The sequence below is a fragment of the Loxodonta africana genome, chromosome 17 (genome assembly GCF_030014295.1).
Source record: "Loxodonta africana isolate mLoxAfr1 chromosome 17, mLoxAfr1.hap2, whole genome shotgun sequence".
NCBI classification, from domain to species: domain Eukaryota; kingdom Metazoa; phylum Chordata; class Mammalia; order Proboscidea; family Elephantidae; genus Loxodonta; species Loxodonta africana.
The window spans coordinates 31,480,227-31,610,759 of record NC_087358.1 but is presented as its reverse complement, the minus strand read 5'-3'; the positions used below and the strand labels follow the sequence as shown (position 1 = coordinate 31,610,759).

Sequence of the window (130,533 nt, the reverse complement as noted above, 5' to 3'; positions counted from 1 at the left end):
GTGAATATCCTGATCAGCATGAAGCCATTTCAGCATGGCTTGTATAAGCAGTATATCAACTGCTTCCTCTGGAGTGTACCATTGGATATTTAGAGGAGGAGTGGGGTAACTCCCTTCTCAGTGTAGACAAATACCACTGCAAATTTTATCCAGTCCACCAGACTGGCTGAACCTTCCAAGTTAATCTGCTGGGCGACTGGGTCTTGTACTGTCATTCATGACTGTTCCGTAGTGAGTTGTGGGTCTCGCGTCAATCCAAACTTACTCTTCAATTCTGCAGCATTCGAAACTAAAGACACTGCCCTTAGATTAGTTGCTCTCACAGCTCTGTATAGTAACATTTCCTGAGGAAGCTGATGATACTGACCTACAATTTGAAGCAACTTTTTTACACTATACTCCTCTTTTCAATAGTTTCTTGGTTTTGCCATTTCCCTTCACGGACTACCTTCTTGGTGACTAGTGGTCATAGGAGTACTTCCTGTTGTTTGAACATGATTTTTCCTTTCCAGGTCAGCCCTGAGGCTAGCAGTCATACTTCCAACTGGACTGGATCTGGGCTTGGTTCATTATTATAATCCACCCCTACATTCCTTTTTCCTGCCCTTACAGATATTACTGATAACAGCAACCAAGGAATTGCATGTCTTGCCCTTTCCTTATCACTCTGTATTTCCTTATGCATCCAGCTAGCCAATTCCTCAGGGGTTAGATCCACCACTCCTATTTCATGCTTCAGTCCATGGATGTTTTCTATCCCATCCAGAAACCAGAGGTTTCTTATTCTTCTGTTTATCTTCTTTTTTCCAAAGCCACGTATTCCAGTGAGTCTGGGCTGTTGCAGCAAACCCCACCATTCTGACACCAACTACATGAATGATTTCTTTTTATAAGGATCAGCACAAAGCTGGTTCCCATGAGGCTGAGGTTAAAGATGTCCCAAATGTCCAACTTTTCCAAACCACTCCAACTTCTCTAACATCAATTACTCTCCCTCTCCTCTTTGGGTTTGGTATTTCACTGTAATGTCTCACAGAATGCGCAATTTATACTTACGTGATTTATTAGGGAGGTAATGGGGTACAACTCAGGATCAGGATCAACTTGGAAGTAACAGGAACAACTCAGGACACAGTTCTTCTCACCCTCTGTCTCCTGGCCCTGGTGGGGGCCTTCTGCTGCTGGACTCCATTCAACTCCTGGTTCTGCTGCCTTTGCCAGTATCGCTCCTGTCTTCCGTGTTATAACTCCTATTTCTCTCTGCATCTCCCTTCAAGCCTAGTACGATGGCAAAGCTGACCAGTCCCCTTGTTAGGGTTCCATATACCTTGTTTGCATGGTTCCACCCCCACCAGGAACACTGATGGTGTAGTAATTAAGGGCTCAGGCTGCAGTTCAAATCCACCAGTCACTACTTGGAAACCCTACAGGGCAGTTCTATTTTGTCATAAGGGGTTGCTATGAGTAGGAATCAATTCGATGGCCCACAACAACAATAACAACCCCCATAAGAGTGTCATGCACCTTATTTACATTATTAGCAAGCTATCCAATCCCTGTGGTGGGCTATGACCGCCTCATTTGCATAGTCCCACCTAGTCATTTGATGGAAGTTACCAAGACTATGGCTAGAAGGGCCGTATTAAGTAATTCACTGCAGTGCAGCAACCAAATACTTTATAATCTCTAAGGAAAGGTGAATACCCTCAAGTAGATAAAGCAAAACGGTTGTGTTTTGCAGTTTAAAGTTGGAGAAATTGCCAATCCCTCAGAATGTATGAAAGAAATTATAAGGAATGAGAGACCAGGTTTTAAGTCACAATTACTCTTGTTAAGGCATCAAATATTAATTTGTCAGAAACTTTCTGTTATCTTTGAATAGAAGCTGCTGAATTACCAAAGATGTGTGATTCATCGGTTGCTGAGAAAAATGAAACAATGAGTTTAATTAAGTAGGAAATGGTACTGCTATACCTTGATAATAATCAAAATTATACAGTTATTTCCAAACGTGTATGGATTACATGTAATAAATGGAATGTCACTATGATTTAAATTAAATATGCTACATTTAATTTAAAACTGTAAAATGATACTTAAAAATAAAAATTCTCCCAAAGGGTGTGTGACTAAAAAAAAAAAAAAAATGGATTGGCAATGTTTGAGGTGAATAATGGTTTAGCTAAAATAATCTAAAATAGACATCTAGGAGTCCTACACACCCAACCATGTATGTTAGTTCTTGATACAATTCATGGACATGTACCTGAAGGGTTAAAAAATCAGTTTTAGGAAATGTATAGTTATTGCCAATGACATGATTGGGTAAATGCAGTCCCTCAAAATTATAATCCAAAACAATTTAAGAACTATTCGAGATTATTAGGAACACTTCTTTTGATGACTTCTGGTAAGATCAAGCAACGGCTAGTGTCAAAACTTGCATAATGGTGTCAATGGAATGGAAGAAAATTCTGGAAATAGTGTTGGAGTACTCTTTTAAGAAATACGAGCTCCTCAATGCTCTTGAAGGCCCAAGGGTGATTTGTGTAGACACACATACCATTGGTGACTGTGGGTTGAAAATGATTCAGAAGCGTTGGATCTTAGTAAGAAGAAGGCTTAAAATACAATAAACAATTAATTTTACTTATATTTTCATATCTATACCAAAAAACCAAACCAACTGCCCTCAAGTCAATTTCGACTGATAGCAAACCCACAAGACAGAGTAAAACTGCCCATAGGGTTTCCAAAAACCGGCTGGTGGATTAAAATAGCCGACCTTTTGGTTAGCTGCTGAGCTCTTAACTACCACGCTACCAGGGCTCCCTTTTTTTTTTTTTCTCTTAAGTTTTCGTAAAATATTTGTACATCTTAAGATGAATGGAATCTTATATTTTGATGAAACATGGTAATATAATTTTTTTTTTCTGTGTATGTTGTAGAAAAGGTTGGGAAGCACTAGAGTAGATTTTTTGGTATACAAATTTTGAGAATGAATTGAAGGATGTATTGAGAAGACCATGAAGTACTACCTAATACCTACCTGAAGTAAGTTCAAATCCATTACTGATGAAAGAAATGAAAATAACATGAGATATCCTGACACTCCACCAAGTCCTAGGATTTCTCTATTTTGTAGATTCCTCTCTCCTGCATCCTTTATGTCTTCCCTCATTCTCTCCACTTCACTCTTCTTCTTTGCCTCCCTCCTTTGCCCTGTCCAGCTGGTATTCTCACAAAGAGAGGTTTAGCAATCATCTCTTGTTGCTTGGACTGTTGCTGACTCCAACGCCCTTGGGGTCCTGGGCTTCAATCCAAGTGATTTATCACTTGAGATATCCAAATAGGCAGTTCATTCATAAGAGGGATTCTGGTACCTACTGTTAAAAAATGCCTTTTCACCTTGTTAAAATTGCATTTAGACAGTTAATTCTAAATGCAATTTTAACAAGATATTTGATAGGCTATACCATTGTTGCTGTTAGGTGCTGTCAAGTTGGTTTCGGCTCATAGCAACCCTATGTACAACAGAATGGTCCTGCGCCATCCTCACAATCAAATCTTTGTTAAATATCTACTCATCTCAGGACACATTTATTTTACAGTCACCCTGGTGGTGTAGTGGTTAAGAGCTACGGCTGCTAACCAAAAGGTCAGCAGTTTGAATTTACCAGGCACTCCTTGGAAACTCTATGGGACAGTTCTACTCTGTCCTATAGGGTCACTATGAGTCGGAATCCACTAGACGGCAGTGGGTTTGGTTTTGGTTTTGGTCCTATTTATAATCAATGTTTAAATTGTTGATCATAATGGAGGCAGATTTTTTTTTTCTCAGAGTAATTTTCAGCTTATTTTCTTCTTTTTTATTCCCCTCCGATTTCCAACTTATTTTCTCAGTACCATCACCTGGCTTGGCAGCATCATGCTGTTCTTGTATCTTTGCCACCTTGAAATTAATTCTAAATCTGGCTGTAGGAAACCTGGGTTGAATTGTGTAATCTGGGGAAACAAACTTTCCAAGCATAGTGACCTTGTTTGTAAGATGATGACAACACCATCTGACCTGCCTACTTTCCAGACTATGCTGGGGATGAAACTAGTTTAGAATGTATGTGAAAAGTTCCGTCAAGGGTAAAGCTCACATTAAGTTTGAAATATATATTACTGTCTCATTTCTTCAGGGCTAAAATAGCATTTCACTTCATATAACCAAATATTTCCTTAATGAATTAGAGTTGATTGGTGTACAGATTAAAAAAAATATTGGCTGTAAAACTACACCTTTATCCATGTTCAGCTACTCAAGTTTTGGGCAGGTATATCAATTAGCTAGCTGCTCCTTTTTTATCTGATTATTCAAATTTTGACAGGTTTACCAATTAGCCATTGCTATATAACAACCAGTAATTCCTGATGGTATAGTAGAGGTAAGCATTTATTTAGTTTCAGGAGGTCAGCTCATCTAGGCTGAGTTCAACTGATGTGACTCTTCTGTGCTCCATTTGTCTCTTATTCTCTTCCTGGGACCAGCAGGCTATCCCAGGACCATTATTCCTAAAGTGATGGCAGAAGTGTGTGAAAGAATAAACAGAAACACACAAGTTCCCTATGGCTAGGCTTTGAGCTGGCACACCATTACTTCCTGTCCCATTTTATTGATCATAACAAGTCACATGGCCGAACTCAACATCCAAAACCCAAAACCTAAACCCATTGTCTTTGAGTCGATTCTGTCTGACTCATAGCAACCTGTAGGACAGAGTAGAACTGCCCCATAGGGTTTCCATGGAGTGGCTGGTGGATTCGAACTGCCTACCTTTTGATTAGCAGCTGAGTTCTTAACCACTGCACCACTAGGGCTCTGAACTCAGCATCAAGAACTAGGAAAATCAACTTTACCCATTAGTGGAACAAATTTCAAAGTGATATGGCAAAGAATGTGGTTAGAGAGAGGATTAAAAAATTGGGGCCAATGATGTAGAATATTGGCCCCACTTCAGACTTACTGAATCAACAAGATTCAATAAGCAAATCTGCATTTCAACAAGATTGCAACCAGGTGGTTGTATACATATTCAAGTTTGAGAAGTACTGCTCTAGATACCCTGGTAAGCCAAACCAAACCAAACCCACTGCCGTCCGAGACCCTATAGGACAGGGTAGAACTGCCCGATAGAATTTCCAAGGAGTGCCGGGTGGATTCGAACTGCTGACCTCTTGGTTAGCAGCCACAGCACTTAACCACTACGCCACCAGGGTTTCCAGATACCCTGGTAGATACATCTATGTCAGAGTGGAAGTTAAACCCTAAAAAGATTAGAGGCCTGTTACGTTGATAAAGTTTATATGAGTCCAAAAGTCAAGGACATGCTGAACAACCTGTCTAAAGGACAAATTATTGCACCTTGAAACTCCTATTAATAGGAAAGGGGCGAAGTGCTTGGTGGACCTCTTTGGCTTTTGGAGGCAGCATATACCATGCTTAGGTATATAGTTTCAGAACATTTATTGGGTAACATGGAAGGCTGCCAGTTTAAAGGGTGGGGGGGGTCTGTGAATAAGAGAAGGGTCTGCAGCAAGTCCATGCTGGAATGCAAGCTGCCTTGCTGTCTGACCCTATGTCTCAGCAGATCCAATGTCCGTGGTGGATAAGGATGCTGTATGGAGTATTAGGCAAGTCCTTATAGGAGAATCCCAGTGTAGGACCTCAGGGTTCTGGGACAAGACCATTCCTCGGACAGCAAGTCATTTGAAAAGCAGCCCCTGCATGCTACTGGGTCCCAGTGAGGACTGAAAGCCTGACTATGCAACTCAAGTGATGATGCAACCAAAGCTGTCCATCATGAGCTGAATGTTGTGATTCACCAAACCATAGTTTCAGTGGCATTGCAGCAATCCATTATAAGGTAGAAATGGTACATCTGTAAGAAGGCTTAAGTGGGCCAGAGGGCACAAGTAAGATATACAAACAGATAGCCTAGACCCCACTTGCACCAATGTTAATTGTGCCAATGTCTCTCCCTCATCTCATACCTATGGCTTAATAGAGAGTTTACTATAACCAGTTGATAGAAGAAGAAAATGCTTGGATCTGGTTTATGGAGAGCCAGCTCAATATATTGGTGTGAACTGAAAATGGGTTGATGGCTTACTACAGCACCTCTCAGGAAATGCTGCAAAGGACTTTGGTGAGGGGAAATCCTCCCAAACAATATATTGTTTATAGAGAAGAGCTTCAGGCAGGGTTATATCAAACTCCTGGGCAATAGTGACTGATTTGGCTCATTGGAAGGAGGAAAACTTGGAGGAGACACATGTGGATGGGCTTAAGAGTGGGAACAAAGCATGTGGATCTTTGTGTCATATGTTAATGTCCACTGATGAGCATCTACCACAGAGGGGGTGATTCAGTCCACCACCGTCTTTGACCACCCCAGTGTTTGTTCCATGTGCCCATGAGGGAGTTGTCACAGTGACAGAGATGGGAGCTCTGCATGGGTTCAACAGCACAGGTAGTTTTTATAAGCTGATCTAGCTACTGCAACTGCTGAATGTCAGTCTATCAGCAACAGATACCAACACTGGACTCTTAATATGATATCATCCCTTAGAGACCACCAGCCACACTACCCTGGAGGAAGCAGTGATTCATCTTTGTTGAAATTGACACTCCAAATATTTTCTTTCCTTGCTGTTAGCATCGCTGCCAGAACCATTTTCCGAGGGTTAAAACAGTGTCTGATTTACCAGCATAGGATTCTGCATAACATCGTCTCTGGTCGAGAGTTCCATTTTAGAGTGCAAAGGATGCAACAATGGGCACAGGACCACTGGATCCCTGGTCCTATCATGTACTACATCACCCAGAACCAGCTCGCCTGATAGAATGCTGGAATGGCTTCCATGGCTCAGCTGAGGTGCCAGGCCATGTAGTTTGTGTGCTGATACATGGTACTATGTTCCCAATAGGTGCAAAGGGCCAGGAACAAAGGGCTAGATGTCATCACTTCCCAGAGATCTACTTGCAGAGTTTGTCATTCTTGAGCCCACAGTTTTAGGCTGTGCTAGACTTTGGTCTTGGTTCACAGTGGGAAAAAACTTTTCACCAAGGGACAGAGTAAAGACTCCACTGAAACTTGAAACTATAACTACCATCTGATTATATCGAGTCTCTCATGCAGATGGACCAGTTTTACTAAACTGGCAGGGGTAACTGATTCTTATTATTTTGAAGACCTAGAATTGTTGCTATACTTGGAGACTGGGGGATTATGTCTGAAACTTGGGGGATTCATCACAGCATTTTGGTGCTTCCATGTCCAATGATGATGGTAAATGAACAATTACAGCAACCATAGTATAACAAGAGCAAGGCTACTAAGGGCTTAGAGCCCTAAAGGGTGAAGGTCATACTGTTGTCGTTGGGTGCCATCAAATCCATTCCTACTCCTAGTCACCCCATTTGACAGAGCAGAACTGCCCCATAGGGTTTTCCAGGCTGCAATCTTTATGGGAGCCGATTGCCAGGTCTTTCTCCCTCTGAGCTTCTAGGTGTGTTTGAACCACCAACCTTATGGTTAGAAGGTCACACTAACAGGCAAGAAATCTAGTAATCTAGTGTCGGCCAAAAGTGATGGAAAACTAGAACAGATGGTAGAGGAGGAAGATGATAAATGTTGCCGATAGCCTTGGAAACCATTGCAGCAGTAGGGACTTTAGCTCATTCCACTAAATGTCGCCCATGAGCCTCTTGTAGAGATTGCAGCCTGGATTTAATGTAAGGCCACAAGTGCAGTGTAAGGGGTAAACTGTAGCAGATATCTCCGGCATTGTGCATTGCATTCCTTTCATTCACCTCTAAGTCCAGCCACCGTTGCTGATGATGATTCAAACTAGGTTTCACCTCGTGCTCACAACACTACACCTCAAGTGTGTGCCATTTGTCAGCCTCCTTTAATGCCTTCTCTGACATTGTGGGAGTAAACTCAGCCCAGGAGTCAGAGGAGAAGAAAAAAAGGAGGAGGGGGTAAGGTGAGGGGGAAGAGGGGAGGGACAGGAGTAGAAGATAGACACTGCAGCTGCCCTTACAATCTGTTGGAAGACCAATGTGAAAAACTCTGCTTAAAATCCTTTAGTGGCTCCCTGCCATTTTCAGGATAACCATCTCGTTGTTGCTATCGAGTGGATTCCACTCATTGCGACCCTATAGGACAGAGTAAAATTGCTGCCCCGTAGGGTTTCCGAGACTGTAATCTTTACAGGAGCAGATCGCCAGGTCTTTTCTCTTGCAGGGGGGCTGGTAAGTTCGAATTGCCACCTTTTGGTTAGCAGCTGAGCACTTAACCACTAAGCCACCGGGCTCCTTATTTTCAAGATAAGCTCCGTCTCATGTCTCCAATATCATCTCTAACCTCTGCCCTTCTCTCTTGCAGATTCTGCAGCCACATGCACGCTTCCCCTTCTTCAGGGCACCTCTCTTTCTAAGGGTTCAGTCCAGGTGTCCACATTCTCCAAGAAGCCTTCTGGACACTCCTTCTCCCTTTAACTGCACTTCTGGGTAGTTCCACCACACCTCGTAATTACCACTACCCTGTGGTATCATACCTTTTTCGTGATTCTGTGTTCTCTTGTGCACCGCCTATATGCCGCGGAGTGCTCAGCCTTGCGTCTCAAACACTTAATACAGCCTCCGATTCAAAGCAGGTCCTCTACACCTTTTGTCAAACTGAACTTGATATAGAAGAATACTCTGTTTCTCTGCAATCGCGGACAAGGCCAACATATCACTTCTGCACCCATTTGGAACACAAATCCAGAGCATCCTCTGGCCTTGTGCCTCTGAGTGATTGGCCCCACTCCTTCCTCGCAGGAGAGGACTCAGAAGCACGCCCCCTAGCGCCTCTGACTGGTGTTGTAGAATGCGAGAGAGCCGCGAGCACGCGGAGCCACACCAGCGCCTTAGCGCATGCGTAGAGCGCAGGGGCTGGGCTGGGATAGGGAGAGTCCAAGCGTGAGGGGAGCAGACCGTGATTCAGATTCTTTTTCTTCCTGAATAAGGGCTTGACTTTTATTCTTCCTCCTCTCGGATGCATGTTAATTTAAAATGTAAGACTTGAAATGCGGCTTTGTAGAAAGTGAGGAAGGCACCAGAGGATCGTCAAGTTTGCCCCCGTCCTTGGGTACTCCCCCGGGCATGTGTGTTGGACGGTTCCGGGTCAAGGCGTGCGGGGGCGGAAGCGGCGGTGGCAGTGGCGACCGCAGTGGCTGTCAGAGCTGGAGAGGGGTAGGGCGGAGCAGCCATGGAGGGTCAGCGCTGGCTGCCTCTGGAGGCCAATCCCGAGGTGAGCGCTGATCGGGTTCGGGCCTGGGGCTGCGGTGGAGGGAGCCAGGCTGCTGTTACCGCTAGTCCGGAGTCATCTGTTTCTAAATAGTGTTCTCTGTTTTGTTTTCAGGTCACTAACCAGGTGAGTGGAGGTGTCTGTCACTCAGGACCCCGGAGTCCTTTCTACCTGTTGGCCAGCATCCCTGCCCGTCTCCATCTCCATGCCCCTTAGGGGCCTGGGATTTCAATCCGTAAGAATCCCACTTGTTCTGCTCCAGGCATGCTTACCTCTTTCACAGCTAGCTCCCCGCCACCTGGCTCCCGGAGATGCCCCCAACTGCCTCAGCCCCTCCTCTGGCCCCGTTCCCTGGTCATCACGTTTCCAGGAGACATGGGGCCTGAGGCTTGAGGAACAGTCATTCTCAAGGTTCCTAGCCCTCTTCGCTTTTTGTTTGGCCTCTTTCTAGGGCAAATTCCATAAGTTTCCTTCTCCTATACCTTCTGGCTGACTAATTTTCCTATACTTCCTGACTCCAAGCTTTGTAAACTCGCCCACCCAGTCCTTGTAATTTCGTCCACCGCCTGCACTATGAAATCACCTTCCAGTCATCTTCTCTTGCCCCATCAAGTCACCTCTCTTCCCTGCCACGCCCCCTTTCCCTCCTAGTTTTTTAAAACTGGAAATTTAGTTGCTTTTGTATCATAGAAAGTCCAGTATAATAGTTCCCACACCATTCTTTGCCACCTACAGCCCATGAGTTCGTTCTGGATATTGGAGGTTGTGGTTTGGGGAATGAGGGAACATCTCCCAGCCACTCCATTAAAGGAACAATAAGTCCTGCCAGGTGTAAAATTTGATTTGTTCAGATGAGTCTTGCTTTATCCTGTTTTTCATTGTAAATAGTTCATTTTCTTTTTACTGCCCTCTTAGTATGTGTATCATGTGATAAACTTCCCCCTCCCCATAATTTTTCTTCTCATCACCAAGGGATTTGTCATGTATTAAAAGCTTAATTTTGGTTTTCAAAGCTTGTAGCAAATTCCTTATAGAAGGGAAGAAATAGAAATGCTTTATCTTAATGTTTGCAAGAAACCCTTTACCTTCTTATTCAGATTAATTATATGCTTTTGAAATGACTATTATTCCCCCAACTCTTACCTCTTCATAGTTTAGAAATGTACAGAGATCAATATACATAGATCAATGTACAAAGCTTAAAATCCAACGTATATCTTTTATTCTTATGATGCCCTTTCCAATCAATGTTAATTTTGTTTTGTTTTCCCCACTTTCAAATTTGCTGGTTTTTTTTCTAACACATTTTGTCCCTTTTGTCAAAAGAAAGAAATCTTCAGGCTGAAGTATCAGTATTTACAATTTCTGATTTAGTGCCTACAGGAAATAGCATATTTTCCTCAGACTTAATCTGAAACTCTTTTTATATCTTTGTGAAAAATCAGTTGACTGTGTATCTGGGGTCCCATTCTGTTGCATTGATATGTGTCAGTTCTTTTGCCTGTATTACACTGTTTTGATTACCGTAGTTTTATAATAGTCTTCAAATTAAATAGTCTGAACCCTCCAACATTGTTTTTCTTGTTCAAAATTGTTTAGGCCATTCTAGTTGATTTGCCTTTCCGTATGAATTTAGAATCAGTTTGTTGATTTCTATAAAAAATCCTGCAGTGATTTTGATGGCAAATGGGTTGAATATATTGATGAACTTTGGGGAGAATTGGCATCTTAACAATGTTGACTTTGGCAATCCATGAAGATGGTACATCTCTCCACTTACTTAGGTCTTTGATTTTTTTCGTCAGTATTTTGTAGTTTGTAGTTACAGCATATAGATCTAGCACATATTCTGTTAGATATAGCCGTAAGTTTTTGATGAATTTGGGTGCAATTGTAAATTATAGTGCTTTTTCAATTTCTGCTTTCTAATTTTCCATTGCTGAATACAGAAATACAATTGATTTTTGTGTATTAACTTTGTATTCTGCTCTCTTGCTACATTTATTTATTGGTTCTTTTTTTTTTTTTTTTTTAGTGGCCTTTTTTTTCTTTTTTTTGGTTAGGTTCTTTGGGATTTTCTATATAGACAATCATGTTATCAATAAATAGGCAGTTTTAGTTCTTCCTTTTCAATCTGTGTGCCATTTATTTCTTTTTCTTGCCATATTGGACAGGTTAGAACCTTCAATACAAATACGGGTAGGAGTGGTGAGAGAGGACGTCATTGTCTTGTTCTCAATCTGAGGGGAAAACATTTGATCTTTTATATTAAGTAGGGTGCTAGCTGTAGGTCTTTTGTAGATGCTTTTTATCAGGCTAAGGAAGTTCCCTTCTTTTCCTAGTTTGCCGAGACTTTATCATGAATTGATGTTGAGTTTTTTCAAATGCTTTTTCTGCATCTGTTGAGATCGTTTAAGGAAGAAATAATACCAATTCTACATATACATAAGGTAAATATGTAAGCATAAGAAGGTAAGCACAAGATAAGGGAACATTTCCCAACTCATGAGTCCAGCACTACCCTGATACCAAAACCAGACAAGGACATTATAAGAAAAACTGCAGACCAGTATCCCTCATGAACACAGATGTAAATATCCTCAAAAAATATTAGCAAGTAGAATCCAGTAGTGTATAAAAGGGATAATAAATCATGAGGAACAACAGTGTATCCTGGTATTATAAGACTGTTTTCTATCAAAAATCAATCAAAATAGTTCACCATATGAACAGACTAAAGAACAAAACTATTTTTAGATGGTATTGTTATTGTTTTAATATGGTATAAGCTTGTGTGACTGGAGAGTTATTTTCTGTAGTTCTGTTGCCCTAAGACCTTGTTCCTAGGTAATCTTGATAGACTATCAAACACATTCACTCATTCATATTAATTAAATAATATTTTGGGGGCACCATTTATAATACCAGGTGTCTGAGCAGGAGCCAGTTATACAGTTGTGATTAAAACATACATGATTTTCTGCTTTTTAATTCAGCAGAGAAGACAGACCATAAACAAGTAAGCAAATAGCAATTTATAAGTGCAGTAAAAAAAAAAAATGAACACAGTGCTGTGATGGAGAGCAGTAGGGAAAAATTAATAGGTTGGATGATGACAAGAGACCTTTTTTAGGTGGTATCAACAGAGAAAAGATGTTCCTTAGTATCTGATTGTACCCTTTGCCTGGCATGCTTTGGAGGTGGTTCAGTTTGTTTTAAATTTATTTATTAAAGAAATCATGTGCTTTTAGTTCAGAGGGATGGGCAAGTATCTAAAAAGTGGTTAGTTTTAAGATTTTTGTGGTTTCTCAATTTTCTATGTGTTGGTGTCAAGAGTAGAAAAATGACTAGAAATTTAATTAATTGACTTAAAATTTGGAGAATTAATAAATTAAGCCACAGATAAATCCCAAGAACAGTGTCCATCCCCACCTTCTCTTCCTCACCTTGGTGGAATTGCGGGCCTTTTACTTGATCCTGACTTCACTCTGTTACCTCTTAGTTTGAGCATATTCTGTTTTATGCTCTAATGATGCCTAGTGTTGTATAACCCATGGTCTACTCTATGTAGATCATTGTTAATTGTTAGACGTATTAACTAGTAACTACATGTCTCAGTAAATGTGGTAGCAATGCTTTCACTTATTGGTTAATATGCTGTCAACCTCTTCCTTCTAAGAATACTTTGTCATGCTACAGGTAGGACGTACTTAGAATAAACTCAATTAAGTGATAGAAAATTTTAAGCTCTGCCTTATTTACATATGTTTTTGGAAGGGTAAAACCAGCTTGAAGTTGATGGAAAGTTACAGTTAATTAAGCATCAAGAATTATAACTTTCTAAAAAATACAGTCTGTCGTATGTGCAATTATAGCATTTTATGACCGTACTAGATCTTCGTCTTGATTTTTTTTGTGTGATTTGAGTACAGCTCAACAATATTATATATATTTTAAATATTATTCAGTTTTAGGACCAATTATTTTTGATATAAAAACCCCCTAGGAATAGTCCTATATATGATTTTATTCAGGAGGCAAAATATTTTCTGTATAATGTGTAATATCCAAGGGCAAATAAATTTTCTATAACAGAACTGTTCTATTTAGTCTAGATGCTTAGAGTTAAAAAAAGAATTAGGTCATCTGTTAGATTATTACCGTAAACATACAAACATTCTCTGGTTAGTGGATCCCATCTTAAGAAAACACCCTGGTTGCCCTGTCTTCCTCTAGCTACTGCCGGGTCTCTGCTTTTCTTCTTCATAAACTTTCTACTAATGATCGTTCCATAGCTGCTGTCGCATTCTCTTCCATATTCACTCCTAGATTGCTTCTTTCTCCACCAATCCACAGTAATGACTTCTGTCATGTTTACTTACGATCACCACTTTGCCAAATCCAGTGGTAACTCTTCTGTCACCGTATTTCTTGACCTCTCAGCAGCATTTGGTAGAGTAGCCTGCTCCATTCTTCTTGAAACAATAATCTTTCCTTGCCTAATTATCTCCCTTCTAACTTCTGAGAAGCTCCCCAGGGCTTGATCTATCTGCATTTCTATCTACATTTTCTCCATAGTGTTGTTATCTGTTGTTGTGTGCCATCCTGTAGATTCAGAACTCAAAGTGACCTTATAGAAACTGCCCTATATATAGGGTTTCCTAGGCAGTGGTTAAGTGTTTGACTGCTAACCAAAAGTTGGAGGGTTCGAAACCACCAGTCACTTCTCGGGAGAAAGATGTGGCAGTGTGGTTCCATAAAGATTACGGCCTTAGAAACTCTATGGGGCAGTTCTACTCTGTCCTGTAGGGCCACTATGAGTCGAAATTGACTTGATGGCAATGGGTTTTTTTCAGTCTTTATGGGGATACAAGTACAGAATCAGTGACAACAGCATTTGGTTTTAGTTCTTCAGGTTTTTCTGGTTGTTGTTTATTTTTTTTAGTTTGAAGATCTTTTACTATTTGATGTGATGATTTTTTTTTACATCAATTTTCACTGTTGACTAATTGAGACTCCACTGTGATTTACTTGTTTACTTACTCAAAAATTTCACGAGTGTCTGTAAAATTCAGTGTTACACGTGATGAAAAGAAGTGTTGGTTGAGCTAAGGAAAGACCAGAAGTAGTTTCTATTATTCCAGATACTGCAGGAAAAAATTAATTAGCTTATACTGTACTTTCAAAAAAGTGTTGATAAGCCCTGTCTTAGTCATCTAGTGCTGCTATAACAGAAGTGGCACAAGTGGGTGGCTTTAACAAAGAGAAGTTTATTTTCTCACAGTCTAATAGGCTGGAAGTCCAAAATCAGGCCATCAGCTCCAGGGGAAGGCTTTCTCTCTGTTGGCTCTGGAGGAAGGTCCTTTTCATCAATCTTCCCCTGGACTAGGAGCTTCTCCTCGCTGGAACCCCAGGTCCAAAGAATGTGCTCTGCTCTTGGTGCTGCTTTCTTGGTGGTATGAGGTCCCTCACTCTGTTCACTTCTCTTTCCTTTTATCTCATGTAAGAGGCAGGCCACAGCCCAGGAAAACTCCCTTTACACTGGATCAGGGATGTGACAGGAGCAAAGGTATCACATCCCCTAATCCACTTCAGCATAATCCAATCTTGCCTCATTAACCACAGGCAGAGATTAGGATTTACAACGTATAGGAAAATTATATTGATCACAAAATGGAGGACAATCACACTTTACTGGGAATCATGGCCTAACCAAGTTGACACATATTTTGGGGGGACACAGTTCAATCAGTGACAAGCCCCCAGGACATTTGACTTTAAAAATTGTTTTAACTGTATTCTTTTGTTATTATAAGGGAAATACAAATGGCTAATAAATAACAACGAAAATTCAAAAGCAGCTTATTTTAAAAAGCATGGAGAAATTCTGACTTGAAATGCCAAAATCTCAATGTTTTTTTTAGGTGGTGAACTACATAATGTGATTTTTGAGTTTGCAGGCTTAGAAACTGTCACTGAAAGGTTAAAGTATCCACTGTTTTTATGAAGTCAAGCTTAACGCTGCTCAGAAATCCGTTTGTACTGACATGGTAACACAAAAGTTCAAGAGGTCAGTTTGAACTATTGGTGAGTAATGTTGATTAAAGAAAAGGGTCAATTTGCAGATAGTCATGAAAAGAAAAGATTATTGAAATAAATACTCAACGGTGCATTTAATCTCTAAAAACTAATCTCATGATTTGCACTTTTAAGATCAGATTGTTATAATTTTAATATTTCATGAAAATTTTATACCTTAGGTTGCTTAGAGCTAGATTTAACATGTGGCTTTGTCTTTACTACAGATATGTAGAACTGTAAGCAAGTGCATTGTCCTCTAAAAAGTAACTTTAAGGACCCCGCAAGGCACAGTGGTTAAGTGCTTGGCTGTTTACCAAAAGGTTGGAGGTTTGAACCCACCAGTCCATGGTAGAAAGATGTGGCAGTCTGCTTCCGTAAGGATTACAGCCTTGGAAATCCTGTGGGGCAGTTCTACTCTGTCCTGTAGGGTCACAATGACTTGGAATCAACTTGACAGCAGTGAGTTTTTGTAATCTTTACAGGAGCAAATCACCACATCTTTTCTTCCACAGAGTGGCTGGCGTATTCTAACTGCTGACCTTTCAGTTAACAGCCAAGCACTTAACCGTTGTGCCACCTGGGCTCTTTGATTTTATCTATAGTATGGCTTAAATTGGAAACCCTGGTGGTGTCGTGGTTAAGAGCTACGTCTGCTAACCAAAAGGTGGATAGTTCTGCTGTGCCCTGTAGGGTCCCTCTGAGTTGGAATTGACTCGACAACGGGTTTTTTTTTTTTTTAGTAGCTTAAATAGCATCAGTTGTAACATAGTTAAGTTTCTCTAAGCTCTGACTTCTCTACCAGGTTGGATATCTGTCTTAGTTTTCTAATGTTGCTGTAATAGAAATGCCATGAGTGGGTGGCTTAAAGAATAGAAATTTATTTTCCCTCAGTTCTGGAGATTAAATTCCAAATCAGGGTCTCCACTGTAGTTTCTTTCCTTGTCTGTAGCCCTCGGCCTTCCTTGATCTGTGGCAATCCATACATGGCGTCTCTCTTCCTCAGTATGTACGTGCCTCTGTGTCTAATCTGCTCTTTTTATAACTCAGAAGTGATTACATTTAGAACACACTCTGCACTGATATGACCTCATTAGCATAAGAAGCAAACCCTATTCCCAAACGGGATTACATCCATAGGTATGGGGTGAGAATTCCAATACATATTTTGTGGGGATATAATTCAATCTAACAATACCTCACATTTAACATGGACAAAACAGAAATCTGGATTTACATCTTCCCTCTTCTCCCCCAAACCCATTTCTTCCCTAGTCTTTCAAGGGCATCGCCATCTACCCAGTGCTTAAGTTAACGTCATTGATTCTTCTCCCTGACCAGGCTGTTTGGAAGAAGCCATAGTATATCGATTTGATTTCTTGGGTTTGAAACTCTACCATGGTCTACCAGCTCTCAGACCATGGGCAGTTATCTAACCTTTTTGTGCCTCAATTTCTTAATATCTCATAATCTTTCCTAATCTCATGAGATTGCTGTAAGAATTACATAAATTATTACATGTAAAGTATGTAGAACAATATCTGGAACAAAGCATACACTCCATGAATGTTAGCTATTTCTGATATTCTTTTTCATTCACTCCTCGGATGCAATTTATTTGCAACTCTTCTTAATTCTTCCTTCAAAATATATCCCAAATCTGGCCATTCTGTCAATTTCTACTACCACAACCCAAGGCACCATCATCCTTAGCTTGGACATCTACGGTAGCCTCCTAACTAGTTTTTCTGCTTCTTCTTTTGCCTCCAGAAAATCTGTGTTCTATATACACCTAAAGTAGTCTTATAAAAATGCAAATCACGTCTTGTGACTTCCGTGCTTAAGACGCCCTACAAGTCTTCCTTTGCTTGTCCTTAAGAATAAAATTGAAGCTTCCTACGATGACCTTCCAAGGGGGAACTTTCCACATCTCTGACCTCTCCCATCCCTGTCCCACTCGTGTTGTGCTGCAGTCCTCAAATGTCAAACCTGTTCCTACATCCGCATCTTTGTACTTGTTCATCCTCTGCCTGAGTCATTGTGCTCCAGATTGTCTCATGTCTGCTTCTTTCTTGTCAGTTGTGGCTCAACTTAAAGTCAGCTCCTCAGGGAATCTTTCCTTGACTTCTCAGCTAGAGTATCCCCCCAAATCTGTACTGTCATTGTGTCTTGTTATATTTTCTTCATAATACTTATTACTCTGTGAAATTATATTGTTTGTTTTTGTGTTTGGTTATTATGTATATCCTACCACTAGAATATAAGTTCTATGAGAGCAGGGACATGTCTGCAATACCCAGAATGGTATCTGGCCCATAGGGGGCTGTCAACAAATATTTATTGAATGGAAGAATGAATAAATCTTACACAGCTGCTTTCCTATTCGAGAAAATTCTCTCTTAAAGTTACCTTTAACATGGTCATGAACCCTTTCATGGTCCATGGTCATGAATGCCTGGATATTTCATAAGCAGTATTCTATGTTGTAATGTGGTTTATTTTTAAATTATAATAATGAGTATAATACATAATTAGAATTATATCTCTTCTTACTGAAACAAAATCTGCTTTCATGTAACTTCCTGCAATTGTCCATCCATCCTCCCATTGAAACCACATAGAGTAAATCGAACTGTTCTTCCATGCTATTAATAAAAATATCTGAGTGGGGGGATCATGATAGTTTAAGTTCTCACCGAACATACTCAGTATCTCCAGCTGTGATATCCTTCAAACCTTTTCATTTCTGGCCATCTTCCTTTGGACCTGCTTCTATTTGTCGTCCTTATAACAAACAGAATAAATATGACTCCTATAGTTGATACTATATTCCATGCTGAATAATCTGTGGAGAGTGCAGTGGACTAATACTACATTGTCTTGAAGGACAGTGCTTCTTTCAAAGCTAACATTCCATTACCTGTGTTGACAGTTGTATGGTTAGTCCATTTTGAGCCTGCAGTGCAATGAGCCTCCTCTTTTTTTAATACTCTGATAAAATATTGTCAGTTTTTTTCCTATTCTGTACTTAATATTGTACTTTTTTTTACTAAATCTATTAAAATTCATTTTGCTAGTTTTCATGCTTTTAAGAATTGTCGTTTTCTCATTTAACTATTATTGTCCTAGTTTTGCATCTAGCAATAACTATTATACATTTGCTAGTAGTAGTATCAAGCAATTATTAGATAAGTATAATTTCTATGTTATAATTCAAATCACTAATAAATTAGTAATAAGGGAAAAATCTATGGCTGCCCTGAGCAGATCAGTAAAGATGAGAGAAAACACATTTCAAAAGAAAGTGAATTTTATTTTTCTATTTCCTTTATTTATAAACTCAGATTGTTTTGACTGTTACCTAAAGAATGAGAAGAAATTCGCTATGAGTTAGGGGCAGAGGCTAACAGTTTTTCAAATACAGCCTAGCTTGTGTGCAAAAACCTGAAGGGAAACAGATCATTATAGACTCTTTGAGAAACTAATAGGTTATTGTGGCTGAAGTTAGAGAACAAGGTACAGAAAAAGGATACCGCAAGCAGTGGGAGATGAGGCTGGAAAAGCAAACAGGTGGCAGAGAACCCAGAGCCCTCCCTGCCCGTGAGTTCTAGTGCTGTGACCTTAGAAAATTATTCAGCCTCCCAGACTCAGTTTTCTCAATGGGAAAAAGGAAACCAGGAGTCAGAATCAACTCAGTGACAAATGGTTTTACTGGTACCTTGCTAGATGCCCTAAGGATTAATTAAGGTAAAGTATGTTAAACTTTCTTGCATGTTTTCTGATATATAGCAGTCTCAAAAAATGTAAGTAATTTTAAATAGTCCTCATTGGAAAATTTATCATTGGACCTAACAATAAAAAGGATAAGTTGACTAAGGATTTTTTATGACCACATATTTGAATTTACTTATTATTTTTCTTGATTGTCCAAAATTTTAGAGGCATTGTGAAAAATCTGGTAAACCAATCAGTCAGCATTGTTTGATATTTTGTTACCTAGTGTTTAAACTAGAAAACTTCCTGGAAGAGTAGTATTAGGAGGCTATAAAACCCTTTATTCTGCTTGTTGCAAATAAGATGAAAATGTAGTGTGTAAATTAAGTGTGTAAAGATGGCATTGCAAATGTGTATACAGACTAATTTTCTCTGTGAGTAGTCTGCAGTTTGTTTTTCTTACTGTAGTTTTAAAGCTATTGTTTCAGGTTTTCTCCCAGTTTTGTAAATTTAAATGAAATAATATGTGTATTAGTTTTATAAATCTATAGCTTACAAACTACATATAGCTATTATAAAAATAACATTTAAAAAATTACTAGAAAATATAAAGTTGGGTTCACACTGCTCAAGCTAACTGCTGTTAACATTTGGAGAATTTTTTTGTGATCTTTGTCTTTTTACTTATGACCATTTTAAAACACAGTTAAAAGATTGTAAAAGTAGGACATCTTCATGATTTTAAAAAAAGTCAGAGGTAAAAGCTGAAGTCCCTCTCCCTCATCTTTTCCCTGCTTCCTAGAGGTAGTTACTAGGAACAGTTAGCTTTTATTCTTTTATTCTTCTTATTTATATGATGACTTCCAGTGTGATTCTGACTCACAGCAATTGGAGACAGAGGATGTACCTAATAGATATTAATAGAATTGAACTTCTTTATTTCATTCAATTGGTGATATGACTAAAAAGTTAACAAGAGCTATGGTTCTGGTAAAACCCTTGGCTATTGGCTCATTCCTTTGGTGCCCTCAGTTTGATATTACTCATTTCTCACTACAGTTGATACCTTTCGGCCTGGGTGCTTTTTATACTTGTTAACTTTGGCTAAAATAGAGCCAATTGACGATGGAGGACCTTTACATCATAGTAACTTGCCAATTTTGGTCAGATAATTGCACTAAAATGTTTTAACTGTTGTTATTAGTTTGCAGCTCGGATGTAAAATTACGCTGTTATGTGCACTATCTTGTTTTATAACTTTATAGCAGATTGACTTTTGGGGGTACATAAACTTAAGTAATAGATTTAAATCTTCTTATCAGGATTTATAAGGAGCCCCAGTGGCGCAGTGGTTAAAATGCTCAGCTGCTAACCGAAAGGCCAGGGGTTTGGACCCACCAGCGGCCCCACGGGAGAAAGATGTTACAGTCTGCTTCTGTAAAAATTTACAGCCTCAGAAACCCTACGGAGCAGTTCTGCTCTATCCCATAGGGTTGCTATGAATTGGAATCAACTTGATGGCATTGGGTTTGGGGTTTTTTTTGGTGGGGGAGGGGAGCCAGGGTTAGTGATGCTTATCCTTGAGGATATATGTCTTTTAGTGCTGTCAGTTAAACGTAGATAGCATTCACAGCTGATTAAATGAATGCCAGCCTTTAGAGCCAGGTGTATCTTACAACCTCTTTAACTTGGCACAAATAAAAACAAATACATGTTAAGGAGGGTGAGAATGGTTGCCACTTGAAGAATGTAATCAATGTCACTGAATCATACCTGCAGAAATTGTTGAATTGGTGTATGTTCTGCTGCGTATATTTTCAAAAGCAATAAACAGTTAAAAAACCAAATATATTAAATATTTATTATAAACATAGGTTTAACTGACTTACAGATGGATGGCTAGATTATCTAAAATAGAGATGTAATATTCAGTTCAGTTTAACAAACATTACTTGAGTATCTTTATGGATTCACCAGGGACAGTGCTAGGCAATTAAAAAGGTAAATAAGATATAGTTCCTTCCCTTGACTTTGCAGCTGGTCTTAATCCCTTTTGATTTTTAGGTAGAATTAGATATTGACAAGGGAATTTTGAAGGAAGGAGAGAAGGGAGAGGGAAATGGTGTGGAGTGATTCAGCAAACGTTATTAAAATCTTCAATCATGAATAGGAATCTCATGAAGACTGACTATAATGTAGAGGAGTCCATTGATCTTCACGGCCCCAGACTGTTGTAGGGCATGTAACTTGATGCAGGAATGAAACTAACAGACGCTGACTACTTTCTGCCAAGAGAGAGTTTCTAATTCAGTAGATTTCTTATTAAAAGTATCTAAGAACTTATTTTGATCAGTGATTTTTTTCCCAAGTAGATTCACTTCGACAGCCAGAGAAATGGAGGAGTATAGAGTAGTCCTCTAAACAGGAAGGTCTTGTCTGATAAAACCCAGCTGTATGTGAGATAAATAATGCTATTTATATTACATGGCATGGTTTCTGTTGGTTTTGTAAGATCTCATTTGATGATCTAATCATACATGTGATCATTCTTCAGGGGGAAGTACCCAAGGTACTGTTTTTTTATTTTTAAATTTCAGATAATGTAAGACCAGTAGATACTGTGATGTATTCTTGAAGGGAGATATAATTATGCATATCTAATATAAAATATTTTAACATAAAATTTTGTGATGGTGTACTTTTTTATCATCAGCTTCATTTAATACAGGCAATTATTAAGAATTTATTGTAAAATTGGCATCATTCTCATTTTATTTTTATCTTTTTCTTTTATGTGATGGATTAAGGTCTGACATTTCATTCTCCTGTGAAACCATTTGTTGTTGTTAGGTGCTGTCGAGTTGGTTCCGACTCAAAACAACCCTAAGTACGACAGAACGAAACATTGCCTGGACATGCACCTCGCTCACAGTTGTTGTTATGCTTGAGCCTCTTGTTGCAGCCACGGTGTCAGTCCTTCTCACTGAGGGTCTTCCTCTTTTTTGTTGACTCTCTACTTAACCAAACATGATGTCCTTCTCCAGGAACTGGTCCCTCCTGATAACATGTCCAAAATGTGTAAGACAAAGTCTCACCATTCTCACTTCTAAGGAACACTCTGGCTATACTATTTCCAAAACAGAATTGTTTGTTCTGGCATTCCATGGTATATTCAGTATTCTTTGCCAACACCATAATTCAAAGACATGAATTCTTCTTCGGTCTTCCCTATTCATTGCCCAGCTTTCGCATGCATATGAGGTGATTGAAAATGTTATGGCTTGGGTCAAGCATACCTTAGTCCTCAGACTGACATCTTTGCTTTTCAACACTCTAAAGATATCTCTTGCAGCAGATTTGCCCAATGCAATATGTCTTTTGATTTTTTGACTGCTGCTTCCATGGGCATTGATTGTGGATCCAAGTAAAATGAAATTCTTGACAACCTCAATATTGTCTCCGTTTGTCTTGATGTTGCTTATTGGTCCAGTTGTGAAGATTTTTGTTTTCTTTATGTTGAAGTGCAATCCATAGTGAAGGCTGTAGTCTTTGGTCTTCATCAATAAGTGCTTCAGGTCCTTCTCACTTTCAGTGAACAAGGTTGTGTCATATGTGAATCGCAGGTTATTAATGAATGAGTCTTCCTCCAATACCAATGCTGCGTTCTTTTTCTTACTATTTGCTCAGCATACAGATTGAATAAATACAATGAAAGAATACAACCCTGATGCACACCTTTCCTGACTTTAAGCCATGCAGTATCTCTTGTTCTGTTTGAATAACCACCTCTTGGTCTGTGTACAGGTTCCACATGAGCACAGTTAAATGTTCTGGGATTCCCATTCTTTGCAATACTATCCATGATTTGTTACGATCCACACACAGTTGAATGCCTTTGTGTAGTCAGTAAAACACAGGTACACATCTTTCCCGTAGTCTCTGTTTTCAGCCAGGATCCATCTGACATCAACAGTGATATCCCTCATTCCACGTCCTCTTCTGAATCTGGCTTGAACTTCTGGCAGTTCCCTGTTGATGTACTGCTGCAACCGCTTTTGAATTATCTTCAGCAAAATTTTACTTGTGTGTGAAAATCATAAGACTTTCAAAACACCACTGATCTTTTGTTGAAGTTGTTTGGCCAGTTATAAGAGAGGCAGTGAAGTTGAGTGAGTAGAGGTCAAGAAGCTTCTTCCTGTATCAAATATTTTTTGGCATTTATGTAAGTCACTTGGACTTTCTTGGCTTTATATTACTCTTTGCTCAGTGATACAGTTCTTGATATCTATCTACTTATCTGTAAAACTCAGACATCCTTTTTGGCAAGTAGGATAAACTCTGTTGATCTACTAAAATAATTCCTCTTTTAGTAGAATTTAGATGCATTTCCTTAAAATTCAGGTGCTGGAAATGACCTTAATGTACCAACCAAGCCAAACTGTGTGTATTTCCTGAAGCCCTGGTTTATTAGAGTCAATCCCAAAATAATAGCTTTTGAAAACAGATTCTGCTTAATGTATTATGAATTTTAAGTGTTTGTGGATTTATATAATTAAACAACTGTGTATTTTTACCTTATTCATGGAAAACCTGCTTTACTTCATTCCTGTTTAACATCAGTAATGTTTGTACCTTGTCTCCCTTTTTATGTATTAGATGCATAGTACGTACTTGTTGATTATTTCACTGCTGACAGCATACTGGTTTTTCTTTTTTGTGTTCACACTGTACTGTTTTTGTTTCTTTCTTTTACCAGTTTCTCAGGCAGTTAGGTCTACAACCTAACTGGCAATTTGTTGATGTATATGGAATGGATCCTGAACTCCTTAGCATGGTTCCAAGACCAGTCTGTGCAGTGCTGCTTCTCTTCCCTATTACAGAAAAGGTAATTGTCAAGTAAGAGATTAAGTTTCTGGTGAATACAAAGTTCTGTTTTGTTGTTGAATTAAAATACACTCTTCTTTAAGGACAATTGTTCTCCTTCTTGCATAAAATCAAGCAATCTAGCCAGTGGGGACATCTTCAAATTTTGGTTAAAAGAGATGATACTTGGATTTTGATTTATAGATTGACTGTAAAGCCCTGGGTTAGTCTTTTAAATTTGTGTTGTTTTTTTATAACATAGGGTTAATTTGCCACAATTTTGTTTTAATGTGACATTGAACACATTTTGAAATAATGTAATTTGGAAATGTTAAGGACTGGAACAATCTTAAATGTGTCTTAGAAAATATATGAATATAGAACATCCAAATTTTCAAATGTAAAAGTTTTTCAATGTATAAAAAATCTCCGTAGCTTGTTTTATGGAGGTGTAGGGGAAGCTGATGGCATGGATTACATTATTTTCAGAATAATTTGATTTGGGTAGGAATCACTAAGCTGAAACACGGCTTAATTGACAGACTTAGGATGTGTTAAGGATTGTAGATAGGTATTCTTGGATCTCTATTAAATTCAAAATTCCATACGTTTCACTCCTTTCTTCTAGAATGATGTCATATAGTTATGTATAATAAAGCCAAAACTTCTAAGTGCATTTTAAAACCTCTTCTGAGTTTATATCCTTCTCATTTTTATTTTTAAATTTAGAAACAGTAGGATGAACTCAGTAGTTGTAAAAAAAAAAAAAAAAATGAAGAAGTAAACATTTGGGAAGATGTGGGAGAAATTAAGTGTTGATGACTTAGCATGTACGTGCTCAGGTCATCCTGTTTTTTAGGAATTAATGGAGTCAGATCTCACAGAAATTAAGAAATAGGCATAGCTCAGTCTAGAAATTCTTGTATCAATTTTCTTTGTGCAAGAACTAATTAGCCTCAGTTCAAGATAAAATAAATATTGCAAATCTCTACTTAAGGGTTCAACAAAAATTATTTAATAAAAGTAGTGGTATTTCTTCATATTTTTTGTGTGTAATATTCATAGACTTTTAGAGTTGGAAATTACTTAGTGATTATCTGGTATTAGACCAAACCCCTAACTTTATTGGTGAGGTCATGATTATTCTGAAGTTAGATAGCTAATTTGTGTAACAGGACAAAAATTTAAGTCACTCTCCCAATATTATTGTTACTGTCTTTATTCCTAAAATAAACTAGTAGATAACTATCCAAAACCAAAAACCAAACTCATTGCCATCAAGCCAGTTCTGACACATGGCAGCTCCACGAGCTGCAGAGTAGAACTGCACACCACAGGGTTTTCAAGGCTGTGACATTTTGGAAACAGATCACCAGGTCTTTCTTCCGAGGCACCCCAGGTGGCTTTGAACTGCCATCCTTTTGACTAGTAAGCAAGCTCTTACAATAACTATCTCAGAACCCCAATTTTAGGAAGCAATAAAACGTGAAAAAATCAGCTGCTTAAAGCTTCAGTTTTCTTAGCTGCTGTGATACAAATATGAGTTTATGGCCTGAATTGGAGATTTCCCCAACCATTGATTTTTATGACCTACTTTTTTTTTAAAAAATAAATTGTATTTGATTTCCTTCATTTAGTGGACCATTAGTATTTTAAAAGCATGTTATCCTTATCGGTAGGGCTTCTTCATTTAGTGGGTCATCCATGCCGAGAAAGTTCATTGTGCCTAATTGCTAGGAAGAACACAATTCTGTAGATATTTCTATAAGTAAGTATGCGTGTGTGTATATATAGATATACATATATTTATGTATGTGTATATATATGTGTGTGTGTATATGCACATACGTATGTATGTTGGAGCCCTGCTGGTACAGTGGTTAAGAGCTTGGCTGTTAACTAAAAGGTCAGCAGTTTGAATCCACCAGCCACTCCTTGGAAACCCTATGGGGCAGTTCCACTCTGTCGTGTAGGGTTGCTATGAGGCGGAATCAACTCAACAGCAGCGGGTTTGATTTTGGTTTTTTGGGGGGTTTATATATTCTCAAAGGAGCCCTGGTGGCACAAGTGGTTAATTAAGTACTTGCCGCTAACCAAAAGGTTGGCGGTTCAAACCCACCCAGCGGCTTTGCGGAAGAAAGACCTGGTGATCTGCCTCTGTAAAGATTATAGCCAAGAAAACCCAATGGGGCAGTTCTACCCTGTAACACATGGGGTCGCTATGAGCTGGAAACGACTCTGTGGCACCTAGCACGTGCACACGTACAGGAGTAGAGAGAATCAGTGGCATCTGCAACTTTTTTGATGCCTTTTATAATTTGATAGATCCTCATTTCAGCCCATAAGTGACATACTACAATGTCACTCAAAGGCTATCAATGGATGTTTTTAAGAGATACAGGTTGTTTTAGTCTTTGAAGTTCTAATTTAGAACAAGGGAGCTGCCATAGATACTATAGCCTTTAAATAAAGTCAGTTATGGTGTTTTAAATGTGTGCTTTATAGTAGTGCTTACCAACCAGTGAGTCATAGGTGAAGAGGCTGTAAATGTATTTCTCTCTGATATTTGTATTGCTTGTCCTAGCTGCCTCTGACCATGTGTTCTTTCTTTGGTCACCGTAATTGCTTTTCTTTTTTTCCTGTACTTGCTTTATATCATTTTAGGATTTTTTTCCTAAACTTTAAATCTTAGGAAGTTGTCTAACCTCACTTTGTCTTGTCAGCAAGGAACATTGATGTTAAACAACAACTACAAAGTAAACTCAATGGCACTGGGTACTGGGTGGGTACACAGTAAACTATAGGCTTATGCTGTGTGAACATTTCAATGTAAGACAATACTATATTGAACCTTTCTGAAGTTCTTATCAATTGAACTTATATGAATGAATGAATGTTTGTTTATTTTGAGAATGTTACTTAAAAATTTGATTTAGAAGCACATTCATAAAAATTTAAGCATAGATACTGTCTTATTATCTAGTGCTGCTATAATAGAAATACTACAAATGGATGGCTTTAACAAACGGAAATTTATTCTCTCAGTCTAGGAGGGTAGAAGTCTGAATTCAGGGTGCCAGCTCCAGGGGAAGGCTTTCTGTCTCTATTGGCTCTAGTGGAAGGTCCTTGTCATCAACCTCCCCTTGACTGAGGAGCTTCTCAGCACAGGGAATCCTAGGTTCAAAGCATACACGCTCTTGACTCCACTTTCTTGGTCGTATGAGGTCCCCATGTCTCTCAGCACCCCTCTCTTTTATATCTCAAAAGAGATTGGCTTAAAACACAACCCAATCTTGTAGACTGAATCCTGCCTCATTAACATAGTTGCTGCCTGTCCCACCTCATTAACATCATAGAGGTAGGATTTACAACACATAGGAAAATCACATCAGATGACAAAATGGTGGCCAATCACACAATACTGGGAATCATGGCCTCACCAAGTTGACATACATTTTAGGGGAATACAATTCAATCCGTGACATTCTACCCTTTGGCCCCCCCAAAATTCTGTCCTTGCCACATGTAAAACACATTCACCCCATCATATCACAGCAAAAGACTTAAATCAACTCCACGTACAAAATCCAAAAATTTATCTTCATCTGTGAAATCAAGAATACAAGCTATCTATATCCAAAGTACATTGGTGGAACAGGCAGAAGCTAGACATTGCCATCAAAAGTGGGAGAAACTGGAGGGAAAGAAGGGATAAGAGGCACCGAGCAAGTCAGTAGAATACATCTTCTGTTCTCTGTTCTCTGAGACCATTTATACAGTAGCCCTGACCTCCAGAATCCGGGTGTTGGCCATACTCTCCAGATTCTGAATGGAGGCCCTTTGGCCCTGGGCTTCAGCTCCACCTTCTAGGCCTACCGGAATAGCAACTCTGCTCCCTCAGCTTTGGGCAGCCCCATTCTCCTAGTATGTCTGAGTGGCAACTCCACCCTTGAGATTGAGGCAGCTCTGCTTCCTGTGTCCCTTGTCCCTTCGGGTTCAGTCTTGGTTCCTTGGCCTCTAGGCCTACATTTGCCCTGCTGGGGCGAGTGTTCCAAAGCTCTCTAGGTCTACCAATAAGTGCCTGGAGGCACCCCACTCACCAGTAAACTTTGACTGGAAGGCAATCAGCTCTCTTGCTCTGTGAGCCAGCATGTCTAGCTTTTTCAATAAGTGCCTGGAGGCACCCCACTCTGCGAGGAAGCCTTCTGCGCAAAGGTACTCAGCTCTCTCACTCTGTGGTTCAGATCCAGCGCTGTCTTGCGCCAGTCTCCTAGTTCAGCTACTGCCGTTTCTCTGCTGCTCCTCATTGTCTGTGCTATCTCCAGTATAACAGTTCTCCTCACTTCCTTCTGAATCCTTACCAGAATTGTCTTTGATGTCCGTATTTCCTCTAACAGTCTCTTCAAGGCAATCTAGGCTTTTACTGTTAGGCACTTTAAAACTCTTACAGCCTCTACCCATTCACAGTTTCAAAACTGCTTCCACATTCTAGGTATCTGTTAGAGCAGCTCTCCACTCTCGGTGCCAGATTCTTAGTTATCCAGTGCTACTATAACAGAAATACCACAAGTGGATGACTTTAACAAAAAGAGATTTGTCTTCTCACAGCCAAGGAGGCTAGAAGTCCAAACTGAGGATGCCAGCTCCAGGGGAAGGCTTTCTCCCTGTCGGCTCTGGAGGAAGGTCCTTGTCATCAACCTCCCCCTGGCTGAGGAGCTTCTCAGCACAGGGACCCCAGGTCCAAAAGATGCACGCTCCTGACTCTACTTTCTTGGTTGTATGAGATCTTCATGTCTCTCCACTTCCCTCTCTCTTTTATATCTCAAAAGAGATTGGGCGAAGATACAACCCAATGTTGTAGATTGAGTCCTGCCTCATTAACATGATTGTCACTAATCCCATCTCATTAACATCATAGAGATAAGATTTACAACCCACAGGAAAATCACGTCAAATGACAAAATGGTGGACAATAAGACGATACTGGGAATCCTGGCCTGTCCAAGTTGATAGATATTTTGGGGGGGACACAGTTGTATCCATGACAGATATATACATTTGTTGTTAAAAAGCCATTTCTTAATTATGGGTTTTCTATAAACATCATCTGTTTCCTCTGTTTTGGGAATCACCAAACTTTCTGTAAAGGGCCAGATAGTAAATATTTATAGTCTCTGTGCATTATTCAGCCTTGCCTGGTAGCATGAAAACAGCCCTAAACCCCAGACCAAACAGTTGCCGTTGAGTCTACCCCTACTCATGGTGACCCCATGTATGCCAGAGTGGAACTGTGTTCCGTAAGGTTTTCAGTGGCTTATTTTTTGGAAGTAGATCTCCAGGGCATGGTCAATACATAAATAAAACTTAGAAAAGAGGCAGCATGCGAGAATTGGCCTGCAGGCTGTATTTGGTTGCTCTAATTGGAATCTGAAAAATTTAGGAAAACAAAATCATCTTTCCACTCTCCTCGCTCTCCTCTTCCTCCTCGTCCTTTTCCTCACTCATTTTTAACCCCTTTGTTATTTTTGGAAGGAGCCCTGGTGGCGCTGTAGTTAAGCGCTTGGCTGCTAAGCAAAGGTCAGGGGTTTGAACCCAGCAGCTGCTCCGTGGGAGAAAGATTTAGCAGTCTGCTTCCATAAAGTTGACAGCTTTGGAAACCCTTTGGGGCAGTTCTACTCTGTTGTATAGGGGGTGTGAGTAGAAAGCCACACAACAGTTTTTACCGTTAGGAAAATGAGGCACAGAGACATAAGTTTGGCTTCCCAAAGTCACACAGCTAGTAATGGTGCAGCCCAGCTGTGGGCCCAGGCAGTCAGCTGTAGAGCGCACACATTTAGCGTATTCTACCATATTGCTTTTATAATCTGTTGCTGTAGATAATAGTGAACTTTTGTTATGAATAAAGCATGATTATAAATACAGTGTGAATGCCATGAATATAGTATGATTTTTGAAAAGTAAAAAGTCTTTGCCAATGATAAATGGTACGAAACCAAAAAAAAAACCAAACCTGTTGCTGTCGAGTCGTTTCCTACTCATAGCAGCCCTATAGGACAGAGTAGAACTGCCCCATAGAGTTTCCAAGGAGCCCTTGGCGGTTTTGAACTGCCAACCCTTTGGTTAACAGCCATAGCACTTAACCACTACTCCACCAGGGTTTCCAATAAATGATACAGAAATGTAAAAAACAGAAAGTAAAAGTCCTCAGATAATCTCTTGCCCCAGAGATAACCACTGTTAAGGTTTTTTTTCTTTTTCATCTTACATGTTTTCAAAGATTTATTTATTGGGGGATTTATATCAGGTCATACGTACATTGTGATGTTTCTTAAATCTTTTAATCTGTGGGATCCCCTCCACTTTGCCTCTTTTTTTTTCCCCTGGCACTTTGTTGTTGTTGTTGAAGACACTGATGGCACTACTGGCTTGTCCTGAAGTTTCCTGTGAACTTCATTTTGAGGATTGCATCCTCGTGGCGCTGTTTCATACCTTCTTTCTCTTTGGTGTCTGCAGTAAATTAGTAGATGTAGAGGTTTGATCAGACTCGGATTTGCCTTTTGGTGGCTGGGATTGGGGAGGGAGCAAGCCTGCTTCTTGCGTGGTGTTTTATACCTTCCTCAGGAAGAACATAATGTCTTGGCAGTTTTTTCTCTGGGTTACCAACCATTGATGTTTATTGTCTAGGTTCATTAATTTATTAGTTTCAGACTGCTTAATGCATATATAAAGTAAATATTTCAAAAACATAAATGGGATTGTGTTATATTAATATTAGTATATACTCACCCATAACCCAGCCTGTAATCATGGACAGATTTCTAAGTTGGAACATGTAAATCTAGCCTTTTTTAAATGCTTTATAGTATTTGCGATAATGTGCACGATGATCCCCATTGATAGATATTTAGACTTTTCCCAGTTTTATATTCTTAAAAGTATGTGTATATATATATTGTTGCACATTTAAAAAAAAAATTATGTCTTAAACCAAACTCCTCAAAGGAAATTGCAAGTTGGAGGGTATGCACGTTTAAAATGTTAATACATTGCCATATACCTTCTAGAAAGTTGGAACAAGTGTAGACTTTTAATAATAGCATATGTGGATGCCTTTTTGCCCACACCCTTATCAACATGGGATACTGTTACTCTTTTTTTAAATCTTTATCAGCCTGTTGGTGACAGTTCTTTCACTTCAAGTCTTTTTTTAAATAAGTCATTTGTTTTTTTTTAAGTGTTTTAGTCTTTTTAATTTTTTTTCTAAATTTTATTTATTTTGTTGTAGTCAAAAATATACACAGCAAAACATACACCAATTCAACAGTTTCTACATGTATGATTTAGAGACGTTGATTACATTCTTCAAGTTGTGCAGCCGTTCTTACCGTCCTTTTCTTGAGTTGTTCCTGCCTGTTCACATAAACTCACTGTCCTAAGGTTCCTATCTAACCTTTCGAGTTGCTGTTGTCAATTTGATCACATATATATAGTTCTTAGAAGAGCATAATGCCCAAGGCAGACCTATTTTATTAGTTAAGCTAAACTATTGTTCAGTTTTAAGATGACTTCCGGGGATATTTTTGGTTTAAGTCTTAAAGATTATTTTAGCGCAGTGGTTTCACGGGTTTATCTATCCTCCATGGCTCCAGAAAGTCTAGAGTCCATGAGAATTTGAAATTCCGTTCTGCATTTTTCCCCTTTATAAGGATTCCTCTATGAAATCTTTGATCAAAATGTTCAGTAATGGCAGCTGGGCACCATCTAGTTCTTCATTCCTTTTTAATTTTAATGATTTTTCCTCATATAAACTACTGATTTTTTTTTTTTTTCAATAGTATGAAGTATTCAGAACAGAAGAGGAGGAAAAAATAAAATCTCAGGGGCAGGATGTTACATCATCAGTGTATTTCATGAAGCAAACAATCAGCAACGCCTGTGGAACAATTGGACTGATCCATGCTATTGCTAACAACAAAGACAAGATGCACTTCGGTAAATAATTTTTCATTATTGCTATTTTTCCCTCTTAAGATATAAATTGACTTCATTGAACAGTAGGTGGTGCTGTAATTCTTTCTTTCAAAGTGTAAAGCAGTTCCCCCTTCTTCTGTTATGAGACTGCATATGTAGAAGAAGAAATGTCTCTGCTCCATTCTTTTATTTGTTGTTAAACAGGAGTTTAACAAATAAACAAATAATTTTAGCTGTATAATTTATCCCAAGATTTAATTTTGCCTTACAAATTGATTGTACATTGTCTTCTACCCTAGTGTTGCTTTTTCTCTTTTTTTTTTAAATTCAAGGTATAATTGCCACAATTTTTTTAAATTTCTTGTCTTTTACACTATCAGATATTGTTTATGTTAGAATTTGAATTTGGTGTCCATTTTACAAAATTGTTTTATATTTTACTATATTCTTAATTTACCAGTGAAAGGTTTAATACCTAAAAAATAGCTAGCATGCCTGTAACATTTTCATCTATCAGTCTCTTTGACATACCAAGTTTTGTAAAGTTTTCAATTTTACCTTCTTTAATATTTAAGAATCTGGATCAACCTTGAAAAAATTCCTGGAGGAGTCTGTTTCAATGAGCCCTGAAGAAAGAGCCAGATACCTGGAAAACTATGACGTCAGTACCTTCTCTCTGTCTTGATTTTAATAGGTTGGCAAAGTTTTGTGGGATAATAGACTCTGGGGTTTATCTTGAAACTATAGTTTGAACAAGTATGGATTTTGTTATATCCGTTGAAAAAGACCTTTTGTACTTTTTCAGGTAATATTGTCTGAAATATTCAAAATGTTGATAAATTGCCACTTCTTTTCTACACCCAGAGGTGAATGAGAGAATAAAAGTTTGATTTATAAATTAATAAAACATCTTACAATTGACTGTTCCTTACCATTCCCTCTCTATAATAAATGTATGACTGGCAATACCCTGTGTGTCTTTCACTGGGAATTTGGAACAAGGCTGAAGACAAATGGAAAAAACCAAGGTTTAAAGGTAGACGTTAGACCATACTCTAGCTAGTTTATTAGTCTAGTAAGTTTTTTGCATGTGCAGAGACACAGGCCACATAATCTAGTTTTAAGTGATTATACAACTTCATAGAATTGTTTTTAAAAATTTGTTATTTTTGATTTCTATTTTTTCTTTTGGAGACTTTTTGCCTTTTATAACAACGCTAAGTAGATTGTAAATTCTTTGAAATTAGAGGCAATATATTATAGAAATTATTTGGCTAGACTAATGCCATGTGCCGAGTTTGTGCTCAGTTAAATCATTGATTTTATTATGTGTTTTAGCATTTCAGTGTATTTATGATATTTTGAGTTAACTTGAAATTGTAAAAAATGAAGATTTTATGAAACATCTTTATTTTTCCTGAAAATAAAATAGCATAAAAATTACCTGTAATCCCACCAATGAGTTGTAGCAACCATTACCATTTTTATAGGGAGTATGTATATGTATATATATATATACATATATATATATATACATATATATATGTACACAATTTTTTTAAAGCAAAAATTTGGTCACACTGTAATACTGTTTTATAACTTGCTTTTCTCACCTAACTTGTCACAAATGTAATACATGCCAGTAAGTATATATTGACATCATCATTTAATAGCTGCATAGCTTTCCATTGTATAGTATTTTTTTTAAATAATAAATTATTGTCAGAAATTTAATATATTTTCCCCTTTCTCACTACTTTAAAAAACATTCCTAAATTGTAGGCACACCATTGTGGCTAAATCTTTGCAAATACTTTTGTATATAATTTATATGTAAATATATGAATTCCTAGAAGAGACTGCTGGATCAGTTTGCATGTTTTTAAGGCTTTGATACTTACTGCCAAATTGTCACCCATAAAGATTGTACTTTTTTACCTGTATTTACTAGTATGCCCATTTCTCTGCACCCTTGCCGATAGTAAGTATTTTAAGAACATTAAAAAAAAAAAAAAAATTTCAGGAAACCAAATTTGCTAGGTTTTGAGAAATGGATGCGTTTTGCTCCACTTTCCTAAGCTGCCTACTGAAGCTGCGCGATGAAGCATCAATTCAGCCAGAGCTGCAGAGGAGCCTGTGACGTGGAGAAACAGATACGAGAAGGCTTTTCAGCCTCTGTCTGTGTGATTCCCACTTTATTCTCATTTCCACTGAATAAAGTGACAAGTGTTAGTTATAACATTAAGCTGAGTGACTACTGCTTAGGCCCCGTATTCAATTTCCTAGATCCTCAGAGGTATGTGGGTTGGAAAGTACAGTAATTCATTTGATTACTGTTTAATCTACTATTAAACTGTTCCTTAATTTCCTCCAATGTATTATTTATAAACAAGACTTTAGATGTTAAATTTTAGGGTTTTTTTTTTTTTCCGTTTAAAAAGTAGAATATAGTGATTTTTTCTATAAACACCTTGTATTCTTATTACAGGCTATTCGAGTTACTCACGAGACCAGTGCCCATGAAGGTCAGACTGAGGTATTTCAATTTTTTTTCAGAACTTTTCTTGCTATGTATGAATTTAACCATGGTGTTATTGTCTAAAATGTGGTTTTAGGAAATTATTTGGACTTTTGTGTTTTCTTTTGAGGTAATTTGTTTCTGCAAAAGTTGTCCTAAAGTAGCACAGGAATGTGTTTTTATAGACTGTTAACATGCTACTTTGATGTCTGCCATCTCAGTTCGTCTGAGTATTTAGACAGATTTGCAGATTGTGTGCTGTTTGGCCTGCATCTTCCCTATCCCATTTCTTTAACTTCCAAGAATTCTGAGAAAAGTACCTGCACCATAGTACACGTAGCCTGTATGATTTCAAAGAGGCATTAATATCGTTTCATATCACACCCAACTTCCAGAAAAATCCTGCGTCATTCTCTTTGCTCAGTTAATCTGTCGTTGAACATTGTGATGCTCTTTACGTCTTTATTAGCTAGTCCTTAGGCTGGTTTCCCTCCTCTCCTTCTCTCTCCTGTTGTTTCATTCTATTTGTTTCCCTCCTTTTTTCCTCCCATTTTTTCTATCCTTTCTTCCTTTTTTCTTTTCTTCGCTGCAATCCTCACTGCCCCACTCTTGAAGGAAGTTTGTTGTCAGAAGGTGTTTTAGTCAAAATGAATAGAGTTTAATTAAAGCTGTTCGTGTTGGTGTACTTATAGCATCTGTAAGTGTTTAACACCAGAGAATTATAGATTTTCTTCTTTTATTTCCCATGTGTGACTTGAAAACTCGCTTTATTGTATATAAAGATGACATTGCCTTTATGCTTTAAAAATAGTTTAAAAGTACCCGATCTTAAAATATCAATCTTAAATATTTTTAAACTGTCTTACAAATTTTTTAAAGGATATTACAACTGCTGTTTTTCTTAGATGGACTGGATAATGAATGTTTATACTAACGCCACTCAGGAACCAGGGCATTGATTCTTCCTATAACCCCATCATACCTTCCTGATTGCTCTCAGATGCTGCTTCAAAGGTGTAGACTGTTGCTTTTTGACTAAATTTACACACACATGCACACACACACACACACACAGAAGTGGCATGTGTAAATGACTTTAACATCAGATTAGAAATTAATAAAACACTTTGGGTTCTTGTATTGCTTTACATGACCCCGAGCATGTTCTTTATCTTTACTGTGCTTTGCTTTTTTGTTGTTAAATTCCTCGTGGTAAAATCAGCCATGATGATGATCATCAATGTGAGATTATTGTAAGGTATGAAAATAATGACTCCCAATGAAGCAGTTAAATGCTTTGATACATGTTCACTTCAAAAATATTTGCCTTTGGAATACCTTCTCTTGCCCCATTTTCGGAGCCTCATCCAAATTCAGCTTTAACTACCTCCTTTTAGATGATGTTCACATCTCTTTTTCTAGACCTAACTCTTTCTTTCTTTCCACTCTTGGGTACCTGTTAGACCTGGATAACCAACCAATATTTTAGAATGCACTTGTCAATATTTGAGCTTACTATCTTGTATCCTAAACTTTTTCCTCCCTTTGTTTTTCCTGCTTCTTGTCATAGTTCTATAATCCATTTTCCACATTATCACTAACCTAAGTACAAATTTTTGTAGCTTCTTGCCTGGAATGTCAGCTTCTTATGTAAATTATGTTTTTAGTCTATAGTCTAATTCTTAATTCATTTTGACACAATTCTACTGGGTTGAAAAACCAAAACCAAAACAGTTGCTGCCAAGTAGAGTCCAACTCAGGGTGACCTCATGTGTGTCAGGGTAGAAATGTGCTCCAAAGGGTTTTCACTGGCTGGTTTTTCTAAAATAGATTGCCAGGCCTTTCTTTTGAGGTGCCTCTGCGATGACTCAAACCGCCAACCTTTTGGTCAGCAGCCAAGTGTCTTAATTGTTTGCGTTATCCAGGGACTCCTTCTACTGAATTAGCTTCCTGAAATGTAACCTGGATCACTTGGCTTGCTCAGATTTCTCTTGGGGTTCTCTAGTGCAACAGAGAGTGACCCTTAAGGCGGGGTGGAGATAAAGGTAAGGTTTTTCTGGAGAGCTTTTTCAAACTATACTCTCACAAGAATTAATCTCTTCTGTTGAATTCCCATCTTCTACGTTTGAGAATCACTAATAGAGTGAGCCGTATTATGATGAATATTGTAGCCCCAAAGTGTTTTCAAGGTGATAAAAAGTGTTGAGAATTATTCCCCAAGCCTATGCAATAAATATCAACCTCTTTAGCCTGGGTGTTTACAAAACCTATCTTTCTACTTTTCAACAATGTTTTTCTATAAATATTTCTCTCTAGGTAATCTTCACTTTATTATTGTTATGCTTAACTCTTGCACCTTCCTCTGCCTAAAAATATTCTTTTTCTCAATCTCTGCACTTTCTACCTCTTCCTATCCTTCAAGACTTGGTTTAAATACCACCTTCTGCTTGAAGAATTCTGTGGTTACCAGGCCTGGATGTATTTTATCTCTTCAATAAACTTTTTTTTTTTTACTCTTGGCTACTATTTGCACTTTAGCTTATTATTTCTATGTTCTTCTTCATTTATTTAGTATGTATGTTTTTTCACATTTTAACATCTCTCAAATTAGAGTGTATTTTACAATTGATATCATAGTTTTACTTGGTATTCTTATTCCCTTCTTAGTGGCTCATAAAATGATTCATTTCATAATTGATGGTATCTTAGATTTGATGACATAAGGTATCACATCTCCCTTACTGTGGCTCTTAGGCTTGGTGTCTGATTCATTTGGGTGTGCTCCAAAGTGTTCAACACTGTTTCTTGCACATAGGCACAACAAATGTTTATTATCAGAACTATAAGGATAAAAAAAAAAAGTTTTTTTCTTTTTTATCCTTGGTTATGTAAGAACTACAGAAGTCAAAATCTAAGTTTTTTGTAGTCCCCTGGATGAACAAAGCATATCCAGTAGCCATTGTTCCTTAATTAATCATTGTTAACATTTTGGGAAGAGTTTTGTGCGTCCCAGGGTGGAATATAGTGCCCTGTAGTCACTTTATGTTAGCAACATCTCCCAGTGACTGAGAGAACAAAAATCACACCTATACATTTGCAAATCCAGCATCACCCAGCTGAAAACCCTGCACCTGGGACCGTTTTTCTGATCATCCCATTTCAGGTTCCTCTACCACCTATAGGCTTAAGAGTCTTTGGCGTATTAATACCGCCATTGCTTTTTTATATTCTAGCACATCGGTCTTTGTCAGTTTCCGCGGAACTCCCAGGCCTTTCCTATCTATTTTTGTGCTTTCCAAATACCCCACCCCTTTGCATAGCTGGTTCCTTCTCATCCGTTAGGTCCCACTTTAAAAGTAATTTTTCAAAGAGACCATTTATCATTGTTAATTAGATCCACCTCTGTTATTTTCTTTCATAAAATCCTGTTTATTTTTTCCTGGCACTTTTTAATAATTTGTAATAGGTTTTTTATTCTTTTGTTTGTTTATTCTTCTCCCTTGCTAGAATGTTGGGGCTATGGTGGTGTAATGGTTAAGAACTTGGCTATTAACAAAAAGGTCAGCAGTTCAGATCCACCAGTCGCTCCTTGGAAACCCTATGGGGCAGTTCTACTCTTGTCCTATAGGGTCACTATGAGTTGGAACCGACTCAAGAGCACCTAACAACAACAACGAGAATGTCAGTCCTATGAGGACATGGGCCTTATTTGTCATGTTCACCGTGGAATCCCCAGGACAGTGCCTGGCATATATAGGCATTTATGAGAAATTACACAGTGTAAGGTCAGGAGCACAAGCTCTAGGTTTTCATACAGACTGTACTACTTACTAGCTTAGGCAAGATACTTTCCTCGGTGTAAAATGGGGATAATGGTGTCTACCTTATGAGATTCCTGTAGAGATGAGTGAATTAATCATGTGAAGTATTTAGAATAGGGCCTGACATTTAACGGGCGTCCAGTAAATATTAGGTGGTACTTTTATTTTACTAGGCATTCAGAAAGATGATTATTGAATAGCAGAGGATGAGGCTAAAGTAATAGTGTGAAGCCAGATCAAGGTGGGGCTTGGATTTTATAGACAATAAGGAGCCACTCAAGATGGTGTGTTTAATTTTCAACATGTTGAGCTTAAGGTGAGTTTATTGAGTCAGCTGTGTGGAGGATCCTGTGTGCAGTTGGATACAGGAGTCTAAAGCTCAGGGAAGTTACCTGGAGTCTTTTGTATTTGGGTAGTAGTTAGAACCTTGAGATTTCTGTAGAGGGAGAACAGTGGGGGATCTACTGGAAAGCTCTGGGGCCAGTAGGTGTTAAAGGAGTGAGTAGGGGAAGAGGAGCCAATAATAACACAGTGTGATAGCAATGGCAGGCCTAGCGGACATCATTGGTACTCTTTCTTAGAACATTTTCCTGGGAATAGAGGAGGCAGAAACCTTACTGTGTGTAGAGATTTGTAGACTGAAAAACCAGTAAATTGAGCCGCGAAAATAATAGTAATCTTAAGAAGATTGGTTGTGGTTCACTGACCCCAGTTATAGATTTGTCTACTTGTATGTTTTTCCCCATCCCCTCATGGTATGATTGTCTGGCAGAATTTGGCTAACCTAAAAATTTGGACAGTAGTTCCACCTCTCTTACACTCATTAACCTCTACCGAAAGGTGCTGCTTTCATTTTTCACTTAAGATTGCAAAGGTAAAGTCCCAACAATGGAATATGAGGAAAGAATGAGGCAGTTAAATTATCAATGGCGGAGAGAGTTCTTCCTTTTTTTCCTTTGGTTTTCCAGTTGCTACAACCACCATTTTGTACTCTTTGGTTAACAGCTATAGCTCTTTAACCACTGCATCACCAGGACTCCACTATTCTGGGTAGGGGTAATAACATAGTATTATTGGATATGCTTCTCATATTAATGCTACAGAAGTGCTTGACATTATTATGTGCCATTTAATTCCTACAGCAACTCTATAAATGGTACGTATTCTTACTATCCCCTTTTATAGATGGAGCAACTGAGGCACAGAAAGGTTTAGCTACTGGTAAGTGGAAGAGGGAAACCCTGGTGGTGTAGTGGTTAAGTGCTACGGCTGCTAACCAAAGGGTCGGCAGTTTGAATCTGCCAGGCACTCCTTGGAAACTCTGTGGGGCAGTTCTACTCTGTCCGATAGGGTCACTATGAGTCAGAATTGACTCGATGGCACTGGGTTTGGGTTTTGGTTTTGGTTAAGTGGAAGAGCCAGAATATGAGCTCAGGTAGTCTGCCTGCAGAGCCAGATTCAAATCCCTCACTCCTCCTCACCATAACTGTCAAACAAACACTTCCAGTAAAAGTTTGACGAGCTGTTTTTGTAGGCAGATCTGTTAAGACCAGTGCTTTAAATCAGTCTGAAATGATGATTTATGTCCTAACTTGAATGGGAAGCAGACTGGATGAGAAATAGTATGGTGCTTCTCAGTTCTTCCTGAATTTTGTATTTCTATGGTGGTTTCATGATTTGGTTTTGGAGTGCTGTGTTAGAGAAATTAATAAGATGTTAAAACATGTATATAAAGCTAAATTCTCCATCAACTAAGATGATAGCCACATGTTTCTTATGGTATTGTGTGGACTTACACTAAATGTGGAGTCCCTGGGTGGTATAGACAGTTAATGCACTTGGCTGCTAACCGAAAGGTTGATGGTTTGAGTCCACCTGATGGCTGCTCAGAAGAAAGGGCTGGCAGTCTACTTTAGAAAAATCATCCATTGAAAACCCTTTGGAGCACAGTTCTACTCTGACACACATGGGATTGCCATGAGTCAAAGTCGACTCAGTGGTGACTGGTTTACTGGTTATACTAAATAACACAGTTGAATGTTTTAATACAGAAGTAATTACTGATTTTGAAATTGTTATAATTAGGTATATATGTGCTTAGGTGAAAGCAATTCACAGATGACTGTTTATGTCCGTCCTAGCCAAATCTTTTTAGAATTGCTGATCATAGAATAATATGTTGGTGCGAAGTTCTAAATTGTAGCCTGGGCTTCTACTAAAGAAGCCTAGTAGATAAAATATTTCCTTATTTTAAAGTTGGTCTATTCAGAGAAAAACGTTCTAAGAATAAAAGTATTTTTGAAATTACAAACAAATATCAATGATACAATAATAGATGCAATCTGCAAATCAAATGTGAAGGTGGGGGAAAAGTTCCCAAATCCAAAAAGTAGTTTTATTTGCCTTCAGACTCTACTTTTACTTCATTAATACTTAGCTAAAAAGCAATTTGTAAATTTCGTAATTGCCCATATTAATCTAGAAGCTAACCCAGATATGAATAGAGATCTCCTGTGATTTATTGTTTAACTTTTTTAAAAAATATATTTTTTGGTTGCAATATACACGACCAAAAATAGGTCTGTTCACAATTTCCATATAAACAGTTGAGTGACATTGGTTACATACCTCACGTTGTGTTACCATCCTCTCTCTACCCATATTGCTTCCTCACCATTAATTTAGGCTCTCTGGCATCTAAAGTTCTCATCTGTGCTTTAGATTAACTGTTGTCAGTTTACACTCACATGGATTATTCTTTTAAGATTGCTATGCTCAAGGCAAACATTCTGTTAATTAGGCTAAACTGTTGTTAGTTTAACAGTGGCTTCACAGGATTATTTCAGTTCCAGGTTTAAAGATTATTTCTGGGCATTAGATTCGGGGGCTCCTCCAGGCTCAGTGGACCCAGTAAGTGGTTTCCATATCAGTTTAAAGTTCTGTTCCAAGTTTTTCTCCTTTTGATCAAGATCCATCTATTGGGTCTTTGATCAAAACTTACCTTTTTTTTTTTTAAAGTGTAAATTTATTGTACTGTTTGGAAACCTCCATGCAAATTAATAGTATTCATGAAAAATAATGGAAACTGGCCTTATTTATTTGTTTAAGTGAAAAATGGGTAGTCCTGGGAGGCACAAAATGGTTAAGCTGAAATACTAACTAAAAGGTTGGTGGTTCAAACCCACTGAGAGGTGCCTCAGGAAGCCTAGTGATCTACTTCCTAAAGGTCACAGCCTTGAAGATGCTATGGAGCAGTTCTCTGTACACATGGGGTTGCCATGAGTTGGAATCAACTCAATAACAATAACAGCAACATAGTGAAAAACACAGTTAGCATCTACATATATGCACTCCCATAGAGTGGGAAAATATTTGAGATCAAACAATTTTGTGGAGTTTTTCTTAACATTTTTATGATGAGCATTTTCCCATTTCCTCAAAATCTTTTCATAAGTAATTCTTGATGACTGCTTACCATCACGTGAATGAATCATAATTTACTTCCAAATTTCCTTAACTTTTGATATTTAGATTGTTTTTAGTTCTTCATGTTCAAAATAGAACATTATTCAGTGTTTGTGTTTGTTTATACAAGTATTGATTTCAGGTTTTTTCAAGATAGTTTCTTAAAGATGTAATTACTGACTCAAAGGGATAGGCTTTTTTTTTTTTTTTTTTAATTTTTATTGTTCTTTAAGTGAAATTTTACCAATCAAGTCAATCTCTGAGTATATACACCTTGCTATATACTCCTAATTGCTCTCCCCCTAATGAGACAGCCTGCCCCTTCCCTCCACTCTCTTTTTTCATGTCCATTCCACCAGCTTCTAACCCTCTCTGCCCTCTCGTCTCCCCTCCAGATAGGAGATGCCAACATAGTCTCAAGTGTCTACTTGATGGGGTGGACATTTTTAAGGTTCTTATTACATAATGTGAAGTTGTTTTTCTTGCATTTGATGAACCAAGCAACCTGTTTGACACCTTGTATACCAGGCAGTGTATACAAAAATGAATAAGATTTGGTTTGTCTTCAAGGCTCTATTACTTTAGTGGAGATAATAATCTCAAAAATAGCCCTGGCTGGTGTTGAGTTCTATTTTAAAATTTTTGCTTGTTTGATAGAGGAAAATAATATATATATATATTTAATTTTTATTGTGCTTTAAGTGAAAATTTACAAATCAAGCCAGTCTCTCATACAAAAGTTTGTATATACCTTGCTTTATACTCGTAGTTGCTCTCCCCCTAATGAGACAGCAGAAAATAATATATTTGATTGCTAATGATCATTCAAACAAAGATCTTTAGGACGAGTTTATAGGATGACTTTAAATCATGAAATATAATTGTAATTAATTGATAATCTAATATGTAATCTGTTTTTGGTTAATGTTATTGACTTAGAAGGTTTCTTTGCCCACAGGGTAAACAATATGCACATACACAAAATTAAAGAGAAATCGTATATAGATAAGTTTTTGTTAAAGAAAATCCTGTTAGAAACTAATTGGCTTCTTTAGCCACTAGTACAGACTGTCAGTGGAGAAAAATAGTTTAAAGTTTTATTTGCATTAGATATATAAGTATAGCTTGCATGACTTCATTTTATTTTGAAGAATGTTTTTAGTTATTTTGATCATGTTAGAATTACAAGAAGTTAGCAGAAATCATTTCAGTAAGCCAAAAGGGAAGAACACACTCGGTGTTTCTCAAGCTGAAAGAACTAAAGAAAAAATTCAAGCCTCGAGTTGCAATAGTGAATGATTCCATGGGGAAAATATTAAACAATGCTGGAAGCATCAAAAGAAGATGGAAGGAATACACAGAGTCATTATACCAAAAAGAATTAGTTGATGTTCAACCATTTCAAGAGGTGGCATATGATCAGGAACCAGTGGTACTGAGAAAGAAGTCTAAGTTGCTCTGAAGGCATTGGCGAAACACAAGGCTTCAGGAATTGACGGAATATCAATTGACATGTTTCAACAAGCGGATGCATTGCTGGAGGTACACACTCGTCTATTCCAAGAAATATGGAAGACAGCTTCCTGGCCAACTGACTGGAAAAGATCCATATTTATGCATATTCCCAAGAAAGGTGATCCATCCGAATGAGGAAATTATAGTACAGTATCATTAACATCACACGCAAGCAAAATTTTGCTGATGATCATTCAAACACAGCTGCAGCAGTATATTGACAGGGAACTGCCAGAAACTCAGGCTGGTTTCAGAAGAGGATGTGGAACTAAGGATATCATTGCTGATGTCAGATGGATCCTGGCTGAAAGCAGAGAATATTGGATGTTTACCTGTGTTTTATTGACTTTGCAAAGCCATTTGACTGTATGGATCATAACAAACTATGGATAACGCTGTGAAGAATGAGAATTCCAGAACATTTAATTGTGCTCATGAGGAACCTTTACATAGATCAAGAGGCGGTTGTTCGGACAGAACAAGGGGATAATGAGTGGTATAAAGTCAGGAAAGGTGTGCGTCAGGGTTGTATCCTTTCACCATACCTATTCAATCTGTATGCTGAGCAAATAACCCGAGAAGCTGGACCATATGAAGAACGGGGCATCAGGATTGGAGGAAGACTCATTAACAACCTGCATTATGCAGATGACACAACCTTGCTTGGTAAAAGTGAAAAGGACTTGAAGCCCTTACTAATGAAGATCAAAGACCACAGCCTTCAGTTTGGATTGCACCTCAACATAAAGAAAACAAAAATCCTCCCAACTGGACCAATGAGCAACATCATGATAGACGAAGAAAAGATTGAAGTTGTCAAAGATTTCATTTTCCTTGGATCCACAATCAACAGCCATGGAAGCAGCAGTCAAGAAATCAAATGACACATTGCATTGGGTAAATCTGCTGCAGAGGACCTCTTTAAAGTGTTGAAAAGCAGGGATGTCACCTTGAAGACTAAGGTGCACCTGACCCAAGCTGTGGTATTTTCAGTTACATCATATGCATGTGAAAGCTGGACAGTCAATAAGGAAGACCAAAGAAGAATTGACGCCTTTGAATTGTGGTGTTGGCAAAGAATATTGAATATACCATGGACTGCCAAAAGAACAAACAAATCTGTCTTGGAAGTACAACCAGAATGCTCCTTAGAAGCAAAGATGGCAAGACTGGGTCTTAAGTTCTTTGGACGTGTTGTCAAGAGGGATCAGTCCCTGTAGAAGGACATCATGCTTGGCAAAGTACAGGGTCAATGGAAAAGAGGAAGACTCTCAACGAGGTGGATTGACCCAGTGGCTGCAACAATTAGCTCAAGCCACAGCAATGATTGTAAGGATGGCGCAGGACCGGGCAGTGTTTGGTTCTGTTGTGCATAGGGTTTCTACACATCAGAACCGACTCGACAGCACCTAACAACAACAACAAGCCAGAAGTGATGTGTTGTTGTATTGTTGTGTGCCATCGAGTTGATTCCAACTCATAAAGACCCTATAGGACACAGTAGAACTGTCCTGTTGGGTTTCCTGGGCTGAAATCTTTATGGGAGCAGATCCACAGGTCTTTTCTTCTGCTGAGTGGCTGGTGAGTTCCAATCACCAACCTTTTGGTTAGCTGCTGAGCAATTAACCATTGCACCACTAGGGCGCCTTACAAATGATGTACAGATGCATAAATCAAGGTTCTCAGGTATTTATTTCCCTTGTTTAGGGATTTATTTCCTTTTTTTCTTTTCCTCACGCTAAAGAAACTGAAGCTATTACGAAGAAACAGTTCTTATATAATACAAATTTTAAGTTCCTGGTGGACATAGTACCTAGAACTCTGATGGAAAGTGTCAGGCAGTTTAAGCTGTATCGTCCAGTTTTGTCAAGACCAGAGATTACAACTTTCTGATCTTTCTTTGTTTTTCTTCAGTTTTCGTAAACCACTTTCTTTTTCTTCAGTTTTCGTACACCACTTTCTTTATTTTGTCTTAACAAGATTTAAGGTAAATCCTTTTTGAAAACTTCTTTTAAGAACTGCTTTGGAACTCTTAACCTAGCTTCGTATATTTTTGCCTCTGTCTTCTTTTTTTCAGTCTTGTTATTATTGCCTGAATAGAGGTGTGTTTATAGGGTATGTGTGGCATTGAATGCGAGAGCTGAGTTTGAAGGGGGGGCATACAAGTTAGGATTGGTCATAGTGGGGAAAACATTATTGAAATGGTTCTCTTTGTTCCCCAATTTTCAAGCACTGACACGAAGTCTCCATGCATGTAATTAACTCTTCTTCTTTGTTTAATATCACTAAGAATAAATAGTATATGGATTAAAATCATTGTTGAAAGGGCAGGGAATGTAGTTACCATCCATCCTGTTTACACTTTATTTCATTTCTTAGATTAACCAGTGTTTTTTCTTAAAATGGATCAAAATACTTTTTAAATTTTTTTCCTCTCTCTCCTTTCCTATCCCTTTCTTCTTTTCCTTCTGCTTCCTCCCTTCCATTCCATCCCTCCCTCCTTCCCTTCCTTCCTTCCTTTCTTTTGCCAATCTCCAAGTTTTGGAATGAAGATGTTAAACTATTTCTTATTTCACTTATTTTAAAGGAAAATTCTTAGATTGAGGTCAACAGCTTGCCCTCCAGATCTGACTATTCTATCTAAAATGTCTTCAGCAGTAAAAATAGAGTTGAGGTTTTATTTGGGTGTAGTGAGATTTTTCAGTTTGTTTTGTTTTAAACCACAGCTTTCCAGAGGAGAGGATGTTAGAATTTTACATTTTTTTTATTTGTAGTAAACAAGAACTTTTTCTTGGGGCTACTCTAAAATTTGATGTAAAAGGAAGAACTTCTGGGAAGTAGTTTAACCAGCTTAACAATGCTAAGCCTGAGTGGAATATAACATGTAGAGATAGAGGTCATATTAATAGGGATTTTTTTAACATAGGGAATTATAAACTCAAGTGTGAAAACCCAAGCGTTAAATCAGTAGGTGAAAAAAGTCTCTTAAGAATATTTTTAAAACTATAGGCGTCTGGATTTATTAGGTGAGCAAAATGAAGAAACTTGCCATTATCCAGGTTTTCCATGAAATATGTAGTGATATTTTGTGTATTTTGATATTTAGCCCATGTTTCACTTTGACGTCTTTGCCATGGATATGCTGTAGGAAAGTTTGTGTCTTTTGCATGAATCTGGTTATACTTTTCCTATTTTAAATTTGGACCTTAATTTTATTGTAATCCAGTATGTTGTGATGAAATTTACCTAAAGTCTTCAGAAGTCTATTTAGAATCGATAATTTTGATTTTAAACTCTGAAAGTTTTATGTGTGTATACATGTCCTCACGCATATGCACACATTTTCCCACATGCGTGTCCACACATTATAGTCTTACTTCTTAGTGTTTGGCAGCCCTAGAAAAGTTCCCAGTTCTTTCCCCTTACATGTATCATTTTTTTAGACTCCATAGTATTTCTCAAGTCTGAAAGACATGCCATATTTAGGTAAGTAACTGTTAAATACAGTTGCCATAATCAAGTGCTTATTTTATGAACAGTTCAGTAAAAGGAGTGATCTTTAAAGCTCTTGTCATTACAAGCCAAAGTTCTTTAAAATAAAGCAGTTGAGTTTTGTTCTTTTCAGTATCTTTTCCGTTTCTACCCTGTAAGGTATAGAGGTAGTGTGATGGTGTACATCGTTCTCTACTAGAGATCTGCAAGTATTGTAGGATTCTCACCAGGAGATGTCTGGGATATCTGGGAAAACTGGGCACAATTTCTGGCTGCTACAGTGTCAGCGAGGGAGTTTTTTTAAAGCTGTTTTTAAATGTTATTTATGGGTGAATACAATGGACGTTGTTTCAGGTGCTTATCTTCCAAGTATTCTCATCTTGTTACTTCTCATTGCTTTTAAACGCCATCATTTTCTAATGATGGTTACCATTTCCAAAATATTTATTATGTGGTAGGCATACTAGCACTGTATGTACTCTAGTCTAATCCTTTCAACTTCATAAGATAGATAGCATCCCTATTGTACAGTTTTCTCAAACTGAGAAGTTACTAACTTGCCCAAGGTTACACAGCTACCAAGTACTCTTAAGACAATAAAATGTATTGGTAAATCAAAATTGCTTAAAGAAAAACTAAAAAAAGGTGAGTTTTTTTTAATTTCAACTTTTGTTTTTGTCCCAAAAGCAAAGCTATACACAGCTAATAATTTAATGCAAATATGTAATGAATTACAAGTGACCATTCAGAGTTGTACTGAATTCATTGCTTTTGTTTGCCCTTATGTCTAAGTCAGTTCTTGGTCGATAGAGTAGATTTTTCCTTATATTAAACATGAAATCTTACCCATAAACCAATCACAGTTTTTTTATAATTATGTGTGTGTGTTTTGGAAAACGGTATTTTAAGTATCTACTTAGCTAATCCTTGCATGTTCAGGAAATTACACGGTTGTAATGATACTTTCTGTAATAACAGGATATCCTTTAAATGAGAAAATGCTTCTTAGCATTTTAGAATAATTTCATTTTAAGCACTTATAAATACTTGATTTCTTAGTAGAGAAGTACTTTTAGGAAGAATACCCTTCATTTTTTTTTTTTAAAGGTCTGGATTTTTTTTTTTCTTTTGCCTTCACAGCATTTCTAATTCTTTGGTTGTTATTAAACAGCTTAACGAGTAATCTTTTCATATATACATCAAAATGCATATTAACTGCAAAGGAAAAGCAATTTGGCCTTTTAGGACCCTAATACCCCCCCCTTTTTTTTTTTTCCTGAAATGGGGAATAAGTTTGAAAACCGGAAGATAGACTTGAATTACGTTTTGAAGACTCCAGATAGAGATATTAATAGATTTGCCTCTATGGATCAGTTGAACTAGTTGACAGTTGATGGGTGGGTAGCTCTGCCACATAATAGAAAACATTGAAATCTAAGCCAGGAGTCCTGGATTCTGCTTCTGGCTTTGACAGTCATTAGTTAGGTGGTTTTGGTCAAGTCAGCTACGTCTTTGTGCTCCTGAATAGTTGAAAAACAAAAACAACTTTCTCGTGATGGTTATGGATTAGATCCATATAGCTTACTTGATGTCTGTATTTTTTTTCTTTTTAACTCTGAGAGGATTTAAGTCAGAATCAGAATGCTTAAAAATTCCTTAAAATGTCTTTACTTAATTTCTTCATGCAGCAATCATTTCTTAAATCCCTTAGATTTCTTTCTGAGGACTAAAACATTTAATGCACTGTTTAAAGTTGCTGGGGTTTCTGAAAACCCTATTTTAGGTTTCTCGGAACCATAACGAAAACCCAAAAAAAAACCCAATCCACTGCCGTTGAGTCGATTCTGACTCATAACGAACCATAATGAAGAGTGAAGTTTATATTACACGTAAAGTGGTGTGTATCAAGTTACATTACACTGTCGCAGTGCCCACACAGTCTAGCAGAGAGGGCACAAGTTCACTGTCAATGTCCTGGCAAACAGTGATGTAGTGATGTCATTAATACGTTTAATGAAATAAATAATCGTTATAATTTTGTACCCCTCTACCAGAACTGGGGGGGGAGGCTAGCTGAGGAAGTGAGTTCTTCATCCAGACTCTTCTTCTGAAAGACTTAAGAATAAACTGGATATTTGATCTTTTCTTACAATTAATATGGAAGACAATGAAAAATTAGATGCATAGTCCCAAGATTCAGGCCACAGTTTAAATTTTTATCTTTGTAACTAGGGCTAAATTAAATCAGGTTACTTAAGCAGTTGTATTGACAGTTAATATTACCAAAATTTAAAACTTAATCTTTGATCCTTGTAATTCTAAGAAGAAAGCCTAGGAATCTTAAGATTCTATAAAAGCACATTTCTTATCAAAGTCTTTTCATCTCTTGAAATAGTATTACTTGAAGCTTATTCTTCCTGAATTGTCATATGAACTGTCATTAGACTTGAGATATATGATGTGCGATTATGTGTCTGTACCATGAGTTAAATTACCTTTAGAAATTGTGCATTTTGAGGTAACATGTATATATTGTGTTCCATTAGCATTAGGAGACAGAAATAAATATGACTAGAGTAAAAATCTAGAATTATTGGTGCTAATGCTACGTCTGCTGACCAAAGGGTTGGCAGTTCATATCTGCCAAGCACTCCTTGGAAACTCTGTGGGGCAGTTCTACTCTGTCCTATAGGGTCGCTATGAGTCGGAATTGACTCAATGGCACTGGGTAATGTTTTAATATTTGAACCTAATCATTTAATTATTAAAATGGTACTTAGTATGCTGGCACTTGGGAAATAAGATAGTGAATAAATGCTGTCTTGATCTAAGAGTCATAAAATGTAGTTAAAAGTAAAAAATTATAGTAATGTACCACCCTGTTTTTAATGTTGTAGAACATTAGCTAGATACAAACACACACTCACACATACACACACAGTGGAGGTTTAGGGTCATGGTTTTATAAGAAATCCTAGTTAATTGGTCTAATAATATGTTTAGTACCTGATCTACCTCCTAGTTCCTTTCATGGTGCCTGGGGTCTTAAAAAAATTTGCAAGCAGCCATCCAAGGCACAACAATTGGTCTCTATTAACCTGGAGCAACAGAGGAAGAAGGAGAGTGAGGAATAGGAGGATATGCAATGTGTGGCTGATTGCTGCCATGAACAGATGCCTCCTTTGCCATGAGACCTGCTGTCATTACTAAATGTTTTGATTGAAGATTCTACAGAGAAATCCTGATCAAAAGGGAAAAAGTACAGAATAGAATTTCAAATTCTCATGGACTCCAGGCTTTCTGGAACCATGGAGACTGGGTGAACCCTGAAACTATTACCCTGAGGTAATCTTTAAAACTTAAACCAAAAATATCCCCTGAAGCCTTAAAACCAAACAATAATGTAGCTTAACTCATAAAAAATGTCGCCTTGAACATTATGCTCTTTTAGGAACTACCTATATGGGATCAAAGTAACAACATCAACTCGAAAGATTAGATTGGAAATTTAAGAGACAGTGAGTTTATGTTAATGGGGGAGGAACAACTCAGAAAAGGAGGTTGGGAGTGGTTGCAGAACTTGAAGAATCTAATCAGTATCGATGAATTGTACATGTAGAAACAGTACATGAATTGGTGTATGTTTTACTGTGTATGTTCTCCACAACAGCAACAAAATTAATTAAGAAAAAAAATGAGCCCGGGGGTGGGTCGAGAGAGAGAGCTAGAGAGAGACCTCTGAAGCTCAGGCTCTGAGAAAATGCCTAAAATTGTGGATGGAACAAGAACATTGAAAAAAAAGCATTCTGTGATCCACTTTTCACCCTGGGCATCAAGGTAATGCTAGATAAATTTTAAACTGGTGGTGTGCCAAGGCTACCGTAGTAACAAAAAGCCCCAAACACCTCAACTCCTAACTATGTTGACTCAATCCTGCAAATTAAAGGCCTAGAAGAAGAAAAGGCATGCCCATTCCCAGGCATAGATACTGTTTATCTTATACATACAAGATATCTGGCTTTTAACCAAAAATTATAAGACATAGAAGCAAGGAAAATAATAACACACTGTCAAGAGACAAAGCAGTCAACCAAACCAGACTCAGATATGATTCAGATGTTGGAACTATTGGGCATGGAATTTAAAATAACTGTGAGTGATGTGTTCAAGGCTCAAACATCACAGGTGGACAGCATGCACCAACAATTGGAGAATCTTAGTAGAGAGATGGATACTATAAGAAAGACTCAAATGGGAATGCTAGTAATGAAAAACACAATACCAGAGATGAAAAACATCTTTAATGGGTTCACCAATAGACTCAACAAAGTTGATTAAAGAATTAGTAAACCCAACAGTAAATAATTAGAAATTACTGAGATTGAACTGAAGGGAAAAATAGAAAAATGAACAGAGCATCTGTAATGGTTAAGGTTGCATATCAACTTGGCTGAGCCATAATTCTCAGTGGTTTGATAGCCGTATGATGTCATGATCACTTCCATGATGAGATTTTATATAATGTGATCACCTCTATGATGGGATGTTCTGTGAGTAGCCAGTCAGTTGAAAGGGAGTTTCCTTGGGCATGTGGCCTTCATTGAATTTAAGTGAATATTCTGGCAAGTCTCACTCAGAATCCTGCAGCTGGCTCCTGTTCATCTGGCTTCCAATTCTTAGACTTGAGCCAGCAGCTTACCTGCAGTCCTGCCTGCCGATCTTGGGATTCATCAATCTTCCCAGCCTGTGAGTAAGAGCTCTGCTCTCTGACCTGGTCGTCTTGGGTTTGCCACTCCCTACAGCTATATGAATCAGGAGAAGCCTCTGTTCTGACTCACGGATGTGGGACATTCCAGCCTCTACAACCACGTGAGCCATTTCCTTGATACAGATCTCTCTCTATGTTTATTTATATGCTTTACTGGTTTTACTTCTCTAGAGAACCCAACCTAAGACATTAAATTCTATCTTAGTCATCCAGTGCTGCTGTAATAGAAATACTACAGATGGGTGGCTTTAACAAAGAGAAATTTATTCTCTCACAGTCTAGGAGGCTAGAAGTGCAAATTCAGGGTGCCAACTCCAGAGGAAGGCTTTCTGTCTCTGTTAGCTCTGGAAGAAGGTTCTTGACATCAGTCTTCCCCTGGTTGAGGAGCTTCTCAGTGCAAGGACCCTGGGTCCAAAGGTCATGCTATTCTCCTGGCTCTTGTTTCTTGATGGTGTGAAGTCCCTATGACTCTGTCACTTCTCTCTTTTCTATCTCAGAAGAGATTGGCTTAAAACACAACCTAATCTTGTAAATTGAGTCCTGCCTCATTAACACAACTACCTCTATCCTGCCTCATTAGCATCATAGAGATAGGATTTATAACATACGAAAATCATATGAGATGACACACAATACTGAGAATCATGGACTAGCCAAGTTGACGTGTATTTTTGGGACCATAATTCAATCTGTGACAGCATCCAGAAACTATGGGGGCAATTTCAAATAATCCATGAAAGTGAAATGCCAGAAGAAGAGAGAGAGGTAGGGAGAATGGGTAGAAAAAAATATTTTAAATAATTAAATAATTAAGGATCTCAAACCACAGGTTTAGGAAGCTCAGAGACCATCAGGGTGGATAAGTAACCCCACTCCCCCCAAAACAAATACACATACACACACAACCCTAGACACATATTCAAACTACTGGAAACCAAGGATAAATAGAAAGTCTTCAAGGCATCCAGAGGAAAAAGACATGTTAGATACAGGGGAACGATGGTAAAGATTAGAGCAGACTTCTCATAAAAAATTATGCAAGCCAGAAGACAATGGGATGGTACGTTTAAAAAGTACTGAGAAAAGTAAATGGAACAAAAATATGTTTCAAAAATAAGAGAAAACTGAAAACTTTAAGACAAAAAATACGAACTGAGAACTCACAAACAGCTGCCCTGCGCGACAAGAAATGTAAAGGAATTTCTTTATGCAGAGCAGTATGAAACCAAATAGAAAGTGAAGGTAAATATAAAATTCATTTTGTTCTTGTGTTTAATTGCTGTAAAAGAGGATTGTCTAAATAAAAAAGTAACTGTGTATTGTAAATTTATAGCATATATAAAAATAAAATACGTGACAACAGTACAAAGTATGAGAGGGAGGAATTGGAATAATACTGCCGGAGCCCTGGTGGCGCAGTGGTTAAGTGTTCGGCTGCTAACAAAAAGGCCGACAATTTGAATCCACCAGCCACTCCTTGGAAACCCTATAGGGCAGTTCCACTCTGTCCTGTAGGGTCTCTATGAGTCAGAATTGACTTGACAGCAACAGATTTGGTTTGGTTTGGAAGGTTCTGACACCACAGCTGAGGTGGTATAATATTATTTGAAGATAGACTGTTCATGGAGATATTTTTTGTATGCACCAGAAAAATTACAAAAAAAAAAAAAAGGTAAAAGAAGAAATATAAACCATAAGCTAACTGTAGAGATAAATTCCAATAATAAAAATACACAATCCAAAAGAAAGCAGAAAAGGAACAAAAGAATAGATGGGAAAAAAATAGAGAACTATATTTTAATCCAGTCATGTCAGTGATTACATGAAATTGATGAAATACAGAGAGAGAGGGAGAGAGACAAATGGAAGCACTGATGATGAAGGTAAAATGGGGATGGAATGTCATAGGCACATTTGGGTAAAAGGTATATTGGTGTTTCCTGTGCTATTTTTGTTTTTGTAGCTTTTTTTTAAGTTTGAAATGTTTTTAAAAAGAAAAAGATTCATCGAAAATGGAAGAGGACCATCATATTTGAAGCTAGAAATTGCCATTTCTCTCAAGTGTGTTTGTAGTAAGTGACCTTGAGGGATGAGGTAATGTCTCCCTCCAGGACAAATAGCCAGTTTGCTTACTAAGCTTACTACTTTCTATAAAACAGCAGTTTCCCCAAGCTCAGTGTTCTCTCCTGTAATGCAGCTAACTGTGTGTGTACTATCCACCTGCACCCTCTGTATTTCACTGATGCCAATTGGGGGTAAGGAGGAACTGAGACAAATATACTGATCATGCTCCTTGCTGTGCCATGAGTAATAAAACCCTTTTTCTTTGACCCTGGAATCTCTTGTCTTCTGCCAGCACCCCTGAAAGAGTAATAGGCTGACTTAATAGGGTAAAATCAAATTGCAGACCTGACAGTCTAGTCCTCTGACCATGTTTTACTTGTTGCTATTTCTGTTCTTTTTCTCATACTGAATTCTTTGCCAGGAATACTTTTCCCATTTCACCTGTCCAAAATTTATACATTCTTTTAGTGTACCATTTCAGTTCTATTTCTGATTTAGTAATCTCTCCTCTCCAGATTCTTAGAAAATTTTTATTTTCTCCACTACTCATTAGTTATCCCTTCCTCCCTCCTTTCCTTTCCTACCATTTCTTTTTTCTCCTTCATTCTTCCCCTCTTCTTTCTTCTTCCTTCCTTCCCTCCATCTGTCTCATATTTAACTTGAATCAGATTGAATAATAACAAACTTCTGTTTATAAATACGACAAAGTTCTGTTCAGAATATGTGAGAGCAGATACTTTCTTATATATCTTTTCCCCCCATGTAGAGCCAAGTATAGGATTCTGCTTTTATTTATTTCTTATTGCCTTGATCTTATTACTAGTAATAAGAGTTCACAAACCTACTTTTTAACCTCCCATCAAAATCTAGGTTATTGTATTGTTTATGTAGACAAGAAGCAGTAAGTAGAGTTTTCAGTGTTGAAAAGAACTTAGGAATCACTCAGGACAAACGGCCTCATTTTCCTGAAAGGAATAGATCATGATTAGTGAAATCTGTTATCATTAAGCAAGGACTTGTGTCACTATTGTTCCTGTTTCTTCTTACTATGGTTATAGTGATTGAAATTTTATCATATTCTTTACATTTTTTATCTGTTTCATCTACTGGTATTATTTATTAGATGTGACATTTATAAAATTATTGTTTGGATTACCATTAATAAGTTAGTTATTGTAAGCATGCATATTGTGTGGAAAACTCTCTGGCCAGATCTGGCTTTTGGGGTTCAATAGTGTTTAAAAAGGCGACTTCTAAAATATCTAACCTTAAAAGAATTACTCTTTTCCTCATTATAATCTGGTTTAATACATTAGTATTAACATCCTTCTGTTGGTCACTTAGACTGTACAGTCATTGGACTCTAGAGCCAGATTCCTAGGGCTTGAGTCCCAGCACTGCACCTTGCTGGCAGTGTGACCTTTATTTGTCAAATGAGAATAATTATAGCACCTATCTCCTGAGTTACGGGGAGAGTAAGTGAATCAGTATATGTAAAGTGCTTAAAACAGTGCCTGGCACACAATAAGTGATATGTATTTTTACTAATACTGTTGACTAATAGGCCATGATAGTTTCCATTTAACTTGTCAGCTTAGGAATTTGTGCAGGTCATCAGCTTCAGAGGGGTTCATTTCACTCCTGTTTATATTTCACAGTTTTTTTTTTTTTTTCCTTAGAGCTTATTCCCTCTGAGAAATTCCTTTTACCAGTGCCTGATTATCATACAGTTTTCTTCAACCCACAATTCTTTGTGTGTTTTGTATGTGTTACATATTTTTCTTGTGTGTGTTAATCTTTAAACATTTTAATGCAATATTCCCATTTAGTGCCTTTTAAACATTTAATTCCATGAGCCTGATATGTAAGTATTTCAGATGTGCCCTTACAGAAACTCGGGCATATAACTGAATACCTTGGGTATATATTTCCACTTTGCCCCCTTTTAACCAATGTTCATATACAGGCCTTTACTAGACTATGGCTGATTAGAAGTACTGGACCATATGAATACACGTATGACCATACGTTGCTTTTAAGAATAATTGATCAACCAATAAAATGGTCTAAGTAAAGTGTTCTCTTTTTTAATTATGTAGTCCTCCTCGCCATCCTCATCACAGCCTCATTCTAGCCACTGCAGAACGAAGGCCTCATCATTGTGTCACCATGCATCCCTGGCCTGGGTCAAACGTAACCACATAGGCCCTGCAAAGGCTGCCAGTCCATCTCTTCGTCTTCGTCGCTGGCGACCCTTCTTACGCCTACCATCTTTGGGTCTCCATTCTGTTGTAAGTGTAGTCAATCTTCCATCTCTTCTTCCAGTGGCAAGGGCAATCCATTTTTCACCTTAAACTTCTTCAGTCTTCAAAGTACTTTTCTCTTGGTTCACTCAACCATTAGCTTTTTCTCCCCAGTAAGAGTGCAAGCATGCCTCTATGCTTTGCAGTCTAGCTTGATTTTCACCAATGCCTTAAACATCCATCTTTCTACTCTGTAACCTGCCAAAATAAGGGTGCCTGCCTTTTGAAGAGTACTGATCACCATTCATGACTGTTATGTTTCTGTCAGTTGTTAAAATGAATATGTATTCTCTTATACTTCATCTTCCAATTTTATTTAGTTGACTTGGTTCAACAAATGCTATGTTCTTTCTGAGTTCTTTACCATCTTTTACTTTATTTTTTTCATGTTTCTGAGCAGGACTTTAGTCTTTTGCCATGCTCTGGGTCACTTTACTTACTCTGTCCTCAATCTAAATCCTTTGTGGTGTAGGGTGTTTCATCTAAGCTATTTTATTCCCCAAGGTGGCTCAGGTACTTGGTTTAATCTTGATCTGATCTTCCCTGCCTATTCAATTTCTAAAGATCTTTTCCAAGTAGGAGGTGAAGATTTTCTCCTTGTGAATTGCTCTAAGCTTCCCACAAATTTTATGATTCCTCTTCCTTAGATTAATCATATTAGCAAACTACTAAACAGTGCACTTGTTTCTATAATCTTGCTAATTGTCTTAGGTGTTGACGATGTTGGTGGAATTCTAATAATTTTCATGAATTGAAATGAATTGCAGAGTTAAACAAGCACAGCTCTTGTTCTGATGCTTTGGAATGTTAAAGGCAATGACCGGGGTTTGGCAGAGCCTACATAGAAATGCTAATATATCTGAAAGTTTTGGTGTGTACTGTACTCTTAGGAGAAACTTGACATTTCCATATATTATCATGACTTTTGAAGCCAGAGAATGCCTGATAACACACATTTAATGTTTTATTAGAAATTAAAGGTCTGTGTCAAACATTCTTTCTTTCCACTTATTTACCCTTCTAGAGCTATACTCAAACCATTAAGTGGGGTCTTGACACTTTTCCTTTTTTGCTTCTACCAAATATCAGTATGGTCATCAAAATAGCCTTCCATTTGTGCTCAATATAAACAGATTGGTACCTCTCTCTCTATTTCATTGCCCTCATTCTGAATCACAGCACGTAGTTGTCATTTTTATCTGTTCATCCATTTGATGTTTATTACTTCCCTCCTGTGCTGTAAACTGTTTGGCACAGTAAGAGATACAAGGTGAATTAGACGATCAGAATAAAGCCCCAATTTTGTAAATTTAGACCTGGTCACAACTGAGTAAATTCTAAAGATGGATAAATTCCTTTGTCCTTCAAGAATATTCCAAATATATGTCAACATGTTATAAAATTTGAAATTTCCTATTTTACATGTTTTTGTATAATGCTCATCTTTGATGCGTATTAATTCTGATGTTTTGTAGCTTCATAAATATTTTCGTAAGGTAGTGGTTAAGAACATGGATTCTAGAACCATACTGCCTGGTTTAAATCCAGATTCCATCACCTACTAGCTGTGTGACCTAGAGCCTGTGACTTAATGACTCCGTGTCTCAGTTTTCTTGAAAGTAAAATGAATACAACCACATTATCTACCTTATAGGGTTTATGGAAACCCTGGTGGCACAGTGGTTAAGAGTTTGGCTGCTAACCAAAAGGTCGCAGTTTGAATCCACCAGGCCAGGCACTCCTTGGAAACTATGGGCAGTTCTACTCTGTCCTATAGGGCGCTATGAGTAAGAATCGACTTGATGGCTATGGGTTTGGTTTGGTTTTGGCATAGGGTTTATATGCGAATAAATTGGTCAATACTTATGAAACACTTAGAAAACTCATTGCCGTGGAGTCGATTCTGACCAACTCATAGCAACCTGATAGGACAGAGTAGAGCTGCCCCAAAGGGCTGCCAAGGAGCAGCTGGTAGATTCAAACTGCCGACCTTTTGGTTAGCAACTGAGCTCTTAACCACTCCACCGCCACTATTATATATTAAGCACCATGCAATTATAAATTTCTTTCTTTTTTATTTTTTTGGTGAAAATATACACAACAAAACATATATACCCCTTTAACAATTCCTACGTGTGCAATTCAGTGACATTGGTTATGTTCTTCAAGTGTGCCACCTTTCTTGACAATCTTTTCCAGACTATTCCACAATCATTAACATGCAGTTATAAATTACATTTAAACTGTATTTTGTTTTATAATATATAACTTATATTCTATTTAATTGATGTTTATAATAACTTTTATTCTTGGAGATAATTAAACAATTGGATACTTGCAGATTTTAGACTCTCAGACTAATTGAAGTTGACCAAGGAAAAGGTTCATAATAGGTACTGAGGTTTTGTGGAAGTCTGAGAGGCTTTGAGCTTTACTGACTTTTTATAGTAGTTTGAAGGCGTTTAATGCTCTCTTCATAATTTTATATTATTCGTGTGTGCTTTTGAATAAAAAGTACAAAATTTACAATTTTTTAGTTGCTAGGTGTAACTATTTACATCTAGTGTAAATATATGTAATATTAATACCATGGTAATGTATAATGCTTATATAGCACTTTACAGTCTATAGAATACTATTACACAGCTCATATAAACCTCAAAACTAAGGAACCTGAGGCTCACAGAAATCAGGATACATATTCAGACTTTCTGATTCTAATTATACTGTTCACCTCTAGCACAGCCTTTACTGGCAAAATATGAAAAATAGAAGCTACGAGATGTATAATTCTTAAGAAGATATGCAGTTAAAGTGATAATTTATGAAAACATAACAGCTCAGAAGATTCAAAATGCTTGATATCCTGGTGGAGAATTTTCTTAAAATGAGTAAAATATTTGGACAAGGAATTCTTTTCTAGCATTTTTGCTTTGGAGTTGAATTTCCAGTTTGTAGAATTGCCTAGATTTGGCCTTGAAAACTCAGATTCTCTTCTGGTCATGGGTAAAATGAGGGCATTGGATTGAGTGACCTCTGACCGTTGATGAACCTGGAGAGAAAATTCTCCAGATAATTGTCATGGTCTTTAAGTATTTGAAGGAATGTCAAGTTCAAGAGGGATTAAACTTTTTCTGAGATGATGGAAAGTTCAGAGACATGTTTTAGTCACAGTAGGAGAGAGAACTCTCTAACAAAACTGTCTGAAGATGAAGTAAGACCCAAAAAATCAAACCCATTGCTGCTGAGTCAATTCCAACTCATAGCAACTGACTCATAGCTTCAAAACCTAGTGACAGTCCCCTCTCCTTGGAGGGGCTACCACACAATGGGGCTGCAGCAGAGTAGCTCAATATCGAAGTGACAGTAAGACTAGATAACTCTGATTCTTCTTAACTTTGGAGTTCTTTAGTTCTAGGTTGAAGTTAGGAAGAACTAGTTGGCTAAATTGATTTATGCTGAGCTTTTTTCATGCATAACATGAAGGGAAATCTCTGAAGGATAATGTGGGATTCAGTGAGTTACTTTATCTGTAAATGTTTTAGAAGAAGCATTCTGCAAACCCAAGATAGTAATGTTTATTATATACCTTTCAATTTCTACATTACAAAACTTCGTATTACAGGTACTTAAAAATAATTACCGAGGGTGAATATCATTTTTAGAGTTATAATACTGTTAATGGTGCTTAAAGGAGGCTAAGTAATATGAAAACATAACTTGACTTTTAAAACTTTTGCCTATAAAATTTATATCGTGCTTGCCTTTAACAGTAATTGTATTTCATTTTGAACTATTTAGATTTGATATATAGTTAACTGTATTATTGTATATTATAGGAAATGCCAGTTAATCATGTCTTGACTTTGTCTAAGTTATTTGAATATCTGAGGAATGCTGCAGCTATTGTTCATGCAAATTGAATTTGATAAGCTAAGAAAAGCTAGGTATAGTTTCAATGTGAAAATGTTCATTAAGAGTCAAAGAAAGCAAGAGAACAATCAGAGGTTACAGTTAGTTGTACTTTAATTTGTTCTTATCTTCCCTCTACAACCCCACCCCCTTTAACCTTTTGGGCTATTTTCCTGTGTCTATTGATTTTTAAATGTTTTGGCTCTAAAATGAATAAAGATAATTATTTTACTCTAAAACTGCTTATATTGCATTATTCAAAAAATGAAATTTTCAAGGTCAGATCATTAAGGGAACAACTCACTTTCTTGATGTCTTAAAATTTAACCTGAAGAGGTCTTTTAACTTCTAAGTTTTTTTTTTTGGAATTTTGTAACTTCAAATTTTTAAAAGTACACAAATAAGCTTATTCATTCATTTAGCTCAACAAGTATACTTTGTGCATCAGCTGTGTAGTAGGAACTGTGCTGGGTGCTGGGGCTTCCAAGGACGGCAAGACTTTTGTCTTTAGATCAATTGAGACAAAGACAGATGTGCTTTTAGTCAATGTTTTCCTTGTTGACACATGAGTACATTGTTAGAAACATAGGCATGGTCACTCTTTGTCTGCTGTAACAAAGATTAAGCCTTATATTGAACCAGTGGTCTCTTATGTCATCTGATATTATTTATATATGTTTATATGTACTTTACTGATTTGTGTGACTACTGACGTGTAATATTTTTTCCTCCTATTCCAGGCGCCAAGTATAGATGAAAAAGTAGATCTTCATTTTATTGCCTTAGTTCACGTAGATGGGCATCTCTATGAATTAGGTAAGAGCTATTTTAATTTTTCCTGGGGGGAAAAGAGGAAATGGGAAAGCCTCTACTTACAATAAACAGAAATGTTGGTGTTTATTGTGTTTATTTAAGTTAATTCAAGTGCCCTGTAAAATCAAGTTGGCAAAATGACAGTTTCCCTTCTAAGATTTTCACTAGGAAAGAGAAATCTATTTTTTCATGTTCAGGCATCTTAAATAATGTTTGCACACTACCTTTGCATTTCAGGAAAGGAGGAAAGTAAAACCCATTACAGGAAACTCCTGTGGATCACTGCAGCAATCTGTATAAACTTACTGAGTTAGTTATCAACATCTGGATGAGTCAGCTTGATCATGAACTAGATTTAAAATATAGTTTAATAATTATGACTACTTTTTGTATTCAATAATGAGTGTCAATAGTTTTCAACCTTTTGTACTGTCCTGTTTATCTACCAGATTTAGCATTTATTGATGATTCTTGATTGATTATTACTATGCCAAATGGTGATTTAAAAAAAAAAATTGTAATTCCTCTGACATTTATTAGGAACTTTTATTTCACCATTCATTCATTCACTCACTCATTTATGTCAAAATCAACTCAAGGATTTGTATTTTACTCAAAAGGTTACAATCGTTACTATCACTTAGTTTGTTGCTCAAACTGCCCAGACATAACCTTCAAAGATATTCCTTTAAGCTGGCCATTGTGTCTTTTTGAGATGACCCTGTAGTTCGACCCCTGTTGTTCCTTGAGAACTTTCTTTCAGATGTAAGATGATCCAGGTTTACCTTTTATTTTCCTGGCCCAGCCTTGTATTCAGTCACTTCTCCAAGAAGCCCTGGTTCCTTTTTGTGAAAATGGTATTTAGAACCAAAATCTGGTTGATCATTGCTTCTGAGCTAGGTGTGCTCATTGCTACTGAGCTTCGAGGTTCTCTCAGAGGACAGAGCTAGGAAATGCTTGTATAAATTATAAGCCTGCACACACACGTATGTGAATATGGGTGTACACACGTGCACACAATTATATCTATTTCTCTCTATATTAAAAAAGCATGAATTTACATCATTACTTCTGATTCTAGTATTGTACAGTTTATTACAGCATGTTCCTTATTTATGACTCTTTTCTCTGTAAGTTAAGAAATCCAACTTCAATTATCTTTTGTGTATTTTCTGTTTTACTCGTTTTTCCTGTATATAAAAAACTCTCGGCCACACAGGCCAAAAGCTCAGTCCCAGACAATGCTCCCTGCCTCTACCTGTTGTTATGCTGATTCTCAGCCCAGCCCAGACAAAGAACCATAGCTCTAAGCTGTGTAACTACCTTCTTTCTGGTATTTGGCCCTGCAAATTCTAGCTGCCTTTTTTTTTTTTTAGCCTCCTGAACTCTGCTGTCTGTTTTCTCAGTTTATTGAGATGTTGTGCTCTGCTTGGGTTTCCTTCCTCTGCCCTGGGGTCCTGAAAATGCATCCAGACAGAAATCTGGTGCTATTCTAGTACTTGTCTACAGTTCTAGGCTGCCTGTTGTCCAGTGGCTAAAAACAGCTATTTCATATATTCTGTCCAGTTTTCTAGTTGTGTATAGAAGAGGCCTAGTTCAAAGCAGTTAGTCCATCATGACTGGAAGTAGAAGTTACCTAATTAATATCTCTTGACTTTCCATAAGGTAAGATAAGGATTTAGCTTCCTTTTGCCTCCCTCTTTGCCCACCCTTCACTCCTGATAACAAACATGCATACTTTTCTTTTTCTCCAAGTGTAGTTATAGTTGTTGTTTATATTATTATGACCACGGATACATTATTCTCAACTGAGTGATAATTACTGGAGTTTTCTTTTTAACTTTTTTATTTCTCGAGAATTAACAATTCTCTTGTTTTGCCCTTTGGTTGGTTTGGCTATTTTATTTTATATTTTTACCTGTTTAACACTTAAGTCTCTCCCAGGCTCTTTTCAGTTGGTTGAAATCTCCTCTGACTATGTTGGAACATCTGGCATTCTGTTAAGTTGGTCTCCTTGGAAATCTTTCTCCCAAGTACCTTCTTGTGTGCTCCAATCTGGGCAGGTTGTGCTTGAGGCCTCAGACACATTTGTCATCTTGGAATGTCTCTTTATCATCATCCCAGGGATTCCCTTTAACACATTTGTCTGTTGAAACTCCTGTTTCTGGATCCCATGTCTTCCTCATTCCTTTTTTACTCACTCTTTTTTTTTTTTTTTTTTTTGAGTCCCTTCTCCAGAAGCTTCCTAAAGGGGAGTGAGGTACAGGAAACAATTTGACATTTTGTTCTGGATTCCTGAGAGTCCCAAGGACAGAGACTTACCTGGGGGCTGGGTGCTGACGATATAATTTATCATGGACATCTGGTGAGACTGTTAAGAGTCCTGAGCCCTGACCCTCAGATGGAGCTTCCTGGTTGGTAAGACTGCATCCCCTTGGGACATAGAAGCTCCACATGGACCCCTCCCAGACCTTGTCCTATGCGTCTCTTCATTTGTATCATTTTTTGTTATATTAAAACTGTTAATCTCAGGTATAGTTTTTCTACGAGCCCTGTGAGTTGTTCCAGCATATTATAGGACTCAAACGAGTAATGGGGGCTGGCAGGACTGAAGTGGAGGGAGTCATGTGAACTTCTGAGCTTGTGGCTGGCTCCTGCTGACTTAGCCCCAGGTGGTTGGGGATGAGAGAAGGGCTGTGTGGGCAGCTGGGGTCTGAACTGAACAGGGAAGGGGAGTGAGATTTCCATAGGACGCAGTTGGCGTGTGGAATGAGATTTATTATCCATCACACAATTTGGCTGCCCAGGGACAATAGGAAGTAAAATTTTTGACACCTTGAATGTTTGACCTTGCACAGTTTGACTGTGTCTAAAATTCTAGGTTGGAAAATAATATTGACGGCTTTGCTGCATTGTGTTTAACTTCCTGAGTTTTTCTTGAGAAGTCTAGAGTTATAATTCCTGATTCTTTTTATGTGACCTGTTAGTTCCCCTCTTTGTCACCCTCCTCCATGAACACTTAGGAGCTCTTCTTTGTCCGAAGTAGTCAGACATTTTATGATGTATGTCTTTTGTTGAGGTGTGTTTTTTATCAGTAATTTTGGATCCTCAGTGGGACCTTTCAGTCGGGAAACTCCTATCTTTTGATCTGGGAAATTTTCAGTCTTTGGGTTTCTCTTCTGTTTTCCCTTCTTCTGAACTCATTTAGATTTTAGAACTCCTGGTCTTTTCTCTCCCATTTTAAATGTTTGTATAGTTTCTGATTTTTAAGATCCCTCATTCATGTATAGGCTGTCCTCAGATGTCTGGTGATACTTGATACTTGGCTTTCTGCACCAAAAGCTGACAGAAGTTCTGTGTTTGTGGTATCTCTCTGCTTTTGCACAACTTGGCTGCCTATGGCTTTCTGTGGGGTCTTGTGATCAAGCTGTCTAAAGGGCAAGATCTGAATTAGTTGGTTAGTCACCCCCCAAAAATCAGGCTGCTTCATGGGCTACTGTCTTCTTTCCTTTCCAACCTATACCTACCTGGTACAGCCCATTTTGACCAAGGCTGCAGGGTTACGTGACCCATACACTAGGTGCAGCTTTCCCTGCCTCGTTCAGTACGGGCCTGTGTGTGTGTGAGTCTCTGAGCCTCATGGATTATTCTACAGGGTGTGCGTTTGCTTAAACTTATTGGAAAATGATGGCTGTGAGGTAATAGTAGTTCAAACAGTTGTAACTTTCAGATTATAGATCTTATTCTTTTTAGCATTTTTTTTTTTTTTCTGTAAAGGTCCAGGTAGTAAATATTTTAGGTTTTGCAGGCTACAGACTATTTCCGTCTGTCTGTCTTCCTCTTCTTTTTTTTTTCAAATAACCTTTTAAAAACCTAAAAAAAAATTATCAGTCTAAGGTTGGTACAAAAACAGGCCAATGGCAGGATTATCCTGTGGGTTATAATTAGCCTATTCCTGGAGTAGAATAACAAAAATTATTCTTACTTAATCTTTGCTCTAAACTGCTGTCATGACCAAATAGGACATAGTTTTCATTTTATGTATATTCTTTTGACATTTCAGGATCAATTGTTTAATAGTCTTAGTCTATAATAATGTTGTTTGAAATTAGTTATATGTTACTTTAAACAACACCGACTTATAAAGGAAAATCACTCAGTAGGGTTTGCTGGAGAAAGATGTGCAGTCTGCTTATGTAAAGATTACAGCCTTGGAAACCGTATGTCAGTTCTACTCTGTCCTATAGAGTCGCTATGAGTCGGAATCAACTGGATGACAATGGGTTTTGGTTTAAGGTTTATTATTTGAATGATATCAAAAAATAAATTATAGGAATCAGAAAAATATATATATTAATTTAGAATTTGGTTAAGGAGGGAAAAACCTACATTGTATATATACACACACACATATATACACACTTTTGCTTTTATGTAAGAATTAAAAGATAAAATAATACTAAATGGGGCAGTATATAATGAATTTAATGGATTCCTATAAATAAATATAGAATAAATAAACTATTGAATAAGTATCTGCTACAAAAGGATATTGTAAGGAAATGTTTTATATTACTGAGAAATGTATTGCAGTTTAGAAAGATATAAATTCATGGAAATATGGATAGGTAATTGTTCATGCATAATACTTAGCTATAGAAGAGTATCTCCTTTATGGTTCTTACAAACTTTAGGAATTAAGGCCCAGACACTGTAACTTAGGGATGTTGTTTCTTTAGAATGTTGAATATTTATCTCAGTGTTAGCTCAAAAATGAGGGTCACAAATTCCGATGATGTAATTAATAAAAAAATTAATACCAGTTTACTGTGTAGTAGTTTCGGGAGCCTGGGTGCTGCAAGTTGTTTGCAATTGGTGAGTTGGAATCAACTCAGTGGCAACTATAACAACAAAAAGCTAACCTAAAAAGAGTGTCCACCAATCCATTTATATCACTGTGTGTGTATACTGATTAAAAAAGAAAAACTTGTATTATGTTTGGAAACCATGTAATTATAGAAGGGGTTATATTTTATGGAAACTTAATAAAGTGTTGCTTATAAGGCATCTGAGACTGTAGATTGATTGTAGATTATAGGTTTGGATAAGGAGACCCTGGTGGTGTAGTCGTTAAGAGCTAGGGGTGCTAACCAAAAGGTCAGCAGTTCAAATACACCAGGCGCTCCTTGGAAACTCTATGGGGCAGTTCTACCCTGTCCTATAGGGTCGCTATGAGTTGGAATTGACTCGATAGCAGTGAGTTTGGTTTTTTTGGAAAGGTTGGTAGTTTGAACCAACCCAGCAAGTCTGTGGAAGGAAAGACCAGGCAAACTGCTTTTGTAAATATTACAGCCAAGAAAATCCTTTGGAGCAGTTCTACCATGTAACACATGAGGTTGCCATGAGTCAGGGCCAAGTCAATGGCAGCTAACAACAACAACATGTAGTGTTTCAACTATGGAGAATATTAGTGTTAATTTTCACTCATATGTTTCTCTAAAAACAGTGCCTACCAACCCATTTATATCATCGTGTATGCATATTGATAAAAAAAAAAAAAAAAACTTGTAGTATGTTTAGAAGCCATGTAATTAATAGAAGGGGTTATGTTTTATGGAAACTTAAGGAAGTGCTGCTTATAAGGCATCTGAGACTATAGATTGATTATAGATTATAGGTTTGGATATAGAATATCACTTAGCTTTGTGGTAGCATTAGTTTATATAATTCTGAGCCTCTTCAGTTTTTCATAGTGTTATTCAAGGGTGATTGTAATTTTGACTGATTATTTTTGGTGGTCAGTAAAATAATCCTAAACTGTTCAGAGTGCCACTCTGTACTACTGCCTTGGTGGTACACAATTAGTAATAAATAAGTCTTGTTGTAACTCCCTTTTGTTGGGGTAAACATGCTCAGTTTTACTTAAAAACCTTCTGATTTAGCCTTTAAAATGAAGAAAGAAAATTTTTATATTTCTGACTGAGGGTAAAAATTGGGATCATAACCTTTTTTTAAACTATTCTTACCTATTTTTCATATCCTTTTCAGAAAATTAAAGCCACTGTTTATTCCTAGTAAATTCTGTTCAGAAAGATGGTTTAGACTTTGAAGCATGGAAGCAAAATTCTAATAACTTCCAATATTAAAAATATAGGTAGCACATTTCCAATATTTGCCTTAAGGTGTATTGTTTTAAATATCTTTTAACTTTTCTTGCCTCAGTGTGTGAAAAGGAAAATGGAAGTTAAAAGTATATTCTCTTGTACAAACAGGTAAATATTCAACCATTTGTCTGTTTCCACAGATGGACGGAAACCATTTCCAATAAACCATGGCAAAACTAGTGATGAAACTTTGTTAGAGGTAAGGTTATAAAACTTGTCATCTTTTGAACATCTCTAAAGATCACTTGCATAACGTTTTCTATATACTTGAATGCTTCCTGGTCTTTGCTCTCTTTAGAAAAATTTGAATTACTGTTAAATATCTAAATCAAATAAAGAGAAAATTTTCCAGGCTAAAAGTGTGAATCATTGTCACATCTGAAAAAGACAAGAATGGCATTGAAAAGGTTGATCATCATATCCCGTATTTCATTGACTCCAAGAGAGTATCAATTGTATGATGACCCTGCTTTTTAGAGATTTTGAAAATGTGAAAAAATTGTGTGGCTTAAAATCAACGAAACCTGTAATTTTCAGGATAAAAGTTAGGGCCTTCTAAGAAAGAACACGTAACGTGTCTTATGCTTTTGTACTAAGTCAGCTAGGTCACCAACTATTCATGCTTGTAGTGGTGTTTATATTGTTTTTCATTTGAAAAAACAAGTGTGCAGTATAAAATTCGTATGAGTTAGAAAAATATTAAATGTTTATTTATCATTTGTAAGTAAATACAGGTGTATAAACTAAAAGGTTACACTTTTTTTTTCTGCAGGATGCCATAGAAGTTTGCAAGAAGTTTATGGAACGTGACCCTGATGAATTAAGATTTAATGCAATTGCTCTTTCTGCAGCATAGCTTGTTCATAATGGAAACACCAAATACTGTATTATTTGCAACAAAATTAAACTTCTGCTGCCATACACTAACTCAAAAGTTTTGATATTTTCCGTAACTTGACTGATTAAACTTTGTGTGAATTAAACTTTGACTTAATCTGTGTTTTATATTCCTTTGTCCCGAGTTATTACAACTTTCTTTCGTTAGAACTTTCCAAGTTCTTCTTTCTTATGAAGGATTTGTCTTGTTTGAGGACTAGGAATAACTTTCTTATTCTCTTCAAATTCAATGGGAGATCATGTATTTGGGGACACACACAATTCCATCTGCATAATATGAATATGTGTTATTATTATACAGATATTAACATATTTATTTAGTAAACATTTATTGAGCATCTACTCAAAAAGAGCTGGACATAGTTGTAGTTGCTGGAGTTATAATGATGAACACTGTAGACAAGTTCCATACTCATGAAGCTTATGTTCTTATGAGAAGAGACAAAAACAAACACATAAATAAGACACATACGAATGATAGATGCTGTGTAGTGGATTAAAGTAGGATTTGTGTTAGAGAGTGGTTGAAGGGATACTTAGTGGTTGAAGGGATACTTTAGATTGTGTGGTTGGGGAAGGCTCTGGAAGGAGATGACTTTGAAGATGAGATCTGAATGACAGAAAAGCAGCCAGTCATATAAAGGTGATGGGAAGAGCAGAAGGAATAATTAAAGCAGTCCCTAAGGTGGGAAAAGTCCGTTGTGTTGGAGGAACAGAAAGAGGACTAGTATGACCAGAGCATAGAGGTAATGGGGAAAGCAGCATGAGATATGATCAGAGAAGTAGTGGCTTTGTGACACGGGGAAAGGCATTTGGATTTATTGCAAATGTGATGGTAAGCCATTGGCGGGTTTTAAGCAGGGGAGTGACCTGATTTGATTTACGATATTAAAAGATCACTCTAGCTACTCAAGGATAGTATATCGGGGCAAAGAGGAGGCCAAATATAGAGATAGAAGAGTCCGCTGCATAGTAATTCAGTGAGAGACGATAATGACTGGGTCTTAAAAGTGGTAGTAATTTAAATGGAGGCATGCAAGTGAATTTGGGGTATGTTTTGAAGAAAAAATGGCTTTAGTAGAGTCTTAAAGGACAGGTGAAAGGCAGTGGAAAGGTGGAAGGGTATTTACAGAGTTGGGTCCAAGTTCAGGGTAGGTGTGATGGCAATGTTCTGTCTTTTTTAGGGTGGTGGTTACATGGATGCATACATTTATCAAGCTTATTGAATTGTGTATTTAAAATCTGTACTTCACCTATATACATCTTACCTCCTAAAGGAAGGGGGACAGGATGGGAATAAGTACAGAAGTTAGGAGAAAGACCAGATTGGGCCAGAATGAAGTTCTGGGCCAATAATCGTGTGTGATGTTTGGAAAAATCTTCAGTTTTTTCATCTTTGGCATTCAATTTGTCATTCCTGGCAGAGTAGACCATATGACTATCCCATTCAAAATGACTAATACCAGTCCATTTCAGCTCACTAATGCCTAGGATATCAATCTTCAAGCTTTCTACTTCTTTTTTGTCGACTTCCAATTTTTCTAGATTCATACTTCATACATTCAATGCCCTGGTTATTAATGGATGTTTATAACTGTTTTCTCTCATTTTGAGTCATGCCACATCAGCAAATGAAGATTCCAAAAGCTTTACTCCATCCATGTCCTTAAAGTTGACTCTACTTTGAGGAGGCAGCTCTTCCCTAGTTGTATTTTATATGCTTTCCAACCTAAGGGGCTCATCTTCCGGCACTATATCAGACAAGGTTCTGCTGCTATTCATAAGGTTATCACGGGCAAATTTTGTTTTTTAGAAGTAGATCTCCAGGTCCTTCTTCCTAGTCTTAGTCTGGAACTCCGCTGAAACCTGTCCACCATGAGTGACCCTGATGGTATTGGAAATACTAGTTGTGTAGCTTCCAGCATCACAGCAACATGCAAGCCACCACAGTACGACAAACTGACAGACAAGCGGTGGTGGACAATTCATGTACACACTAAATTTGGGAAACACTAGAGAACTATCATAGGGTTGCTATGAGTTGGAATCTACTCAACGGCAATGGGTTTGCTTTTTAGGTTTGGATTAGAGAAAACAGATTATAGCGAGGAAGTCCACTTTGGGAGATATTTAAATTTATCACCATTCTATGCTGAAGAGGCTTGGATGAAGTGACCTTAACAGGAATGAAGAAATAATCTGAAACAATTTCATAAGCGATATGTAGAAGATGCTTTTGTCATACCAAGAATAACCACCAGGTATTTTACTCTTTTGTTACATTGTGAACATTTTTTACTCACACCTGTCTTGCATATTGGAGCCCTGTTGGCACAATGGTTAAGAACTTGGCTGCTAGCCAAAAGGTCAGCAGTTTGAATCCACCAGCCACTCCTATAGGGTCGCTATGAGTCGGGATCAACTCAACAGCAACAGATTTGGGTTTTATTTTGGTATATTGTATGTTATCTTAATTGTCTTAAATATTTTTAAGCAATTTTCTGCCTGTTGCCCTGCTGGACTTGTTTAGTTTATCTTTTCTTACTAATCAATGACATATCGTCAATAACTTACAGTTTCTCAACGTTTGATACGAGGAACCCTAACTACATGCTTTTAATGGGCAAGAAAATTTTGAGGTCAACCTCAAGTGTTGAAAAACACAGTTAAAGTTTAAGAATTTTTAAAAATTGCATATACATCGGGTGGTGAGCGATTGCAGCAGTCCTCAGCTTGTTTTTTTTTTTTTTTAATTTTATGTATTATGAATAATATTTTGTAACTTTTTATGGAGCCACATTTAGGACCTGCCTTCTTTTGAACACACTTTAGAGTGATCTCCCTTGAGAAACATACAACTTGAAAATTTTGTCTTGCTTCTCCCTTCTTAGGTTTATGTTGAGAATTTTAGTCTTTCCTCAACTCTGTTTCCTACAATAGTTATTCACTTCCTTAAGATTTTGCACTAATAGAAAAGATTAATATTTAACTTTTTATGGAAGCTTCGTCATTAAGGCTGATCACGTTGTGGGTCATTTCTGTATACTGCTTTTAATGACCATGATACATCTAAGGAAAATGAACTAAAATGAGAACTGAAACTTTATACGTTTTTGGCCATTGGACGTTTCAGAATTGACTAAGCATTGCCTTTCACTGAGTGTAATGGTTTCCTTTAAGTTATAGAAACAGAGAGGAGCTTTTATGAATTCCATATGATTTAACTCCTACTTTTCATGTTCATTTGTGACTAACAGAGATTATCTGTATTCTGTGATGATTCTAAATTTAATATGTCTTAAAATCACTTTTTATAGTTAAAAGTATTTAAAGAAGAAATCTGATTTAAACTTCTTATTTCATCTTAGGTTAATATATAGTGCTTTATTAAGTAAAGTTTATAATTGGACTGTATATTACAGTCTGCTTATTTAATAAAAGTAATGTAGTTTAAGAGATCATTAGTTGTTAATTTTTGTCTACTAGTATAGCTTTCAAAAGAAGCATCTATAAAGCTTAAGATTCCTGTTAGTGCTTATAAGAAATTGCAAAGAGACATTTTCATGTTTTAAAAAGTTTTCTATTTGTAGAATTTCTTTTCAGGAAAGCTTACATATATGTGTACATATACACAGATATGTATATGTGTGTATATACATGTATATACACTTATGAATATGTGTATATACATGTATATACACATATGAATATGTGTATATACATGTATATACACATGTATGTGTGTGTGTGTGTATAGTGGACTCAAACGTACCAACAACTATGAAGATGGCACAGGGCCAGGCAATGTTTTCTTGTGTTACATATGAGATCACCATGAATGGGACCTGACTGTATGGCAACTAACAAAAACAACATGTGTGTATACATATATATGTGTACACCGTTAGGTCCATTCTGACTCATGGTGACCCCATGTGTGTTAGAATAAAACTGTATCCCACAGCTTTTTTAGTGGATGGTTTTTTGAAAATAGATTGCTAGGCCTTTCTTCTGAGGAATATATAATAAAGCTTTTCTAATCTATTTTTAAGATAGATGTGAGTATAGATTGAAATAGTTAAGATAAGAATCCAAGTGGTCAAGAATAAATTCTAAATTTCAGTATGATATGAGTCTTGGATTGCTTGATAAACTGTGTGGTTTATCAACATGAAAACATAGTTGGTTCTAAACAACAGAGCTGTATTTGATAGTACATCTTGTAAGAACCAAAGGAAGAGATCTCTGTGCCTTGCACATGTTCTGTGACAACAAGATGAAAATAAACTGCTGGAGGCTTTATTTGTATCCTAAACATGTAAGACTTGAAGCACATACCAAGGTTGTAAATTAGACTACTCTTTAAAAAATGCAGCAAAACCTGTCTGCTGAAAAGTTGCATTGCTTACAAGCGTTTGACTACCTGTTGTAGAACAGACAAAAAGACTGCCTTTGAATTTTCCCTTACTACCTATGGAATAGAAAGTCATTTTTCAAGAGTGGTGGTTTTCTTAATTCTACGTGGAATAATAAGCATTTGAAACCAAATGTCCCTCTCGTCCCAGCCCCCCCCGCAAAGAAGTATACACATTTAATAATAATATACACAGTTAATGAAATGGTACACTGTGTTTTTTACCCTTGAGACCAAAACATGGTATTTCATAACATAGGCTGGGTAAATTTAAAAGATGAAATCTTCTGAGGAACTGATTTATAAACAGAATGCAAATGCCTTGAATATTTATTTATATATGATGAAAATCTTTGCTCTTCTAGCCATTTTCTGATACGGCTTGATAATCAGGTGAGTATGAAGTAGTCAAGATAAGGGCACAACTGTACAGATTTCGTTTTAAGAACTTTCGAAAATGTGGCTTGTGGGCAAAATACACTTTTACAGAAAAAATTTTAAAGCCAGCTATTCACCTTACTATTTAATTTTTACCTAGCTTGTTTCAGTTCTCAGGTATGCTACAGGTATTCCAGTGAAGGCTTTTAGCTTCTCAGGGATAGTGGCCTTCTGTTTGTTTTCTGACTGTGCATGGAATACCTAGAAAAAGTGACTTCTAAACTACGTCGCTGTTGGGGATTTGTTGAGCAACTAACCTGATTTTTAAATGGGGATCCAATGGTCCTCAAACTTTTTATTCTGAGGACTCCCTTACACCCTTAAAGATAATTGAGGAAGCCAGAAAACTTTCATAGGGATTATATTATTGATTTTTAAGTATTATAAATATAAGCAAAATTAAAAAATATTAATTCATTTAAAATAACAAACCCAATAGTAACATAAATAGTGTTTCAGTGAGAAAATAAGTTTTCTAAAACAAAAATATTAGGGAGAAGAGGGCACCGTTTTACATTTTTGCAAATCTCTCTAATATCTGATTAATAGAAGACAACTGGATTCTCATATCTGCGTCTCTGCATATCTTATGCGCCGATATGTTGTTTCAGTTGAAATACATGAAGAGAATCCAGCCTCATCCAAGTATGTAGCTGGAAAAGGGAGGAGTATTTCAATAACCTTTTCACATAATTGAGGATATCCTTCTTTGATCCTACATCAAAACTTAACAGGTGGTAGCTTTTTAAAAGATTAGTTGGAAGGTGAAATCTGAAATTATGAGTTTTGTGTTTTTTCCTATATTAAAATCCATTGGTCTGTTTTACACTTTGAATCAATCTTTTACCCATGCATGCTTTTGTATCTTCATCTGGAAAATATTGGTTCACTAAGTTATGTGGATATTCCATATGTTGACACATTTCACTACACAGAAAAAAAAAAAAAAAAACATTTGTTAAGATCACCACCATCTCATCAAAAAAATCTTAAAGAGGCTGTTAGATTCATAGTGAGGGATCCAGTTTTCCCAAAATGATATTTTCTTTTGAAACCTTGAATTTTGTTAGCAACAAGTACTGCCAGCTGTTCTCATTGAAATGAGAGGATCACTTTGTTTATTTTTAAGAAAACGTCTGCCAAATACCCGCTTCTGAATAACCATAGTTTATCAGTCATTCTTTCAAGTAAAAATAGTGTTTAATAAAAGAATGAAAAGCAACTACTTCAGCTTGCATCTCAGACAATTATCCACATGCATTCTTTTTAGAAAACCATCCGAGGTGCTTTATGTGGAGTTCCCATTCGGTCACTTAGAGAATATTAAGAAGTTGCACACTCAGCAACTAGGGTCACATAACAATGTGTGTATAAGTTTTTATATGGGAAACTGACTTGATTGTAAACTTTCACTTAAAGCACAATTGAAAAAAATAAAATAGGCTAAGCACAATGCCAGACACAATGACAGGTACTCAATAAATGTTAGGTATTTTCTTTTTTCTAGTCCTCCACTATCAATCCCTTCCTTTCAATTTACAAAACAAAACAAAAAACCTACTTCAGTCATTATATCACAAAATGGATGTCTTCTAATGAATTATATGGAAGGGAATAGAAATAACAGCTAAAATTCATACAATAGTATTATCTTAGAAATTAACAACACAACATAATTTTTGACATTGTATTAAGTTGGATTTTTCTTAGATTTATAAGTAAATGGAATAGTACTGTTTGCACCACCCAGGGACCTTGTAGTACTCTTTAAAATAAATCTTCACATTAAAAAATTAAAAAAAAAAAAAAGCACATTCAAGGGCTGTTAATAAAATAAACAGTTTTTACTAGCTCATCAAAAAGATACTTTTAAATGAAACTGGTGTGTTTTTGTTGTTCTCGTTTTGTTCTGTTTTCAACATCAAGTGTGTGGAGGGGAGGAGTACAGTGACTAATAGAACGGTTAAACGGTACTGCTGTGATTTGTGCTAAGGCCCTGGTGAGTGGTTTTATCGACCACTGCTTCTACATCGCCAGTGCAAATGTCAACATGGTGAAAAAGGCCAACGATAACCTCTCTTTATTATGAAACTACTCTGACCTCACAGACCCTCTGAAAGAAACTCAGGGACCCCTAGGGGACTGCTGGTCACACTTTGAGAACCACTGTGTTAGTGGAAGGTATCCAGAGTTTTGGGAAGGTGAAGGCAAACCTCTATAAATACTTTATGCTTGTTATACTTATCCAGTTAATAAAATCCATTAGTTCCCTACACTTGAACAGGTTGTAGATTAGATACATTCCAGAGATAATTGTTTAAAAAAATTTAAAAAGTTCCTTTGGTCTCACAAATTCTTAATATGTAAAAGTAAACTAATCAACACATTTTAGAGTACCTTTTTTATTATGTGCGTTCAAGGAGCCCTGACGGCGCAGTAGTTAAGCGGCTGTTCACCGAAAGTCCGGTGGTTCAAACCTGCTAGCCTCACGGGGAGAAAGATGTGGCAGTCTGTTTCCATAACGACTACAATCTTGGAAACCCTGTGGGACAGTTCTACTCTGTCCTGTAGGGTCACTCTGAGTCTGATTCGACTCAGCAGCAATGGGTTTATTATGGTGTAGTGGTTAAGAGCTTGGCTGCTAACCAAAAGGTTGGCCGTTTGAATCTACCAGCTGCTCCTGGAAAACCCTGTGGTGCAGTTCTACTCTGTCCTATAGGGTCGCTATGAGTCGGAATCCACTTGACCGCAATCCTTTTTTTTTTTTTTAAGGACTCCCTGGGTGGTGCAAACAGTTAAGCACTCTACTACTAGCCAAAAAGTTAGCAATTCAAACCCACCCAGAGGCACCTCAGAAGATAGTTCTGGCGATCTGCTTCTGACAGGTCAAGGCTTGAACATCCCATGGAGCACTTCTACTCTATGTATGGGGTCAACAGGAGTCAAGATCAACTCAACAGCAACTAACAACAACAAAAACAATTATGTGCCTTTGGCCGCTTTTGTCTTAAATGTGCCTTTCTTTTTCCTGGGGGCAAAGAAAAAGTTCTGTCCATTTTTCTCACCGAATTTATAGCTGGTGGGAAAGACTAAGCTAACATTTTTACCACAGCTTTAGTAGAAGACGTGGACTATGCAACTTCAGTGGAAGATCAGAGGAAGGGAGCTTTCAATGATTGTTTCAGGGTTACAAGACCTAAGGGACCAGAAAAGCAAAAGCACGTTCCTACTAGAAATTAGGAGTCTAAATATCAATCCCATCACTCATCTGTCAGTTTGTTGTATTGTGGTGGCTTGCTCGTTTCTGTGATGCTGGAAGCTATGCCATTAGTATTTCAAATACCATCAGGAAAGATCTTCAATGAGATGGATTGACACAGTGTCTGCAACAATGGGCTCAAACATAGCAATGATTGTGAGGATGGCGAACCAACTTAATGGTACCCAATACAACAATAACAAAGTAGAAATCGGTTTTCTGATATATTTTTAATGACTAAATTTCAAATAGGATTCATGACTCAGAACACTGGTATCCTACTGTCTAGTTTTAGGTTAAAAGAAGGCCACTCTTATAGCAAGTTTTAGGAGCACAATACGAGAAGTCATGGCTTGGGATCTTATCTGGCTTTAACACAAGTGTCTCTGCTATCTTGAACTTGTTACCACCACTTTAAACTTATAATAGTAGGTGATGTAAAAAGATCTTTAAGATTTCTCCCAACGAAAAAATTTGACTCCATAGTTTTTCCTTTGAAGAAAGCAATTGGAAAACAATAGTTGCCGAAGTAAGATGGAAGGACAAATCAGATGCTCCAGTGTTGAGCTAAGCACTCACAACTTTCTAGAGTTAGATAACAATGAAGTTTAAAGACTCAGATAAATCTTTGCAGCAACCAGACACAAGTGCTACCTAGAAGGACAAATTTTACAGATTTATAATTTCACATTAGGCATGGGCCAAGAGAGCCACCAAGGTCCATTCGTGTGACCAGTGGCAAAACAATGTGGCTTCCTACCAATTTCTATACTTCTTTTCTATTGGAGATAGCTTTTTTGGTATGAAAAACAGAAATTATGGGACACTTCAAAAAATGCTGGACTATCCTATCTCAGGATGGAGCAAGTGGACTGAAAGTTGAGCAGAGAGATCATAAATAAATAGATATAAATTCAGAGAAAATCCGTGGAAACGTCTTACTGTGGTGAAAAATGTCAATGGTTGTTTCTTTGAAGTCTTTCACTTGACAAAAGCCTCTAATTTTCATTTCTAATACTTAAAATAAGTTTTATTCATTAAGCAGCTCCTCTGTGCCAAGGTATTGGAGATATTGAGAAATATGGTCCATAACCTTAAGGTTATGTAGTGTGGGAGACAAGCAAATGAGTTATTACAATACAGTTTGTAGAGTGCTTAAATGAAAGGGTATACATGATGCCTTATTAGCCTACAACAGGGGCTGGCAAACTTTTTTCAGTAAAGGTCAAGATAGTAAATATTATGAGCCATGTGGTCTCTTTTGCAACCACTCAACAAGACAACTGTAGAATGAACATAAAGAAGTGAGTGTAGCTGTGTTCTGATAAAACTATTTAAAAAAGAGGCAGCGGGCCAAGCTTGAAATGTAAGCCAGAATTTACTGACCCTTGGCTTAGAAAATGGCATCGAATTTGGCAGGAAAAAAATGAAAGAGAGAAAGGGTTAGGGAAGTTTTCAGGAAGAGATGACTTCTTGTAGCCAAATCTTGAAGGATGAATAGGGGTATTGTGGCATAGAGGAGGAAAAGGGATTACAGGTAGAGAGAACGGTGTGTCCATAAGCACAGAAAGGTTCAATAGTTGTGTATCCAATGAACCAGAGTTAGTTCAATTTATTTGGAATAGATGGTTGTCTATAGAACAGTGATGGGGTATTAACCTGAAGGACAGGAAACAAATCATAAAGGGCTTCATATTTTGTATTGAAGTTTGGATTTTGCAGAATCAAAGAGGGATTTTTAAAGCTGGAGAGTCACATAATCATGCTGGTATGTTAGATGACCCTGGTAGTGTTGTGGAGGATAAATCTAAGGGTTAAGGAATTGGAGGCCAGGAGACCAATTAGAAGACCACAGCAGTAACTGAGGCAAGAGTTGATGAGAACTTGAACTAAGGCAGTGGAAGTACAGGTTGAGTGATGAGGATAGACACTAATGACTTTTGACAGCACATGAAAAGGACCTGGTGACTAACTAGATTTCAAGGAAAGGAAGGAATCTAATATGACTTGAAGATCTCAGGTGACCAGGGTTGGTGTAATTTACTGAGTCAGAAAATACTGAAAGGGGCAAGTTTTAGAGAGAAAAGGTTAATTTCAGGTTGCAACATGTTGGGTTTGAGGCATTTATGTGATATCCAAGTAGAGAGGAGCAATGTCTTAGTCATCTAGTGCTGCTATACAGAAATACCACAAGTGGGTGGCTTTAACAAATGAAAATTTATTCTCCCACAGTCTAGGAGACTAGGAGTCTGAATGCAGGGCGCCAGCTCCAGGGAAAGGTTTTCTCCCTCTGTCAGCTCTGGGGAAAGGTCTTTACCATCAATCTTCCCCTGGGTCTAGAAGCTTCTCAGTATAGGGACCACAGGTCCAAATGACACGCTCTGCTTCCAGCTCTTCTTTTCTGGTGGTACGAGGCCCCCATCATCTCTGCTTGATTGTTTCTTTTATATCTCAAAAGAGATTGACTCAAGATACAACCTAATCCTGTAGATTGAGTCCTGCCTCCTTGACATAACTGCCTCTAGTACTGCTTTAGTAACATCAGAGAGGTTAGGGTTTATAACACGTAGGATAATCACTTCAGATCACAAAATGGAGGACAACCACTCAATACTGGGAAGTTGATATACAAGTCGATACACATTTCTGGGGGACACAATACAATCGATAACAAGCAGTAAGTGTTAGATTGAATAAGGAAGAGGATCCTGCAAAAGAATGGGTAGAAAGTGAGGGAGTGGTTCCTAGGTCTCAGAGAAAAAGAGCATGTTGTAGGGAAGGGGGCGTGCTTACCAGTGTTAGATAAAACAGAGAGGTTGAAAAAGATAATGAATGAAAAGTACTTACCGGAATTGGCAATTTAGGAAGTCAGTGGTGATCTATGTACAAACAATTTCAGAGATGGTTACTTGAGAACAAGAACTATGTGTCTCTTGTACACCATTATATCCTCAGAGTCTAGAAAAGTGCACGACACATAAACCAAAAAACCCACTACCGTGGAGTCGAACTGCCCCATAGAGTTTCCAAGGAGCACCTGGCAGATTCAAACTGCCGACCTCTTGGTTAGCAGCCATAGCACTTAACCACTGCGCCACCAGGGTTTCCATTTGACACATAGTAACTTAAAAAAACAGACTCATTGCTGTCGAGTTGATTCTGACTCCTAGTGACCCTATAGGACAGAGTAGAACTGCCCCATAGGGTTTTCAAGACAGAAATCTTTACAGAAATAGACTGCCACATCTTTCTCCTGCACAGCGGCCAGTGAGTTTGAACTGCTAATTTCAATTAGCAGCCAAGCACTTGACCCCTGGGTCGCCAGCACTCTTTTTGATGCATAGTAGTAGGAGCCGGATAATATTTGGTTGGTGATTAAATTATACTGCAGTGGATTGAGAAGTGAATAGGAAGAGAAGATGTGGATTCAGGGAGTCTAGACCCCTCCTTTAAGGAACTTAGTTGAGTAAAGGGGAAAAATAAGCTGATATCTAAAGGAGGTAGTGGTGGGGCACCAGGATCAGCAGAGGGCTTTTCAAAGAGTTTTTCTATGTGAGGAAAATAAGGCAACAGAGAGAAGTTGGGAACATGGGAAAGAAATGTAATGATTGTGGGATCTAGGATAGGCTTAAGAGATGTAGCATTTAGCAGGGAATTTCAAACTTTAATGAGCATATGTGCCCCCAGGAGGTCTTGTTAAAATGCAGAATCTAATCCAGGAGGTAAGGATGGGGCCTGAGATTGTGCATGTCTAACAAAGCACCCAGGGATGCTGAGGCTGCTGGTCCATGGACCACACTCTGAGCAGCCAGTTTCTAGAACGCAGTTTAAGAGGTAAACCTTGGGCAGGAGGAATAAACACCTCTTGCATTTAGAATGAAGATACCAGCTGATGGGTCTTTTTTAAAGAGAAAAAAAAATCTAATATCCAATTAGTACTGTTTCCCACTAAAGGGCTGCTATATGAGAATTGATTCACTAGAATTCTGGTCTTGGTAATGTTAGAATTTCAGTGTGCTCACAACACTTAATTGATCCATGATGCTGAGGTTATGACATAAAAATATTGTTTTACAACTGCCTCCTTTGCCATGAGATCAAAGAACTGAATGGTGCCCAGCTACTATTACTGAACATTTTGATCAAAGAATCGATAGAAAAATCCAGATCAAAGGGAGAAATTGCAGGACAAAATTTCAAATTCTCATCGACTCCAGACTTTCTGGATTCATGGAGGCTAGATGAACTCCTGAAACTATTGCCTGAGAACCTTTAAACCTTAAACCAAAAATATCCCCTCAGTGTTCTTAAAATCAAATTATAGTGTAGCTTTACTAGTAAAGAATGTCTGCCTTGAGCATTGTGCTCTTTTAAGAACTACCTATATGGGATCCACGTGACGACAGCTACTTGGAAGATTAGATAGGAAACTTATGGGGCCGTGAGTTTATGTTAACATGGAAAGAACGACTTAGAAAAGGAGGGTGAGAATGATTATACAACATGAAGAGTGTAATCAGTGTCACTAAATGGTACATATTGAAACTGTTGAACTGGGGTATGTTTTGCTATGTATATTCTCAACAACAACAAAAATAAATTATAAAATAAAAAAAATATACAAAAAGAGAGGCATTATTAGGACATGTAGCAAATATCTAAACATCATGCTTCACAGAGAGAGCCCAGATTTTGATGTTAGACCTGGTTTGGTTCTCGGCTCCAACTCTGAGTAGTCTTTGGCAAATTATTAACAACTTTCATGCAGGGCTTTGTGAAAATTGTAAATGAAGGACACAAAAGACCAGCGTTCAAAAATGGTAGCTATTATTATTACCATCACCTCAAGATGGTGCTAAGCTCTACTGAAAGTAGCTTCAAAGTTTGTTTCATGAATCCTCAGATTCACCTAATTTTCAAAAGAATTTAAATAAGACAGTGGACTGAAGAAATCATATTTTGTTTCCACGCACAAGGGAACTGGGTGTATTTCTTCTGTGGCTCAGAAATAGCTTAACTTTAAAAAAACCTCAAAATAGCTGAAGTTAGCAGACATGCAATTTAGCAAGGATGATTGGAATTTTGGTCTTTCCTGTAATAATACTATACCTAAGCACACTGCTCATCAGGAAAACATTTTTATCTGAATCTTTTACTCGTGGGTGGGGGCCAAGAATTTTATTTTTCTTTTTGATGCTATGTTTACAGAATCTAAATCACCCTGAGCAATTATTTCAACATTCCAAGTTATTACTACTATTCTTGCTTCATTTATAGCTATTTGAATGACAGAATCTGGAATGACAGAACAAGGTCAGATAAGTTCAATGTGTGGTTATGGTGTAAACCTATTTTAATCTTTTTATTACAACAGCTATGAAGAAAATCAGAATATGCAATATGTATACTTTTTACAGTTAGACTTCCTATACTGAGAACAAACCCAAAACACCAAATCAGTTACTGTCGAGTCGATTCTGATTCAACGCGACCCCATGTATTGCAGAACAGAACTGCATTCCATAGAATTTTCAAGTCTGTGACCTTTTGGAAGCAGACCTCCAGGCCTTTCTTCCGAGGCACCTCCAAGTAGGTTCAAACTGCCAAACTTTCAGTAATAAAAACGCAAACCAAACCCGTTGTCACCAAGCCGATTCTGACTCATGGTGACCCCATGTGCTACAGAATAGAACTGCCCCATAGGGTTTTCTTGGCTGTAATCTTTACGGAAGCAGATTGCTGGGCTTTCGTCTGTGATGCTCCTGGGCAGGTTCCAACTGCCAACGTTTAGGTTAGTAGTCAAGCACAAACCATTTGTACCCCCCGAGGGCTCTTCTTTCAGTAATAATAGAGCCCTGGAAATTTGGGAGCAACTGATGAGTCCCACGTCTGGGTAAGTGTGGGCTGGCTGTATCGCAGAAGGGGAATTTGCAGCACAGAGGAAACAGTTCTTTGAATACTTCCATACTTTTGCTTACGGATTCAAACATACCAATGCTCTTGAAGATGGCACAGAATCAGGAAAAATTTCATTGTATTATACATGGGGTCTCCACGAGTCGGAATGACAACTAACCACAACAGCAACAATGCTTTTGCTTTAAAAGCACTAATGAAGAATGTCTCCATTTGGCTCTTCTTAAGGAACACATGCAGGTGAGAACCTGGAGGTCAATAGGAGAATAAGAAATAGCACTGCAGCTGTGATAAACCCAAGTCGATTTTGCAAACTATCATCCCCAGGCGTTTTCAACCTGGAATTCTGTTGTCTATAACAATATTGCTATTTCTAAACCCTCTCTTTTTAATTTTGTAATCATCGCTGAAGTCTTGTGCTGGTAGGATGTGTCTGGGTGGCAGGAGATATTCAGATAATGTAAGGCACTTCACAGTTTGTAAGGTGCTTTCACCTACAAGGTGGTAAGGACATGTAGAACCATCGACCATGCTACTCAAAGCCATTAGTTTAGGTTTGGGTATCTGGTATTATTAAAATCCTGCTGGTCTTTGCTTTGAAAAATTTTTCTTATTCTTTTTCAAAATCTTGTAATTGTAAGTACTGATGTTGTACTTAACACTCCTGCTATAGGGTTGCTATGAGTCGGAATCAACTCCACGGTACTGGGTTTGGTTTTTTTGGTTTACTCTAACCATGCTTTTAAGAGCTTTAGAAATTAAAAGCCCAGGTCCCCTTTCAAAGGGACCAAACAAGGAATGGATGTGCAGGGTGCCTGTCATGCTGATTTACAACCACTATCTTAACCTAACATTAGAGCAGTTCAATGACTCTGGCAATAAACATGTAGTTGTTAGGTGCAATCAAATCGATTCCGATATAATGACCCCGTATGACAGAGTAAAACTGCCCCGTAGGATTTTCTAGGGTGTGATCTTTATGGGTGCGGATTGCCAGGTCTTTTCTCCAGTGAAACCACTGGGTGGGTTCGAGCTGCCAACCTTTTGGTTAACAGCCGAGCTCATAACTGTTGCACCACCAGGAAAATAAACATAAAGGGTAGTAAATATTTGATTTTGAAAAATTTAGTTGTGCATAAGAGGAATTTGTCTGTCCCATTATGTTTGCTGAATAATACCAATTATTAGGATACTAATTAAAAGTAGATATGAAAATTAATAACGCCTGCTCTTTTGATTTAGAATCCACTAGGCCTTATGGAACAAAACAACTCTAGGGCAAAGAATTTTGGCTGACATGAAATATTCCTGTAAAAGCTATTTTGTTGGAGAAATGAAGATAAAAAAGATTACTTTTACATTGCAATTATTTGAAAAATGGTTTGATATTTCTGTAAACTTCTAGAAGAGCGAAAATAATCTTGGGCCTCTAAAATTTAAAATTAAAATATCTTAACATTATCTGGGGTATATATTTGTGTTTGACTTTTTGGGAACCACTATTAATCTACCTTTGCACTCTGCTAGTTAGCATAGTACCTTGGAAACTCAGTAAATATTTGTTCTTGCTTAATATATGTTTGATGATTATTTTTCATTTTTTCCCATGCTAATTTTTAGCTTTCCAAGTATGGATTTTTACACAGATATAAATTTGAGGCTGAAAGAAATTCTGTAAGGAGTAGTCCCATTAAGGTAAAAATTTGCTGTAATTCCTAAGGCTGAATTAGAAAAGTCAAAGCATTTTTAAATAATAAGATTGGTAATTTATTTTAGGTGTTGTCAAGCAAAATGTTTTTTACAAAATGCTGAAAATCTTGGCTATTGAAGCTCACTAGTTTTGATGTGACAAGAAATACTGAAAATCTAGCTATGGTGTAATTAGGAATAAAACTTTGGAAGGTGAAAAACAAAACCAAACCGAACTTATTACCGTCCAGTCAATTCCAACTCATAGCGATAGAGTAGAACTACCCCAGAGGGTTTCCAAGGAGCACCTGGTGGATTCCAACTGCCGACTTTTTTTGGTTAGCAGTCTTAACCACTATGCCACCAGGTGAAGTGATACATGAAATCTACCTGGCTCATTCCATTACTAGAAGAATGAAGTTAGTTCGTAAATGCAGATGATACTTAAGTGTCTCTTGGATATTCCTGTCCGTCTTAGATATCTAGAACTGCTATAACAGAAATACCAGAAGTGGATGGCTTTAACAAACAGAAATTTATTCTCTCACAGTCTAGAGGCTAGATGTCCAAATTCAGGGATCCAGCTTATGAGAAATGCTTTCTCTCTCTGTCAGTTATGGGGGAAGGTCCTTGTCATCAATCTTTCCCTGGTCTAGGAGCTTCTCAGCGCAGGGACCATGGGTCCAAAGGATGTGTTCCCCGCCTGATGCTTCATTCTTGGTGGCACGAGTTCCCCCTGTCTCTTTGCTTGCTTCTGTCTTTTATATCTCAAAAGAGATTTACTCAAGATATGACCTAATCTTAGATAAACTGAGTCCTGCCTCATTAACATAACTGCCTCTAATCCTGCCTCATTAACATCATAGACGTAGAATTTACAACACATAGGAAAATCACATCAGATGCCAGAATGGTGGACAACCACACAATACTGGGAATCATGGCCTAGCCAAGTTGACACACATTTTGGGGGGGACACAATTCAATCCATAACACTGTCTTTGATCTTTTGTAGTTACATCTCCTTTGACTTTCAAATAGAATGCTTTGAATTATCATCCCAGGCTTCCCCAAATATCTCCAAGAATTCTCAAGAGCTTATACATCTCTAGCCTTCTCTGGTTTGATTGTTTGCCTCTGCTGAATTCTAAGTTTCCATTTCAGTATCATCATCTGTGTCAGTGATCTTTCCCCAGTAGCACTTTGCCTCATGCTGGTCATTAACATACCCACCAAGGTTGTTGTTAGCTGCCATTAAGTCCACCCCAATCATAGGAACCCCATGTGTTACACAGTAGAAATGCTCCATAGGGTTTTCTTGGTCATAATCTTTCTTCCATGGAGCTGCTGGTTGGATTTGAACCACCAGTCTTTAGGTTAGCAGCCAATTGCAACCACTCGTGCCATCCAGGCTCCTCCCACCAAGGTACCACTGACATAAAGCTATGTGTCAACTCTACTGAAGATTTCCACACTTCAGGAGAGAATTAGAATGTAACAATATCCACAACTGCCCTACCTAAGCCTGTATTTTGAGTACGACTCCTTTTAGAATCCAAGGGAAAAAAGGTACATCCTGCTTCCTAGCCTTTTTGCACTATCAATGTCCAACCTGCTCTTATTTATTGTAGAGAGTACCTTTCATAAATATTTCACAGAGCCAATCTTCACCCTACTTTAAGAATATTCCACTCACTACGTACAGAAGGTGGCTTCATCCTAGGACTCGCCTCCTTTAGACGCAAGAATCTCTAGGGGTACATTTTCTAAAGTATGAGTTATGGCGGTGGCAATGGAGGTGATACCTGTTAACAATATCGGATGGCTGTTACATAAGAAATGTTGTCTCCATTGAGGTTTCTGGGCTGCTAGAAAGTAAACACAAGCTTTCTCATTTTTCCTGATGTCTATTGGTCTGCTCTGGGTCCCTTTTGGATGAACTACACACCCATGTAAGATCTCCCAAGGCCAAACAATTATTCTCAGACACCAGAAAGTCTAAGTCCACGTTAAGAGAGGGAAACATTTCCCTAAACTCAATGTTATCTTGCGAGGATTTTTTCCTGCCCACACTAAATAGCCTTTTATGTTTTAAGCAGCATAGTTTCAGGCCTTCCCCTCCGCCCCATGCTATATTCTTCTTTTATCCAGACTATGATCAGAGGCGTATACCTTAGAAAATAAAATGGAATCCATTATAGCACTTCTTCAAATCACAGAGCCATGTAATCCCAGTCACTGCTCTTAACTATGCAAAATCTAGCAGAGGAAATATGTGTCTGTGTGTAATCTGTGGGGATGCATGTGTGTAAACTGACAGGTATGTAATCTAACACATATCTAACACATTATTTTGGTGAGACACAATTCAGTCTATAACACATGGGTCTTCTTGTTTAATTTCAGTTACATAGTATTAGAATAGCTTGAACTAAACAGTATTTCTATACACAGGAACTAAAAAGTAAACTAGTGGAGTTATGGGCAGAGCACTCCTAGTCCAAGAACTCTTGGGAGACTTCAATGGCTTCTCTCAGGCCCTCTGGTTTTACTCATTATCCTTCTGAGAATTCTAAACTGACCCCTGCTTTCAGAAAAACCCCGTCACCTCGTTTCATCGAGCCTTCAGGTTGAGTTGGATCCAAGGCTGGCCTATTTCCTATGATTATTCCCAACCCTTGAAAGAGGACCAGACTTGTCTCTGTACAGGCGGAGATTTTGTGGCCAGGCTGGATCTCTAAAGAATGTCCAAGGGCTTCGTTTTACAGCTATTTTTAAGGTTTCTTCATATTGAGTGGAGATGAGAGGGAGGTTTGTTAGACATCGCTGTGCTTTTACAATCGAGGCCCAATACTATTGGTCAAGCTAGGACTAAAACTTGGGGCTCTTGTCTCCAGGCCAGACAGTTCCGTAGTTCTTTTTGAAGCTAATATATTTCTAGCACCCACCCAGTATTCACAGAATAGGAAGAATGAAGGGGTTATTATAAACTCTGTAGTCTGAAATTCTAAAGTTTCCAATGATGGATGGACTGTTTCCTTTCTGGGACCAATTTAGAATCTAGACAAGATTTGCTGTGATAATTTTAGAGCATTAACACTATGCTTAAAATTTTTTTTTCCCTGCCTTCTTAGGAGGACAATTGCAACTGGTAGTAAGGTTGTTTCTCTTTTCAAGTTAGGGAGAGGTCAGGATTTTGAGCTTTTTCAACCAAAGCATAAAAACACAAAGAAAAAAATATTTTAGAGAAAACTGGACTTAGATATTTTTATCTTTGATTACCCACACTAAAGACATGGCTTTAGGGAAAATACAGAGTTTATTTTATTCATTCCTCCAGGCTTCAGGAAGAGAAGTTTAGTAAACAGGCATTCTCTTCATCTTTCCCAGCAGCTCCAATAGTTTATTTTAAAACTAATTCTCGGGTAAGTTCTTTTGATCTCATTGCTATCACTTAGAGAATTACCATGTGGTTTTGCAATTCTGGCTAGAATGCAGGACCTTAAACAAAAACAACAATATCAATAGCAATGGTCTCGGATTTTACGTTAAATAATTTGAGTTCAATGATTGGAAACTCCTCTGTACGTTAAAAAAAAATGTTTTTAAACACCCTTAAGATCTTTAGAGTAGGGAAGAAAATAATCAACTGCTCTGAAATTATGGGCTTGCTTTCATGTTTTGAAAGCTACCATCTCAGCTGGTCTCTTAATGAGATGTCTGGGCAAATAGGGAAGTCAGCAACAACGGAGGGCTTCTCTGCCTTTCATCTCTCATCCTCAGCTAACCGAGCAGCAGCATGAGAAGACGCTGAGGGCCTCCTGCCTCCAGCCATGGATGGAAGCACTCATCACCAACCTAAGGCTGTAGGAAACACTTCTTCAAGTTTTGTCGGCCTTTTGGGGAAGTGCTTTAATATGGGATTCACCTTGTGCTTCTCCCTTTTATTTTCTGGCCAATCTGCACTCCCTCTCACCTTTGTTTCTTAAACATGATCTGTAGTATTTTGGCTCCTGTTTTTTTTACCTGGCTTCCTGTTATGAATTGAATTGTGTCCCCTCCAAAATTGGTGTTGTAAATGTTAACCCCTATACTTGTGGAGAGCCCTGGTGGTGCAGTGGTTAAGTGCTTGGCTGCTAACCAAAAGGTTGGCACTTCAAATCCACCAGCTGTTCCTTGGACACCCTATGGGCCAGTTCTACTCTGTCCTATAGGGTTGCCATGAGTCCGAATCAACTCCACAGCAATGGGTACAGGTTTGTACTTGTGGAATGGACTTGAGGGCAACGGGTTTTGTTTGGTTTTTACACTTGTGGCAAGGAACACTGGTGGCCCAGTGGTTAAGCACCCAGCAATTCAAACCCGCCGGCCCTCTGCAGGAGGAAGATGTGGAGATCTGCTTCAGTGAAGATTTACAACCTTGGAAACCCTATGAAAAACCCAAACCAAACCCATTGCCATTGAGTCATTCCAATTCATAGCGACCCTATAGGACACAATAGAGCTGCCCATAGGGTTTCCAAGCAGCCAAACACTTAAACGCTGCACCACCAGGGCTCTTTGGAACCCTTATGGGGCAGCTCTATTCTGTGCTATAGCATTGCGATGACTCCCATAGTACTGAATTGACTCATTGGCAACAGGTTCATATTTGTGGATGTAACCCCATTTGGGAATAGGGTTTTCTTTGGCATGTTAATGAGGTCATATCAGTGTAGGGTGATATGAAGCCAATAACCTTTGAGATATAAAAAGCAGATTAAGCACAGAGAAACCAGTGGAGATGGGGAAAGGTAGATGCCACATCACACAAAGATCACCAAGAAACAGCAGAGCAGAAGCTGAAAAGAGACATGGCGCCCTGAATTGGAACTTCTAGCCTCCTCAACTGTCGGAAAATAAACCTGTTTGTTAAAGCCATCCTCTTGTGGTATTTCTGTTATAGCAGCACTAGCTAAGACATTTCTATTTCCAAATATAGAATTGAGCCCAACTGTCTGAATATCATGATATAAAATGATATAAGTACATCATAATCCTCTAACAACACTGAGGAATATGTTTTTTTGTGGGTGGAGATGGGATAACTCAGACTTAATTATTATTTTTACTATATTTCTTATCTATCTTCTAGCAGCAATTTTTTTCTGTTAATTAAGGTGTTATATAAGAAATATACACGGAAGCCAGATGTTGGCTATCTCAGGACCCACAAGTCTGACCCTTTTTGAACCAGCACTGACCACAATGCAAAATTCAGTTATTTTATTTAAAAAATTCCTGTTCTCTTTCAAACCCCACCCTCCATACCAGGTCCCTTCTCTCATATAATCTTTGCCCTAGCTATCATCAGTACAGCTTCCTTCCCCTCCTTCCTCATTTATAGCACAGAGTAGCCCCCCACACCATGCACCCTAATGCCTCTCAACCCTAGCCTACCCCACCCCTTGGAAGAAACTTGGGTCTAAGTCACACTTCGACTGTACCGAAACATTTCCTAACAAAGCCAGCCTCGCCCTGTAGAGCAGTGGTTCTAAACTGAGGGAAATTTTGCCTCCCCCACCCCCAGGGCAATGTCTAAAGCCATTTTTGTTTGTCACATCTGTGGGAATGCTACTGACATCTAGTGGGTAGAGTCCAAGGATGCTGCTGAACATCCTGCAATGTACAAAACCAAAAACACCCATTGCTGTTGAGTTGATTCCGACTCATAGCGAACCCCATAGGACAGAGTAGAACTGCCTCATAGGGCTTCCAAAGTTGTAAATCTTTATGGAAGCAGACTGTCACATTCTTCTCTCCTGGGGTGGCTCATGGGTTTCAACTGCTGACATTTTGGTGAGGAGCTGAGCACTTTAATCACTGTGCGGCTATGGCTCCTTATGCACAGGACAGCTCCCCCCCCAAAAAAATTAAAACAAAAAAACAGTGAAGTCAATTCATGTGTGTTAGAGTAGAACTGTGCTCCATATGACTTTCCAAGGCTGACTTTTTAGAAGTAAATTTCCAGGCCTTTTTCTGAGATGCCTCTAGGTGGATCCGAACCACCAACCTTTAGATTAGCAGATGAGCGCATTAACTGTTTACACCATTCAAAGAATCCAACAAAGAATTATCCAGCCCAACTTGTCAACCATGCTTCTGTTTAGAATCCCTGATGTAAACAAATCCTTGCATTAACTGTCAAGCAGGACTCTAAGTTGAGGGCCAGTGAATAATAAATATTTTCTACTCTGCTATTGTCAATGGTTCATTAAGAGTTATAGGTTTTACACACACACACACACACACACATGTACACACATACTCTTACTTCAGTCAATAACACTTTGTTAAACTCCAGCTATGTGTCAGGCACTGAGCCAAGCACTCCTAAGTTGTTTATGGTCCAATGAGAAAAATAAACAATATTACCTCATGGAAAAGTGTATGATTATATAAAGAAGAGCTACCAAGCCTAGTCCAGAATGACCTGCAAAGACTCATTGAAGGGATCCGAGAAGGAAGAGGCCTGAGCTGAGCCTAAAAGAATAAATTAGAGAAAGTCAGATAAAGTTGGGAGAGAAGCACATTTCACACAAAAAGAAAAGTATGTGTCAAGACATGTGGTTAGAGAATTGCACAGCGGTAAATCCTCAAGGATGCCACTTAAAGCAGTGGCAACCATGTTGTTGTTGTTAGGTGCTGTCGAGTCAGTTCTGACTCATAGCGACCCTATGTACACCAGAACAAAATACTGCCTTGTCCTGTGCCATACTCAACAATCGCTGTTATGCTTGAGCCCATTGTTACAGCCACTCTGTCAATCCATTTTGTTAAGCGTCTTCCTCTTTTTCACTGACCCTCTAATTTACCAAGCATGATGTCCTTCTCCAGGTACTGATCCATCCTGATAACACTTTCAAAGTATCTGAGATGTAGTCTCATCATCCTTGCTTCTAAGGAGCATCCTGGTTTTACATCTTCCAGGACACATTTGTTTGTTCTTTTGGCAGTATGTGGTATGTTCAATATTCTTTGCCAACATCACAATTCAAATGCATCAGTTCTTCTTTGGCCTTCCTTATTCATGTTCCAGCTTTTGCATGCATATGAAGCTATTGAAAACACCATGGCTTGGGTCAGGTGCACCTTAGTCTTCAAGGTGACATCCCTGCTTTTCAACACTTTAAAGAGGTCTTTTGCAGCAGAGTTGCCCAATGCAATGCATCTTTTGATTTCTTGACTGTGGCTTTCATGGGCGTTGATTGTAGATCCAAGTAAAATGAAATCGTTCAATTTTTTCTCCATTTATCATGATGTTGCTCATTGGTCCAGTTGTGAAGATTTTTGTTTTCTTTATGTTGAGGTATAATCCATACTGAAGGCTGTGGTCTTTGATCTTCATTAGTAAGTGCTTCAAGTCCTCTTTGCTTTCAGCAAGCAAGGTTGTGTCATCTGCATATCGCAGATTGTTAATTAGTCTTCCTCCAATCCTGATGCCCCATTCTTCTTCATATAGTCCAGCTTCTCTGATTATTTGCTCAGCACACAGATTGAATAAGTATAGTGAAAGGATTCAACCCCGATACACACCTTTCCTGATATTACACCACGCAGTATCCCCTTGTTCTGTTGTAACAACCGCCTCTTCATCTATGTACAGGTTCCTCAAAAGCACAATTAAGTGTTCTGGAATTCCCATTCTTCGCAATGTTATCCATAATTTGTTATGATCCACACAGTCAAATGTCTTTGCATAGTCAATAAAACATAGGTAAACATTTTTCTGCTATTGTCTGCTTTCAGCCAAGATCCACCTGACATCAGCAATGATATCCCTGGTTCCACGTCCTCTTCTGAACCTGGCCTGAATTTCTGGCAGTTCCCTGTCGATATACTGCTGCAGCCGCTTTTGAATGATCTTTAGCAAAATTTTGCTTGCATGTGATATTAATGATATTGCTTGATAATTTCCACATTCGGTTGGATCACCTTGCTTGGGAATAGGTGTAAGTACAGATCTCTTCCAGTTGGCTGGCCAGGAAGCTGTCGTCCACACTTCTTGGCATAGACGAGTGTGCACTTCCAGAGCATCATCCGTTTGTTGAAACATCTCAATTGATGGTCTGTCAATTCCTGGAGCCTTATTTTTCACCAATGCCTTCAGTGAAGCTTGGACTTCTTCCTTCAATACCATTGGTTCCTGATCATATGCTACCTCTTGAAATGGTTGAACATCCACTAATTCTTCTTAGTATAATAACTCGGTCTACTCCTTCCATCCTCTTTTGATGCTTCCTGTGTTGTTTAATATTTTCCCCCATAGAATCCTTCATTATTGCAACTTGAGACTTGAATTATTTCAAGTACTTCAGGATAGATCTTGAAATATTCTTTTTGCCAATGAACACAACAATCACAGCTATTGCTTAAAGGCAACTGGGAGTCCTATATGGAGGGGCTCATGGGAGTACAGCACAGTGTGATTCACATTTTAGAAAGTTTACTTGGCTGTAGTGTTGAAGGAGCCAGAAACTAAAGGGATTATTTCTGAAATCTAGCTGAGAACTAATTAAGGTGTGAACTAAGGTAGTAAGGATGGAGGTGGAGAAGAGGGACCAATTAGAAATATATTTAGAAGATAGAATTGACAGGACTGGGGATGGGGTGGAAAAGGGAATGAGAGACAGAGTCCAGCATGATGCCCAAATATTAGGCATGGTACCGTTTACCAAGTCACAGAAGGCAGGAGGAGGTTGAAGTTTGTGGGACAAGGTAGCAAGTTAAATGTTACAGACATCTTTGTATCATACAAATTTCTCATAAAGTAGTACCGTATACAAATCTCTTACAAAAATTTGGAAAAGAAAGAAAAATACTAAATGTTCATCCAGAAATACCCCATTACAATTTAGGTGGAGGATTTTCCAATTTATTCTATGTAGAAAAAATATGCACACATTTTAAAATATATGATTATAAATTAGGGTGCTTTACACACTGTTCTTTTTCACTTTTCATATTGTAATATATATTATTTAATTAATTTTTTATTGTTGAAAATAAAACATTTTAAATATCTCCCTGTGTTATTGAATATCCTTTTACGTTTTTAATGACTGTAGAATATTCCACTGTATGGAAGTACTGTAATTTACTCCACAATTCCTATTGTTGGAGGTTTAGATTGTTTTGGAATTTTCTCTTTCTTTCTCTCTCTTTCCGGTTTGTTTTGTTTTTTAGAAATTATGCTCGGTACCATTCTGGGTTGAGTTCTCAGACGCAGACAGAAATGGAGCTTGAGGTGCAAGATATTTACTAGAGATTGATGCCTGTGAAGGGAAGTAGGAAGAAGCAGGACTGGGCAGAGGGAGAAGATGAAAAGTGGCACATACCCCACCACCTCAGCAGACTCTTTGGTCTACTGCAATGCCCATCAGAGTTGTCCCATATTGGGTAGAAATGGCTGGGCTTTTGTAACTTCAGCTCACTCAGTCACCAGATGCTGGCTCCTTCGGGAAGGGCATGACCTCGGGGGAGGCCCCTTGCAGCTGAGGCAGACCCTGCTGGCCACCCTCCCCAGTACTGAGCAGCAAAACCTCCTCTGAAAGGAGATTTGTGCAGTGCATCGCCATGTCCACCAGAGATGCTCATTTTGTACATATACCTTTGCTTATATCCTTAGGATACATCCCTGTCTGATGCAAACGGTTTGTGGTCGACTGTTAATCTAAAGATTGGTGGTTCAAACTCACCCAGGGCACCACAAAAGAAAGGCCTGCATCCATAAAGATTACAGGCAAGAAAACCCTATGGAAGGGTCCTACTCTGTAATACCTCGGGTTGCCTTGAATTAGAATTGATTCAATGGCAATGGTTTTTGTTTTTGTCTTTAGGATAAATTCTCCGAAGTGGAATTCCTGGGATAGAGCATTTTAAAAACATTTAATATTTGTTGTCAAATCATCTTCCAGAATGATTGTACCAGATTCTCCCACCAGCAGTTCATCCCCAATGTATGAAAGCATGACAATTGTACTGTTTTATGTTTTTGAATAATAAAATGTGCCTCAAGTTCTTTTGGAACATAAATAATATTTATGATGTTTTATTATTGTGAGCTTTATTTTAAACTCCTAAGGCAGGTACTTTTGTCTTTAAAAAAACCCCAGTGCCGTTGAGTCGATTCCGACTCATAGAGGACAGAGTAGAACTGCCCCATAGAGTTTCCAAGGAGCGCCTGGTGGATTCGAACCGCTGACCCTTTGGTTAGCAGCCATAGCACTTAACCACTATGCCGCCAGGATTTAAAGCTGTATAAATCTTCCAAGAAAGATAGAGCACTCTAATGACTGATGTTAGGAAACAAAGAATTGGATTTGGGTCTTCTGTGTTGCAAACTTGCAACATTGAAGAGTCTGAACAATTGCTGGTGCCTGAACTAGCTTGAAACAGAATTTGCAACACCATGATGGTTATATGTTATATGTCAACTTGGCTAGGCCATGATGCTCAGTATTATGTAATTATCCTCCATTTTGTGATCTGAGGTAAGGGGCGTTTCCTTGGGGGTGTGGCTTGTATATATAATATATGGATGTTCTGGCAAAGCTCTCTGTCTCTCTCAGTCCTGCATCTGACTCATTATCATCTGACCTCTGGTTCTTGGGACATGAGCCAGCAGCCTCTGTCTGAATCCTCAGATTTTGGGATTCGCCAGCTCCTGCAGCCCCGTGAGCTGGCAGCCTGCTGTCTGACCTGCCAGTTTTTGGATTTGTCAGCCCCTGCAACCACATGAGTCAGAGGAAGCCTCTAGCCTGATGCCTGATCCATGGATTTGGGACTTACCAGCTTTCACAACTATGTGATTCATTTCCTTGAAATCAATCTCTGTCTCTCGCTCTCCATATATATATATATATATATATATACACTTCACTGGTTTTGCTTCTTTAGAGAACCCAGCCTAAGATAAACACCGTATAACTCTTTTCATATGATTATTTGAGTAAAAACAATGAAATCGACATTTATTAGATAAAGTTCATATTTGATATACTACTGTTAGAAAGTGAGATGAATGGCAAATATTTATCACTTACTGAGTGCTTATTAGATGCTAACCAATGCCTTGGGACTCTCACATTTAATTCTTATAACTATTTGAAGTAATTATTATCGTCACATTTTTCACATGATAAAATTGAAGCTCAGAGAGTTTGGTAACTTGGTAACCTAAGTCATTTGGATTCCTAAGCGTATGCACTACTTACAATCCTGTGCTGCTCCCTTAAAAGCTATGTCAAGTTACAAAGTGGCAACTTTAAACAGCATAATATATATTATAATAATACATTATACATACACGTATATACTCTGCTGTTTAAAGCTGTTACTATGTAACTTTGTACCACTCTATAGAGTGTAGTGTGTATCTGTGTGCCCTGGAGTCTATACATATATCCAAACCCAAACCAAATCCGTTACTATCTAGTCAATTCTGACACATTTATATATATTGTTGTTGTGTGCCATCAGTTGATTCTGACTTACAAGGACCCTGTGCAACAGAATGGTACTGTCTCATAGGGTTTCCAAGGCTGTAAATTTTTATGGATGCAGACTGCCATATCTTTCTCCCTGTGGAGCAGCTGGTGGGTTCAAACCACCAATCTTTTGGTTTGCCACTGAGTTATTAACTACTGCGTGATCAGAGGTCCTTATTGTGCCACCCGGGCTCACTATCTGTGTTAGAAAACCAAACCATTTGCTGTTGAGTCGATTCGGACTCATAGCAACCCCATGTGTGTCAGAGTAAAACTGTGCTCCACAGCCGATTTTTCAGAAGCATATCACCACGCCTATTTTCCAAGGCACCTCAACGTTATTCCCCCCCCACATCCCACCACCAAAAAAAAAGAGAGAGGGGGCGGCGAGAAGGGTATTCCAGGTTAAAAAAAAGTAACCAAATGTGTGGTCCTTGATTGTGTCCTGGACTAAGTCAGGTGTAAAAGACATTTGGGTTCAGTTGGGGGAGTTTTAATCTGGACGGGGTATAAATGATACTAATTACTGTTACCTTGAGTTACGTGGGAAACCCTGGTGGTGTAGTGGTTAAGTGCTACGGCTGCTAACCAAAGGGTCGGCAGTTGGAATCCGTCAGGCGCTCCTTGGAAGCTCTATGGGGCAGTTCTACTCTGTCCTATAGGGTTGCTATGAGTTGGAATTGACTCAACGGCACTGGGTTTGGTTTTGGTTGAGTTAGGTGTGACAGTGGTATCGTGATTATACAGGAAAGTGTCCTTTTAAAACGCAAGATGCATATTAAAATCTTTAGGAGAGAAATATCAAAATGTGCATATTTACTTTATAACTTTTCAGCAGAAAAGACGATGAAGCAAATAAGGCAAAATGTAAATGTTAAATATAGGCGGTAGGTTTAAAAAACCAAACAACCAGTTGCCTTCCAGTTGCCTCTGACTCATGGTGACCCCATATGTGTCAGAGTAGAACTGTGCTCCACAGAGTTTCCAACGGCTGATTTTTTGGAAGTAGATTACCAGGCCTTTCTTCCAAGGTGCCTCTGGTGGACTTGAATCTCTGTTAGCAGTCAGAAACTTGTTTACAATTCCCAGGGACTCCAGGCAGCAGATCTTAGGTATTCATTATATTAGTCTCTCTCCTCTATGTTTGATGTTTTTCATAATAAAAAACAGACAAAAAATGAATAAGGGGTTGCTTTCTTCATTTTTTTTTTTTTTCTTCATAGGTGAGTGAAGACCAACCCTTGTCTTCTCCAAAGGTGAAGCCATCAAACGGGTGGGAGGGAAGGGAAAAGCAAGGTTATTGCTCGTAGGGCACTGAGTTTTGGTGTACAGTGATGAAAAAATTGCATTGATTAAGGATAGGGTGGCACAAAGGAGCCCCGGTAGTTCAGTGGTTAAACGCTTGGCTGCTAACTGAAAGGCCAGTGGTTTGAACACATCAGCCACTCTGTGTGAAAAAAAAAAAAAATGTGGCAGTGTGCTTCTGTAGACCTCAGCCTTGGAAACCCTATGGGGCAGATCTACTCTGTCCCATGGGGTTGCTATGAGTCAGAATCGACTAGACGGCGAAGGATTTAGGGTTGCACAGCCAATTAATGTAATTGCTGTCGATAAGTAATACACCTGTAAAAAGTTGAATTGGCAAAGGTTGTGTGATAGATATATTTACAATAGCAAAACAGCAGCTACTGAGGCTCCTTACGTACAACCAAACACCTCATGGGCTTTGGTTTCTTGGTTTGGAGGTTTAGGGTCATGGCACATCCCTGTTAATTGGCCTACTGGTGTGTTTAATGCTTTCGTTCTATTTCTTAGTTCCTTAGGTAGCACTTGGGGTCTTAAAACTTGCAAGCAGCCATTTAAGGTACAACTGGTCCCTATTCTCCTGAAGCAAAGAGGAGGGAATGTCAAGAATAGGAGGAAGAAACGGAGTGTGCAGCAGATTGCCTCCGTGAACAACTTGCCTTCTTTGCCATGAGACCAGAAGAACTGGATGGTGCCTGGCTACCATTAGCAAACTTTTTGATCAAAGACTCTATAGAAGAATCCAGATCAAAAGGCAAAAAATGCAGAATAGAATTTCAAATCCTCATGGGCTCCAGACTTTCTGGAGCCCTGGAGGCTGGTTGAAGCCCTGAAACTATTGCCCTGAGATAATCTTTAAACCTTAAACCAAAAATATCCCTTGAAGTCTTCTTAAATCCAAGCAATAGGTTAGCTTACAGTAAAGAATGTCTGTCATGACCATTATACTCTTTTAAGAACTATCTATATGGGAATAAAGTGACAACAGCCATTTGAAACAGGAAATTTAGGGAGAATGAGTTTATGTTAATGAGCGAGGAACATCTTAGAAAAGGAGGGTAAGAATGTTTGCAAAACTTGAAGAAAGCTATCAATGCCAGTGAATTGTACATGCAGAAACTGTTGAACTGGTATATGTTCTGGTGTGTATATTCTTAACAAAAAGTAAAAGAAATTATTAAAAAAAAAAAAAAAAGAGGAGGTCTGGGCAAAACTTCAGAAGGAAGAACAGGCTGGAACATTCAAACGGTTCCCAAGGAGTTTAGATTTACAAACAGGTTTCTTTCCCAAGATCTGATTTGACTGCCGGTGCGCAAAGGACCCACAGTAAGACAACCCGTGTGCCCCCTATCCTACACACCTCGCTCAAGGCCCCTGCGGATAAAAGAAGACCTGTCCCCTCACTGCCCCCTGAGTGTACCTAAACTACGGGGCAGCGGGGGCGGAGCGGACTTGTGAAGCTCGGCGCGAGGGCGGTCAAACTGTCCTGAGTGGGGCCGAGCGGCCATGGGAGAAATGTAAGGTTCCCTTCCGCTGAACCTACTTGGGGCGGGATGGGGGTTGAGTGGCTGATAACGTCCACTTCACCCACTTGGAGGCGGGGCCGATGGGGTCCAGGCTGGAGGAAATTGGCTGCACGTGCCAAGGCCACTACCCTCACCTGCCGCCAGGTGGGAGCGGGAACGGCCGCGCACCTGGTGGCGGAGCCCAGCCTGCAGCCGGATAGCGGCAGGGGCGCGGAGTAGGCTTGAGTGACAGCGCAGGGCCGGGCCGCGGGCTGCGCGTCTCCGCGGGTCGCTCTCCCCAAGGAGAAGTTTCCTGGCCCGGAAAGGTGCAATTGTGTGCAGCTATTCCTGGTATGTCAGGCGGGCCCGGCGGCCGCGAGCCCAGAAGGCGCGGTTTCCAGGGGCGCCGGGAGAGGGACGGCGGCACGGCCGGCGGAGGCGGGAAGGATGCGGCCGCGGGGGCGCGTCGCCTCCCGGGGAGCCGCGGTCCGGGCGGGCAGCGCGGGCGCGGGAGCGTGGCCCGGGCCGCGGCCGTCTGGCGGGGGATGGCACCCCACGGCCCAGACAGCCTGACCACAAAGGCGGCCGCGGCCGGGGGCCTCGGGGAGCCGCGGGAGGGCGGACGGAAGCGGCGACTCGGCGGGCCCGACGTGGGCGGCGGGTGGGCTGGGCGGGGCCATTCCCGGAGGGCGGTGGCCGCGCTGCGACTTTTCAAGTCCAAACAGTCGTCTGGGCTGGTGCGGCTCGCGCTGCCTCTGGGCGTCCCCTCCTCTTCCCGCCCTCCGTCCCCTGCACGGCTCCCTGCGGACCTTGCTTCGTTTAGAGAAAGCAAAGTCTTCAAATACCCGTGGATTGGAAACATTAACAGACTGCAGAGCGCAACAAAAGGAAAGAGCCCCGGCGTCGCGGAGCCGGGTTGGCGGCGGCCCGAGTCCCCTTTGCGAGACGCGCGCGGCACTCCCGGCCCCTGCGCGCCCCCACCGAGTCTCTCTGTCTCACTCCCTCTTGCCCTAGTCGTCGGAGGGATGGAGGAGGCCGAGGCCGACTGCGCTGTGGCGTTCGCCGAGGCTCAGAGATGGGTGGAGGTGAGTGCCATTTACTCCTCTCGGTTCGGCACGAGTGTGCGGCTTCCGTGCGTGCGGCCGTGGGAACTCTGTGCTTTAGCCTCTTTACCTTCGCCCGAGCGTTTGGTTTGCGTGTGCAGTTTTGGAAACTTTGGAAGTTTTGCTTCCCCTAAAAGCCAGCTTTTAAAAGGTCTCGCTGGCTTCCCCGAGCGGCTCTGCCAGGGCAGAGTTGAGCGCCCCCCAACTCCGTTCGGGGACCGCGCATCCTCGTGGACCAGCGCAGGTGGGCTCTGGCTCGCCGGGGATGGCTTTCTAGGGAGCACAGGCCAGTGGGTGCGGCGCCGAGCTGGCCAGGGTCCGCTTGTGGTTTTCTTTGGGGTGAAAGCCCGATACCTACCTGAATGCGCAGTGTATTTAAATATGTTGGGGGAGGGGAAGAGGAGGATGGGCAGGTGGGGGAAGGAAGACACCTTTGCAGCACCTGCTGAGAGGCAGCATCCGGGAGCCTAGCGCGGGGCGGGGGGGTCGGGGCCTGTACTCATTCAGTTTCGGCCTTGATGAGATTAAGATATCGTGGGGCCACGCACTGAAGAGTTGTTACTTTCCCAACTGTGCCTCGTAAACAACTGACATCCTCCATTCCCTTATTTCCTATTGAAAAGTTAGATGGTTTCTTGGAGGTTTCTTTCTGCTTCTTCATCAACCCCTTGGGTTATCTTTATTTGTAGAAAGTTAACACCAGGACTTGTTAACGCTTTAAAACCCGTTGCCCTTAAGTCGATTCCGAGTCATAGCGACCCAATAGGATTGAGTAGAACTGCCCCATAGGGTTTCCAAGCGGCTGGTGGATTCGAATTAACGACCTTTTTTTGGTTAGCAGCTGAGCTCTTAACTACTGCGCCACCAACACTCTAGCTGTAATTTTATTGGATGAAAAAGATGATTTTTCTAATAAGAGGCAAAATTCTTTGGAGCAGATGTGAAGTGCATCCATAAATTAGTAACAACTGTTTATTAGAAAACGGTAGTTACACCAGTCTTGCAGAACATTGGGAGTTAAAGATGCCACTTGCTGGTCTGTTCAACATACTGACAGACTAAAATTAGGCTTAAAGATTATTCTATGTGGAAAACAATGTATTCAAGAATCCCATAGCAAACTGCATTTAAAAATAATACATTTGTTCTTAAAGAAATAATATATGTATGCATGTGGACAAAGTACAAAGAATGATCTGTAATTTCTTACACCAAGTAAAGAATGTGAGTTGCATTGCCCACTAAGCAGTAGGAAAAAAAAAAAAAAAAAGGCAGTAGAGGATCTAAGAAATTAGCTTTAGGTGTCTTTGTGGACCGAAACTTTGAGTTCGTCTGAAGGTGACTTAGAAATATGTGAGTGGAGGGCATGGGGAGGTTGGGAGAAGAATAAACAGGTATTTAGAAAGAAATGAGAGTGGAAAAATTCCAGCAATGTAGTTAAATAACTTCCCTTGTTCATAAACTCTGAAAAGCAAAGGCTTCCAAAGGTAATTTTCCATTGGTAGTATTGTGCATAATTTTAGAAAAGAAATCAAACTTGCCTTTTTGTATTTGAGTGTTGGAGGTGGAGGTGGGTGAAGGGAAGGAAAAGGGAGGTTTTTTCTTTTTTCTGTCAGATATGGTGCTTGTGTGGAGTTTGTATCTGCATATATTGTATTTGCTTCGGGAAAACAAAATATAGATGATTTCAGACCCATTTCTTAAGTATGCAGATTTCTGAAAATGGAAAATTCCTCTTATAATTGTGTAAGGTTACTGTGAGAAATTTGTATGTAATAAACCCAGGGAAAGTATATCTTTTATGGATATCGTTGTGCATGGTAAAGGTTCTCCTCTTTCCGCTCCTATCCCACTCCATCTGAAAGTGTTTATCAGCAGTGATTTGGCAACTCTGCAATGTGCTTTGCTCATCATTAGCAGAAAGTTTAGTTTTTCTGAAGACATGATTTCACCCTTTTAGTAGAGTTAATGGTATTAAAATGAAGTGATTTTATGTTTTTTGTGCCCCACAGAGCAAGGCAGTACTTACTTTCACTGAAGATATGTGAATAATTTACATATTCACGTATATTTTCGGTATACTCTGGGCATTCGAAGTGATAGCAGTGTGTTCACTGTTGTTGTTAGGTGTCCTGGAGCCGATTTTCGACTCATAGCGACCCCATGTGACAGAGTAAAACTGCCCCATAAGGTTTTCTAGGCAGTAATCTTTATGGGAGCAGATCACCTGATCTTTCTCTCATGGAGCTGCTGGGTGGGTTTGAACTGTCAACCTTTTGGTTAGCAGTCCAGCGCTAAACCATTGTACCACGAGTGCGCCTCGTGTTCACTGTTAGGTTCATTTTATTTCTCCAGTTAGTGTCCAGATTTATCTGTCTTGTTAGCTTTGCCTTTACAACAACCAAAGCATATATTTTAAATAATTATTCCTGCCAAAAGGAAGAGAATGTATGTTGACTCTCTCCTTGCCACAGCCTCTTAGCTCTACAAATTCCTTATATGAAGATAAAATACTGATTCCAAAGTATATTTTACAAAGTGTTTTGGAAAGCAAGGAAGAATATAGTATACATTTTTCACCTGCTTGCCAACGTTTTTGCTCTGTTTTTCTCTTTCTGTCATTCTTTACGTTTATTGAAGCATAAATGGGTCATTTATATACACATACACACATGTATGTGCTATAAATAATATATAGTATAATATATAACATATAGTATTAAAAAAAACCAAACCAAACCCACTGCCGTCGAGTCGATTTCAACTCATGGCAACTGTATAGGACGGAGTAGAACTGCGCCACAGAGTTTCCAAGGAGTGCCTGGCAGATTCAAACTGCCAGCCTTTTGGTTAGCAGCCGTAGCACTTAACTACTATGCCACCAGGGTTTCCAAATATATATAGTGTAGTATAGAATAATATATAATATAAAATAAAATATAAAAAATATATGATATGATATAATATACTATCCAATCTTCTATATAATATATATAATCAGCTACCTTTATTCTCAACTGCAGCTTTGAATCCCTCAAGGTTAAGAAACTCCAATAACCTGTACACCTGGACTATATGTCCTTGCCATTTTTCGTTCTCCATCTGTGATTTTAAATAGCTATGGTTATTCTCAAAATCAAAGTTAAAGTTTATTTTTTTTTTTGGAGGGGGCTGAGGGCTAGTGGTTGTTCTTCAGCAAATTATTATCATCATTTTGTGACTTTCAAATTGTATTTATATATTTAAGAGTGTACATACACTAAACTTGGGTTACTCTGTTCAGGGACCAATATTGCAGTTCAAAACAATTGAGAAACGTTACCCTGTATAATAACTCAGCATAATGATATTGGATTATTACCTGGTTGGAAATACTGCTTGGAATATTAACATAGCAGGGCTAGTTCATGATTAAACACTGGTTTAAAATCAAGTAATGTAATGGTTTGAAGGCAAAGGCAGAGAGGAAGTTTGATTCTAGCAAGGTCTTGGAATGGGTGATGAAGTGGTAAGAAATGTAGCCTGGACTCTAATTTTAGCCCTCTTCTGCAGCACCTTTTAGTTTTCTGTGCCTCATAGTTGCCTCTGTCTCTTTCTGTTTAGGGGCATTAAAAAGCCTTTCAGTAAACAGAGAAAATCCTGGTGAGATTGAAAATTGAGTATATTGCTCTTTGCATTGGTTGGAATTTAAGAGAAAGACCAGTTTCCAGCCTGTGAGTTAATGTTGCTGTCTAGTTGAAGGTTTAGATAGAGTAGTAATTTTTACAGCTGGAGCAGGAGAATTAGGCTAACTTAACTCACCACCTTCCCGGTCACCTTCCCTTCCTGTTACCCCTGCGCTTGATTCTTTCTATGTCGCTGTCACCCTATAAAAGGACCTAGAAGATGCCAACTTGAGCTCACGGCCAACTCTGGCACCAGAACCGGAGTTGTTCTTCACTTACTTCCAATTGATCTGTTTCTCCACATGTCCCAGTTTTTTATCCTTCTGGGATTTGCTGGTCACCACCTTTTTTCTTACTTTACCTTTGATGCTAAATGTTTTCAAGAGTTGCATTCCTTGGCTCCTTTGTTGATATTGGCAAAATCCTAAGTGGTTTCCCTCATTCTCTGTAGACTGCATCCTTTCTCCTTGTGGATTCCAGCCTGTGGTCATGCTGGGGTACATGAATCCACAGTGCATACCAGCACTGACTGTAGCCTCAGAGTCCTGTGGGTGTATACTATTGCTTTTTCAACTTATGTGGAGGGAGTCAGAATGGATGCCATTCATTTGAAAATTGTACTAAATTCAGTGAAGCTTATTTGGTGATTGCAAACAGTTTCAATCAACAAATGTGAAGATTAAAAATGCTGTGATGGCAAAAATTTGTTGACATTTTTAATGTTAGAAAGAGATTGTTATACTAGCTGTTGTGGCCAAAATGATTTGTTCAAATATAAACCTGATTTTGTTGGTTCCTTGTTTTCGGGAGAGTTTCGAAAAGATTAAAACAAAAAAATTATTGTAAAATTATATGTAACAAAACTTGCCATTTAAACCATTTTTGGTAAAATTTTTATTGTGCTTTAAGTGAAAGTTTACAAGTCAGTCTCATAAAAAAGTTTATATATACCTTGCTGTATACTCCTAATTGCCCTCCCGCTAATGAGACAGCCCGCTCCTTCCCTCCACTCTCTCTTTTTGTGTCCATTCCGCCAGCTTCTAACCCCCTCTGCCCTCTCATCTCCCCTCCAGATAGGAGATGCCAACATAGTCCCAAGTGTCTACTTGATCCAAGAGGCTCATTCTTCACCAGCATCTTTTTCTAACCCATTGTCTGGTCCATTCCCTGTTCTGAAGAGTCGGTTTTGGGAATGGTTCCTGTCCTGGGCTAACAGAAGGTCTGGGGACCATGACCACCGGGCTCCTTTTAGTCTCAAGTCACATCGTTAAGTCTGGTGTTTTTACGAGAATTCGGGGTCTGCACCCCGCTGCTCTCCTGCTCCCTCAGGGGTTCTCTGTTGTGTTCCCTGTCAGGGCAGTCATCGGTTGTGCCGGGGCACCGTCCAGTTCTTCTGGTCTGAGGCTGCCTTTTAAACCATTTTTAAGCATGCAATTCAGTGCATCACCACTGTTTATATCCAAAACTTTTTCACCACCCCAAACAGAAGCTCTGCACCTATTAAACAGTAACTCCCATCTCCTCCTCTCCTCAACCCTTGGCAACCTGTAATCTACTTCTGTCTCTATGAATTTGTCTACTGGAGATATTTCATGTAAGTGGAATCATATAATACTTGTCTTTCTCTGTCTGAGATATTTCACTTACTGTTTCACTTAGTGTTTTCAAGATTCATTCATATTGTAGCATGTATCAGAACTTCATTCCTTATTTATGGCTGAATAATATTTTGTTGAATGTATATACTGCATTTTGTTTATTCATTCATCTGCTGATAGACACTTGGGTGGTTTTCATCTTTTAGGTATTGCGAATAATGCTACAATAAACATATGTGTACAGGTATTTGTTTGAATCTTTTTGAGTATATACCCTGGTGGCGTAGTGGTTAAGTGCTATGGCTGCTAACCAAACGGTCGGCAGTTCGAATCTGCCAGGTGCTCCTTGGAAACTCTATGGGGCAGTTCTACTCTGTCCTATTGGGTCGCTATGAGTCGGAATCGACTCGACGGCACTGGGTATAGTTAGGAGTGGAATTGCTGGGTCATACGGTAATACTGTGTTTAACTTTTTGAGGTACTACCAAATTGTATTCCAGAATGACTTCCCCATTTTGCCATCCCGCCAGTAATGCACAAAGGTTCCAATTTATCCACATCTTGACCAATGGTTGTTATTTTCTATTTTTCTGATAATAGCCATCCTAGTGAGTATAAAGTGGTATGTCATTGTGGTTTTGATTTTCATTTCCCTAATGATTTTTTTTTTTATGATTAGTGATGTTGAGCATCTTTTCACGTGCTTATTGACTGTTCCTGTATTTCTTTTGGAGAAATGTCTGTTGAAGTCTTTTGCTCATTTTTTTGATTGGCTGTTCGTCTTTTTGTGGCTGTGTTATTGTTAGGTGCTGTTGAGTTGGTTCTGATTCACAGTGACCCTGTGTAGAACAGAATGAAACACTGCCTGGTCCTGCCTCATCCTCACGATTGTTGTTATGCTCAAGCCCATTGTTCCAGTCACTGAGGGTCTTCCTCTTTTTTGCCGACCTTCTACTTTATCAAACATGATGTCCTTCTCCAGGGACGTAACATGTCCAAAGTGTGTAAGATGAAGTCTTACCATCCTTGCTTCTAAGGAGCATTCTGCCTGTATTTTCTTCCGAGACACATTTGTTCATTCCACTGGCAGTCTGTGGTATATTCAGTATTCTTCACTAACAACGTAATTCAAAGGGGTCAGTTTTTCTCCTGTCTTCTTTATTCATTGTCCAGTTTCTGCATGCATATGAGGCAATTGAAAACACCATGGCTTGGGCCAGGCACACCTTAGTCCTTTAAGTGATATCTTTGAGACTGTTAACCAAAAGGTCAGCAGTTGGAATCCACCAGCTGCTGTTTGGAAACCCTATGAGGCAGTTCTGCTCTGTCCTGTAGGGTTGTTGTGAGTCGGAGTTGACTCATGTGCAGTGGGTTGGGCCTGATTTTGGTTTGCTCTTTAACACTTAAAAGACGGCTTTTGCAGCAGATTTGACCAGTGCGGTGCATCATTTGGTTTCTTGACTGCAACTTCCATGGGCGTTGATTGTTGATCCAAGTAAAATGAAATCTTTGACAACTTCAATCCTTTCTCCATTTATTATGATGTTGCATATTGGCCCAGTTGGAGCACCTTTGCTTTCTTTATGTTGAGGTGTAATCCATACTGAAGGCTGTGGTCTTTGATCTTCATCAGTAAGTGCTTCAAGTCCTCTTCGCTTTCAGCAAGAGGTTGTGTCACCTGCATTTCGCAGGTTGTTAATGAATCTTTCTTCAATACTGATGCTGCGTATTATTCATGTAGTCCAGCTTCTTGGATTATTTTCTCAGCATGCGGATTGAATAAGTATGGTGAAAGGATACAACCTTGACTCACACCTTTTCTGATTTGAAACCACGCAGTATCCCTTGTTCTGTTCAAACGACTGCCTCTTGGTCTGTGGACAGGTTCTGCATGAGCACAATTAAGTGTTCTGGAATTCCATTCTTTGTAATGTTACCCATAGTTTGCCTTTGTATAGTCCATAAAACACATGTAAATATGTTTCTTGTATTTATTCTCTTTTTTTCAACCAAGATCCATCTGACATTAGCAATGATATTCCTGGTTCCACATCCTCTTCCGAATCTGGCTTGAATTTCTGGAAGTTTCCTGTGTTGATATATTCTGCAACTGCTTTTGAATGATCTTCAGCAGAATTTTACTTGATGTGTGATACTAATGACATTGTTCGATAATTTCTGCATTGAGTTGGATTACCTTTCTTTGGAATGGGCACAAATATAGATCTCTTCCAGTCGGTTGGCCAGGTAGCTGTCTTCCAAGTTTCTTGGCAGAGATGATTGAATACTTCCAGCGCTGCATCTGTTTGTGGAAACGTATCGATTGGTGTTGTGTTAATACGTGGAGCCTTGTTTTTCACCAGTGCCTTCTGTGCAGTTTGGACCTCTTCCTTCAGTACCACCAGTTCTTGATCATATGCTGCCTCCTGAAATGGTTGAACGTCCACCAGTTCTTTTTGATATAGTGACTCTGTGTATTCCTTCCATTTTCTTTTGATGCTTCTTGCATCATTTAATATTTTCCCTGGCTTAAAAAAAAAAAAAAAGCCAGTAAAAACTTTACGAATATCAGTGGTTGAGTTGTAGGAATTCTTTATGTATTCTAGATGTTAAATCCGTATCAGATACATGGTTCCAAAATATCTCCACCCCCTTCTGTAAGTTTTCTCTTCATTTTGTTGATAAAATCCTTTGATACATAATTTTTTAAAATTTTAATAAAGTCCAATTTATCTAATTTGTCTTTTGTTGCTTGTGCTTTTGGTACATATCTAAGACTTGGTTGTATAAAACAAGGTCTTTCAGCTTTATTCCTTTGTTTTCTTCTTGGAATTTATGGTTTTTGCTTTTATATCTAGGTCATTGGTACATTTCGTGGTAATTTTTGTATATGGTATGAGGTATTGGTTCAGCTTCATTCTTTTGCATGTGGAGATTCGGTTGTTCTAGCACCATTTGTCTAAGAGACTATTTTCTCCTCATTGAATGGACTTGGAAACCTTGTTGAAAATCAGTTGGCTACAGATGTATGGGCTTATTTCTAGTCTGAACTCTGTTTCATTGGTCTGTGTATTTATCCTTCTGCCAGTATCACAGTTTTTATTACTGTAGCTTTGTAGTAAGTTCTGGAATCAAGAAGTGTATATCCTACTTTGCTTTTTTTGTTTTGGCTATCCAGGACCTTGGCCCTATTGTACAAATTTGAGAATCAGCTTTTTTGCAGAAAAGGACTGTTGGAATTTTGATAGGGATTGTATTGAATCAGTAGGCTGCATTGGGTAGTACAGGCAGTCCCTGGGTTACGAATGTCTGACTTAGTACAACCTGTACTTATGAACCAACTCCCGAAAAGCCTATCAGGGAAAAACTGACTTGGTCTTCAGGCCCCTGGGCTCCCATCTGCGCCGGTGCCGCAGTGGGTCCTTGGGCAGCCACTGGCAGTGGGCAGGGCCCTGCAACATGGTGTGCCCACCGTGGCTTGCAGCAACGGGTGGAGAGCCCACATACACTTGCCTCCCTCGGAGCTTGGAAAAGGCCGGCCCCACCTTCGTGTGCCCCAAGCACTGCTGCTCCATTCTGCACGAACCTAACTGCTCCAGTTTACATGCAAATTCAATTTAAAGACAGATTTAGGAACAGAACTTGTTCATAATCCAGGGACTGTCTATTTCGAAATCTTAATATTATGTTAAGATTGTTGAACATGTTGATGAACATGGACTGTCTTTCCATTTATTGAGTTCTTTTAAAATTTTTCTCAGTGATGTTTTGTAGTAATCAGCGTGTATATCTCTCCCTTCCTTGGTTAAATTTATTCCTAGTTATTTTATTTTTTTAGATGCTATTGTAAATGGAATTGTTTGCTCAATTTCTTTTCCAGGTTGTTCATTGTTGGTTTATAGAAACACCACTGATTTTTGTGGCGTTGTTTGTGTGTTGATCTTGTACCTGTCAACTTCGCAGAATTCATTTATTAGCTTTTGTAGCTTTCTTATAGATTCTTTGGCATTTCCTATATATGGAAACATGTCATCTGCAAATAGAAGTAGTTTTACTTCTTCCTTTCCAATTCTGATGCCTTTTTTCTTTCCTGGCCTCTTTGTTCTGGCTACAACTTCCAGTCCAGTGCGGAATACCACCATCACCAGTTGCCCTTGAGTCAGTTCTGGACTCTAACCTCCGACCTTTTGGTTAACAGCGAGCACCTTAACCTTTTATACCACCCGGCAGCTCCACAGTGTTGAATAGCAGTGGTGAAAGTGGGCATCCTTGTCTTCTTCCTGATCATGGGGGAAAGTTTTCTGTTTTTCAGCAGTGAGTATGATGTTGTCATGGATTGAGTTGTGTCCCCCAAAAATGGGTGTATCAGCTTGTTTAGGCTATGATACCCGGTATTGTGTGGTTGTCCTCCATTTTGTGATTGTAATTTTATGTTGAGAGGATTAGGGTGGGGTTGTAACACCACCCTCATGGAGGTCACCTCCCTGATCCAAGGTAAAGCGAGTTTCCCTGGGGTGTGGCCTGCACCACCTTTTATTGCTCAAGAGATAAAAGGAAAGGGAAGCAAGCAGAGTTGGGGACCTCATAACACCAAGAAAGCAGCACTAGGAGTAAAGTGTGTCCTTTGGATGTGGGGTCCCTGTATCTCAGAAGTTCCTTGATCAGGAGAAGATTGAGGACAGAGACCTTCCTCCAGAGCCAACTGAGAGAGAAAGCCTTCCCCTGGAGCTGACGCCCTGAATTTGGACTTCTAACCTACTAGATTGTGAGAGAATGAATTTCTCTTTGTTAAAGCCATGCACTTGTGGTATTTCCGGTGACACTAGATGAGTAACACAGATGTTAACTGTGGTTTTTTCATTAATATCTTTGTCATGTTGAAAAATTTCCCGTTTATTTCTAGTTTGAGTGCTTTTATCCTGAAAGATTGTTGAATTTTGTCACACACCTTTTCAGCATTAATTGAGATTATCATTTTTTGTTTCCCTACGTTCTATTAATGTTGTGTATTCCATTGATTTTCTCATGTTGAGCCACCCTTGCACGCCTGGGATAAATCCCACTTGGTCACAGGGTTATCTGTAAAGGCATATATTCTTTTTAATATGCTGCTGAATTTGGTTTTCGAGTAATTTGTTGAGGTTTCGTGAAAAGATTATAAAGTGCACAGTCATTAATGTGGCATTCACAGCCCTTTAAAATCTGGTCCCCGCCAATGTGTCTAGCTTAATTTTGGGTCATTTTCTCAATAACTACTTGAGTGGTTGCCAGATTGCATAGAGAGATTAAGGGCACAGTTTTGGAATCAGACAATTTTTCAAGTCCTAACTCTGTGACTTAAACCCTCTTTAGTTGTTGTTAGTTGCTGTTGAGTTGATTCCAACTCATGGTGACCCCATGTGTTCAGAGTAGAACTCCTCCTAAGGCGATTAAGGCAGTGACATATCGGAAGCAGATTGCCAGCTCTGTCTTCCAGGGTGCCTCTGGGTGGGTTCCAACCGCCAACCTTTGGTTTGGTAGTTGACTGCGTAACCGTTTACGCCCCCCAGGGACTCCTTTCTTGAATCCTCTGGCCCTCAGTTTTCTTACGTCAACCTCACAGGGTAGTTGTGCCAGTTAAAGGAGATCGTGACTGTAAAGCAATTTTTGTTAGTTGCCATCAAGTCGATTCTGACTCGTGGCGATGCCCTGTGTTACAGAGTAGAGTTGCTCTATAGAGTTTTCTTGACTGTTATCTTAACGAAAGCAGATGGCTAGGCCTATCATTCCCAGTACAGCCGGGTGGGTCGAAACCACTAATCTTTAGGTTAGCTGTAGAACATTTGTGTCAACTAGGGACCTTCGTAAAGCAATTAGTAGTCCTAATTGTAGTTTGTGTTTTCTAGGCACACGGCAGCTGTTTTCTCACCTCTGTGCTGGTATGCATAGTATAAGCCTATTTCTTGTTTGCCTAGTAAACTTCTCCTCATTTTTCCATACTTGGGTTACCCAAACCAAAACCAAACCCAGTGCCATCGAGTCGATTCTGACTTATAGCAACCCTATAGGACAGGGTAGAGCTGCCCCATAGAGTTTCCAAGGAGCGCCTGGCGGATTTGAACTGCCAGCCCTTTCGTTAGCAGTTGTAGTACTTAACCACTACGCCACCAGGATTTCCACTTGGGTTACAGTCAGCCTGTATGCGAAACCTTTTCTAAACGCCAAACTTCCATTTCCATCAATGCCCTTTCATTTCTGTTGCTTGCTTAAATCTCTCTGTGTGCACTCGGTGCTATAATTCTGTTTTTCCATATTGGACTGTGAGCTTACTGTGGGCAGGAACAATATCTTTATCTTTTGCTTGAAGGTTTGCCTTTGTGTTTGGTAAATGCTTGTTGAAGGAAAGAACAATCTTAAGACCATAGCCTTAACAACATTAAAAAAAATAGGGTTTTAAGGGCTCAGACCTCATTTCTTCTCCAGGTGGACACTTGCTTCAGTGTCCACAGCTGAGTTTGCTGCGTGGGCAATTGTTTGGTTGGGATCAGCTCCAGGATATGCCTTCATCCCATCTCCTGCCAACTGGGTGCCAGCATGTACTTGCCTGTTTACTTAGCATTTCCTATGTTGTCCTAATCCTGTTTCTGAGTGACATCACTCTACCTCTGACCTCTACTTAACAATTTCTCTCATGGGGACTTCTGTTCAGCCATTTAGTCATCAAATAATACCTACTGTGTATTGACTGTGTGTCAGGCACTTTGCAGCGCTTATTGATTCAATAGTCAAATTCTTAACCTTTTACCTGAGTGTTCCTCCAGACAAAAGCCCACTCCCCGAGCAACAGACATGGAAAGAAACAGCGCTGTCAGATAATTGCTATGACGGAAGTTTGCACCATGTGTAGTGATGGCATATAAGAGGCAGCCTGCATCTGCTTGGTGAGTCAGGGCAAGCTCACAGAGAAAGCAGCATTGGAGCTGAGGTTGGTACGAGGCTAATACATTTGTCCGCGGGACTGGGTCATTGTTGCTTATTAACTTGTTCTGAGATCTTAAAGTTGCATACAACACAATTTTCAGGAGTTGCTTAGGGTAGTTTATTTTTTATTGAGGTAATATTTAGTCATACAGTGAAATGCACAGATTTTAAGTGTGCAGAGTTTTGTCAAATGTATATGTATCTGTGTAACCAGCACCCCAGTCAAGGTGTAGAATGCTTTTATCACTTAAGAAAGTTTCCTTTCAGAAGGGTACCTCAGTCTACACTCCTCCTACAGGTAACCACTTCTCATTTCTAGCACAATAGATTTATTAGGGTACTTTTGAACAGCCAAGAAATGCTTTAATATCTATTGCTCTTTTTTTTTTTCTATTTGTTCTTTAATGCAGTATTTTATTATTTCTTGAATGCAACACCTTTACTTGGCAAATGGGAAAGGACCATGGGAAAGGGAGGGGTGGCAAAAGATGGGGGAGTTCACAAAAGTTGTTTGGGAAGGAACTGAGTTACATAAATAGGAATCAGGGTAGGGATGCTGTTAGAGCAGGCTGAGTACAGGGAGTGTACACAGATGTGTCAAGGTATTTCCTGAAGACATGGAAGGAATCTAACACAGTCATTCTGGATCCTTCCAATGTACTGATGTAATGAAATCTGGAAAAGGACCTCTTTCTTAAAGTGGAAAAATAAAAAGAACTTTGTACCTCTAATAAAACAGTGTCCTTGAGCCAATTAGAGAAGTGGACTCACTGGACCAAAGGGATTGAGTGATTTTATGGTTTTTTTTTTAAGATTTATTTTTTGTTGTTAAGAATATACGTGGCAGAAGTACACCAGTTGAACAATTTATACTTGTACAATTTGATGACATTGATTACATTCTTCAAGTTGTACAGCCATTCTCATCCTCCTTTTTTCGAATTGTTTCTCCCCTGTTCACATAAACTCATTCTTCCTAAATTTCCTATCTTTCGAGATGCTGATGTCAGTTTGATCCCATATAGATGATTCTTCAAAGAGCATAATGCTCAAGGCAGACATTATTTACTAATTAAACTAAGTTATTGTTTGCTTTTAAGCTTTCAGGGAATATTTTTGGTTTAAGGCTTAAGATTTAAAGATCATCTCAGGGGGTTTTGGAGGTCCATATAGCCTCAATGGCTCCAGAATGTCTGGATTTCATGAAAATTTGAAATTCTCTTTTGCATCAGGATTCTTCCATAAAATCTTTGATCAAAACGTTCAGTAATGGTAGCCGGGCACCGTCTAGTTCTTCTGGTCTCATGGCAAAGGAGGCGGTTGTTAATGGAGGCAATTAGCCTCACAAGCCATTTCTTCCTCCTATTCCTGATTCTCCTTATTCTGTTGTTCCAGGTGAATAGAGATCAATTGTTGTACCTTGGATGGCTGCTTGCAAGCTTTTGAGACCCCAGAATCTATGCAGTGAACTAGGAGGTAGAGGAGAAGCACTAAACATGATTGATATTAGGCCAGTTAACTGGGTTGTCCCATGAAAGATTTTATGGTTCTTGATACACATCACCAAGTTGCATTTTAAAAGCTTTGTGCTAATATGCATAGCAGTGACCAGGGGTTGAGGGAAACATTGGCTCTCTATTCTGGCCCAGATTGGAAATCATTATTTGCATTATCCATCTAAATAAATAGATGAAATACGTGTGTTGTTCTACTTTTTCTTAGATCACTAATGATGTTAAATATTTATTTAATAGGTGATTCATTGAGTTTCCTCCAGTGAGGAAAGATGAAGCTGAGACAAGGAGGGTTCTGGTCCCTCTTAGACAAAGTCACAAATGCTCAGAGGCCACCTGGTCTAGTTAGGGGAGGCTTGCACTCCAAGGTGATGGGCAGTAGGGCCATTAAGGAAGGGTTTTCCTTCAAGTTGTCTGTTTGTTCTTTTGGATTGTTTGGGTTGCTTGAGGTCTCAACAAAATTACGAGTTGAAGATTGGAACCACTGGCCATTTTGAGGAAGCCAGGCATCTTGGTGTTTCTTCAGCCATTTGTAAAGGACAGAAACGCTTAAAGCTTCTTCTAGGCTGAGAGTATGTTATTCTGTGTGTGTGGCAGGGAGTGTGCTGATTTAGTCAATTCGTTTTGAGTTTTGTGGCTCCATGGGTTGGTGTTGCTCGTTTTCTATCTGGATGCTCAGAGTGTTTTGGGTAGTAAGGAACTGTGTTTAAGATTAACTGGCACCTTTTACCTTCCCTTCCTTTTAACACTGCTTCTCAACATAACGGCATTTGAGCTATAGGAAAACATTAGTTTTGGGAATGCTACTTAAGACAAACAAAGAAGCATCAACAGATTTGCCCTGAGCCTTTTAGCTTGGAGTAAATGCACATTGTAGGTAAACAATTTCATGTGCAGCTGTTGTTGTTTATCTTGCTCCTGTATCTGATAGCTCCTGACAGAAAGTTCCCAAATGCTTGTTGAGTGAAAGTTTCCACTTGCACCCAGTCAAAAGTTGGCCTTATATAATTGATGTGTGCAGATCTCCTTAAGCTTGTTAACTTTAAAAAATATGCTTAATTATGGGAGAAGCTAATTCCCACATTAAAAAATAAAAATGGGTGCCTCCATCTGTATGTACCAGCTTAAAAAAATTTCTTTGAGCCTGAGGAAATGATAAATTATGCATACCAGTGCTTACTGTTTAGTTTCCAGTGGTAATGACTGGGTGTGTTTCTTTAGAGATACTTTTGCTGTGCTCAAAGCTCCTGATAAGGATGATAGCTGTCGTATATGCACTGCTTTGAGAACAGAGATTTAACATAGTCAGTCTGCTGCTGTGCTCTAAGGTGATGGGCATTTGCATGTTCTGCAGATTATTTATAACACAGACCTGTAAGTAACCTTTCCAAAGATTGTAAAATACGTCCTGATGGCATGCGTGAAGTCCGGTTCTAATTCCAGGGAAAGCATGCTCAATGTGGTACTTAAGTGCATGTTGGCGATGGGTGTGGCACTAGACATTATGCCTGCCTTCAGGCACAGTGGGGATTGTCATGCGGGAGAGAGGTGAGATAAATTGTGAGTGGGTTCAGAGGGCAGAGCTGGTAAGAACTGGTTTGTCACAGTGAGGCTTTTGGCTCAGTATTTTGAAGACTCTTCTCAAAGAGCTGTCCTGTACGGACTGACTTGAATAGGCAGTTACCTACTGAAGGCTTTGTAGGAGAAGGTGAATTACTGACAACAGTTAAAGCAATTAGTATTTTTGAGTATCTACCGTGCTCAAGACATGTGTCAAATGCATTATAGTTTCCTGTCCTTATAATGTAGAACTATTGTTACCCATAGTCCCTGGGCAGCACAGGCGGTTTGCACCTAAAGTTTGGTGGTTCAAAACCGCCCAGTGGCTCCGTAACCGTAACAGCCAGGAAAACCACATGGAGCAGTTCTACTCTGTAACACGTGGGGTTGCCATGAGTTGGAATCAGCTCTAATGGCGACAAGTTTATTGCCTAGAGTATTTTTTTCAGATGAGGAAAAAGAGGAATGAGAGGTAAACTTACTTGCTGAAGGAAATGCTAGAACCAGCAAGTGGCGGTTGGGGATTTGAGCCTAGGTAATATGACTCCACAGACTGCCCTCTTAATCAGTATAGTCCACTGCCAGAGAGTGACAGTGGTCAGTGAAATGTGGTAAAGGATTTTATAAATCTGGAAGAGAGTGGTCTTTCAGTCCTCATTCCATTTAAAGGTATTGAATGAGTTGTTTTCTGCATATGACCCATCCTGAACACAAGAACACGTTCTATATTGTGATGTTAGTGCCTGAAAACTACATGATGATAAAATATTACATAAGCCACAGAATTGCAGGTAGACACTTTTAAAGTAATTATGTATTGTTGTTGAGAATGTACACATCAAAACATACACCAATTCAACAGTCTCTGCAAGTACCATTCAGTAACATTGATTACATGCTTTGAGTTGTGCAACCGTTCTCACCAGCCTTTTCTGAGTTGTTCCTCAGGTAGATACTCTTGAGCAGTGCAAACTTTAGATTTACAAGTTCTGATATAACTAAGTGAATTGATCAGTGCTCAAAAAAACAAAAACAAAAAATAAACCCGTTGCCGTCGAGCCGATTCCAACTCATGGTGACCCCATGTGTTACAGTGTAGAACTGTTCCACAGGGTTTTCTTGGCTTTAATCTTTATGGAAGCAGTTCACCAGCCCTTTCTTTGGAGTAGCTGGGTGTGTTCCAGCCACCACTGTTAGGTTAACAGCGAATTGCAGTTTGCACCAACACTGCTCCCATGGATCAGTTTATTGATCAGTGCTCAATGAGCCATTTAAAACATGACAAAAGGGTAACATTTGTATAGGATGTTAAGTTATACTTCTAACTAGAGTAGGGGATAAATTTTATCTAGCTAGTTTTTTCTACTAGATAACTTATAAAAGTGTCAATTTCTTGTTTTGTGACCTACATTTCAGTTATCCATGGCATACCAAAAATTTTACAGTCTGTTGTTGTACAGTGCTTAGAAATATGTCATTTAAAGATACTTGCTTTTGACCATGATACTTTCTTCTTAGTACTTTAGACTTGCAAGTACTGAAGCAAAGAACTTGACCAAAGTTTTTGCCTTTAGTCTAGATGTAAATTTGATTTTAATTCTTTAAGTGGGAAGGAAATAATCTGAATTTTGTTATATCACCATTTCATAATATTCAAAGGAAGGGAGGTCATTGCCAACCTTATTGTTAACTATGGTTCTGGAATTCTCCTTTCACATGAAAGTTTAAAATCTCTCTGAAGTTTCTGCCTGAGGAAGGGGAAAATAAACAAACGACTTACCTTTACCTCTTTTTTTTTTTTTAATTGTGGTGAAATATACACAGCAAAACGTTCCCCAATTCAACAATTTGAATTTATGTACAATGCAGGGACATTGATTACATTCTGTTGTACAACCGTTATCACTGTCCTTTTCCAGATCATTCCACCACCATTGTCATAAACTAAATGTCCCCCAAGCAAACTTCCCCTTCCCCCCTCCTTCCCTCCTGGTAGCCTCTAATTCTGTATATTTGCCTATTTCACATAAGTAAGATCATACAATTTTTGTCATTGTGCTGCTGACTTATTTCCCTCAGCGTTTACCTTTACCTCTTAAGCAGTGTCTAGTCAGTACGAAATTTTACTCTCTGGTCTGGAGAAAATGTATGTATATGTGTTGGTCAGGCCTTTTTTCTTGAAACCTTTCCTTCAATTGCCCTCCGGGTTTTTCTCCTTGGTCATTTGATGTTTGCATCTTTCTTTGTTGGATCCTCCTAATGATTTTGACTAGTGAATGTTAGCCTGGCCCAGGGTTCATCTTCCTGTTGTCTTCTCTTTGACTACATTATCTCCCTAGTAGATCACGTTCCAGAGCTTCATATACCTTCTATATGCTGATGACTTCCATATTTATATTCCTGCCCTGACCTTGTCATTAAATTCAAGACATGTAAATCTAGCTACTTACTCATTCACTTGCACATCAAATAGACACATCAAATTCATTAAATTCAAAACAAAACTCTTAATCCCCTCACCCCTTCCTCACTTACCTGCTCACCCCTTACTGTTTCCCCCCTTAGTAAATGGCACCACCATTCAGCCATTTGCACAGGCCTCCATTGTTAACTTTGAAGTCATTTTGGCTCTTGTTCTTTTCTTTTTCTCACACCTCATATCCAGTCTGTTAAGAAATCCACCTATGTCTTTAAGTTTACCAAGAATCAGAGTGCTTATTTCTATATCATCGCTCTCTTATAAGGGATTTTGCAATATCCTGGATCTCCTACCTCCAAAATAGCAATCAAATTTGTCTTTAAAAATGTAAGTCAAAGGTATACATCCAGCTTTTCCCTCTCTTCCCCCTCAATGGCTTTCCATCCCATTAAAATAAAATTGAATTTTTAACCCATGATCTATGGGGCCAGTCCCACATGTTCTGTTCCCCACCTACCTCTCTAATCACTGCTCCCAGTCTTCACCTTGCTGTCTGTGCTCCAGTTGTACTGTCTTCCTGTTGTTCCTCAAATGTGCAAAGCAGGTTTTCATTTTAGGGCCTTTGTGTTGATGTTCTTTCTTCTTGGAATACTTTCCCCTCACTTAGGTCTCAGCTTAAACTGTACCTCTCATGCCCCACCCCCACATAAAAAAGCCTCCGTTGTTACTCCGTACTCGTATTTCATAGCACATATCACATGCTTTTGTATGATATTTTTGTTTGTTTGATTGTTACTTCAAGTAGAATATAAGCACTTCAGTGCAAGGCCTTATTTAATTTTTAAGCCATTAATAGTACCGGATATTATTAGGCACTCAATGGATATTCGTTGGATAAATGAATGAATGAACAAATATATTTTAATTCTTTATATGTGAAGTTGTGCTGAAAATATTTTCTAATCCTGTGTCTTGACTGATTTTCTCTCTTTGCTTCATTCAACAAGGCAAGTTGTTCTCTTTTTTTTTCCCAAGTTCAGTTCTAGATTGAGCTTGTTCAAAGAATGCTTTTAAGAAGCAATTTAAACCATGAGAAAATGAATTTATTCAACCAATTATAAAGATGCCTGAAGGTAAGAAAGTATCATAAGATAACAAACATCCAAGCAAATTTGAAGATGAGCGTTTTTAGCTGAATACCCTACTAGAAAGGCAATACAGCATTATGACCTTTTGCGGGTATTACTTATGACAAAGATCTCACAATGCCCTGATTACTGTCCTCTCGCTTAATCATGGTCGGTACCCAGATACTAACTGGAGAAGCAGAATATAGCTTTTAGCCTGTTTAGAAATAAAAGGAAATAATTAAAAATTTGAGAACAGGAGTATTTCTCTCCAACTCAAACCCCATAGACCTTCTTCATGCTTTTGAAGTGATGTACCTTATTCTAGTTATTCTGTAATCATTCTGAAATGACACATAAAAGGGGTTTTCAAATGAGGATTTGTTCAGAATTGTGGTGAAACGGGAAGCCAAAATTCTTTGCCCATTTTTAGTATATACAAACTTTTTCTTAACTTAAAAAAAAAAAAAAATTATTCTTCCTAGCTGCCATATGAAATAGGTGATAGTGTTCTCTTTATAATAATAACTTTTTTTTTTTTTGGTGGGGTTTTACTCTGCATGGATGAGCCTCCTCTGAAGGTCTTTTTTCTTCCCTGTACAAAAGAGAAGCTAAGTTTCTTTTCCAGCACCACACAGCTGATATTTGTAGAACCAGTATTTAAACTTAGATTTGTTTCACTGAAAAACTCAAGCTCTCAGCTGCTTCATTTGTCTTCCTCTGTGTGATGGTTAAGGTTATGTGTCAACTTGGGTAGGCCATGATTCTCAGTGCTTTGGCAATTGTGATGTAGTTTGGCAGCTATTTAATGATGTAATCACCTCCATGATGAGATCTGTTCAGAACATTCAGTCAGTTGAAAGGGAGTTTCCTTGGGGGTGTGGTCTGCATCCAATGTAGGTGGTCTTTTTGGCAGAACTCACTGGCTTTTGCTCTCTCTGGATCCTGCAGCTGCTTCCTATTCATCTGACCTTTGGTTCTTGGAACTTGAGCTAACAGCTTACCTGCCAATCTTGGGATTTGTGGGCCTCCACAGCTCGTGAGCCAGAGGCTTCTTACCTTTTGATCTTGAATTCATCAGCACCTGCGGCTACCTGAGTCAGGAGAAGCCTCCAGCCTGATCCATGAAATTGGGACTTTCCAGCCTCTACAACTGCGTGAGCCATTTCCTTGATATATTCCTGTCTCTACATATATTTATATACTGCACTGATTTTGCTTCTCTAGAGAACCCAGCCTGAGACACTCTGTTTCCCTCCCTTTATAGCCCTGCCTGCCATTTCTGTACTTATGTACACTTTTGTCTCTCTCATTTTTCTTATTTCATAATTGGAGCTATGTTAAAAAGCATAAAAAAGTGCTTAGACTTAATATAAAATTTAGTGTAAATTCACACTAATTGGGAAAAAATTTATATTTTAATATAAAATTTAGGTGTAAGCAGAGGCGATTAAATAATTTCCCAGCGTTGGGATGTGACAGCAATTTAGAGATAGTGTACATTTGACAAGAAAGGGAATGCTTAGGGTACTTGATGTCCAGGTTCTTTCTAGGACTTGTCTTGATAGGGAGGGGACAGTCACAGGGCAGCAAGGCAGTCAGCGTGAACATGTTGGGTAGCAAGTGTGCAGAAAGTTTGATAATGGGAAAAGCATTTGGAAGCTACTGGAAAAAGTCCACCTTGAGCTGGGTCTGAAAGATGACATGTGGAAAGCAATGGGGAAGGCAGTTGGGTTGGGTATGGATGGTACTAACACGAGCAAGGGGCCATTGGATTGTCCTTTTGGCAGGACAATGAAGCAAATAGTGTGGACGGTGTTGATTGAGATGTAGTAAGAATTAAGGGCCAAATTGTGGATAAAGAATTTGAATTTTTTTTTACTATAACACCAGGTGATGTTGGAACCCAAGGGTCAATGGAGGGGGAAGACCATATCATACAGAAGATCAAGGATTGAGCCTTGGGAAATGTCTTCTGTAAAGAGGACAGGAAGGAAGAAATCTGTACCTGGCTGTTTATGGTGATTGAAAATTGGGCAAAGGTTATTAGGGATGGTTGTACAACATAATTGATGTTATTGGTCTCACTGAATTGTACACATGAAAAGTATTGAATTGGTAAATGTTATGTTATCTATATTTTTACAACAATAAAAAGAAAAGAGGAAAGGAAGAGGAAGGAGAGGTGGTGTTAAAAGGTGGTTTGAAAACCAGGAATATGTTAAGGACCCTAAGAAAGATACATAGAGAGAATGAGGATTATCAATAACACTTGGGACTATAATAAGTGATCAAGGGAAAAGAAAATAGGAAAAAAGCCACTGAGTTTGGTAGGAGTGTAGTCTCTCACTTGTTGAAAGTACAGCTTTGAAGTGCTGGTCTGGGAGCCAAACCAAGCTTCAGAAAATCCAGTGGAAAGCCTTAGTGTAGGAGCAGGCATTCCATGAGAGGAGAGGTAAGAAGAGCTATCCAAGGAATCAATAGTCTCCCAAGCAAGATATTTATTTGTGTTAACAAAAGCAACGCCTGCCCTCAGCCTATAACATTGGCTGTATTAGAGGTATAAACTTGTAGTATTTAAGGGACGTCTTCTCTAAGACAACAGGTCTGTATGAATCACAGTGGCCTACTATGTAGAGTACTAAAATGGAAGCTCCCTGCTCTATTTTAGAAATTCACGATCTTCATGTGCTGAAGATTACCTGAAAGTCACGGTAAGCTTCTCCTGGCTTTATTTGTCCTCTACAGAGGTGAAATCACCCTCCAGTCCCCAGGGTTTTTAGCTCATAGTCATTCGAAGATATTTTGTCTTTAAATTTAGAATAAATATATCTGAATAAGCTATTTAGAGTCACGTTGTGGTTGTTAGGTGCCGTCGAGGTGATTCTGACTCGTAGTGACTTTATATGACAGAGTAGAACTGCCCCATAGGGTTTTCCAGGCTGTAATCTTTACAGAAGGAGGTCTTTCTCCCTCAGAACAAATGGTGATTAAAAAAAGAAATAAAACTTTTCAATGTTTTAAAATATAAGTGCACATAGACTCCATGTAACTGAAGGTGCATCTGTTTGGCATGTTGTATCTGTTTCTTTTCTGTGTTCTACCTAGTGTACTGGCAAGAGTGCAGGAGTTGGGCAATACTGAGTAGGTATAACCCATACATGGTAGACATCAGATTAAAATGTGTGACTGTGGGCAAGACACAGCGACCCTAACCTTAAAGTCCTCAACTATAGATTGAGGATTGTAGGTTGATGATAGGGATTAGAAAAATAAAGAATGTGAAACATATGTAGGTACTCAGTAAATGGTAAAAATGGTAGATGCCCATATTATTGTTGTTCTGCTTGAATCTGTATACAATCAGAAAACAGATTATGAACGATGACTTTTATCTTTTCTAGAATGGCTAATTTTCATGTTTGTTTTGTGTGTGTGTGTGTACAAGTGTGAATCCTATAATGCATTTAGGTAACTTGCTGTTTATTCTCACCTTTTGGTTATGAATGGGGGATTTTATTAAGTCTCTTCCATATTGTTTTTAAGAAGCTCTGGTAGTGCAGTCTTTAAAGTGCTTGGCTGCTAACCATAAAGTCGGCAGTTCGAATCTACCCTCTGCTCCACGGGAGAAAGATGTGGCAGTCAACTTCCGTAAGGGTTCACAACCTTGGATACCCTATGCGGTGGTTCTGCTCTGTCCTGTAGGGTCGCTATGAGTTGGAATAGACTTGAGGGCAGTGGGTTTGGGTTTTTTTTTTTTTTTTGTACATTGTTCTTGATCTGGGATAAAAGTCCTTTCATCTATGAGGAGCAGGGTCGGACTGAACAAATGCCTTAACAGTAGTGGGTTCTGTTTCTTTATGGTACCTTCTGTCACCACCCCCTCCCACCCCCGCCAGGAACCCATTTGTTCATATTAGCACTTCTTTGCTATCGATTCTTTCCTGTTAGTGAATTTATAAAATAAACCTAAGGTAGTCGATTTGCCTGAGACCTTTTAAGTTAAAGGAGAGGAATTGCATCTTTTTTGCACTGTTGAAAACACTGCCATTATGTGCTTGTACTCACTGGTCTTTTTCTTTTAGCTACTATCTATGTGAAGTTTCGGATTGGAGAGTAGGGTTTATAGATTCCATGTATTAAGTTTCTTCTTTTCATAGAAATTATTTTTTCAAGTCTTTATACATTACTGTTACTCCAGTTATTCTTTGTTCTTTATGCATCTCTCTTTTTTTTTTTTTTTTTGCTTTAAATTACTTTTCATGTTTTCTCTGTGAGCTGTCTTACTAATTTAGCTCTTCTGCTGTATTCAATTTGGAAGAGGCAATGGGATGATCTCTCCAAGAAGGACATTTATGATGTCTTACTAAAAATGAGTCTAATGAGTTATTTTAGAAAAGAGAAGCTTTTATAGTTTCCATGAAGAAAGAAAGTGCATTTTTAGGTATTTTATTCTAAGGATAAAGTTTATACAACTGCCTCTTTTTAAGCCAATTTGCAAACATTTTTAGACTTAGAAAATGCTTGTAAGCCCTGAAAGGTTTAACTTGCCAAATAGCTGATACTTTTGAAATTTGGCCTTAGTTCTGGTAAAAAAATAATGTGGTTGACAGCCACACTGCAATTTACAGTAATCCATTTTGTGTAAGGAAATGAATCTACTTGGTATAATAAATTCCAGATGAGTTTCTGGCTCCTTGATTATTACCAACTCACTTGAAATTCAGGTTGTGTTATTCAGTTTAGTTACAGCAGCCTTTGCTTTTAATGGACAATGTGATGTTAAAATATTTTGTAAAAAGGCCACACTTTGGGGGGAAATGAATTTTGGGACATAAGCTTATGATGTAGCTAGTGCCTCAGATTTTGGCGTGATCTGGGACTAAAAAGTGTCTAGCATTTTATGCTTGTGGCTAGTCCAGACCTTATGTAGATCTAGTTGAAGACCCATAAGGAAGTTCTGCTGGTGCTGTAAAGGAGAGCTTTCTTGGAACCCTACCCAAATACTTCTACTTCTTGTTGGTCACCCTATCTTTGAGGGCATCTGGCATATGTTTCTAGCTGAGCACAGTGCTGCTTTCAATGATATGGGGGCTCCATCACTAAGGAAGATGTTGTCAGCTGCTGTTGAGTTGGCCGCCAACTTATGGCAACCCCATGCACAATGGAATGAAATGCTGCTGGATCCTATGCTGTCCCCATGATTGGTTGTGGATCAGTCCGTTGTGATCCATTGGGTTTTCATTGGCTGATATTTGAGAGTAGAGCTCAAGGCCTTTCTTAGTCTGGAAGCTTTGCTGAAACCTGTTCAGCATCAAAGCAACATGCCAGTCTCCACTGACAGATGGTTGGGAGCTGTGCATGAAGTGCTTTGGCTGAGAATCCAGCCTGGGTCCCCTACGTAGGCAAGAATTCTACCGCTGAACCACCATTGCTCCCTATTAAGGAAGAAGGGGTTGACAGTAAAATTCCCTGTTTACTGATTGTTCCCATTTTGTAGCATTTTAATTTATAATTGCATTCTAGTGTCTTAGCTCTTTGAAGATACTAAGTTCCTTTTTTTTTTTTCCCTGCATCCTGAATTACCCATTTCTTTTCTTTCTTTTTTTTTGGTCTCTTGTAAGTTGGAAATTTCTTTGAAACTTTCTGTGATCCTTGCCCAACTGCTGTCTAGGTTTTCTACCTATCTCTGTGTATCCAACCTCACTACCCCTCCCCTCCCTGATGGGCTATTGCCTGTAGACTGTGAACTTTCTCTTGGGGGCTGGCAGGCCTCTGCAGTACCCTTTTATAGGTCCTCAAATTGAAATTTCCTCTATTCTGTTTGGTCTGTTACCTCTCTTCCATCTGCTTTCCATCTTCCAAAAGCTTATTCAGAGTTTTTGTTTACTGTCGTCTCTTTTCCGATTCTCTTAAATTCTGATGCTGTCATTTAAGTGGGGTTTTGGGAGGCAATGGAGATCAGTATGTGTCCAGCCCATTGTGTTTAATCGGAAGTCCGGTGTGTGTGTATGTATATATATGTAGATGTGTATCAGAGAATAAAAGAGTAGAAAAACATTGATTGAACAAAACTTACGATTATTGCTGAGGCATAATTTCATACGAGTAAAATATATAGTGCCTTTATTTAATATTAAAAAACTCTACCATATTATAAAAATGATTTGAGGTGGCCTCTCTTAAGTCCCAAATCCACACAATATAATGAGACAAAATTTAAATTATGAGTAGAGGGATAGTGAATGTAGAACAAGCCAAAAATGGGCATTATGAAGATAAACTAAAGCCATAAATGAGATAAAATCGATGCCATATGTTCCAATGTATGTTCTAGTAGTGGGTTCTAAACTTCATCTTCTAGCAGTCGGTTCAGGGATAGAGTCATGGCCCCATCAGTGCCTTCCACAGCCCAGCCTTCACCTGTGCTGCTTCACTCACTTGGAAGGTGGAGTATAGGAGGAGGAAATGAATAATGGTTCTCATGTAATAAATATACTCCATACATGAGAGATTCTTTCCTTACATCTGTGAACAAACTTGACCCTTCAAGGAAGAAATGGAAGTTAACATATATTGAGTACCTAAGTTCTAGTCACTTCATAAAATCGCATTTTACAAATAAGAAAACAGAAGGTCAGAGAGCCTAAGTAACCTGTCTAAAGAAGACAAGCCTTAAATTCAGATCCTAACTTCAGTCTTGGTGTCTTTTCCACAATAAGATAATTGCTTTTAATGACACTCATCTGTCAATGTTACCAAGACAGCGTAGTCAGAGAATGACACTCCTGTGGCACTTCATTTGTTCTAATTAGTTGTCTGTCTTTGCTACAAGCTTTTTTTTTCCCCTCGGAAAGTTAGACTTTATGTTTTTTAGTTTTTCATTAAAAAATTTATACACAAATTATTTTGTGACATTGGTTGCAATGCCTGCAGTGTGTCAGCACTCTCCCCCTTCCTCTTTCCACCCTGGGTTCTTCTAGTCTCTTGTCAGACCAGTAAGTCTGGTCTTTTTTGTGAATTTGAATTTTGTTCTATATTTTTCTCCCACTCTGTCCAGGACTCTGTATTGTGATCACTGTCATAGAAGTCTATGGTGGTAACCGGGCACCATCTAGTTCTTCTGGGCTCAGGCTGGAGAAGGCTGTGGTTCACATGGTCCATTAGTCCTTTGGATTAATATTTTCTTTGTGTCTTTGGCATTCTTCATTCTCCTTTGCTCCAGGTGGATTGGGACCAATTGATGCATCTTAGATGGCTGCTTGCAAGCTTTTAAGACCCTGGATGCCACTCCACAAAGTGGCATGCAGAACATTTTTTTAATAAATTTTGTTATGCCAGTTGACCTAGATGTCCCCTAAAATCATGGTCCCCAGACCCCCGCCCCTGCTACTCTGTCTTTAGAAGTGTTTGGCTGTGTTCAGGAAACTTCTTAGCTTTTGGTTTAGTTCAGTTGTGCTGACTTGCCTTGTATTGTGTGTTGTCCTTCCTTTCACCCGAGATAATTCTTGTCTACTATCTAGTTATGGAAACCCTCGTGGTGTAGTGGTTAAGTGCTACTGCTGCTAACTAAGAGGTCCGCAGTTCAAATCCACCAGGCGCTCCTTGGGAGCTCTGTGGGGCAGCTCCACTCTGTCTTATAGGGTTGCTATGAGTTGGAATTGAATCGACGGTGGTGGGTTTGGTTTACTATCTAGTTAGTGAATTTCCCACTCCACCCTCCCTTTGGTTTGCATTAGTTTAGGTAGGTAGTGTGTTTCTAGGAATTTGTCCATTTCCTCTAGGTTTTCAAGTTAGTTGTAGTATAATTTTTCATAGTATTCTCTTATGATTCTTTTAATTTCAGTTGGGTCTGTTGGGATATCACCCATCTCATTTCTTATTTCAGTTATTTGCTTCCTGTCCTGTTTTTCTTTTGTGAGTTTGGTCAGTGGTTTGTCAATTTTGTTGATCTTTTCAAAGAACCAGCTTTTGGTCTTGTTAACTCTTTCAGTTGTTTTTCTATTCTCTGTTTCATTTATTTTTGCTTTAATTTTTATTATGTCCTTTCTTCTGGTGCCCATGTGTTTCTTTTGCTGCTCTCTTTTTAGTTTTTCAAGTTATAGGGCTAACGTTTTGATTTTGGGCCTTTTTATTTTTGGATGTGTACATTTATTGCTATACATTGACCTCTGAGTACTGCTTTTGCTGTGTCCAAAAGGTTCTGGTAGGATGTGTCTTCATTCTCACTTGCTTCTGTGAATTTCTTTATTCCGCCCTTGATTTCTTCTGTAACCCAGTAGTTTTTGAGCAAGGTATTTTCAATTTCCATGTATTTGATTGTTTTTCCTTGCTTTTCTGTTATTAATTTCTACTTTGATGGCTTTTCTTATGGTCAGAAAAGATGCTTTGTAATATGTCAGTTTTTGGATTCTGTTAAGGCTTGCTTTGTGGTCTAATATGTAGGCTCTTCTGAAGAATGTTGGAAAAGAAATTATACTTGGCCGCTCTTGGGTGGAGTGGTCTGTATATGTCTATGAGATCAAGTTGGTTGATTGTGTCATTTAAAGCTTCTTTGTCTCTGTTGAGCTTCTTTCTGAATGTTCTGTCCTTTACTGAAAGTGGCATGTTGAAGTTGCTTCCTGTTATTGTGGAGCTGTCTATCTCTCTTTTCATTGCTCTTAGAGTTTTATATATTTTGGAGCCCTGTCATTGGGTCCTCCTGTTATATAGACCCTTTTTAATCATTATATAGTGTCCTTCCTTATCCTTTGTGGTTGATTTTGCCTTAAAGTCTATTTTGTCAGAGATTAATATTGCCACTCCTGCTCTTTTTGGATTGTTGTTTGCTTGATATATATTTTTTCCATCCTTTGAGTTTTATTTAGCTTGTGTCTTTGAGTCTAAGGTGTGTCTCTTGTAGGCAGCATATAGACGGATCCTGTTTTTTTAGTCCATTTTGCCACTCTCTGTCTTTATCGGTGTATTTAGTCCACTTACATTCAGTGTAATTATTGATAGGTGTGAGTTAAGTGCTTTCATTTTGATGTATTTTCTTTTTTGTGTTGTTGACAGTTTCTTTGTTCCGCTTAATTTTCTGTGCTAAGTCGTTTTTCTTTATGCATTTTCTTTTCATCTTTTTCATTGTTGATTTTGTATTTGCTGAGTTTTTATGTTTTTCTTCTTTTTTATTTTGATGTGTAGGATTGTTAGTTTTCTTTGTGGTTACCTTAAAATTTACCTCTATTTTTCTAAGTTTAAGCCAATCTTTTACTTCTTTATCACCTTGACTTCCTCGTGTATGAAAGTTCTATGACTATATTATTTAGTCCCTCTTTTTTGTTTTAATGTTGTCATCTTTTACATATTGATGTCTTCGTGTCCCTATTTTCAGTGTGTTAGCTTTGACTTTTTTTTTTTTTTGGGTTGATATCTGGTTGTTCTGTTCTGTGTTCTAGTCTTGGGTTGCTATCTGATATTATTGATTCTTTAACCAGAGGACTCCCTTTAGTATTTCTTGTAATTTTGGTTTGGTTTTTAGAAATTCACTTAACTTGTGCTTATCTGGAAATGCCCTAATTTTGCCATCATATTTGAGAGAGAGTTTTGCTGGATATGTAATTTTTGGCTGGCAATTTTTTTCCTTCAAGGCTTTCTATATGTCATCCCATTGCCTTCTTGTCTGCATGGTTTCTGATGAATAGTCAGAGCTTACTCTTATTGACTGTCATTTGTAGATGACTTTTTGTTTATCCCTAGCCACTCTTAAAACTCTCCTTTTATCTTTGGTTTTGGCAAGTTTGATTATAATATGTCTTGGTGACTTTCGGGATCTACCGTGTGTGGAGCTTGATGAGCTTCTTGGGCAGATATCTTCTCATCCTTCATGATATCAGGAAAGTTTTCTGCCAGCAAATCTTCAACAATTCTCTCTGTATTTTCTGTTATCTCCCCTGTTCTGGCACTCCAGTCACTCATAGGTTATTCCCCTTAATACAGTGCCACATAATTCTTAGGGTTTCTTCATTTTTAAAATTCTTTTATCTGAGTTTTCCTCAAATAAATTGGTGTCAAGTGCTTTATCTTCAGTCTCACTAATTCTGACTTCCAGTGCCTCAGTTATGCTCCTATGACTTTCTTTTGAGTTGTCTAATTCTGAAATTGTTAATCTTTTGGATTTCTATTTTCTGTTTCTCTATAGATTTTTATAACCTGTTAAGTTTGTCATTTGGTTCTTGTGTAACCCTCTTAAATTCCTGTATTGCTTTGTCTGAGTTCTTTGGCTTGTTCAGCATTTTGCCTGAACTCTGATCTCCTTTCTGATCTCTTGAAGAGCCCTGTATAGTAATCTTTTGAATTCTACCTACCTCCGGTAATTCCAGGACTTTCTCTTCTTCTGGTGGGTTTCTTGGTCTTTGTTTTGGCTGCTTGTGGAAGCCGTCATGGTCTGCGTCTTTATGTGTTTTGATACTGACTCTTGTCTCCGAGCTGTCAATAAGTTATTATTTATTTTATGTTTGCTTATTGTGTCCTAGCTCTTTGTTTTGTTTTATTTTGATATGCCCAAATATGCTGGTCATATGAGCTACTTTGATCATTGGCATCTTTGAAGCTCTCACTCCTGTCACCAGATAGTTAGAGCTGCTACTAGGTATGTGAGCCCAGGAGTCTGTTAGCTTTTCTTGTGTGGATTCAGCTCAGTTGTCCAGGTCATCAGTCATTGAGTGTGTGGTGCAGGCTCTCACCTACAGTCCTAGACAGGCAGGACTACGTAGGGGTGATTGGAACAGTGACAGGTATCTGGCTGCAGTAGGGGGTTATGTACTGAGCAGGGTAGGAGGCTGATGGCTGTCACTGAGTGCCTGGGTGGAAGGCATGTCCCCGTTCCCTAGAGCATGGATATGGGTGGGTTTTGCAACCAAATTTTAGGTACCCAGTGCTGTTGGCTGTAAGCACTTTGAGGCATCACTTTTTTTTAGACCCCTGTTGTGGGGTGGGTAGGTGGAGTGGGTGAAGCTACTCGTCCTCAGTCCCCAGATATGGGTAGGTAAGGACCCTGCTTAATGGGCAGGGCAGTGTGAAATGTCACGAATCTGCCATTCTCCCTTAGTTGTTGCAGTTGAAAATAGGCTTCAGGTATATACTGTGTTATACTATGCCAGTAAGTGCCCATGCTTTTGAAATGGGCCCACACAGATCTAGGCAGGGGTTAAAGGCATTCAAAGTCTGTGATTTCCTTATGCCCGTGCCTAGCAAAGGGGCTGTGCCTGCTGTAGGTCTTGGCTTAGGGAAGGTGGCAAATTATTTTTTCCTGTTATTTATTTGTTAATCCCTCTCCAAAGCTGGGAGAATGGTGGGGGCGTGTGTCAGGTCCCACTTTTGGCTCAGAGGGCACGGCAATTGCTGAAGCCTAACCAGCACTGTAGCAGAGCAGGGAAGCTGTGGGTGAAGGGGGAAGGGTTATTTTGATCCTGCGCAGTAGGTTAGGTACTTGAACTTAACTTTCTCAGATCTAGCACTGCTTCCTCTTGGCTCTGAAGGCTTGTGCAGCCTCTGTTGCTTGGTTTCTCCTGATGGGAAAAATGCATCCCAAGCACTACTGCTTGACTCAGTCCGCAAGTGCCGCTGGTTCCTTAACTTTGTCTTTGATATTCAGGGCTCCTAGTTTGTCATATATAATGGATTCACTTGTTTTTTCTAGTCTTTGTTGTAAGAGGGACCACAGAAAGCATCTGACTACTCTGTCATCTTGGCTCTGCCTCACCACAAGCTTCTTAAGGGGAGGTATCAAACCATCCAGTACCAACCAGAGTGCTTGCAGCATTAATGATGGCTCAGTGGAAATTTCTTGAAAAAATAAATATTCAGCGAATTCAATGCTTTGCACAGAAGTGTGGCAATATAAATTCTTTTTGAATGAGACTTAGTGACTTAGATGTGCAGTTTCTGGAGGGAAGAAATGTTGAGTAAGAGAAGAAAAGCCTTCAAGACAACTGTAAATTGCCTGTAATAGCTCTGGTATCTTGTGGTTAAAAGGAATATACCCCAGGTTTATGACGACAGAATTCCATGAGTACTTTTGTGTTATTCTAGTGAATTTAGACCACAGCAGTTCTGGCACTGTAAGTCAAAGATACTTCACAACTTGGCATTAGAAATGTTAGAGATGTTGTAAGATTGCATTAGTTAATACATGGTGATCCATGTTAGCACATAAGTAATTAAATTTCATTATGTATTTTGCTTTCTTTTTATAGCCACAGTGGATCTCTCTATGGAGAATGTAATGAAATCATAAATATATATATATATTTTTAATTAAATCATAAGGCAACACTAAATCCAGTTTTTTTATGTATATATGAAATAATGCACCTTTCTTATTGTAATCATCACTGCACTACCCCCTATGCTTGTCCAAATGAGAAATTTGGAGTGTATATCATCAAGGTTCTAGCAAGAAATAGCTGACAACTGAGCATTATTCAAATGAAGAAACTTTGAAGAAAAGGGAGCTCTTACAAATGTGAGGGAAGACTTAAGAGAACAACAAGGCACCAGATGGTATCAGCAGCGAGAGGCTATTTTCCTGAGGGCTAAAAAGATAAGGGGAAGGAACACTTACCAAAAACCAGAAAGAAAAAAAAAAAATCTTGAGCCATGGAGGAGTACATTCAGGTGAGGGTTGCAGTTACAGAGGGTCTTGAGGGGCTGTACTGAAGCAGGAAGGAATGGGAAAGAAATACCCTGAGTCCTCTGTTCTTTCTCATTGCTGTTCAATGCATCCTCTTGGTCAAACTCAGTTGAAATCCAACTGGCCAAATAGCCCAGATGATGAAGTCCTGTGGCCCA

General features: G+C 38.7%; 2 protein-coding genes across 9 annotated transcripts in view; both read left to right on the top strand.

The window, feature by feature from the left end:
* Positions 1–9,221: 9,221 nt before the first annotated feature.
* Positions 9,222–67,794, top strand: UCHL3 (ubiquitin C-terminal hydrolase L3). 2 transcript variants are annotated; one of them, XM_064270030.1, is made up of 10 exons: positions 9,222–9,347; positions 9,459–9,579; positions 23,893–24,021; positions 31,835–31,991; positions 32,546–32,631; positions 34,459–34,506; positions 55,713–55,904; positions 60,569–60,644; positions 66,946–67,004; positions 67,578–67,794. In XM_064270030.1, exons 2-10 carry the CDS (start codon positions 9,550–9,552, stop codon positions 67,659–67,661), a joined length of 861 nt encoding a protein of 286 aa, XP_064126100.1. In that variant the 5' UTR covers positions 9,222–9,347; positions 9,459–9,549; the 3' UTR covers positions 67,662–67,794. The 2 variants fall into 2 exon arrangements, with proteins under 2 accessions (XP_064126100.1, XP_010587708.2); XM_010589406.3 differs by lacking the exon at positions 55,713–55,904 and having other exon boundaries at positions 9,228–9,347.
* Positions 67,795–98,488: 30,694 nt separating this feature from the next.
* LMO7 (LIM domain 7) overlaps positions 98,489–130,533 on the top strand; it is a 281,227-nt gene continuing 249,182 nt past the window's right edge. For 4 of the 7 annotated variants that reach the window (XM_064270026.1, XM_064270025.1, XM_064270024.1 and 1 more), the window contains exon 1: positions 98,698–98,841. In XM_064270026.1, coding sequence (XP_064126096.1) covers positions 98,782–98,841 — 60 coding nt within the window. In that variant the 5' untranslated portion in view covers positions 98,698–98,781. Of the gene's footprint in view, positions 98,842–130,533 lie in introns of all 7 variants that reach the window. The other 3 variants (XM_064270029.1, XM_064270027.1, XM_064270028.1) reach the window with 3 other exon arrangements.

Bases quoted from the DNA above. Each gene is read 5' to 3' on its own strand.
- UCHL3 (XM_064270030.1), top strand. From the start codon at position 9,550: ATGCCCCTTAGGGGCCTGGGATTTCAATCC. The intron at 24,022-31,834 runs GTAATTGTCAAG...TTTTTTCAATAG, and splicing joins TCTTCCCTATTACAGAAAAG to TATGAAGTATTCAGAACAGA. The intron at 32,632-34,458 runs GTCAGTACCTTC...TTCTTATTACAG, and splicing joins GATACCTGGAAAACTATGAC to GCTATTCGAGTTACTCACGA.